We start from the raw sequence: 121,896 nt of genomic DNA on the forward strand, positions 1-121,896 counted from the left end.
TATCTGCCATCAAACAAGAGGACAGCTGCATGTAGCTATGATGATGTTTGCTAGTTCACCTTACATGCATTAATGTAATAACGTGGTTAGCCTACTCAACGTAAATTACACACGAACAACATTAAGCTACTCACGCGGAGAAGAACGGCTGCTGCTGCATCATCATCCGTCATCATTTCTGCTACACTGGCAGGGCTAGGGGCCAGGACTCTCCTCTTCGTGTTTTTGGGGGATGTTGCATAACAGGCAACCCACCCGCAGTAGATGTGCTCGGTGTGAGGTCTCGCAGCAAGCTATCAAATACGGCGCATTTCTCGGCTTTAAAAAAAACGCTATGCGTCGCTAGGTGTTTCGTCGGATTCGAGGTGTTACCTCCTTTGACAGTATCACAGTATCAGCTTAAAGCACTTGTTGCTGCTGAGTTTGCATATATTGCTGTGAAGTACAGCCAGACTTTTGACCGCTTCGCCTTGGACATTTTTAATCTGTAGCTCTGCTCTAAAAGAACGCACGTACCTGGACCCGCCTACTATCCTCGGAAACGTAAAATGATTGGCTAGAAGTTTATCACAGCTCAGGAAAAAAAAGCACCGAAATAAAGCACCGAAATGTGCGCTGCTTTTCGGTCTGGTTACTACCGTTTATGTCAGAACCGGTGCCATCATGGCACCGGACACCGGTACCCATCCCTACTCAGGAGACTATGGCATCAGAACCTTGCCTTTCAGTGACATCACCGACTGCCAGTAAAAGTGCTCCTAAGTAGTTTAAAGAAAAACACTATGGCAGACAAAGCCATAATAATTCATATAATTTAATGAGAAGTCGATATACCTACCTATAAATTTTGTTTTTTAAATTGTGCATTTATTTTTTTATATAGTGTAACTACTGGACCTTATTTCTCTTTTTAAATCTAGAGACAACCACGTTTTTGAGGTTGTATCACCTTTCTCATAGCTATTCATTTGTGTGAATAGCTATGGGTTAACTAGCTATTGGTGTTAATTTACTGATTAACTTATAAAACACATGCTCAACTTACTGAAAAAGTCCCACAGTGGCTTCCATCCTTATGTTGGTTTGTCCAGTTTACGGCAGAACACATCAAACCTGGGGCCCATGTCAGCCCTACTTGCGGCCGTATATTTAAGTGAAGAAATATAAAGCAATTTGGCACTTGAAGAGCCTTTTTTGTTAGCGGGGGATTTATTTATTTTTGAGTCCAATGTTAAAATGCGTTCTTAAAAAAGTTTAAAAAAAAAATTAATATGAAGGTCTAACCCAGGAGTCAGCAACCTTTCTGATGATAAGTGCCATCTAAAATTTCCTTAGAAGTCAACGTGCCATATGATTGCATTAGCAATAAATTTAATAACGCTCTATATCAACAGTTACACACTATATAGACCAACTTTATAGAATTATATTTGTTCGCAGATGTTGGCATAGAGCAGATCAGCTATTTTGAAACAAAAAATACACTTTTTTTTCATCAGTAACAAGAACTCCATAACAGCAAATGAACTGTACAACAGAAAAATATCTCCCAAACACTAATATCTTAAACCGAGCAACCAGCTGTGCACTTAATCTACCCCTCACTCAACTAATTAGCCTACCTTTACCAGTGTCCACGGAGGAAGACGCTTGCTCCCTGTCTTCACTCGTAGGCTCAGCAAGTTTAATCTTCTTCGGTGCACTGGTTGTGCCCGCTCCATCTTGCTGGGCCTTACGCTTCACTGCTTTGACCTGGTGTGTATCTGAGCTGGTGGAAGGAGCAGCCTGCTCAGTGACCCTCCCTCTTTTTACGGGGGTCTTCTTTTCAGGACTGGCCTTTCTTTTAGCCATCCTGCTCTTAGAGTCTATAAACAACAACAACAACAACAACACAGTAGTGAAAAAGAGTGCTCGACATCAGGACTGGAAGGATTTTGATGCCATTTTAGGAAGTATTGGTTAAATTATAATAACAAGTTTATCCTTTTGATAAAAAACAGAGCAACACGAGTCCATACTAGGTCTACTAAGACTTAGATCTTCATGACACTTGTTGATCTGTTTTTACTGCTGAGTCCAAGAATAAACTTGTCACATTATTTTACCAAAAGACAAAGTGCCCCATTAACCTTTCTTTGATTAGACGTGTTGTAATTATGCTATTTTCAGTCAAACATACCCATATGGAAAAGAAATGGTACAAATTTATAAAAGACTTGCGTAAGATGTGGCCTACTTCATGCAGTGAATCATATCAGGCTTATATGATTTACTCATGAAAGTGGCCACTTTCTCATTACTTTCATATATTGTTTTAGTAAGTATCCAAAACATACAAGTTTCACACAAGACAGATACAAACTTTATAAGATTTATATATATCTTTTCCATATGGGTAGGATTCAAATGTTTCATTTTATACACAGACTGTCAACATTTTTAGAAAAGTAGATTCTGTTATTTGAGGGATTTTACCCAGATTTGATGTATTTGTTTACTTACTTTGATCTCCTGGATCTTTCTTTTCTCCTGAATTTGTATTTTTTCTCGTTTCCTTTTTCATGTTAATTTTTGAGACCGTTTAAAAGTGAAAATGTCACCGTGATGAGGGAATACTTCTTCAAATGTGTGCGCTTGTTTTTCCTAAGCTGTTTAAGCGAGTTCCGTAAGTTAGCTTTCAAAATAAACTCAGGAGACTATGGCAACAGAACCTTGCCTTTCAGTGACATCACCGACTGCCAGTAAAAGTGTTCCTAAGTAGTTTAAAGAAAAACACTATGGCAGACAAAGCCATAATAATTCATATAATTTAATGAGAAGTCGATATACCTACCTATAAATTTTGTTTTTTAAATTGTGCATTTATTTTTTTATATAGTGTAACTACTGGACCTTATTTCTCTTTTTAAATCTAGAGACAACCACGTTTTTGAGGTTGTATCACCTTTCCCATAGCTATTCATTTGTGTGAATATCTATGGGTTAACTAGCTATTGGTGTTAATTTACTGATTAACTTATAAAACACATGCTCAACTTACTGAAAAAGTCCCACAGTGGCTTCCATCCTTATGTTGGTTTGTCCAGTTTACGGCAGAACACATCAAACCTGGGGCCCATGTCAGCCCTACTTGCGGCCGTATATTTAAGTGAAGAAATATAAAGCAATTTGGCACTTGAAGAGCCTTTTTTGTTAGCGGGGGATTTATTTATTTTTGAGTCCAATGTTAAAATGCGTTCTTAAAAAAGTTTTAAAAAAAAATTAATATGAAGGTCTAACCCAGGAGTCAGCAACCTTTCTGATGATAAGTGCCATCTAAAATTTCCTTAGAAGTCAACGTGCCATATGATTGCATTAGCAATAAATTAAATAACGCTCTATATCAGGGGTGTCAAACTCAAATACACAGTGGGCCAAAATTCAAAACTGGAACAAAGTCGCGGGCTAACAGTAATATTTATTGAAATATATTTATTGCTCCAGATATAAGAATGAATCTTTTCTTATAGACTCAAAAACGTTTTGCTGAAAAACTGAATATGGAACAAGCAAAGCCTAATACTAGACAATATATATATTAGCTGTATAATACCAGTAGGCCAGCTCTGATAGTAATTTGGTATGGCTTCGCGGGCCAAATGTAATTAGTCTGCGGGCCAAATTTGGCCCGTGGGCCAGAGTTTGACACCTATGCTCTATATCAACAGTTACACACTATATAGACCAACTTTATAGAATTATATTTGTTCGCAGATGTTGGCATAGAGCAGATCAGCTATTTTGAAACAAAAAATACACTTTTTTTTTTATCAGTAACAAGAACTCCATAACAGCAAATGAACTGTACAACAGAAAAGTATCTCCCAAACACTAATATCTTAAACCGAGCAACCAGCTGTGCACTTAATCTACCCCTCACTCAACTAATTAGCCTACCTTTACCAGTGTCCACGGAGGAAGACGCTTGCTCCCTGTCTCCATTCGTAGGCTCAGCAAGTTTAATCTTCTTCGGTGCACTGGTTGTGCCCGCTCCATCTTGCTGGGCCTTACGCTTCACTGCTTTGACCTGGTGTGTATCTGAGCTGGTGGAAGGAGCAGCCTGCTCAGTGACCCTCCCTCTTTTTACGGGGGTCTTCTTTTCAGGACTGGCCTTTCTTTTAGCCATCCTGCTCTTAGAGTCTATAAACAACAACAACAACAACAACAACAACAACAACAACACAGTAGTGAAAAAGAGTGCTCGACATCAGGACTGGAAGGATTTTGATGCCATTTTAGGAAGTATTGGTTAAATTATAATAACAAGTTTATCCTTTTGATAAAAAACAGAGCAACACGAGTCCATACTAGGTCTACTAAGACTTAGATCTTCATGACACTTGTTGATCTGTTTTTACTGCTGAGTCCAAGAATAAACTAATAATAAAGATTTGAAATAAAGATTTAAATAAAGAAATAAAGATTTCAACTAATTCTTCTTCAGTCATATGGGCATACACACTATATAGACCACCTTTATAGAATTATATTTTTTTCGCAGATGTTGGCATAGAACAGATCAGCTATTTTGAAAAAAAAAAAGACACTTTTTATTAAGAACAAGAACTCCATAACAGCAAATGAACTGTACAACAGAAAATGCAAATGCCATTTATGGTCTCCTCAAAACAATGATAAGAGACATAGGTCTCCGAGTGTCCAGCATGCAGACGGCTACCTGAGGACACTCTTCGTGTGAGAGAAAATCTGCTCACAGGGATATGTAGAGCCAAATACTGTCAATAAGGCCTCTGCAATGTTCTGAAGACAGTTAAACTTGTCAGGTAGTGATGTCCAGCAGGTGAAAATGCAAGCTCCATGAACAGGCACACCTATGGATTCCAGCTGTGTTCGTAGTTCTGCAAACTTTGACCCCCACAGAGTCAACCTTTTCAGTTCAGTCAGCTGCATTTCAATGTCATCTGTGTCCAGCCAGATTCCATACCCAAATCCACTTGCTCATTAAAGCTTTCTGGTTTGATCATAAAAGAAAACATTGGTCCATACACCTAAAAGCCCCGAAAACGCATTGTGAATTCTGCTCGAGTCTACGGATGTATCCGTGTATTTCCGCGGTGCTGATGCTGCGCTGAGCGGAGAGCTCCTGAAGCCCTTGAAGTGTCGGAATGTGGAAATTTCAACATCGCTTGAAAAAACTACCAGCTAGCAAAGTCCCTCTCACTGGTAGGCTACGTTATTTTTAGCCAACTACAAGTTGAATCTGGTACATGGGGTTGTTAGTTTAGATACCGTCATTAAGAAGCAGTACAACTAATGTGTCTACGCGAGTTAATTTGCGATGTGCTCCGCTGGCACGGCCATTAATTTTTTAATACACCTTCTCAGATTAATTCACTGGGTGTCGTGCCATCAGTTAACCCTTCGCGTGCCAGCTGCGTGGCAGGAGTGCCCAGGATTGCAAATTCCCCTCTTGTCATCTAAAACGATTGCCTATTATTGTCACAAGGGGGCGCTTTGATGCAGTCTTGCTGCGTTACGACCTTGCGTCTTGTGCGCAGGAAGCATTGGCTGTCTCTTCCTATGAGAGCTTCGCAATAATGGCGGTCAAGTGTTTTTTCAACAAAGTATGCAGTGCTGCAAACTAGATAATGAGACCAAATTGTTTTTGTTTTTTTTACATATCAATGCTAATAAGCTACTCTTTTATTAGGCCCCGAACTCTGACCACAAAGGGAATAACGTGTGTCGAGTTACTTGTGTTGGAGTTATTTGTCCCGGTGAGTCACTCGCTTTCGTTAGCTACCTGTTAAGTTTAGACAATGTATTTTTCCCGCCGATTAAGCTCAGAAACATTTGAAAAAAAATAAACAAAACACCAATACAATCGGGAACTGTGAGAATGTAGTGTGTTGTTTTACTTATCTTGTTGTTCCTTACAGTAAGTACTAGGGGTGCAACGATACACAAAATTCACGGTTCGGTTCGGTTCGATACTTTGGTGTCACGGTTCGATATTTTTTCGATACAAAAAAAATGTTCATGCCTTTTTAATTTGTCATTTATTAAAATTATAAATATATATTTTAACTCAAAAGTACAGTTTTTAAATTTAACCCTAACCCTTGTGCGCGTTTTTTATTTTGACAGCGAATGCGCACCTGCGGACCACTTATGTGCAGCCCTGGTTATTTAGCTCGTCATATTGCAGCCACAGAAATTCTTTTGTCCATGAAACCATGAAGCTGCACTTTCTTTTTGCCTTGTAGTCTGATTTGTCATAACTTCTCCGTTTTGTGGTAAGCTTTTCTTTGGCTGTCACTTCTTCACCCTGACCTGTCTTATTTGGCTCAGAAGAAATGAAATATATATCCTCCTGCTTTTACACACGCACTCACATAAGCTCAGCGATTCTCTGCGCGATCAACCTCTCACATGTTTAAGCTGCGGGAGATTTCACTTGTCATGTTTGCATAGTGAGCTAACGATTAATAAGACGATGTCAGAGGAATTGGTGCACAAATTTTCATCACTCACAGATCAGTGCTGTCGCTCTCTATACACAGTTCGCGCGATGGCAAAGTGAAAGCAAAAAAACAAGCGCAAATTCAAACGCGATTTCAATATGTCACATATTGACAGTGGCTCACCGATGCCAATGACATAATTACCCAGCTACATTTCTGAAAGAATGCAAAAGCATTGACATATATTTTTCTTCCTACAATAGCCCGACAGGCAGGGAAGAGATAGATTTTGGTAGCCCGACTGAAAAAAATCGCTAGCCCCAGGACGTCGGGCTAGCGATATTGCAAGCCCTGTATCTGATTGAGGAATCACTCATCTTTGGAAAAGAGAGTTTATTACAGAGAAATGTCTCTTTCCAAAATAAAAGCTATACTATCCGCTTCTTCCGGGCTATATTCTCAGCAGCATAAGGAGAATCATGTGCTAACAGCTGTCTAAATGACTCGGCTAAAGTTAGTAGCATGCTTGTTGTTTTTGTCTTTGCACTAGGATGATGTCGGCGTAAATGTGCAGTCATATTCGTTGTGTTCCCACTAGTGATTTCAGGTTAATCTCGTTGAAATGACCTTAACGCCACAACACGGCAAATCTCCGTTAACGAGCTACCGCCGATCGCCCCGTGCATGGGGCTAGACGGCCAACACGTTAACGAGCTAACTGCGCTAACACACTAGCTCCCACCCATGTAATTGAGCATTGCACGGCACATCCAACATACTGTTTTACTTTAGTCCATGACTCGCTTACCTTCAGGGTCATACGTCACATGAAAACCAAAATAATTCCAAACGCCAGATCTGGAGAGCTTAACTTCTGTCTTGCTAGCTTGCCCTGCGCTCTTCCTTCTGACTATGCTGTCTGTGTTGAGCGCTCAGTGGATCTGCGCTCGACAGTGCAGCCTAGGCGGAGTAGTCGAACGCAGATTCACTGAGCGCTCAACACAGACAGCATCGTCAGAAGGAAAGTTGATAAAATAAATTACAAATGTTGTATTGTTCGATACATATGCGTACCGAACCGAAAGCACTGTATCGAACGGTTCAATATCGATACGAATATCGTTGCACCCCTAGTAAGTACAATAAGTGTTTAATGTTCTAAGCTACAGATGGTACTGCCGATGCTAGGTGTGATGCTATAGCTGCTATGTGCGGTTACTCAGGACTCAGGGAGGGGCGGCCCTCTGCTGCTACCGGTTGGTGTGAGAGAAGGAAAACGGGATAAAGACATGATGTGGAAGAGAGACAGAGATTAATAACAGGTACGATTCAATGCAGAGAGGTCTATTAACTAGGGTTTTGCGATAGAAACGATATACGATAGAGATTTTGACTATACCGCTCTATCACGATAGCGAATGTTGATGATGTCATCAAGCTGCGCCTGTTTTGGTCGAAAGCATCGCAGTGGCTACAACCATTATCATCTGCAAATTATGCTCACAGTCATAGCAAAGAGATGAAGCACTTTTGAAATATGGGGAAAGCCAAAAACTGCGCTTCCTCCACTTCCGTAACATTGATACATTAATGTTGAATTCTCTCGCAGCTGCTCTATTCCCATGTTGTTGCAGTATATTAATAACTAACCTCGTATTGTGGATGAATAATCTCAGTTGTTCTCCTGACTGAAGTTTGCCCCGTGTATAGCATCCTGCTATGCGATTGCATTTGTCCCTGACCACCAGAATCCCTCACGTTAACCTTTATTAACACTTAAGTTGGCTTTATTAAACATTAGATCTCTAGCTGGGAAAACATTTTTAATTAATGATTTAATCACTGAGCACAGCCTTGATTTTATGTTTTTAACTGAAACTTGGTTGGACCAAAGTAACAGTGGAGCTGTTCTCATCGAGACGACCCCTCCTAACTACAGTTTTATCAGTGAGGTCAGGGCGAGCAGGAGAGGAGGAGGGGTTGCTGTCTTATTTAATGAATCATTTCAATGTAAGCAGCTATCTCCTGGAAGTTTTCAGTCTTTTGAATATGTGGCTTTACAGCTGAAGGCTCCATCCAAAGTTGTGTTTCTTAATGTTTACAGGCCTCCCAAATACTGCACAGACTTTTTTAATGACCTCAGTGAACTGCTGTCTGTGATCTGTGTTGATTTTGACTGTGTAATTATTGCTGGGGATTTTAACATTCATGTGGACGACCCTCAGGACAAAGGGACTAAAGACCTGAGTAACACTCTGGGCAACTTTGGGCTGACTCAGCATGTAACAGAGGCCACACATAATAGAGGACACACTCTTGACCTACTGATCTCCAAAGGCCTGAGCATTTCAAAGGTTACTGTGTCTGATGTGGGCCTGTCTGATCATTACTGTGTTTTCTTTGAAAGTAAAATCTCAGCCCACACAAATATATCAACAACAGTGATCACAAAACGGTGTATAACTGAACACAGTAGTGCAATTTTTAACCAGGTCTTCCCATTAACACCTGACCTGTCCAGAGGGTCAGTCAATGAGCTCGTCAATAGCTTCAATGCTAACATGTTAAATGTAATGGACACTATTGCTCCCATTAAGGTGAAGGTTATCTCTGGAAGGGAAAAAGTCTCCATGGAGAAACTCCACACTGGTGAAAAATGAAAAAAGAGAGTGTAGGAAAGCTGAGCGCAGATGGAGAAAAACAAACCTCCAGGTTCATTATGACATTTATAAAGAGAAACTTCACAATTATAATTTACAACTGAGGAATGCAAGGAGGTCCTACTTCTCTGACATCATCACTAAAAACAGCCATAATGCTCGGGTCTTATTTTCTACAGTTGACAGGCTAACAAACCCCCCTGTGTCAGTGGCAGCTGAACTTCATTCGACCATGGCCTGCAATGACTTTGCCAAATTCTTCACTGAAAAAATCCAAAAAATTAGACAAGCAATTGGTACATCAACAGCAGATCCAGGATATGTACTGTGTCCACCAAAAAACTGTTTAAACACCATGAAACAGTTTCAACCTATTAACAGCAAAGACCTGGAGGACATCTTAGGTCAACTGAACAACTCCTCCTGCTGTTTAGATGTCCTGCCAACAAGTTTTTTCAAAAAGGTCTCAAAGACTTTAGAGTCAGACCTGTTACAGATCGTCAACTTTTCTTTATTATCAGGTGTGTTTCCAGAATCACTAAAAACTGCTGTAATCAAACCTATACTGAAAAAGGACAATCTTGACAAGACACAAATGAACAACTACAGGCCGATCTCAAATCTCCCGTTTTTAAGTAAGATCATTGAAAAAGCAGTTTCTCAACAGCTCAGTTACTTCTTAAAACAGAATAATTGCTACGATGCCTTCCAGTCAGGTTTTAGACAGAACCACAGCACTGAAACCGCTCTGACCAAAGTGTTTAATGACATATGTCTGAATACAGACAGTGGAAAAATGTCAGTCCTAGTTTTACTGGATCTCAGTGCAGCATTTGATACAGTTGACCACAACATATTACTCAAACGACTGGAGAACTGGACAGGTCTTTCAGGAACTGTACTAAACTGGTTCAAAACATACGTAGAAAACAGGAAATACTTTGTATCAATAGGTAACTTCACATCTGAGCAGACAAGTATCACATGTGGAGTTCCCCAAGGTTCCATCTTGGGACCCCTTCTGTTTAACATCTACATGCTCCCACTGGCACAGATTATAAAGAACAACAAAATAAACTATCACAGCTATGCAGATGACACACAAATATATATCACAATGTCACCAGGAGACCGAGGCCCTGTACAGGCTCTTGGTAAATGCATTGAGGAAATCAATGACTGGTTGTGCCACAATTTTCTCCAGCTAAACAAAAACAAAACTGAGGTAATAGTCTTTGGCGCCAAAGAAAAACGATTACAGGTCACCAGAGAACTTCAATCTATACATCTAAAAACCACAAACCAGGCGAGAAATTTGGGTGTAGTGATGGATGCAGACCTAAACTTAGAAAAACACATTAAGACAATAACAAAGTCAGCTTACTATCACCTCAAGAATATATCAAGGATAAAAGATCTGATGTCTCAACAGGACCTGGAAAAACTAGTCCATGCATTCATCTTTAGTAGGCTTGATTACTGTAACAGCATCTTTACAGGTCTACCTAAAAAAAATCAGTCAGACAACTACAGCTCATTCAGAACTCTGCTGCTCGAGTCCTCACTAAGACCAAAAAAGTGGACCACATCAGTCCAGCTCTGAGGTCCTTACACTGGCTGCCTGTCCGTCAGAGGATAGACTTTAAAGTTCTGATGCTGGCCTATAAAGCTCTGAATGGTTTAGGACCAAAATACATCAATGACCTCCTGACCCAGTATGAACCATCCAGATCCCTCAGGTCATCTGGATCCGGTCTTTTATCAGTTCCCAGAGTCAGAACCAGACACGGAGAAGCTGCATTCAGCTTTTATGCTCCTTATATCTGGAACAAACTCCCAGAAAGCCTCAGATCAGCTGAAACACTCAGTTTATTTAAATCCAGGTTGAAGACTCACCTGTTCTCAGCTGCATTTGAATAAAGCACCAAATCCACACTTTAAGCTTAAATGTCAAAACTTACATTTAACTACTGATTTTATCTACTGTTCTGATTTTATCTGTTTTGATTTTATATACTGTTGTTTGTTTGTTTGTTTGTTAATTAGTTAGTTAGTTTATTTGCTTGTTTTAATCAATTTTAAATCATGCTTTTTATTTGTTCTTGTTTCTAATGTCTCTGTAAAGCACTTTGAATCACCTTGTTGTTGAATTGTGCTATACAAATAAACTTGCCTTGCCTTGCCTTTATCGAGTGGGAAAAAAAGTTGGCGTTCATCCTCCAGCTTCACTGTGCTAATGTTATGCTAACATAGCTGTGTGGCTAGGAATCGCGTAGCACAACATTATATTCCAGGTAGTCCAACTTCAGTAACCATACAAACACCACTGCTGTTTAGTTTTCTGTCTTCATTTATGTCGGAAGTGGTAGCAGAGCTGTACGTTTTAGTTAGTTTCAAAAATCTCTCAGTCAGAACATGGTATGTCATGTTTAGGTGGAAAGTAGCGAGCTTAACTTCCTGCTAACTTCTAACTCCGTTAAATTTAATAACTTCTGTTTTCATGGATGCCTGGACGTTAAACTTAATTATTACACCTGGTAAAGCAGCAACGATGATGATTTTATTAAAGATTAAAGAATTTAGACCGTTTTTAACTCTGTGTTCGTTTGACTTTGGGACCTGAAATGGACGGCATTTTGGACCCAGAGTATTCCGCGAAGCTCCTACTACGGCAGCCGTAATTCTCTGACAACCCAGCAGTGCGGCTTACCAAAGTTGTACTAAAACATTTTTTAAGATGAAGCTCCTTTGAAAGCGTTTAAAGAAGAGGCAGACTCAGATCTCTTGAACAGGAAAAATCCTCAAGAATGCATTTTTTTTTGCCTCCAACACAGCATTCATATTTAAATTATTTTAGTTTAGTTTAGTCCAATGATAATCAGATTCAGTGAGACACTCACAAGAACAGATCTCTATTTGATGCAGCTATTGTGGTTGTTTGTCGGTGCTAATTGTGTTGACAACCTTTTGGGTAAGAGCATATTCTAATCATTAAAGTAAATCCCAGAAAACAGGAGCAGATAACAACAGAGTTCTTCAACTAAATCTTGGAAACCAGGCGTTCGCAGAAAGCATTATTCAGCACCCAGTATGAGGCTCTAAAGAGCTTGTTGTGAGGAGGTAATAAGTGTTATATTCAAAAGGCACAGAGGAAATGGAAGATCTCAAGACATGAGGGACACAGCACCCTAATTACTTTCCAGCAGCCAGTTTCAGGGAAGATTGTAAGAATAAAACCTGGTACACCTGGTTTGGTACACTCTGGAGAGCACCAAAAATGTCCCTTTCTTTCTTTCTTTCTTTCTTATGTACATATCAGTACAAATAACAAGTAGCATAATTGTGAGAGACACACTTCGTTGCACCAAAAGCTCCAAAAGGAGCTGTAAAAATTAATTAACCAAATGTGCATGAAGCATTACTGTGCAGCAGTGTTGTGAGTGTGAAGAACAATGCTTTCTCATCTTGCTGTCATCATTGTTTGAAGGTTTTACAGATCAGATAAAAATCTCTCTCTCCTCCAGTTTTGATCAAGATGTCTCTGTAACCACTGGGGTTGAAATCTTATTCTGTGTTTGGACATAGAAAATATGTTAAGACTGAAGCTAGTGATTTATGTTTATAAAATTTGGTTCAGTGCATGAAGATCATTTCTATGTAATGTGTTGGCCCAGCTGTTAAATAAGCATCTGCACAGCAAATCCAGCATGTCCAAATTAACACTGTCGGATTTGATTTCAACACTATTAAAGTGTCTATATGGGTCCACACCAGAGAGTGTTAATTTAACTCTTTTTGGAGAGTTGGTACGTTAACTCTGATTTAGTGTTAAACACCAAATCTGTCTGGAGTTGATAATTTAACACTTGGTGTTAAGAGTTTATATATTAACTCTCAAAGAGTATTTTAGTTTAACTACGTAAGAGTTATCTTCTAATTCATTCTAAAAAGCGGGAATTTTACTGTTCTGAACTTCTAGAAATTTCTTTTGGAAATAAACATTTACTAAAAAGATGCAATGGTTTTTGAAAAACATTTATTCTGAACTGTGCACCACAATTTCAAAACATTTTCTGAAAGATGTAACAGTATACATGTTCTCACTTTCATTAGAATTGTGTTTATCAAAAGGTCTGACATAGGTGAGCTGGTAAATGCAAATAACAGCATTCTCATCACTTATTTCTTCAATACAATATGCATGTCCTTCATTCATCCCTTTGTGGAACTTCAACGCACTTCTGCTCTCCCCCATATTCCATCTTCACAAGCATATCCTGTGTGGAGATTGAATAAAAATTAGTTGACACTAATTAATGGCACAAATAATCCAGTAAACAATTGCAGCACAGTAAAAAAAAAAAAAAAGGAATCCTCTTTGAGCCATTACTTGTGTAAAGTATTTTCCCAAAAGACAAGGACACAGGCAACAGGTAATACTGAACTAAATGTAAAACCTCAACCTTTTTAATTTTTACCTAAACCGTGTGCACAAAACTCTGGAGGGATCTAAATGCTAACGTAGAACCCAGTCAGGACGTCAGCTACTGCTGTTTGCTCGGTTTTTTTAATGGGCGATCGTTTTCAGGCTTCAAGTAGCACCATTACACCAACATTTCACATTCTAGACATTGTTTTAGGTGTATTTGACCAAAAGTTTGACTGAAAATTCACATGCAAGCTTTTTTTCAAGGCTGTGGTATTTGCCCGCAAACAATACCTTTCAGCTAGCTAAAACAGAATATTATGCTATCACCGAGCAACATGGCTAATGCCTTTCACACAGCTTTGTCTCAACTTCAAAGAGCCACAGAAGTAAAAGCTAATAACAATTGAAACAATCTTTGAAAAAAATGACTTACCAAGCATGGCAAACAACTCAAATATGTAGAGCAAAATGTTCTGAAACGGCTTCACTTCAGCTTCGATTGGAGCCGTGCTGGGGGCGGAGTCTGTGAATTTACTCTGTTGGTGTCATAGCCCCTCTAGGAGTTCAGAGTTAAGAGGTCAAGAGTTAATGTTTCCATTTTAACACCTCCAGATTTGACAGAGAAACACTCATTTTTAACACTCGATTTTAACTACTATCATTTTACACCTCAGAGTTACATTAAAAGAATGTGACTCTGCTTAGAGTAAAATTAACTCTACTTTTGCAAGGAGACTATTAACACCAAAAAATTTAACACTTTTGAATTTGCTGTGTGGATTTGGAACAATTTTATACAAAATCCTTTATCATAATTCAATTAAAAAAATATAAACAGTGGATGTCAAGTGGTGAAAAGCTTTTACTTTTTAATAGTCATTCCAGCTCACAGCTTGACTGCATCATGTCATGCTGTAGCAGATCGATCAGAAAGCGGCTTTAGTCTCTGCTGCCCTCTAGTGCTCAGAATGGTTTCTCCAGACCGTGACTGAGAATAGTTGACAGCACTGATGGGTGAGTGCAGTATATTTTATTTCATTTTATTTTCATTGAATTCATAGTTACCATGTACAAAAGGGAACACAAATTCTTTGGTGGATGTTTGACGGGATTTGCAATCTTTGTCTTGAAAATGTACGCTGAAGCCTTTTGCCCATCCGAAGCCTTGCACTCATCAGATTTTCTAAAAGTGGGGAAAAAAACAAAACAAATGCAAGCAGCCTTATCCCAATACCTTTGCAATAGGCAAAAATGTCCTCCCTCTTGACCCAGCATGGTATCTGGATCTAGATTATGCCAAGAAACTGTGTGCCAGTTTGTCTTGTTTCAAATTCTTATTTTCTTTGGACATAACACATTCTTGTTTATCTCCACCACCTCCTTTAAACCCACTGATTTTACACAACTGAAATTTCAGATGCATGCTGTCATTGTTTGTGTAGCAGCAGTCGCAAACTTTTTCATGACTCCATATCTCTGAATGCTCTTTCTCTGCAGATCCATTTTCAAATTCCATAGTGCATTATGCTGACATTGAATTTACCATAAATATATATTCAAAAGAAACAAATGATTTGGATATGAATATTATAGATACGTTTGTTTTTTAGTTAAAAGCTAAACATATTGGTGGCAGTAATATATTCTCTGTGTTTTGATTAGATGCATATTTGTAACAACCTAATCAAAGGCTGTTGGTACTCCCACAAACACATTTTAAGACCAGAGGAGATCTTTTAGAGTTGTAGCCCCCAGGTTGTGGAATTCTTTGCCTTCATTGCATTTATTCTTTTAAACATCAGCTTAAGACTCATTTATTTAGACTGGCTTTTAACTAGATTTTTGCTGTATCTTCGATTGTGCTGTTTTGTGTATATCTGTTTTATATTATTGTGAAGCACTTTGTGGTTCTTATCCTGTGAAGAGTGTAATTACTTCACTGCAAGTATTGTAATTTACTGTGGTGTTCTGGGTAAGCAAAGCAGGCTGTGCTTGTCCTGTGAAATCGAAAAATAGATATAATTTAAAATCTACCAAAGCAAACATGATCTCTTTCTCTGTGTGCATCTCTCTCTGTTGCCTGTTTGCAACCACCCAGTAAATTAGTTCCATCTTGTGGCCACAGTTGAATATTGTCTTCAGGAGCAGGTTTCTATTGTCACTGTCTCTGGCATTGTCATTTCTTTATGGGTGTGTCTGTTTCACATTAACCAAGGCTTGAGTTGAGCAAGGTGAGGGGCCACCAGCTGATCCTGGTTATTTGCACATGCACATTTTGGATAAACATCTGGACTTCAATGGAAATTTGACAGGAAATCAGAGTGGTAGCTGAGCTGCTGCTGGCTCTGTTTTCACTGCTCTGAGATCAGTTGTCATCTGTGTGTTATTGCACACATGCACAGATATGTGTAGCATTAGCAAGTAACTGAGAATAATGTGATTTATCATCCTAAGAAAAAAGTTTTCTCTTACTAACCACCTTGGCTAACATGTGTGATGCTTTGTTTTTTGTTTTTTTGTTTATGAAAGGGTCTGATGGTTGTCTTTGGAAAAGGTGGAATTAAAAAAAAAAACCCAGGAAGGTTTCTTTTTCTTATCAACAAAGACACACAAAAAATAAGGAAAGGTTGTTTTTTATTGTTACCCAGTCTAATAATGAAAAAGTTTTTAAAATCTCATGGATTAAATGTGCAGTTTATATAGGTGGGAAGTAACGAAGAATAAATACTTAAGTACAGGAACGAAGTATAAATACTGTACCTAAGTAGAATTTTCAAATATCTGTACTTTACTTGAGTATTTATTTTTCTGACAACTTTTTACTTTTACTTCCTACAGTTTAACACAAATATCTGTATTTTCTGCTTCTTACATTTTCATTACTTTAGGTTTAGCACTATCATTAATGGCGTTTGTGCGGGTTAAAGTGTGCCGAGGCGAGTGCGGCTGTCTGTATGTTGTAGACAGCATCTAACTAGCGCTACAGAAGAGGAATGAGCAGAAAGGCAGTGATGTTTCTACACAACATAACGTTTCTATCAGCTCGAAAAATAATCAGCGAACACACAAACTGTTCCTGTGCAGTTTGTGGCAGTGTGTTGCTAGCTAAAGCTCCATGGAGGGAAAAAAGTGTGAGCTAACTTCACTCAGAGATGGAGAAAGGCGTAAGAAAAGAGGAGAGAAAAAGGAGAGGTTGGATTTAAAGGTAATGGTAGAATTGTCTTTCAGGAAGCTACTTTTTACTTTCTTAATTTGATTGATTTCAGAGACTGTACTTTCTGACGATTTCTTGAGTATTGGGTGTTTTTTAACACAACGTGCAAAATGTCTGTACTTTTGTCACCTTTGGTAGTTTATCTGCTTTCTAGGCCACCTCTACAGCATAAACTTGTAAAATAAGACATCATATTTCAGCTTCACAACCACATCTTTAGTGTGTGCATCTCTTGGTTGTATGTTCGTTTTACCGTTTATGGTTTATGGAGCAACATCCCCATCTAGTGGCTTTAATAGTGAAGTGCATGTGGTGTTTTATGGGATAGAAGGGGATTAATGAAAAAAACAAAACACACCATACAGCATAATAACAGCAGGCACAGCCAGACCAGCTTCAGGGATTTTGGCCCATGTTGACATGATAGAATAACACATTTGTTGCAGATTTGTAGGCTGCACATCTGTAATCTAAATTTCCTATTCCAGTACATCTCAAAGATGCTTTATTGGACTGATATCTGGTGACCGACAAGCCTATTTGAGTACAGACAGCTCATTTTCTTGTTTATAAACAGTTTGAGAGCTTCTGAGCTTTGTGACATGACGTGTTCCCATGTTAGATACAGCCATCAGAGGATCGGTACACTGTGTCCATGGAGGGATGGGCACAGTCAGCAACAATTCTCAGGTAGGCTGTGGAATTTAAACAGTGCTCCGGCACGGTTGCCCCTCCGTTGGTCTTCCTTGGTCTCTTGTGCGCTGAGGGTCTCTGGATGTCTGGGGCTTGGATCTCCTCCATACCTGCTTCATGCCCTGGAGGACGGGGCTGTGGCTCCCCACACCCTCTAGCAGATCATTACATGAAGGAACCTTTTAAAAACCAGCGCGTCCATGCTCACAGGTGTACACACAGGTGCTCACACACACAAACTACACCCTTTTTGGCTCCTACCTCAAAGCACACTGTGCGCTGTCCATCCAACGTGTGGCACAATAATATTCAATATTTAGTATTCACATAGATCATCGCGATGATTGCTGGTTTTTTTTGCTTTTTTTCTCTTTCTCAACAGGTGATCCAGGTGATTGATATATGTATTTTTTGTCTGTTTGTTTTGTTGGTTTTTGTTTTTTGCCCTTTATCACCGTTCCTCTTCCCCACTGTTTTTCTTTCCCACTTTCTTTCTCCCTTTTCTTTCCCCCAGTCATATCTGTCCCGTGTGTAGCAAGCGAAAATAAAATAAACAATAAAAGCAAGGATGAATCAAATTTGGGAAAGTAAATCTGTTGGGCATCTTTCTTTACTTTTAGACAATAATTCTGATGGCAAAAGAACCAAACGGAACAGGCGAAAAATAAATAAATAAAAATAAACACCAGATTCTGACCCTACCATCTGAATGTCACAGCAGAACCTCAAACTCATCAGACGAGGCAACGTTTTTCCAGCTTTTCAGAAAACTAACGTCATACCAACAGTTAAAAACCTTTGGAGCGGCCTAGTCAAAGTCCTGACCTGAAACCAATTGAGTTGCTGTGGCATGACCTTATAAAGGCAGTTCATTGCCAATGACTCATTGCCAGTTATCACAAACTCTTGATTATAGTTGTTGCTGCTAAGGGCGGCCCAACCAGTTATTAGGTTTCACACAGGCCCAAGTAGGTTTGGATTCCCCCCCCCCCCCCCCCCCATAATTATAAACACCTTCTTGTGTTATCTTTGTGTAATATTTAAATTCATTTCATCTGAAACATTTGAGTGTGACAAACATGGAAAACAATAGGAACTTAGGAAGGGTGCAATCACTTTTTCACACTACTGTGCTTTAGTGGCCTGTAAGTGTAGGTGTTTCATTGAGTTAAGACCCGGTGACATTAGTGTTTCTAGTGTTTCTTTTCCAACAGAATAAAACACTTCAGCTTTTTAAATAACCACAACACAAATCGTAGATCTTTAAGTTTTTATAAGACTTATAAAAAAGAAAAAACATAACACAATAACCAAGGCATGTCATACATTGTGTTTTTTCTTTGTTTCTCTGTAGAGTATTTACAAAACTGCCTTATGTACAGATAGCAACACCTTGTAAATGGAGAAAGCTACATAATGCCTAGCACAAACAACCAGTTAGCTCAATGATAATATATTTGTTATGTACAATGTAACTGGCAAGGCTAGAGCGAGATAAGGTCAAAGATTCTGCAAAAGGTTTAAATTACTTCAAGTATCCATTTTGAGGTTTTATGGAGGTTTTACTCTGATGGACACAGATTTCCAGCAACACTGAAAAATAAAAATCTGGTCGAGCTGCAAACTGTGTAGTGTGGCTGGGAAAGGACAGAGAAAGAGGAGGAGGAGCTCTAGCCATTGAAAAGGACAAGACAGACAATGCAACAAAAGTGGCGCCACAGAACAATCACTCCTCTGATAAATGCCCATTTTTTAAGTAACTTTTAACACAACCAAGGGAAATCTCCTCTCCACACATAAAGTGATATCCAGCTTATTGGCCTATAGCACCTTTTTTACTGCTTTGAATGAAAATGTGCAATGGGCAGAAAGACACAAAATCATAGCTAAAACATAAGAGTTGCTCAGGGCAAAATATTTATCCGTATCAGTTGACGTGAAAGACAACAGGCTTCACAACAGCTCTTTGTGATTTAACTAAACATCTTAGGTATCCAAATAGAACTTCACAACATTCACAGGCCGTTTAATTGTCGCTGCCATGAAACCCATTGTCTCCATCACAATGAAGATTCATTTCAATTAATTAAAAAAAAAACTTTATAGTAGCTTCAAGAGCATAACTCATTCATCGTCTAGTACCTCACATGGAAATTAAGGTCCAAATATTATGCGAACAGAATTGCACAGTCAGTTGTATGAAAAAAAAAAAAAACGCAGTTGTTTGAGGACAGATCTGGCTATTCTCTTCTCAGTTAGCAGAAGTTAGGTCTATTCTAATTATAAAGCCGCTATGAAGGAAAGTGTGGCCCCCGAGTGCGGGCCATTTGTCCTATTAACGTCTCCGAGTGCAGAAAACACTAATGCTACTTCACAACGTTCATATAACAACACTGTAGGGATTGGTTTCCTCCTGTGTTTACATTTCAGTTTAGTGTATCCATGTAAGAAGAAGGGAAAAAAATGTCCATGTACAACACAGCACAGGCTGTGGTCTCTCACGGCACGTCTCAAACGGCACCCGAGTCCAAGCGCACTGCTTTTTAACAAGACTTCCACTGTAACCGTCAAAACCAGGACCACCACGAATACTCGAGTGTAATTTTAAGACCTTGAAATGGAGCGGCACAAATTTTTCTTTTTGTATGGCTCAAAATGAAATGCCATCAGGTGCCAAATTAGAAGCCACGTCAAAAACAAACCGCACTGCCAGAGAGCGGTGTTAAATTTAGGACCGTCCTCTCAAAATTAGTGCATTTTGTGGGCAGCAGGTACCATTTGAGATTCTGCTCTGATCAGCTGCACCGAAATAAACATCCTACGGGCTCCCAACCCACCCAAAACCCGCCCCCTCAGCAGACAGTGAGGGGCTGGGGTTCGCTTTCACGCCGCTGATTCTTCTTCAGTAGCTGAATGCGGTTGTGGCAGTAGAACTTGATGGCTCGCCAGTCGCGGTGATTGTTGACCAGCAGGGGGCACTGCTGCAGGCAGCGCTCACAGTCAGCCTTGGCAGGAACGCGAAGCTCATTGATGTTCTGGGTCAGGTGCTCCTCGACTGCAGCGCGCTCAGCCTCTGACCAGGGACGCTTCAGGACCCCTCGCTTTCCTGCAGTGAACAAAAGAGGAACAGAGTTAGAGGTTAAATGATTTTTTAGAGCTCGTACTCTGAATCAAAGCTTATGGCTGAACTGGAGAAAATACAGAGCTGAGAGCGTTTACATTTCTGTTTTTCTGACATTTCTTTTCCATGTTAGCATAAAAACTGAGGTCCAGTCTGATAAAGATAAAGATCTGGTGATGAAACTCAGGAAGATCCACAGATTTCTGAACTATATGACTAAAAGTAAACTTAATACGACTGTAAATTTACTGCCAGTACAGTTAAATTACAATGTGCTGTAAATTAACTAAAAGAGAATAATCTCACAACTAATTTTTTGGCAAGAGACAAAATATTTCTTTATCAACTGCACACATAACAGACAACACACTGTTTAATGAGGAGTGATGCAACTGAAACACTTCATTACCACTTAAGTCAGCTCTAGAGAAGGAAGCACTTCTATCAGAAAAATAACAAACAAATCAAACTTGGAGAGAAAAAAATGACTGTGGTGACAAACTGAGAGAAACATTTTGTGCCCATCAGATTCCACAACTGCTGTTTATTGAGATCGCTCTTTATTTGGAGCTATTAACTAAGACACTACTGATTTCTATGTAAAAAATTATGTCCTGAAAAGGGACAGCTTGGTGTGTTTTTTGCATCCTTTGTGCAGCGATACCAACCATGTCCACTTGTGCTACGTGCTACCAGGCCACCTTTGACAGTCTCTGAGGTTGTTTGCAGTCAGTCCAAGTCAGACTGTGACTGTTTGCAGAAAGGTCTCCTCCTATCAGGTGACCTGTGCAAACGCCTTGTGAACAAAAATGGTTTTGGGTGTCCACCACTCTCAAGATCTGGGCAACCAATCAGTCACCACAAACTGCGATTGGTCCCAGAATGTGGAAAAAGAAAACATCAATACATTTACCAGGCAGCTGTTGATTTTCTTTTATGTATTTTTTTGTAGATGCAAGGAGGTTACATCCTATTTTTCCTCATGTAACTGATTTATTAGTTTACTCTAAATGAGGAGATAGCTTTGTCACGCTAAGTGTGTTGAGTGTTGGATGCCCTCTTGGTTATAGTATTCCCAGAGAATTTTTATTATTTTAATAAAGTAGCAATATTTGGTGTCGGTATTGTTACAATATTTGCAATACTATGCTTTATCATTCCCCAAACCCCTAAATATATCCATTACTTTCCAATAAAACTGAACTAAAGATACTTCAAATACGAAACATCTTAATTTTAAATCATGCTTTTTATTTGTTCTTGTTTCTAATGTCTCTGTAAAGCACTTTGAATCACCTTGTTGTTGAATTGTGCTATACAAATAAACTTGCCTTGCCTTAATTATTTGCACCTCCTAAACCTTCAACTTCTTGAGGCTCCTTTGGTACATCAAATGTTTGTGACTTCAACATTGAGCTTTTATTTCCTGTAACTCAACCAGTGAATATTCCCTACTGGGATAAAGATGCACCAGTTCACCTTGGGCTTCACTTTCTCTGACAAACAAAACAGCTTGAACCATTCATGTTGTGAAGTTTCTTTCCCTCCTTTTTTCTTCCTCATTTCACCTTTTCATATTCTAATAATGGTGTTATAAATGCATTCGGCTTCAATTTTCTTGTTAGGTGTGAGTGTTTTTATTTTTAAATCGTATACACACAACTATCTCATTGCATTGTGCAAATGCACATAACACTCGACACACAAATAAACCTGATTTAGGCTGACCTGTGCCTCTCCTGCGGTTTGCGGGTGGAGGGTCAAGAGGAAGCGGAGGGGGTGGCTGGTTGTTCTTGAGCTTCTTGGGTCGTCCGACCCTCCCGTTGTTCTTGCCCTTCCTGACATACAGCAGGGTGGGTGTAGGATTCAGAGCCGGAGCAGGGGCGTGCACCTCAGGCTTCTCCTTCACATTCTCCCCTTCAGATTCTCCCTCCGAGTACGAGTCTGCAGAGTTTCCTGACATGACTGAAAAGAGCAAAGAAGAGAACTTCATCAGCCTGATGTTAAAAATGTTTGTTTCCAATAAACTGCAGTCACACTCAATCATTCACAAAAAACTGAAAGAAAAGTTACAATCCAAGGACAAAACATCACTCATTCACGAGCGGTCCATCCATCTCACCATCCAGTTCCAGACAGATGTGGTTCAGGCTCATTCCTCTGAACAGTACTCCATCCCTCTCTCCACACAGCACGACCCGGCCCACTCTGCCCATCAGGCCTGGGTCCTGGCCAATACCAGCACAATTCTGCGTCACGTGGTACTCCCTCTCAAGGAAGTGTTCGAGCCTCTCCACAGCGCTGCCTCCAAGCTGTCCGGGCTCCTCTCCTTCCCCGAGAAGCAGCAGCTGAGTTAGGATCGCTACCTGTCGACGAACCCTGGTCTGGGTCAGGGCGCGGGGATTGCGGGTACCGCTGGAGCGAGCGAGGCTGCGCAGCAGATCGGTGCCACGCAGTGGCGTGGCAGGAGAGTGGTAGGGTCGAGCAAAAACGTATGGGTTTGCAGGGTCAACTCCTACATCCTGCCGTGTCTGCAGGAGAAGCTCCAGACAGGGCTCACAGTGAGGAGGTAGGATGAGGGGTTGGACACGTCCTCGTTTACCCTGGACTCCGACTCTGGGGAGGTGAGGAAGCACCATGCGCTCAAAGGGCGACAGGGAGGCCTCTAATGGGGTAAGAGCTGGAGGGGCACCAGGTGGAACAGGAACAGGGCATTGAGGAGTAACACGGGCCCGATATTCACTGATGGACAGCTTAGAGACCTCACACTCACGCCGCCGGTTATACAGGATAAGGAGCGCCAGGCTGGAGTGGCAGAGGAGGCGCCAGGCCTCGGCAGACTGCAGCTGGCGAGAGAGAGACAAGAAGGCCGAGTGCTGCAGCCGGCGGAGGTACAGCACCAGAGAGGACAACGAGGAGAGCAGGGGCAGCATGTGGTGACGCCCCGAACCACTGCAAAAAAAAAGGAGTAGGTAGGTAAAAAAAATAATAATCTATACAGCATAGTGTGGCGATACTGTATCAATACAGGAAACCAAATATTGACTTGGACTGACTGCAGTCACTCTCATAAATATTCTTGAAGGTTTGCAGGTAACTTATTTGTTCTTTAATTTATAAATGCAGAAAGGCTCCCACTATAGCATCAGCCTGAATGAGCCTTTGTCAATGAGGACTACTTGAGGGGACTCAACTCAGCTGGCTGCCATATGGTTGTACCCTGCTTATATTAATATAAAACAGGAAGGTGGCTGAGCACAAATGTAAAGTTCTAGTGAATACAAATATCTTTCTGCGTAGAGTGCAACAGACACATGATTGTTTTCTTTTATATTTATAGATTTATAGAAATCCTAGGAAAAAAATGAAGTTAATTGCTATGTTAGCTGCCGTATATGGCTGAGATCAGACTGACTCCTCTTGTGGTAACATTGTGGCAGGTTTTAGTGACAGTGTTGGTACATTTGAAAATCTCAGTTATTTTTTTTTATAAATAATGAAAGTAAATGAAAAATTTAATTAAAAACGGAGGCCGGTGTTATCAGACAACATAATTAATATTTGTTATTATCAGTGTAGTTAGGTGGCATCAGAGGCAAATAGTTTGGAGTTTGTTGTGAGTTCATCATCGCTTCATGTCAGCTTCTGAATTTTGTTTACGCAATGCGTTCAGTGTGTAACGCCCTTAACTTTTACAACTCATTCACTGACTAAGTTACCTCAGCAAGTCCTTTTCCTTATCTTCTGTCCCACTTTCATCTTCTACCTCCATCACCCCATTTTCCTCCTCCTCTTCCTCCTCTTCCTCATCCTCCTCTTCTTTTGGTGGCTGTATCTCTTTGGCCAACTTGGTGCTGAAGGACTGAGGGCACACCAGCTCTACTTCATCCTCGTCTATTGGTCTCTTCACCTCCACAACCTCCACATCCTCTTCATCTTCATCCATGCCTTCCTCCTCCTCTTCCACCTGCCTTTCTTTCTTAAGCTTCCTCATCGCTCCCTTCTTGGACTGCGTCAGAGCCACAGGAGGCGGGCTCCTCTTAAGCACTGACACCGGCACTGCATTCTGTCCTCGTGGAGGAGTCAGAACAGGAGGGGTGGAGTTTCTACTGCAGGGAGCAGGGGATTGGTTACCTGACATGAGAGTGGGCGGAGACATGGAGAGATCCTGAACGCTGCCTGGTGATAGATCTGAACCGCGGCTCTGTCCTGTAGCGTGTGACAATTTCGAGCGTTGCTGGGTGTGCGTGTGAGCTGAGGCCGGGTTCGAGTTCTGTGCCTGCAGACGGGGCATCTGCGTGTAGCGCTCGACGAGTGCGGAGCAAACATCGGGCTGATGAGCATGGTGTTTATCTAAGTGGCGGCCCAGGGAGCGGAAGTGGCGTCCACAGTACTCGCAGGTTTGGCGCATGGAGTCTATGGAAACTCCTCCTCTGGAGACATTCGCGGTGACACTGCATGTAGTGTTGGAAGCCAAAGGACCTGGAGGTTTGAACACAGGCTTGGCTGAGGACACAGAAGTGGATGAAGACGAGCAGGGTGGGGAAGACTGCGCTGAAGAATGGGATGAAGGAAACAGACGGTTGTGATGAGGACCGCTCGATGGGGAGACTTGCGGCGGCCTCCCCGGTGGGGTCCGATGGGGGGTCTTTTTCTTTGAAGGAGTGCCTCGACGTTTCTTTCGCCGGCGTATCGCACGCCCACGCGGGCTAGAGTTGTCCTCATCTCCAGCATCTGAGTCACTAGCATCAGAATGGGAGATGGGCGAGGATGACGGGGAGAGGGACCACGACGGGGTGACATATTCCTGCTGCTGTTGTTGCCGCTGCTGCTGCTGGGTGGTCAGGGAGAGTGGTTCCTCCTCCTGCACGTGAAAAACAACAACAAGTGTTAGCCTGCGTTTTTTTTAACAGTAGTAATAAAATTACCACAAAAGTTGTCCACTTTCAAATAACTGAAGTCTTCTGAAGTTCATAACCTTTGTTATTTCCTTCCTGAACCCTTTTTCTTTTCCCTTTAGACATATGTGTTGTACAGATCTGCAAAAATATTCCTAACTTTTATCCTATCCACTTTGAATAAGTGCATTATAGTCAACAGAATTTTTAATAGGCAAGACTGATAAAACCTTGAGGATCAATATGTGCAGGAAAAAAACAAAACAAAACAAAACTACAAGTTGCCAAGCTGAGATGCTTTTAGTTCATGACTGCAGCTCTTGTTTAACTGCTGTAAAACACTGAGAGCTACCAAGTCACAGCTGTTTTCCAAAGCTGTCCACTATATCACTTATTGGCAGAATTACTGTTAGAGATCATACCAATGAAACTGAAATGTCACTGCTCACATAAATATATCCCAACTAAAGGCATGTTTAACTTTTGTTAGTCTGATTAGTGAAACGCTGTCATGGCACAACAGCCTCTTTTCCACTAGTTTTACTCACTTGACTCTACTCAGTTTTTAGAGTTCCCCATTAACTGGTAGTACCTGGTACTGTTTTAGTACCTTCTCATCCGGGGTTCCAAGTGAGCTAAGTTGAGCCAAAACTGTGACGTCAGTGAATGAGTCATAAGAGTGACTTCTTTACAAAAATCAAACCTGCCATTTTTTAAATCCAGCAATGAGAGGAAGTTGTTACACACGAACTAAAACAGTGGTCCAACGTAGAGCTACAGAGGTTTAGCAGCAGGTGTACCATCAACTTGATGTCCACCACTGTTGCCTTTGCGTTGCATACAAATGACGTCACTGGACTTATTGGCCGTGTTGCTATAACAACCCCACCCACACTGAAATGTTCCTCTATTGCAATGGAAAACAACTTGGGCAGGATGCTGAACCTCAAATTGCCACTGGAGTGAGAGTATGAGATTCATAGAAAAAAGCACCTTAAGGCATAAAATAATGCTCTTTATGAATCAGTGAATGGGTAAATGTGGCTTGTAGTAAAAAATGTTTTTTATTTATCAGTTACCATACACTCCACTATGCTCTTATCTTACTTATCTTACTGTGTTTTTGCAGAAAATGCTATTATAGCAATGAAAGTAAAACATGTGAACATCAAGGAGTAATACGACATTGCCAGTTTATTAATTTATGAGATGAAAATATAAAAAATACCCATTTTGCTTTCGTTTAATACTTACAATGTATAGAGAAAACTTTATAAGCCTAATTTAACAAAAAAATTTCATTCATATTTAGAAAGTAATTTAGGGATATGTGAAAAGACAACCAAGAAATTACTCTAATGCAGGGGTGGGCAATCTCAGTCCACGAGGGCCGGTGTCCCTGCAGGTTTTAGATGTGTCCTCGAACCAACACAGCTGATTTAAATGGCTAAATTAGCTCCTCAACATGTCCTGAAGTTCTCCAGAGGCCTGGTAACGAACTAATCATGTGATTCAGGTGTGTTGACCCAAGGTGAGATCTAAAACCTGCAGGACACCGGCCCTCGTGGACTGAGATTGCCCACCCCTACTCTAATGTAATGATCCTCTGGTTTTAATGTCATTTTTAAATCTTTTGTTCCTGGCAAATCACATTTTCTCTGCCCTTTATATGGGTGTGGCTGACAGATCTAAATACTACACTACCCACAAGTCCCTGGTGCCTTTGTATGGAGGAAAAGGAGATTTTAACTTTTAACTGTTGCTAAACTGCAGAATGACATCACCTAGAATTCAACATAGAATTTAAAAGTTTATTCATGCTGACTAGTTTTGCCACAACAACTTGTTTTGTTTACTTATTGATCTAAAAGTTCAATAAGTAAACTTAAGGGATGATTTTATGAAGACAAGCTCTGGCTTTTAAGCACCTTCTAAAGCACCTTCATATTTTGTAATGCTTGAAGTTACGATTGAACAGAGATTTTCATGTTGGGATATGTGCTCAAAAAGTGTCTATTTAAAAAAATTAATGTGGCTTTTCCTTTGTAGACTTCAAAAACAGCCCCTCCTACCCAGTAACTACATGTGCTGCGCAAAGTCTACTTGTCACATCTTTAAAAATTACAACGCTGCGGGGGTTTTTGTTTTGTTTTTTACATCACTGTTTGTGCTTTTAGGAACCAAGTGGTGTTTTTCTTTTACCTTTTTGATATTGTTGGTCTCGGTGTCAGAGCTGCAGTCATGTTGCGCGGGAGAAACAGTACCACGAAAACCCTGCGGGACACAGACCACTCACATTAAAACAGCCAGCGCACATTAATGTTTGCCATCACAATCAGACTCAGAGAGCACAAGGATAGCCCTCCACAGTTGGCCCAAGGCGCAAAGGTTGATTATGACGCCAAAAGTCTCAATAACGAGCCAAGCAAAAAGAAGTTCAAATAGACTTGCATTCAAACACTGTCAGCTTCTCATAAGAAATTAAAATGGGATTATCAATCATGCTGGAATGCCGGGTACAGAGCAAATCAATTAACCAATAACAAAAGTCTAACAGAACGTGAGCCGCCTTGGCTCCACTGCAGCCACTGATGTCAATTTCTCCATTTTTGTCAATTTAATCTTCCTAAATGGATTCTGGTATCATCATCCTGTTGAATAAATTGATCTGATCTAATGAGATCCATTAAAAGAACAGATGTCATGCAATAACCATGGCGACTGTTGCTTAAGCACTATAGGTAGAAAGCGAGCTGGAGCTCAACCATCACCATGGTAACCCCATGCCTTGCTTAGCTTGTGTGTGTAACATTAATGTGTGAGCAGTGTGTGTGTGTGTGTGTGTGTGTGTGTGAAACAGGGATACGTGTTTGAAGCTGATCCAAGAATGTGAGTACATATGGTTGCCTATCTGAAGCCATCAGTGATATTCAGAGTGTGAATGGCTTTCCTTGACCTATCCTCGACCAGCGGTTGGGTTTGGATTAAAAACTGATTTTCCACCTGAGCTTAAAAGGAAGTTTCAGCCAAAGAGTGTATATAAAAGATGGCTGTGGTCTCCACAGCTGAAAAGAAAATGTGCGGTATATCTGCGTTATTTCTTATGGTCAGCAGGGGGAGTCACTTTTCCAGTTGCGAAAATAAGTCCAGTACTTCTAAGTACTTCTCATTCGATCCATAACCTCAGTAAACATTATCTTGATAAATGTGTGGTCTCGCTAGTTTCAGGTCTTATTAAGATGAACATGATGGCTCATGTTCTATATTATGGTCTATCTGACATTTGATTGACAAGACGCAGCTGCATGAGTGTGCAGTGTCCGTAGTTTCTCAGTCAGATCCACCCCTCACTCATTACGCACATAGCTGAGCTCGAGGCTTTAAAACAGTGACTATAAACCAAACAAATAGGTGATGTCACAGAGGCTCAGTCCATCCTTTACATACAGTGTGAAGCTTTTTCCTAGCAAAAAATGGGCTCTTTGGGGGTGACTACGTGTAAGAAAGAGGATTGGCCCATATATAATAAGTCTGTGTTACCTTATTTAAATGAAGTCTGCCATGCCTGACCACTAGATAAATACAAATCTATTCCATTCTTAACTAAATTACTTTTTTAATGTGGTGGTTTTCCTTTGGGGTGAGCCCAGATCTTTTTTGGGGGGGAGTTTTCTTTTATGTAGGCATAAAAACACTGTTTTGTTATAGGTTTGGCTAAGTAGATGATTGAGCTGTAAAGAGAAAGCAAACATGAGCAGCTACGTTCAATCAAAACAAAATGTCCTGTGGCTGCACTGTGCTGTGGTCTATCCTGGCTACTATTGACGAGGAGACCTTTTTAAAACTAATTTCTCCCTGAGCGACTGATAAACACTGGAAAAAAGCAGTCAATCCTTGAACCAAATTTTGGCAACAAGCGCTAACATTTCATCAGGTTTTCTGCATTGTTAGACTGTCTATAGGATCCCTAACATAAGCAAGCACTAATGTGAGGTTATGGATGAGAAAAAGTCTCGATGTAATATGTGCCATGACACTGACCAGGTTCTCGCCCCACTCGGTTAGGCTGTAGTCCACAGTGATCTCCTCGCCCTTGGTGATGTCTCGAATGGCAATAACCACCAGTCGCACCTGGTTGCCGCAGTGGACCTCTCGGATACGGCAGTTAGGGGAGGGAGGGAAAGAGCTGGCTGTCGGAGCCGGAGCGGAGGCTGTTGGAGCAGCTGGAGCTGTGGACGCAGGGGTCAGAGAGGGGGCCTGAGCTGAAGCAGCGGAGGCTGGGGCGGGGGCGGGGACAGGCGTTGGTGTTGCAGCTGAGGAAGCAGCTGGAGACAGAGCTGGTGTAGAGGATGAGCAGGAGCCGTGCTTGAGTCCGGGGGAGACCTTGTCATGAGCCTGCTCCGATGGACCACTGATGAAGGAGGTGGAGGATTGGAAGTAAAATTCACCTTTATTAAAATAATATTGTTTTTATTATTCTGTTCTGTCCTTATGCTTTTTCCTACTTTCTTAGGACTGGAAAGATGTTGTGTTTCTGCTTTTCTAGCTGTGTTTCAGAATCAGAATCAGAATACTTTATTAATCCTGAAGGAAATTAGGGTTACAGCAGGCAGCACGCTAATGGCGCATGCGCACTTACAAAGGAACCTTCTGACCAACTTTACACAAACATCACATTGGGGAGACATGTCAGAAAGGTAGGCTGGTAGGAAAAAACAACGAAAATACATAACATGAGGTAAGAGGAGGAGAAAAAAAACTCCACTCAGACTGAGCTCCTAGTGCTGAAACAAGTAGCTGCTTTACAGAAAATGAATATACAGTAATTATTATAATTCATCAGTCATTTGAGTCATGTATAAAGTTTAAAAAAAATACAAAAAACAGTAAATATGCCAGGAGTTCATCCACCCAGGGTTTACAGATGCTGCTGCTCTGATTGGTGAATTCTGAGTTGAATTAATGAAGGTTAGTCACCATTTATTTTGTCTAGAAGATGGAAAGGAAGTACTATTTAATTTACACTCACCAGGGATGAGGAGTAGGCTCTGAATTGTAGAAAGGACTGTCCAGGATGGGACGTTTATTCTCTCCTGCCTCCTTTCGTTCACCTGAGAGCACAGAAACTGTCAGTATAAAAGGATTACAAACATGTGCACAGGGAAACACATGGGCACACACACAGGGCATCACCCCATCTCCTGGAGCAGCACATACACAAGTGCACATAGCAGCACATACACAGTCAAGCACACAGACACATACACAAAACTAGGTCACATGCTCTGCACCCACACCAGTCACAAACACACACCAACAGATGCAGATACATATATCACACACAAACATGAACATGCACATGCACAGGTCATTGCTGTAAGAATAATAATACACACACACACACCTGGGCTGAACCTGTGTTCAGACACGCTCTCCTCCTCAGTGGGCGTTACAAAGACTTTCATGGGCGTCCCTTTTCTCTTCCTCCCACAGCCGCGTCTGCAGAAAACAAACAGACCCACAAAAGCACACAATTATCATTTAATCAATTGGCCTACTGGCCAAACTTCACATCAATCAGATATGATCAATAAACTGATAGCCACCTAATGAATCAATGCAGACCACATTGGAGGGCTAACTCCAATATCAGCAAACAAAAATGCACAGTAAGTAGAACATGGTTATTTAAACAGCTCTTCACCGTGTTTGACTGGAACAACAGGAAAATCTAGTAGAGTTTAGGATTTTACACGATCTGCACCGACTGACTAAGGAAGTCGCTCAGTCCAAGTCCAACAAAACTCTTGGCAAAGAGGATATAATCGTCTTTTTCTCACAATTCAGGTTCAGAAATTAAAGAGGGCTCAGGGAGCAACAAATATGTTTTAATTAAGAGGCAAATACATCCCCAGTAATTAGCAGCTAGCCATCCTTATATTATATTCATTATACTTCACTGACCTTCACAGCTTTCCAGATACTGGTTGGTATACATGTTGTGCCTGTGTGCTGTCACTAGGGGGCAGTGTCAAAAATATGTGGCTTACCCCTGTTTGTGCAGCCCTTGGAGAAGACCACAGACAGTGTGAAAGACTAATTAGTAATTAACCAATGAGCACGAAGGTTCACAGTCAGACTTGCACCTCTCTCGTCACATGCAGGTTCAAAACATTGAACTGGTGATGACGAGAACAATCAATGACATCACATCCAGCTTTCATACTTTCAATGGAGAAGACTTCAGTCACAACATACAAAGAGCTCTCTGTAGTTCAGTGAAACTTAGTGCTGAAAACAATGAAAACTGTCCACTGCGGCAAATGGATGTGTTTCTAATGCTGCTTTTTCAATCTTTGATTCTTCTGTAGTGGAAGGGGGCCACAAAGACAAAAAGTAACACGTACAAAACGTATCTCATGCAAACTGTAAATTATTAGACCCTGCATTAATCACTACGGTCTTGTTGTTGTTCTTGGCTCATTAGCACCACCTGTTGATCAGTGGATTAGTCTGATGCCAGCACTGGGATTGTCCCATCATGTGCACAGCATGCACATTACCACGCACCCAGAACTGCACCAACAGCACTTTTAGGATTCAAAAACTTTAGGGCATACTTCATATCAGAAACAGAGTGAAAAACTAACCACAAATTACAGATGTAAGCCACTTTCACACATGAACGTAGGACACTTTCTCATGTGTAACACACAACAGCAGATAGTCTTCACTGGACTGTTTCTCACTACTTGAAATAATCAATAATCAATCACTTGCCACATGCGGGAAGAAGGACATATTACTCCCATTCCACAATCCTATAATTCAAAGTGTGTGAATGGCATTAAAATAAAAAAATGGTAAATGGCCTGTATTTATATAGCGCTTTACTAGTCCCTAAGGACCCCAAAGTGCTTTACATATCCAGTCATCCACCCATTCACACACTGGTGATGGCAGCTACATTGTAGCCACAGCCACCCTGGGGCGCACTGACAGAGGCGAGGCTGCCGGACACTGGCGCCACCAGGCCCTCTGACCACCACCAGTAGGCAACAGGTGAAGTGTCTTGCCCAAGGACACAACGACCGAGACTGTCCAAGCCGGGGCTCGAACTGGCAACCTTCCGATTACAAGGCGAACTCCCAACTTTTGAGCCACGATCGCATTAGTATTATCCGAGACATTGTTCTGTGTGTTATCAGACATAACGCAGAGTCTATAGTAGAAAGCTATCGAGACTGCTGCATTCTTACATGCACCTCCATCTGGGCTGCACTGCATGTGTGAAAACATGAAAATTTACCAAATTTAAGTCACAAATTTTCACAAATGAACTTGCAACACTTTCAAATATGGTCAGGGTATTTTAACCAGCCGTCCTTTCTCACGTGCAGCAGGAAACAGACGCATTCACACTACTGATAATACGCTGTGTGGTTTTAGGTGAGGCGGCATGGAGCATGCAATAGGCAGCACACAACGCCTGCTCATTGGGGGTAAACGGCTGCAGACTGAGACAATGTTCGAATAATCCGGCTACACATAAGACTTTGTAGTAAGGAGCTACTAGGTTAAAGACCCGCCAGTGTCTGATCCCAGTGCCTCTGACATTTGCGTTCTCACATTCACCCTGTCTGATAAATCTGCGTTCAGGGCTGCATTGCATGTGTGAAAATGGCTGTAGTATGGGATGTGTGGTTTATTATTGTTTAAAGTAAAGGAAAAAATCCCACTGGTCAAAGTGATATTTAATTTGAATAAAACTTGCCATTAAATGAGAAAATACCACATTATCCTAATCAGCCCGCCACTTTCCTCCCCCAGAAAGAGATTCAGTAAATAAATAAATACAGTTTAAGTACTGTTGAGTGTCAAGGAGCCATAATAAACTAAACTGAGACAAATCAACATACAACACATAATGACTGTATCAATCATAGTAAGAGCCTGCCATCTTGTGAGTGTTTGGACTCGAGACACCCGGATCAAAACTAAAGAGAGTGCCATTACCCCCATGGAGCCTGAATGCCGCCACCTGTGAGAGCCCAGTATGGCCGTGTGAGATTTTCTTCTTCAGTGTAAATCCAACGCCAAAACAGCCAAACTCACAAGAGCCAAACTGATTCTGCCTCTGCAGAATCTGGGCTAGTTCTGTTACCACACATCTCAATATTGTTTTCCGTCAGTCTATTTTTCACTCACATGACATTGGAGGCTTTTAAAACTAGGCCATAGGAAGATCGTGCTTTGGATTTTGAAGTGTTCATTACTGTCAGTGCGTGCATGTGTGTGTGTGTGTGTGTGTGGGTCTGTGTGTGTGTGTGTTTGCATGCAGACAAGAGAGTGAAATAAAAAAAACAGAAGAGGAAGGGGAAAAGGGCTAGAAAGGAAAAAACTGAAGCAGTAGGAAACAGAGAGGGAGAAAAGTAGGAAAAGGGAGCAAATGAGAAAAATAATACAGAGACAGAACAGAGGGAGGGGAGGACAGTCACTGAGGAGATATCAACCAGACCCACTGTCTTTCTATTGATCCACTCCACTCCCATCTCATGATACTGTGTGCACATGTCTGTGTGTTTATGATAGTGTAAAACAAGACTGAGCGCCTTCATTTGCACTCACATATGTAGATTTTCTCCCCTCCTCTTGTTAAGCTTCCCTGTGCCTGTGCCTGTGCCAAACAAACACACAAACCCTGATTTGCAAATAAATCTGAAAAAGAAGAGAAACAACCCGGTAATCACCAACAAATCACAATAGAGCGTTTCAACGTGCATGAAAGCCGAAACGTCTCCTCCACAACAGTTGTGCTCTTCAACTTATCACAGAATTTAAAAAGCCACATGACCGTGCGGCCGACCAGTCGTTACAATAATAACATCCTCTGTGAAAACCAGCAACCCACACGCGCTTTGTGACAACACTCTGCTGTGTTATGTCGCACACTGACAATTAATACACTTAGCTTAATAACCAAATATTCAAAATTTGAGCCAGACAAACATGTTCTCAAAACATATTCGATCAATCGGACATAGCGTAAAAAACTAGCTAGGCTTTTCATATCATAAGAAAGAGTAAATAAATGATCTAGGTACACTGTATGAATAGCACCTGTACTCTCAGTATAACAGAGTTACAAATTTAAGACTTTTCTGTTTTTTTGTAAGCATGAGAACTCGGCCATCTGCTTTAATCTGAATACATTTTACAGGAATTGCTATGCTTGAAATCAGAGTGCGCTAGGATTGTGCAATCAATTAAACTGTTCATTCATGAAAGCAATATAAGTGAGATAAAACGACTATTGTGGCGCTTTGCCATCTTCTTTACTTGTACCAGCAAATTCATTCCTTGGCTGCAGCAGTTTAGCTCGCTTACATTATAGTTGAAATTTGAACAAATCCACTATTTATTCAAAGTCAGTGAGAACTCCTAAATAATTCCATTGATCTTAATACTGACCAAAATAATTGTGATTGTGATTAAATTAAGGAGCCACAATACATTATACTGCACTGACCTGTATTATAGTATTCATCTTACAACATCAAGCCCCTTAAGGCAACTGTTGTTGTGATTTCGCGTTAAATAAATAAAACTGAATTTAAAAAATTGCAGAACACTTGCAGGTTATGGATGTACAGAAGGGTTAATTTTTTTGTTAAAATGGGGAGTGAGTTAACACATAATAAAAAAATGAGTAGAAATCGCACTTTATGTGCCCAGCTGTGATGGCTAACTCTGCGTTCACGCTGTAGTTGACAAACAGCCAGTATTTTAAAAAAAACAAAAAACAGGTTGTGCGCTCCCAAAAAAAAAAAAACTTCAATCTGGCCTCACGTGGTGCAGTTTCAGACAGCAATTATGTGGATCGCAGGGCGCGCTGAAGCAAACAAAGTCAAAGAAGCAAATATCGTTACACCCCTGATACTTGGTAACTAAACCGGATGATTAAATAACAACGTGAGAATAACAACAGCATGATGAAGTTATAGCTTATCAGAATATGACTGCAGTCATGGGGGACTCTGCAGTGATGCCTACATACTGCCAGAAACCACTCGGGACAGACAGGTTTAGCTTCCCAACAGGTTAGCAGCTTATTTCCAGAAAACCAAAGTTTTTCTCCATTTATATTTTGCTGGATTATTTTGGGTCTTCTGAGCGTCTGCCTGTGTATTCGGTTCTGGTTCACTGAGTTTCTGGGAACTTTCTCGCCAACCAAATCTGTCTCACCTCCACTTCTTCGGCGAGTTGACCCTTCGATATCTCCCTCCATTCCTGTCTCACCCTCTCAATCGATTCTCTCATTCTTCTCTCCCTCCTTCACTCCCAACACACACACACACACACACACACACACACACCTCTCGCCAACCCACATGCATGCACAAGTACACAAACAAGTCCATACTCAAGACCCACATATGCGTGAGCACACATACAGACACAGAGCTCATAGAGTCCACATGTGCGCGGACACACACACACACACACACATACACACACTCATCCCTCCCCCTCCCTAGTCCACATGAATGCACAAACACACACACCCACACACATACGCAAACAGGCGCTCACACACACGCACTCACACACACACACCCCTCCCTCTCAGGCTTACAGGCACGCAAACACACTCACTCTCTGACACACACACACACATACACACAAAGTGCACACAAATATCCTCTCTCTCTAGCCAAGCTCACATGCACGCACACACACATACCCCTCCCCCTCTCGCCAAAGCTCACATGTGTACACACACACACACACACACACATAGAAAAGCTCAGTGAAGCACACACACACTCTCTCTCTCTCTCTCCCCAGCGCTCAGTTTCTCTCAAATAACCAAACCCACAGTCTCATGTTCCATCTCTGACACACACACACTTTTTCCCTCATTTACACACACACAAAAGCAAGCACGCACACATTCAATCTGTACATTACAGATTCTCAAACTCATGCATATCTGCTACAATTTATTTTCTCCTCCACTGTACGGCACGCATACACACATGTTCCATCAGACCCATTATTCTTTCTCAGCCACAAACAAACAAATACTACGTGTGCTGGCAGATGCAAAGACACACAACCTCTTGTCACGCAACTGTTTCTGCGCTCCACATACATTTGGATTATGCACAATCTCACACACACTCATGCACAAACTCACTCAATAAAGCCTCACATATACTCTGTCCTTCATGCAGAATATTTTCTCTCTCTCTCCAACACACACTCACACACACAGAATCCTCAATAATAAAAGAGATACAAACACACACACACACTCCTCCCCCTTCTCACATATACCATACCACCCACACAAGGCACACACACACACACACACACACACACACACACACACACACACACACACATCAACATACTTTTCCTTTGAGCATGCACGCACATACACACACTGTCCTTTCCTCTTTCATAAACAAAGTAGATGCATAAACACTCTCCTTCCCTCTGTATGACACACACAAACATACTGCCCTTGTCTAGGAGCTACACACACATACAGACACACACACAAACCTTGTGTCTGTCTCCCCCTTGACACACACCCCTCCCTTTCTTACTGACTGCAGAACAAACACACACACTCACAGACGGACGAACACACACACACGCACACACACACACACACACACACACACACACACCTCCTACCAGAACAAATACACAAACACAGAAAACGCACACACGCAGCATATGCAGCTACCAAGCCTTCTTTTTCAGTTTCCAAGACACACACATACACAGCACACACTTAAACTCACCCTCCCCTGCTGTTTCAAAAGCTTGCACGCATGCAAGTGAATGCGCACACACACACATATACACACACGCATGCACATCCTCACCCTGTCACACACCCTCCCTTCTCTTTTCCTCTCTCTCTCTCTCTCTCTCTCTCTCTCTCTCTCTCTCTCCTGCTCTCTCTCTCTTAAACACACACACACACACTCACTCACTGTGTGCTGTCTCTCTGTGTGCAACACACACCCTCCATCTTCTCTAGCTTTCTCCTCTTTGACACACACACACTCTCCCTCTCTAACCCCCATCCCACCCCCCCACCCTCTGCTCATCACCAACACACACACCTCAGTTTCTTAAAGACACACACTTTCTCTCCCTCACTACTTTCTGCACCATCTCTGACACACACCTCCCAAAAATAATGTTTACTCTTAAGACAACATGCACAATTAACACAATCCTAAACAACTAGCCAACACACACACTCTTTACCAGTCACACATGTGATTGTTATCCCTACTAAAAACACACTGAAACCCACACACTCCTTGGTTTCACATAAACACAGTCCTTCGTGCTTGCTCTCTCTCTCACACACACACTTCCCTACACTGTCTCTCTCTCTCACACACACACACACACACACACACACACACACACACACACACACACACACACACACACACAAACAAACACTCACATTCCCTCCCCCACTCTCCTAACACACACGTATGCGCAAACACACTCTCCCCTCCCCTTCTCTGTGCCTCTAACACACTTCCCCTCTATCTCTGTCTCTCTCTCTTTCACACACACACACACACAGTTACACACCAAAACACACACATACACTTTTTATATGCTCCTCTCACGTACACACTCACACACACATGTCCTTCACAGTCTCACAATCCTTTCTGTCTCTGTCCCTCTCTTGTGCCTCACCGTAGACACACCTTTCATGCCCCACTCTCTATTTACCCCCCCCCCCCCCATCACACACACACAAATTAGTTTCTATTTTTCTATTTCAGTTGCACACACACTCACAAACAACTAGACACACAAAGCACACACACACACACTCTGAAAAACACATTTAAAACACATTCTCTCTTCTTTCAAACACACCCCTGTCTTCCCAACATACACACACTTACTCATTCCCTCAACCACCAAACACACACACACACTCGTGTTCTCTTTGTCACACACTCCTTGCACACTGTGCTCCCCCTCCCACTCCTCATCTCTGTCTCACTCTCTCTCTCACACACACACACACACACACACACTGTCACGCACACACTCTCTCCCCCTCCCATCCCTCACACACACATTCCCTCCTCCTTCCTCTGCTCTAACACACACACACACACACACACACACACACACACACACACACAGAGCTGCTCCTTTCTCTCTCACGCTCTCTCCCCTCCCTATGCGTGTGTGTGTGTCTTTCTCTCACACAATCACACACACACACGAGAGCGCGCCCTACACACAGGCGCGGGCGCGCACTTACACAGAGAGATACACACAGGGCAGCTTTGACAGTACACTAATTCCAGCATTTTTATAACTTTGTGACAGTGAGCAGTGGGATTGTGGTGCTGAAAACTTTTGTTATGTACACTAACACAGAACGTACTATTAACCTCCATCTTTCCCCGCGTACCTGGAAAAGTAACAAGTGTGTGGTGCATGCGTTGTTACTGTAGCTGAAACTGTGTGTCTGTGCTAATTATTCTTCACTCTGTCACTTATCGCACACACACACACACACACACATACACACACAGCTTCTTCAGTGGGTAAATTCACTGTCAGACACAACAGTCGCACGCTCGCTCACGCACGCGCGCACACCCCTTTTTGGAGCCGCTTTGTAAGGTGGAATTAACGGTGGAAAAAACAAGGTAACAACGAAACAAACACGCGAGTTTCTCGTGTAATTTCTCTCAAGTGGACGTTCACTCACTGACAAACTCGACGAATGAACTGTAATTGTAACTTTACTTGCATCAAAACACCCTCACGCGTACATGCGCGCACACACCCACCCGACTCTAGCTGTCACGGGTAGGAAAACAGTATGTTAAAGCAGTTTCTTTTTTAAACTATTAAAAGCCTGTATTTCATAGTTAACGGGCTCTCTCACCCCCGTGGTGCTGGTGCTGGTTTCACTCCCTCTCCGTCGCTATCCAGGCTGTGCGGGTCCCGGTACTCGAAGAGTGAGCGTACAGTCTCCGCCATGTTCACGCCAGCAATCGCTGATCTTCGGCCGCCTCACCGTTCAGTCTCTCGCTCTCTTCTCCAGCCTCTCAACTGGCTCACACCAAGGTTATTCCAGACGCTCCCACAGCAACTCGGTGAAGGGGTGCGACGGATGCTAAAACACGACCTGCTGTGGTCTGTCACGGCTCCCCAGTCGGCAAACATCGCACCAAGACACGACTTCACTAAACTAGTGTTTAAATTTCCTCACAACAAGAAAATGTTAAATATCGTATCGCTCACTAAATAGGGTGATGTGGGCCACCCCTACGGGAAAATGGATGCGCCCAGCAAGCAGATGAAAAAGTAGACCGTTTCTCAGAAGCGTGATTAGCTCTTGAAACGAGAGAATTGCAAAATAAATTAAAAGAAAAATATAGTTTCATGTTATTTATTCAAACAAAAGAAAATACAACATACTTATGAGACTGTTTTACTCACTTTTACACTCCCTTTTTATCTACGGGTTTACAAAAGAAACTATACCGCAAAGTGACCAACTTCTGAATGGATTAATAATAATGCTACTACTACTATTACGAATAATAATAATAACAACAATAATAATATGACCTTTAAAATTTAAGTGGTATTTATTATATTTATAAAGAAATTATTAAATATAATTATTAGGACAATAATGCTATAATCTCAGCAGAAAAAAAGGTGATTGCTAAGAATTTATTATGATATAATCCCATCTTGTCTGCTGGGGTTTCACACACCATCATCTCTGAATCCATGCTTTGGCATTCAACTAAATTTTTAACTTGGCTTCTGTATCTGTGCATTTATTTATTTATTTATTTATTTATTTATTTATTTATTTATTTGACAAACCACCATGTATACGTCCTGTGTAAAATAATTAATAATTATATATTTAGTATATTTGGGGGAAAGTAATATAAATCTAATATATATAGATAGATGTTTGGATACTTCCTTTACTCTGATTTCTGTTGGACGACCTTCACATCATAATAAAACAATACATTGTCCACAAAGTTCATAAATAATGGAAACACAATGCTGCGAGTCAGTCATAATTAGGTAAATAATTGAAGAAGGAGTCATCCATTTTAATTTAACATGATTTCTTTCAAAATAACAACCAAATAGCATATATTTGAACGGAGTTATTACAACACTGATAATTACATGGACATTGCATAGCTATTGCAACACAGAGACACATTACTGTGTAAGACTCATAGCTTGATTAGCAGATAGCACTTTAAGTACTGCTAAAATGTGTGTTGTTATATTAACATAATCTGTATTCCACTGTAAATGAACCATCTGAAAACTAAATAAACAACATTTTTATTGGTTCTCAGTTTTCTTGAGCTTCTTTTATTAATATTTTATATTAATATTTTGGACAAATTTGATCAAAGATGCAATTTTTGTCCTGTGTGACATTCATTTAAAGTATTAGTGCTGTCTCAATAACAGATGAAGAGGCAAGATGTAGACAAAGACAGCTTTCATTTCTGTGCAAACTAAATAAAAACATAATGCAGCACATTTTAAATCACTTTAAAAAATGTCAAACCTTTACAGGATTCAAGACCTCTCCGAGGTGTGTCCTGCTTTACTCCCTATGATATCTGAGAGAATCCCTCCTTTCTCCGTGCCCAATGGTTAAACATTAACAAAAATGTATGGATGGATCCATGATGCTAGAAACTCATTTTTAAAAGTTTGAACAGTGGCATGTTGTGTTGCATCAACTCTTTTAGCAACAAATTCCAAGCGTTTGATTTATATTTATCTTAGTTGTTTAATAGCTGTGGGACTAACTTCTCTTTTCCATGTTATAACATTCCAGATGTTTTCACTGGGTGACCCATCTGGACTGCAGACCATTTTACCACACTTTTAATAGATGACAGCATATGTTGCTCAAAAAATTGTATGCACTATTTATAATTAATGGTACACCACACCCTCACTGTGTCCACTGATGCAAACTTTCATAGTCTCAGTATCAACACCTTATTTAATGTTTTTCCATTTAAAAACAGCTTTTGGTTGATTTGTTTATTATTTACATTTTACAAAATGTCTTCTTTTTTTCAGAAACAGAGCTGTAGCTATTGAAACAATTTATTAATGTGCCAAATAGTAAGTAAGTAAAATGGAAGAAAAAGGTTTTATAACATTCATACATGTTGCTCAATAAGATCAATAATATGGATTATATTATTATCTTAAGTCTTTATGAGGATCGTTGTATTCTGATGCCAGATCACCCGTTACTTCCTTTCAAGCATACATGGGGGAGGGATTGCCTGATAGATGGAAACGGCATGGTGATAGTAAACTCAGAGGTCCATTCAACTGAGCCCAATCAAACAAAATAAGTGTAAAACTATTCCTCATTATTTTTGTCTTTGTAACATACTGTGCATATGATGCTCGTTGACAACAAGGTAGCTTTTCTTTGCTTTCTTGTCGACTTTTTAAAAATTATGATTATTTGCTTGTTTTACCATTTATGAGCTTATTGTGTTGTCAGTATTTTACAGGCTAATCTCTGTGCTTCAGTGTCCCACAGCAGTCTTTACTGGTTGACCCACCCTTAATCATACAGATAATAACAAATTAAATATTAAAACCTCTGATTTCATATTATTATAGAGAATAATTCAATATTCTAGCTCATTTTAATAGTTAATTAATTGGCATTTAGACCCATGTGGTGGACCAAAGTATTAATGTGGATTATTTTTGCCTGCCATAAGCACTAGCAAAGTTCACAGGGTGAGCAGCAATCATTATTTTGGAGCTGTGAAGATATTTTCCAAAACTGCACAACGAACTGTCAGTGTGATTTGCATCAGTTGTGGGTATGCAAAAATATCAGCACATCTGGTAGATGAAATAAAAAGGGACAAAGAGAAAGCTTGTAAGTTTTAAAAAGAGTTTTGTGACCTGATTTTTGACTAATACGATGCTGTTTTTCTATTCTCAATGATTTAAAGCAATATAAATAGGTTTTTGTACAACATTTCCTAACATAGGCCTATCTCAGTCCATTGAGGTTAGCTGTTAAGCCTTTTTTAATTTATTGCTCTTCATCATATGTCTCATCAATTCAATCAAGACAGACATAAAAACACAATTTTTCCCTTCTAACTACCACAATGAGCTATCATCACCTACTGAAACCACTCACTGGGTACATGAAATGAAACGTGTGCCACCTCATGTCTTGTTCCAAGTAAATTTGTGAGCGATAACAGTTAGAGAGGAATTTGGAGAACATTTGGAGAATATTTTTCTCAGAAAATAAAGCCAAAGCAAAAGCAAATGCTTTTTGTCCTGTGATTGAAAACTCAGCATGAAAATGGAGGAGGGAACTGTGAAAAATCTGTGGGAAAACCTACCTGGCACTGCCACACCCCAGGAGGAAAAGAGGATGTGCTCAAATTATTTCACGTAAGCCATTCTTCGTATTCGCATTTGTTCATCTTCTTCCGCAGCAGATCGCAAAAAGGCATCTTGCGTGACATGACGTTACTATTAACCTTTGTTATGGACAGGTTTGTCTTTAAGCAGCTCCTGACACCTAACCTCACCTGGAGGACACAGAGCTGAGAGGCAAAGAGCTGCTTGTGATGAAGGCTTTGAACACGAAGCCGGTGTTGATTCAGTCTAACTGCTTCAATGGCAGATTAGATGGTTGTGCTTTCGCTCTGCAACTCTGAGTTTGTGTGTCTGTGTATGTGTCATCGCTCCAAACTGTGGTCCTGGGATTACATACTCTAGCAGAGACTGCCACAAAGGCTGTTTTGAGTACTTTGGCGGGTGTTTAGATTTTTGTCTGTCTGTAGACAGATTTTATTATGATTGCGTCACAGTTGTGCAAGATGCAGTCATGAGCCTTGGCAAGTGCATAACTGAGACTGACGTGTGTCTGTAAAACAAACTACAGCAATGTTTATTTATCCAAGAATTTCTATGTTAAGAAAACTGAAGATATTAAATAAACAACTCTTCAATGGGAATGTACCTTTAAAACTAGCAGCTTCTCCTACTTTGAAGTTCTCTCTGCGATATATAGCAGTAATCAATTAGCAAACCGATACAGTTTATCTCATGTGCTTGGCCATTTAATAGGTCCAATTAGACCAGAGTACTTAAACGAGATGTGATGAGTGTATGAATTCACAAATAATTATTTTTATTCTCTAATATAGAAGAAAGATCTGCATGCATCATCTGGACTCTACAATAAGGCAGGTATTTTAACCAACCTCTTCACCACCACCAACACATAATGGTCAATGTTAAAAAAGTTCAAAAGCTATGTTATTTAGCACCTATTTGAACGTTTCTCTGAGGAAATTAAATAGAACTATAAAAGGCAGCCGCAATTATGCAATAAAAATTAGAGTTCTACTACTAATTACCCACTCAGAAAACTAAAGTGAGACAAACCACTGTAAAATAACAACACCCTCAGGTTTATGGGTATCCCTTAAAGACAACAGGTCAGACTGTTTGTAATGCAACACACCCAAAAAGCCATCACTAAATTTGGGAGAGAAAACATACAACATACAAAAGAAAAGCTGGATATCTAACATATAACACAATAAATGCTGTCACAAAAACAGACTCCAGACCCACCAGATGGCATTACAGCTCTACCACAGAGATGTGCACATCATAACAAAATCGAAAAACAATATACACAGGAACAACACAACCCACTGACCTTAATCACAAACAACAGTCAAAACTATATCCAGGATAACCTCAGGATTTAAAACAATCCAGACTTCCTTAAAAATAGTTAGGATAGGTGTAGATGAAGCCTATCAGTCACCTCAGTCAGGCTGAGATCTGAATTTTGACTGCATCACTTGCCTCAATGCTTTGCTGCTATGTTTGGGATCATTGTCCTGTGTCATGATCCAGTTTGGACCAAGCTTTAGCTGTGGGACAGATGGCCTCTCATCTGACTCTAGAATGTTTTAGTATACAGAGGAATTTATGGTTGACTCAGTGACCGCAAGGTGCCTAAAACAAGCCCAAATTATCATCCTTCCACCACTTTACGGTTGATATGAGATGTATATGGTGATATGACGTTTTTAGTTTTCTCCAAACGTGGTGCTGTGCATTCTGACCAAACATCTCCACCTTGGTCTGGTCTGTCCAAAGCACATTGTTCCAGCAAGCCCAAGCTGTACTGACACAGCCTTTTTCTAATGTACTGCCATTAACTTTAACATGCTAACTATAGAATCTGAGTATACAGGGAGTGCAGAATTATTAGGCAAATGAGTATTTTGTCCACATCATCCTCTTCATGCATGTTGTCTTACTCCAAGCTGTATAGGCTCGAAAGCCTACTACCAATTAAGCATATTAGGTGATGTGCATCTCTGTAATGAGAAGGGGTGTGGTCTAATGACATCAACACCCTATATCAGGTGTGCATAATTATTAGGCAACGTCCTTTCCTTTGGCAAAATGGATCAAAAGAAGGACTTGACAGGCTCAGAAAAGTCAAAAATAGTGAGATATCTTGCAGAGGGATGCAGCAGTCTCAAAATTGCAAAGCTTCTGAAGCGTGATCATCGAACAATCAAGCGTTTCATTCAAAATAGTCAACAGGGTCGCAAGAAGCGTGTGGAAAAACCAAGGCGCAAAATAACTGCCCATGAACTGAGAAAAGTCAAGCGTGCAGCTGCCAAGATGCCACTTGCCACCAGTTTGGCCATATTTCAGAGCTGCAACATCACTGGAGTGCCCAAAAGCACAAGGTGTGCAATACTCAGAGACATGGCCAAGGTAAGAAAGGCTGAAAGACGACCACCACTGAACAAGACACACAAGCTGAAACGTCAAGACTGGGCCAAGAAATATCTCAAGACTGGTTTTTCTAAGGTTTTATGGACTGATGAAATGAGAGTGAGTCTTGATGGGCCAGATGGATGGGCCCGTGGCTGGATTGGTAAAGGGCAGAGAGCTCCAGTCCGACTCAGACGCCAGCAAGGTGGAGGTGGAGTACTGGTTTGGGCTGGTATCATCAAAGATGAGCTTGTGGGGCCTTTTTGGGTTGAGGATGGAGTCAAGCTCAACTCCCAGTCCTACTGCCAGTTTCTGGAAGACACCTTCTTCAAGCAGTGGTACAGGAAGAAGTCTGCATCCTTCAAGAAAAACATGATTTTCATGCAGGACAATGCTCCATCACACGCGTCCAAGTACTCCACAGCGTGGCTGGCAAGAAAGGGTATAAAAGAAGAAAAACTAATGACATGGCCACCTTGTTCACCTGATCTGAACCCCATTGAGAACCTGTGGTCCATCATCAAATGTGAGATTTACAAGGAGGGAAAACAGTACACCTCTCTGAACAGTGTCTGGGAGGCTGTGGTTGCTGCTGCACGCAATGTTGATGGTGAACAGATCAAAACACTGACAGAATCCATGGATGGCAGGCTTTTGAGTGTCCTTGCAAAGAAAGGTGGCTATATTGGTCGCTGATTTGTTTTTGTTTTGTTTTTGAATGTCAGAAATGTATATTTGTGAATGTGGAGATGTTATATTGGTGTCACTGGTAAAAATAAATAATTGAAATGGGTATATATTTGTTTTTTGTTAAGTTGCCTAATAATTGTGCACAGTAATAGTCACCTGCACACACAGATATCCCCCTAAAATAGCTAAAACTAAAAACAAACTAAAAACTACTTCCAAAAACATTCAGCTTTGATATTAATGAGTTTTTTGGGTTCATTGAGAACATGGTTGTTGTTCAATAATAAAATTATTCCTCAAAAATACAACTTGCCTAATAATTATGCACTCCCTGTAGAGTCTGAGAGGTTTTTTGTTTGGGTTTTTTTTGCAGTTTTTGCAGTTTCTCTGAACATTGTACACTTTGTACTTGGGGTGAATTTATTGGGATATTCGTTCCTGGGAAGACTGGCAACTGTCTTAAGTGTTTTTTCAACTTTTAGATAATCATTCCTACTGCAAAATGTTGAACTTTAAATTGTTTACAAATGGATTTATAACCCTTTGTATACTAATGGACATCAACACTTAATTCTCTATGATCATAAGATCATGCTATGCGCACATTCTTAATTCTTGTAAAAGCAGTAATCATGTACTTAGTTTTTCACGCATTTCTTCTGCATTTTGGATTTTTGTTAACATGTCATATTTATTGTTGTATTTACCTAAAAAGATCTGCTAAGGAATGTATGTCAATTTCTTTGGATACGAGAATGTGTAAAGTAAAATTTTAAGTCTTGTAATTGTCTTTTTAACTCAGCAATAGAAAAACATTGAGGAAGACTTTGTGGATGATCCTCCATTTTTGCCAAACACCAGCTTAAACATGTAAAAAGGAAGTAGATCAGACCTAGCTCTTAAATTATGTTTTCATTAAATATATGAAAATTTAATGGAATATTAATGATGCTGATTTATGCATTTGAGCCAAGTCTAGTCGGGCTTCCTGCACTGCTCACTACGGAAGTCTTTTCCCTTGTGACACACAAGACACACAGGTGAAATGTACACATCCTGGTGGGAGCAGGACACTGCAAATAACTGCTCCGTCTGTATTTAAAAGTGGCAGTATACTAAAGTAACATCGCTTTAAAATGTGGCTCTGAAACAAGGATGTTTCATATTTTGACATGTCTGCTACCAGAAATCCTCATGGTTCTTCTTGTAGTATTGTAGGTGGGAGGGATGGTGACACAAGGAGGGGAGCTGAGGAAAGGGTTCAAGCTTCTGGCTTAGTTCAACAAAAAGAGGTCAGCTAGATGTAAAGAGATAACTGCAAATCTCAGAAGCACAAATCAAGCAAATGCAGTTTTAGTGAAAAGAATAATGTGCAGATGCTTGGCAGTAAAAGTGTAAATGGGGACACTTGGAGGTAGAGACAAGCCAAATGAGAAAGCTGTATATATAAAGCTTTGTTATTTGATATTTTATTTCATATGGTTCATGAAAGCTGTAGAGTCATGCATATGTGGTGTAAACTTATATGAGTGAAAGATCCATCCATCCATCCATTCGCTTCCGCTTATCCTTTTCAGGGTCGCGGGGGGCGCTGGAGCCTATCCCAGCTGTCATAGGGCGAGAGGCGGGGTACACCCTGGACAGGTCGCCAGTCTGTCGCAGGGCCAACACACAGGGACAGACAACCATTCACACTCACATTCATTCGCACATTCACACAGATGTCTTATAATTTTAATTCAATTAAAAAAACATATTTTGCATACCTTTTAGGTGCTGTCTGGGTTTATCTTGATTTGTATCTGTTAAACTGGTGTTTGATTTAACCTCCAGGACCTCATTTAGATCAAAATACTCAATTTTGCTCTACAAGGGCCTGATTTCCACTTATGAGGACATTATGCTGCTACTGTTCTATCAAAATTTTAAATGAATATTCTCATATGTGGCTCTTATTTTTCTTAAAAACAAAAATAAGGTTAAAAAAAATCTGGTAATTCTTTGTTTTTACATTCATCCAGCCCCAATATGCCCAAATATCAAAGAGAAATTAAAAATGCATGCCGTGGAAGAGTTCGGGTCTTAGGAGGTTAAAGAAAACGTAGATCACTGAATCAACAGAGAAGCTAAAGTAAAGTGTGACAGTGAGTATGCAACACAGTATGAAAAATATGACTAAATATGGCATGACACGAATCAACTTTCTTAACAAATAAATGGACACTTGAAGAATTCATGATAGTGTTTAACAAGGTACTGGAAACATTCCTCATAGATTTTTTCGTGTGAATTGTAGCCTCAGTTTCCTGTTCTTAATTCAGTTCAATTTAGCTCCCCTTAAGGTGCTTTATATTGTAAGATAAAGGCCCTACAGTAAAACAGAAATGTTGACAAGAGTTGCACCTGGTGTGATCTTCTGCTGCTGTAGAACATCATCTTCAAAGTTTGATATGAAGTGCATTCTCTGATATTCTTCAGGATATTTTGGTTGTCATGAGAGGTTAATTGAATTACTGTTGCCATGCTATCAACTTGAAGCAGTCTGGCCATTCTCTTCTGACCACTGACAAAAAATAAATAAAAATAAAATCACCCAGAGGACTGCCACTCACTGGATATTTTCTCTTTTTCAGACCATTCTCTGTAAACCCAAGAGATGGTTGTGTGGGGAAATCCCAGGGGATCAGCAGTTTCTGAGATACTCAGACCAGCCCGTCTGGCACCACTTAAATGACCTCTCCGCCTCATTCTGATGCTCAGTCCAGCAGGTCGTCTTGACCATCTCTACATGACTAAATGCATTAAGCTGCTGCCATGTGCACACACACAAACACTTAGATTTTTGCGTTAAGGTGCAGGTGAAGAGGTGTACCTAATAAAGTGGTCAGTCATCTCTGAATCTGTTTCAGCCACATGGTCGATTGTGTAACAGGTTTTTTGTTTTTAATTTGTGAGTTTATTAAACTGATGTTACGTTACAGTGCAGCAGTTGCTACTGGAGACGGTGCGGTTATGGCCTTCTATCCATCATCATGCTAAGTAACCATGACTTACTTCAACACCTGTGAAGACAAACTGAAAGTTCCACAGTAAACTACCCCCTAACTCAGAGTGCTAAACTAGTCGTTAGCCGTATGCATGGTGATTTGCATAGTGCCTGATGAGGAAGATTGCCTGTTTTAAGCTGAGACAGTTAACAGTTCATTTCTATAAACCCCGCTGAGCTTTGGTGGTTTGTGTTAGATGGGATTTGCATTCAGCTGTTATTTTTATAATTTAATATTATATTTGCATCTAAAAGATAATCAATAGTGATTAAACTCCGTACCGACATGGGCTTTCATGCTGATGATACAAATATAATATCCTCTATGAGTGCACCTGTGCCATGGGATGCATTGTTTTTAATCACTTAATTTATCCGCTTAATAAGCCCCCTTCAATATATTACATGTGTGAACGGGAGCTTGTCTGCTTCTTTGCCTTGTTGTTGGTGTTTTGGGTCTCTTGCCAATCATAGAGCTGACTGTATGTGGTCTGCGTCGGCACTATTACTGCCATATCGCCCCTTTCTTGTGGAAAACATATCATGTTAGCCTAGCTAAATAGGAGGGGAAAAGTTAGTCCTGCATACAAATTCCCCAGTGGTCTGAGCCAAGTAGCTTAATTTTTGAATACTTAAAATGCCCGTTTGTAAGTTGTACAAGCACACTGGCAATTTATTACCCCCATGCTGTGTGAAGATCCTTGGTTGCTTGTAAAATGAAAACTCGTCTCTGCTAGAGACTGAAAACTCTGTTGTTTTGATGTCCAGTGCTTTGATTGTTTTGTTTTTGAGGTTTCATGTGACTGAAATTCAAAAGCCCACCACTTTGTTTAAGTTCAAGGTTCAAACACATTGTGGCAGGGAATAAGCAAAAATCATGCCAAAAATTCAGGCACAAAAAAAGATCAAATTAGAGTACAAACATTATCAACTCAGAACTGGGGACATAACCTCCAGTAGGAAATCACTGGGAAAAAAACAAGGAATGGCTGGATGTTTGCACTGTCTATAAACACAAAAGGAAGCTGATTCCTGTTTTATAGAGCACGATTTGGGAATATCCATGTAACTTCACTCTTAACTTGGGGTTAAAGCTAAAGGCTGTTCACTTCTTACATATGCCAAACATCACCATGGTAACTTACCCTGTAGACCTAACCTACTCTGGAGCAGATTGCTTGAGATTAGAGATCAACAGGTATGACATCACCTCCTAAACAAGCAATTTTCCAGAAAATAGCATCATCATTTCTGGAGGGCCCCTCGGATTCATTGAGCAGGCAGCAGGGGGTTCCACCTTTTTATTGTTCTATAAGCATTAATATATGATCCTAAATCCATGTTTATATCAAGTTTTCATGTAGAATAAGCCTCTTTTCTCTCACTCTGCCAAGACTGCAGCTCAGAGAACAAAACCTGACACATCTACAGCACATCTAAACATTTGACTTAATGGAATAATTCTCCTGAGCACTGATATTCTGTTAACTTGCACAGTTAGCGTTTTCAACAACTCTCTTTGTTAGCTTCAGATTTTTTGCAATTTATTAATAAAGCGGCTCTTTTGCAGTCTTACTGAGCAAAGCACTTAAAGCACTCACACATTCATATAGCACTCTTAATACTATACTACTGCACAGTGCTTTTCCTGTTACAGGCATTCATACCATTGGTTTGTTTGTTTGCAGCAGCTGTGTTGCTTTCAATCTGTATTATGTGTGTAACCTCATCATGTTTTTCTAAGAAAATGGCAGATGGATTTAAAATCAGATGTGTTGCTCCCAGTGACTGGCCACATACTGCCAAAACCACCCGTTATTGAACATGCTCGAAGCTAGGTGGATGAACCCTGGGTTGCTTTATCAAGGTCAAAACCACCTTCATGTGACCGCTTAGCCTGGTGCTAACATTAGCGAATTCAGTTGATTGAGAACATGTGAACCTGACGAGGGACAAGGAAGGAAAAGCATTAAATATGGGAAGTAAAAATGTAAGGAATGTACAGGAATTGATGATTTCAAAATGAATTTTCCCTTTGCATAGTTTATTGAAAAGCATGATTTAATCTGAAATAGTTGGTACTGTCATCAACTACAGCTGTTTAACAAGAAGCCTAATCCAAGGGTGTCAAACACAAAGCCCGTGGCCCTGAACCAGCCCATCAACCGGTCCAATCTGGCCCAGTTGATGTCTTTAGAAAATGTGAAAATTTCAAAGACTAATTTCTGATCTTTACCTCTTTTTTTCTCACTTTTACTCTCTTATTTTTCACAAAGACCTAATCCATGACCTGTCATATGACAAAGTAAGAAGGTAAGAGCAAAATCTTTTTTTATTGTTAGTATTAGTTTCCTTTTCCCCCCAATATTTAAAATAGAATTTAACTTTTTTACACAGTAAAGAACAGAGACACTGTCTGTGAATTCACAGATATTTTTTTTTTTTTGTAATTACAGGATAAAATACTTCATGTCCTTGAATAGATAAGCCCAATGAAACATGCTGCGCCGTTTCTTCGATTTACTTTCTTTACAGTGTGTGAAAATTAAGAGGTATTTTAAAATGTATGGTTTCTGGGGTCATACTGGATGTGATACAACCACCAATGCTAGGGAAGCATGTATTCCCTGGCTGGTTGGAGTGGTTGATGGAGGTGGGGGGAAATTGTTTGAAAGGTGCTGCATTAGAAACCACCTAGTGTTGGCATTGGTTGCTACCAGATTTCAACTGCCTTTTTTATGTTTGTCTGCGAGTACTAGCTAACTTTTAGCCGACTGGTAGTAAACTTTGAAATGAATGCAACGTCAATTGGAAATGGAAAGGACTATGTCCAAGTGCTGCAGCTAATGTGTTTGAAAAAGTGCAACTTTTACTTTAAAGGCAAACGGTTTCCATTCCCAGCTTGTGTCACACTTTTCACAGTTTCACTACAGCTCAGAGAGTAGCTGGTGAGGGGCTGTAGACAACACCATCACTTTCATTTAAACTGCAACATGCTGACAACCAAAGCAATCACAAGGAGCATTTTGCCAAACAGTTGGAGGACACACGTTTTTTCTAGCAACAGGTGGTTGCAAGAGGGTTGCTGACCAGTCTGCAGGCCTGCGTGACTGACTGAGGCCCAAAATGAGTTAATGTCATGTTTTTAATGGTCACATGTCTGCAAAAGCTCAGCAACTGCGCTCGCCGCCTTTATCGGCGACATGCGGTTGCATCTCTAGGGAAGTTCAGGTGTAGGGTTTCAGGAGGGTTCACAGTGTCAACATACCCACAGTGTAGATTTAACACAGAAGTAAAAATCCAGTGTTACCAGTCAGTCTACATTCCCACTCTCACCTATCCTCATGAGCTCATGGATACAAGCAACAGAAATGAGGTTCCTCCAAAGGGTGGCTGGGCTCCCACTCCACATCAAAAGGAGGCAGTTAAGGTAGTCTGAGTTTGATCAAGATATGTCATATGCACCTCCTAGTTAAGGTGTTTTCACTTGGATAAGCAGCAGAAGATGAATGGATGGATGGATGGATGGATGAGTGGACATGTCAGGAATTGGGTGTGTAGTTAAACGTCTTTTCGCAAAAAAAATAAAATGTTATTAGCCAATAGCTTTAGTTGAGATGAAATTAGGCTGTATGTGCTCCACGAGTTGGCACTGTGGGCTAATCAGCTGATAATACATGATCCCTTATCCACAATTGCCGTACAGAACCAAAGCTGACATCACAAACAAATTTAACAAATATGAGAAGTTAACACAAACAAGCCAGCTGCGCCTCTGCACCTGTTAACCTGCACGAGCACCTCCGGTGAACACTGATGAAAACATTTTTTTAAAGCAGACTTACTATAAAAGTTTGTTCTAGAAAAAATGAAAAGTGCCACTTCCCAGTATTTACAGACAGTGATGAAGATCCCGCACAGTTAGAGTATAATTCCTGAGACACACGGGAGGATTTAACAGTCATCAAGAGGCTAGAAGATGATGCAGAGCTGAGATAAGATAAGAAGAAGAAGAAGGATGTGAGAGGAAATGTATGGAGATCTGGGAGCTGCTGAATGAGTTGGGTTTAATTGTAATTCTGCTCTGTTTGCGTGTGCACACTATCATGAACACTTCATCACCCGCACCAATACCTCCAATAAGTGTGCGTGTGTTCACGTACACACAAACATGCGAGCACACACATATGTACTCACGCTGACACACACAGCTACACAATCCTTACTAAAGACAAACATTCACAACCACGTGCAAGCTGTGCACATGTACAGCAACACACAGTTATACAGCCCTTATAAACTACACACAGACACACACACACACACACACACACACACACACACACACACACACACACAGAGCTCCAATAAAGGACACACACCCTCTTCCACAGCACACACACTGCATTCATTTCCCTTTCATTCAGCACAGGCACATATTGTGCTGCTGTAACACACACACACACACACACACACACACACACACACTCACATGCAGACACACACAGACACACAAACACCATTTGCAGAGCTTGCTCCTAGCTCTCCCCGCACACACCCCTCCCCCTCCGTCTCTGTCAGACACACACACATACACATGCACACACACATCACACACAAGCATGCACACACACATCACACACAAGCATGCACACACACAATCACACAAACACACACAAGTGCACGCACATTCCCTCCTACGCAGCCGTACTCACACACACACACACACACACACACACACACACACACACACACACACACACACACACACACACACACACACACACATTCCCTCTTTCCTTTCACACAAACACACACATGTACACGTCTCCCTTATACACCCCTCCCCCATTCTTTCTGTCACACACACACACACACACACACACACACACACACACACACACACACACACACACACACACACATGCACGCACACATACATATCCACACTCACTCACTCGCTCACTCACTCACTCACTCACTCAGTCACTCACTCACTCTCTCACATAAACACACACACATTCCCTCTCTTGCTCTGCTTCTCTCACTCACACATAGCCACACACACATACACAACTGCACACACAGGCATACACACACTACTGCACACACATTCACAAGCACACACCCATACACACATTCTGTCTCTCCCCTCCCTCTCTGTCTCTCTGTCTGTCTCCCTGTCTGTGTCTCTTGCTCTCTCTCTCACACACACACACACACACACACACACACACACACACACACACACACACACACACACACTTGCTCTCTCTCTCTCTCCTGCCCTCTCCTCTTCTCTTTTTTCATCACACTGTCTCTCTCAGACACACATACACCCAAATGCACACGGATGTGCAAGTACACACAGACATGCGCACAAGTACAGACACACACACACACACACACATTTTCCTATCTCAGACTCATTCTATCTCTCCCTGTAACACACACACACTCTAACACACACTCTAACACACACAGACACGCACACACACTAACACACACACACATACTCTAACACTGGCACATACTTTCTCCCTTGCTTTCTGCACACACACACATATGCATATGCACACACGCACACGCACGCACACGCACGCACACACACACCCCTTCCACAGGCATCCTGGCTGCCACTCCTTCCCTAACAACCACACACACACAAACGAGCAGATGAACACATACACACACATGCACATATGCATAAACACATATAAACAAAAACACACCCTTTTGCTCAAACGCACGTCCTGTTTTTTCTCACAGTCAAACATCGACACACACACGCACCGAAAATCTCGCTAATAATGTTCACATTCAAAATGCAAAATAGCAGACATTTTCTTCGTTGTCTTCTTGCACACACACACACACACACACACACACACTGCTCATCACCAACATTTGTGCACCAATCTGTTGTTAAGTAGCACGAATAAAAGAAATAACTGAAATTTTAGCCAAGATCAATTTACTGCAGCCCACACACACACCCTCACAAATCCGATCAGTAACTTAAAAAAAAAATGTAGTTTTTACACCAAACTATAAACAAAATGATGCAACTGCTGTAAAGCAGTCATGGCGGCCCTAACTGGGAGCTAAACAGTACTGAGTTTGTCAAATTAGAGTTCCTGTTGTCCGACTGGTACTGTAAATTTTCATTCAAACTCCCACTGTGAGGAGGTCTGGTTTCTATTAAGCTGTTTAAAGCCCCTTTTAGACATAAAATTGTGTAAATGATGTGAGTTTACTGTAGCTCAAATTGAAATAAATGGTATGGAAAATGTATTTTATGCATCATTTCATTCTATGTAAACTCAGTGTAAAAAGAAAAAAAGACATCCATCCATCCACACTCCTGACCACCTATCCAGTTAGGGTTGTGGGAGGGCGTTGCTGGAGCCCACAGCATGTGACACCATCTTGGAAAGGCTGCCAGTCCAATACAGGGCTAACACACTGAGAAGCAACTGTTCATGCTTACGCACGACCAATTTAGAATCACTAATTAACCGAGCACTGGCAAACTCCAGATTATAGTGTTCTTACACATAATCCTGGGTTGTTATGTTTGACATACTCAGGCACAAGGCTCGGCAGAGACTTCTGGAGGCTGCTTTTGGCAAACTTGTAAGACATTGGTGCAAACCTGAAAGAGATCATGGTAACAAACCTGGTGAGGCAAACTTTGACTCATCTGTCAGATGGTTCCTCCCCTGGGATTTCACTTCGGGCTTATTGAGACTTACTGTTTAGATGATGTACAGTCAGCATCCATTTCATCAAACCCTGCTAGTACCAGGCGGGATGCCCTTTTTGCCTTCAGAACCACCCTAACTCGTCACAGTATAGATTAAACAAGATGCTGGACATTCAGAGTCCTCAGAGTTTTTGGTCCATGTTAACATGATAGCATCACACAATTTCTGCAGATTTTTCAGCTGCGTATCAATAACGAGAACCTTCTGTTCCACCAAAGCTGCTATTTGATTGAGATCTGATCTGACAGTGGGGGCCTTTTGAATACAGTGAACTCACTGTCATGTTCAGGAAACCAGTCCGAGATGATCTGAGCTTTCTGACAGGGTGTGTTATCCTGTAGAAATAGCAATGAGAAGATGAGTACACGCTGTCCATAAAAGGACAGACGTGGTCAGCAATAATAGACCACCAGCCTGGACCATTGATATTAGGCAGGATGGATGCATGCTTTCATGTTGTTGTTTACTCCAAATTCTGACCAGACCATCCAAGAGAAACTGAGAGTCAAAGAATAATCTCTATAATCTCTGATGCACTTTTGGTGCGCCTGTGTGAAGTTTCCTGTTAGTACCTGATAGAAGTGGCACCAAATTCATACTCATCTTCTTCTTCTTCCTGCTCCTTTTAGGGGTCGCCACAGCGGATCATCTGCTTCTATCTCACCATATCCCCAACATCCTCTCCCGTCACGCCAACCCTCTGCGACTCCTTGTTCACTAAATATTTTTCAAGGTCATCCTCGTTTTCTCCTACCTGGTAACTCCATCTTCAACATCCTTTGTCAATGTCCAAACATCCCTGGATTATTTCTTTAACTTATCCCTCGACCTAAACTGACCCTGCGATGTACTCACTTCTAATCCAGTCGATTCTGTTCAATCCCCAGGAAAATCTTAGCATCTGGAAATCTGGTCTTTTTTTTTTTTTTTTTTTTTTTTTTTTTTTTAAATGTTCTAAATAGTTGAAAAAGTAGGCCTGTGAATATATGCAGCACTCTAAGATAGAGCACTGGATTTTGGAATAAAAGAATCATTAATAAAAGATGAAGAAAGTATCCCTTAACTACAGCCCTCCCTATCATCCTTTAATATGTCACTTTCTGTTTACAGTGTTAAAGCAGTGTGTTCAAACTAACTTGTTTCCCAGCTGCTGTTGGCTGACCAGAAATGTAAATGTCAATAACATTAAAGAAAGTGATGAGTACGGTACATCAATTCATTTCATAGACCATCAGAGATAAAGGAAGTTGCTCATGCATTGTTTAAATGCATGCGCATTAATCCAGCTAATGAAATCCCAGGAAGTTTTTCAGTGTGAAAAAACGTTTCATCACTCATCCAGGTGACTTCTTCCAACCACATAAACAGTACAGCTGCATTAATGATTAAAAGCTGTCCCACTACATGACACATACACAGACTCTCATGACCACTGATCAGCGTCCATGTGAACCCTTCACAAAGCGTCGGGGAATGGCTCCCTGCAGGATGGTTTTATAGAAACGGCCTCCTTGACTCCCCACTCAAACAGCGGTGCTTGTTTTGACCATTATGCAACTGAACAGAGTCAACTTTCTGGAATTAATCATACATTCTTTATTACTACAATCTTTACAGCATGCACTATAGCTACAGTGTGTTTGCTGTGTATGAAGCCGTGATGGTAACCCGATCCTCCCTTTGTGTTTTAACCCATTTGTCTGTAGCTCAGTTGGTCTCCCCCAGAGGTTAAAAAAAAAAGAAGAAAGACAGCGCCTTGTGGTGTGACAAACTGTATTTGTAAAGATCAAACACTGATAAAAGTGTAAAACCGAAAATCAGTCAATCTTAAGAATACACAAAAACAAAATAATTGGTGTGCAAGGAATGTAACCACGGTGCTTTCCATGAAAATGTTAGCAAAGGAAAGACTAAATGTAGTGGTACGTCAGTCCATATCAGACAGATTATTAGGAACGGCACAGACAGAATAAAAGTTTTAAATATGAAGCCATTGAATCTTGAAGTCAGTGTAATACTTTCTAAAATGTGCTGCCTAAACTGACTATTTCCCTTTCAGATATCAAGGCACAGGGCACACAGTCATTGCCACCAACCTTAACTAGAGCCTTCTTTCACTGTGAAAAGCCAGCAGTCAGCTTTTGCAATTACTCAGTTTCTTATACTGGATTATAAAGAATTATTCGCAAGGACTGCGTTATTTAAACTGGACTCTAACTTTTAAATTACATCCCGTTCTTTAGTTTTTGGCCAAATTTGATATACCTCTTCTAACCTCTAATAGCTCTTGGTCTACTTCAAACCAAACCTCTAAAATTTAAAGAACTGAGAACGGAAGACAAGAGAATAAATGAAAAGAAAAGTCAGCCTTGTGAGCTCCAGCAGCAGTAATGACAGAGTAATGAGCAAGAGGAAACATAAACTACATCTCCAACCCATACAGTGTACACAGCAGCCATATTTCATTAACAGTGAATCACATAAAAACACTGCTGAAACTCCAAAGCAGATAATCAGAATGATTTTGTGCTGTGTGGTGTGCGGGTAACAGATGAAGCCAATAGGTTGAGTAAGTCTCATTTTCTCAGGGCCAACATTTCATCTCCGAAATTAATCAGATTTCAAATGACCAAATGCATTTAGGTCTCCTTCCGGTGCAAAAATGTAGTTGGAAAAAAAGCCCGTGAACAGTCGAGGTGCCCCGAACATCACATGGTCTTGTTTACTCCCAGTGCACCTGCCGTCAGTTAACCAGCCCACAGATGCTAAACACAGCAAGCACAGAGCCAAGCGAAGAAAACCTTTATAAAAAGTTGAAATATAAATGGTGCCCTTGTCGTTAGAATAAAAAGAGTGCTTTTGTAAAATACCTGCTAAAACTCTTCCATCAGCCTTTCTGTCTAATTTATCCTCCACATCATTATGGATAAGTGCCTATCTAGGCAAGACTTCCCTATAAAGGATCCCATTTACTTTATCTTCTCTGTTTCTTACCCCGAGCCTTCATACATCTTTAAAGACAATCTGAGTCTTCGGCTAATTTAATTAGCAGCCTCATCCAGGTTAGGCAGACAGGTAAGGTAGGATTTGGGCATCGCTTCTGACTCTGATACTATCTGATACGTGATCAATTTAACCAGTTACTGTGTATGTGACTGCAGACGCAGTCATAAAGAGCCATGTGCCTGTTGTAAAGTACAACTGATGCATGTAGATCATGTAAAACAGCTACTTTTGCATTAAAACAAATAAAAGTTGCACCTCAAATGATCTGTATTAAGGTTTTAAGGCCTTGTTTCTTTTTATAGCACGAGTTTGCAAACTTTTGGCTTTTAGGAGTATAGAACATTTATGCTATACTCCTGCTTTAGAGCCCGAGTCATTGATGAGGTTAGACTGATTTATTTCATTGCTAATAAAGTGCTAAAAAAAAACCCCACAAACGTAATATTAAATTAAGATACTTAACATCAGAGGAAATTAAGAAAGAAAAGGAGGACTCCAAGCAGTTGCACTATGTAAACACTAGAGGGTGCTGCTAACATATTTTTTCTTTCATGCACTCAACATCTCCAAGAAATGATCTGCATGTTATGATAGCCCCAGTGTTTACAGCTAATATAAATTAAATGTGCCCATTGCTGATCACATGTTTCGTGTGCTGCAGGGCATCCAAAGGAAATCGTTTCAGTTGTATCAAAGGAGACATGTAAGCCTAAACTAAGAAAGAAAGAAAGAAAGAAAGAAAGAATAGAGATGTGCTACACTCTGCCATAAATGTCACAGCATTGTGTTTTCCTCTCTCTCATTCATATACATATATGAATGAACAGTAACCCAGTTTTCTCATCTCCCTGTCAGTAGTAATCGGTCTCTTGCAGCTGGCTGTTTCTATTTCTGTTCCCCGTCTTTTACTTTGTTCCTGACGTTGACTGGACCCCTTGCTCTGCAACTACCTTCTCAATACCTTCACCAATCTCCGCCATTTATCTCCCTAATCTTTTTCCTTCCTCATCGACCCTTCCCACATCTCCATCTCATCTCCGAGTGCTTCTCCTGTTCCTGGCCCGCGTGGTCCTTGCTCCTTCCTTGACGATGACCGAGGGCAGTTCTTTCAAGGTGTTGGCAGCCGTCTTGCTCCAGTAGTTGACCTCTTTGTAGACCCGGTACACCCAAAGCTTCAGGTCAAGCAGACCGGTTGGGACATTTACCTGCCAATGACAAGAGGAGACAACCGTAAACCATGCTTTAGTTTCAGTCCAACACTTTCACCTTTACCACCTCAGGACCTACCTCCAAGCCCTCCACACTAGGAGTCAGGGAAGTCGTGCCTTCAGCAGCTTTGAGGAGTTCTCCAGTGCTAAGTATGAGCAGCGGCAACCTTTCTTTCACCAGCTTCCTCTTGTTCTCATACTTGCCCTTCTTCCCACCACCCAGCTCCTCCTCCTCTTTGGCAACAGCTTTCTCTAGCAACTTTTGGCATTGTAGCAACGCCGAGTGGATGCGCCAGAGTTTGTCTCTGGTATCCAGCTGGGAAGAAGGAGGAGGGACAGACACCAGACGACGGTCAGTCACATCCTCGGTGAAGTTCTCCTTCTTTCTCTTGGGGAAGAAAAAGAGAAACGCAAGACAAACGTGTCAGACTTTGTAACAAAAGTGAGGGTTTTTTTGAAAGAATATCAATCAGAGAGAGAGAGATAGAAATAGAAGAAGGGGAAACTGGAAAGTAGTATAAGTGGAGGTCTGTTTTCAGCAAGTCATTACATTACTTTCAACTGCAATTTGGCCTTTACAGAGGACCACTGACAATGAGGCAACAGGGACTTCCTCCTAATGCAAAAGGAATTTGCTTGGGATCATTTACTAAAGGCTGTCACATTATAGTGGAATTTTCACTTAGTAAGTCTTTACTGGAACTGGACTAAGTAAACAAGTAAAAGGTTCAAATAACAGACGCACCATAGAAGCAATGGCAAGGTCTTGAATAATCAGGCCCCATATTATCTCACTGACATGGTATCACCCCATTAAAGCACTTCACTCTCAGACTGCAGGCTTCTTTGTGGTTCCTGTTACTTTTCTTCATTCATAATTCTATTGACTTTGACAACATCTCCGACACCACTGGTTGATATGCGGCCCCGAACCATAACAGAGCCTCTACCATGATTTGCAGATGGCTGTAGACACTTGGCCATCTGTAAAACACACAAATGGCCGAGTTGTGCCCCTTTCCCCAATTACCTTTAATACAATACTGACAGTTTTACCAAAAATTTCAAATTCAGATTCATCACTTCATGAGACCTGTTGTCACTAATTTTAAGTCAAGCTCTTGCATAATTTTCCATTGAGAACATTTCAGAGGAGGCTTTGACAAATGGCACGTGGATCAGCTGAAGAGCTAGGTGCATCTCTCAGGTCCTGCGCCAGGTCTTTGCTGAGCTGTTTTGTATTTCATAAGGACATGACTTTCAGTTACTGTTCATCTACTGTAGACAGTCTTTTAGGCCTGATACCTCTTCTTTTCTCCCCCACTTGTCCAGTCAAATTGTGAGGATACACTGCACGCTGTGCAAAGATGTACCGAGTGTTCAGCCAATAGCTCTTTGGGAATCACCTTTTGTGACAGGCTAGTAGTAACAAAATGCCTAGACATGCAATGCAAGTTATCTGCTTAAGACTGCCTTTAAAATAAAAAAAAATAAAAAAATTACAAGAAGGTTTGGCTCCTTGAAAAGAAAATTGGAAAAATCTTTCTGCCATTCTGCTGAGGCATTAATGTGTAACCCTGCAAGTCAGAACTAGCCTGACACAGCGGCCTGAATGTGGCCTGTGTGCTTCGAAAGTCAGCAAAGGAAATTTATATTTACTCCTGGCGTGAGTCAGGCAGTTATGGATACACCAAGAATTGTTTTCAAAGCCAGAAACAGTGCACTTATGGAGTATTAGGAGTTCTGATAAGCTCTGGAAATGGCTTAAGTGGTTTTCAAGAGGAAATTGATGTTGCAAACCTGGGTTTTCCCACCCAGTATGCAAAAGAGTGGGGCAGCGTGCCTGGAGACAATAACACGATAAAAAATAATCTTCAATAGTGTGCATTTGATTCACTGACACTTGCGTGCCAAAGATTTGGAAGAAGATCTGTTTCAGTGTCAGTGCTTTCCAGGTGTGGTATAAAACAAAAATGCAGATGAATATACACAAATTTCTGTGTGACAAGCTAAGACAAGTCCAACTCGTACATAACATGTTCACTGGAAGGTAACCTGCAAACCGTGAGGGGGGGGGGGAAAGGAGAAAAGGGGGTAAATTTGGATATTGGTGATAAAGGGAGTCACATGGATGGAAGTGAAGCAGTGTGCCCGGCCACTCCCTTGCTCCTAGCAAGGCCACATGAAAGGAAGGATGGATAAGGCAAACTGGCAGGAAACCAAGAAGTTGTAATAAACAGTCGCTCTCACACCTTTTGGCAAAGTGAGGCAAGCTGGTGGAAAAGAGATGAAGGCTTTGTGCCCAAGCATTGATGACTGTGTGCCAAAAACACCCACCTATGTCATTCCAAACACTTCACCCCCTCTCTGCTCTGCATTCCTACCCCCTGCTGTCCTAGACATAATTTCCTTCTATTTCAAACACAAACACACACACACACACACACACACACACACACACACACACACACACACACACACACACACACACTCTCTCTCTCTCTCTCTCCCTTCTTATCTTGCACTTGCACACATCCCTTTCGTCATCCTTTTGTACTCTCTCTTACATACATACATACATACATACACACACTTTGACAGTGTAGCTCCTTGGAAACACACACACACACACACACACAGAATATCTATTAATTTTCCTTTTAACCTTGGCCCATTTCTCTCTGTCACGCACACACTCTTCCTCAGACTTTCTCTCTCTCGCTCACTCTAAAAGCAAACTGTGACCTGCTGGCAGGCTGCAGCCAGTGTGTGTGTGTGTGTGTGTGTGGGGGGGGATAAGTTCTTATACTCACAAAGAGTTCCAGTAAGGTGGAGCACTCATAGTGCAGCAGATCGGCTAGAGCAGCGGCCCTTGCCGGCGCGGTTCTGCTCCCATTCGAGCCGTTTATGCCTCTGGTCGACCTCCCTGCCATTGAACCTCAACTTGAAGACGCGCTCACTTGTGGTAGCAGCAGAGCAGACCAGCCCCTAATATACTCCCGGTTACGCCTGCTTCATCCCGATATCATCGGATTCCCGGCTCATTTCAGCCTGCCCATCAGCTCCCACTCAGCGCTGCGTTAATTAGAGCCACAGAGTCAGTCTTGTCTGAGGTTTCCGTAAAACCACTTCGGTTTGTCCGACCTCCTCTGCTTACAGTTCGGTACTTGTATTACAGAGTTTAAGGCCAAATCTCCGCCCTTTCCCCGGGGAACTTGATGCCTGACTGGAGGAATTTAACTGGACAAGCGGGGGCGGAGGAGAGGAGTGAGGAGGAGCTCATCAACTTATTCATGAGCAGCTTATCCGATTTACTGGTAGTGACCGAGCCGAGATAGTCTAAATTTAAGTAGTGTGTGTGTGTGTGTTCCCCAATGATAACAAATAAGAGACCAAAAAAAAAAAAAAAAATCAACAGCTGAAACTAGAAGTTGCCATCATCGCTATGGAGACTGACCTCCTAACCACAGCGCTCGAGGACAGGAGCTCACTCCAAATTAGGCCACTTCCGGCTCGTCACATCATCAGGTGGAACTTTAATGATGTAATCACTTGTGTCTAACAGGAGGATTACCTAATTACGCAAGAAATATAGCGTCGTCTTTGTTAGCGCAGTCATAGAAAGCAAATCATATTTTTAAAGGAAAAACAAATCAGAGAAAATATTTTTTCCACAACCTAAATATTAAATTCTAAGAGCAAAAATAAGTGGAATAGTTTTCAGGAGAACTTCCACAGAAAGGGCAGGTCACAGCTAAAGATTTAAATGTGATCTGCCCTGGGATCTAACTTTCTATATAGAATGGACACTTTATCAGGTATGCCTTACTAATGCCGGATTGACACCGAAAATCATACCACGTTAAAAGTTTAAATCACCTTTTTCCCCCTCCATTCTAATGCTCTTCAGCAGGTTTTCTTGACCGTGCTAAAATGCCTAAATGGACTGGGTTGCTACCTTGTGATTGGCTGATTAGATAGTGGTGTTGAAACCTAGTTAAACAAGTGTACCTAACAAAGTGTGCATAGGCCTAACATTGACATTTTCTCAAACTGGTGCCTTGTTTTGCGAGGAATGTAACTACAGTTATTATTCTCCACAAGAAAATGAAATGAAAATGGACAGTCAAGTGGATTTTTAACTACTAAAAAGAAAATGATAACCAAATTATTTATACAGCACATTTAATGCAAGTAGTCAACAATGAACACTGAATGATAAACAATAAAAAGCGTATATACACTTTAAAAACGGAACTAAGAGAGAATTACAAAATAAGATAACCACTCTAACGTGATTAAAAAAAGGATACATTTTAGAATGATTTTAGGTGATTTGTGACAGTGCAAGGGAAGGTTTACAAGATGGTAGTGATACTTGCTATGACGTATGATTTCGAGACGGAGGCACTGACAAAAAGACAGGAGGCAGAGGTGAAGAGAGACAGCAGTTAGAAGATAAAGTTATAGAGCAAAGTCTGAAGTGGTTTGGACATGTGCAGAGGAGGGATAGTACATTGGACAAATGGTGCTGAAGATGGACCTAGCAGGCAAAGGAAAAGAAGATAATCCACAAAGGGCTGGTGTAATAGAGGAGCATGCCAGAAACAGAGTGACATGAAAGCAGATGATCCGCTGTGACGACCCCCAAAGAGAGCAGCTGGAAAAAGAAAAAGAAGCAGCTTATCTGTGTTGGTCAACTGTCATTTGTGGGTTAGTGGCGTCACAGTTGCAGTACCACTCCTGTCCTGCAGGTGGCAGTGCAGTCTAAACGGGAACGCTGAGCGACGGCTAATGACAGCAGCTAACCTTACAGCAATTTCCCTTGTTTTGTTTATTAAAGAAGGAAAATGGACAACTCTCTTGCCTCTTATATTCACAGGTACACCGTTATCGCTTTTTAATCGGGAGGCAGAGCTCTAGCTCCGGTTACAGGTATGAACTCTCTGGTTGGATACGGAGTGTCCTCCGACTCCGACAGCGATGGCGCTGCAGAGGATGTAAACAGTGGCAAAGCTGGGTGAGTAAAAATAAAAATGTATCGCAAACACCACTCGGCTAGCCTGGAATAATAATAACTTCTCTTCGTTCTGTTATTGTGTCGTTTTGAAGCTGTGGGAAAACTTGTGAAGAGGAAGCGCCTTTTAAAAAGACCCGCAACTTTTTGCTGGAGTCTGGTTCCGCTTCCAGTGAATCGGAGGCAGAGGACGAGGATCCAGAGCCCTCACCACCACCTACGTCGGCAGCCCGCCCTTCCAAACTGCCTACTCCTTCACTGGACTCCATCACCTCTAAAAAACTGCCCTCTCCAGCGCTAAATGCGTCATCTGACAGCAGCGTGTTTGCCAACCCATTTAAGGCTCAAGCAGACCAGAAGCTCAGCGCCCTGCAGAAGCACGTCCCCCTCACCATGCAGGCCAAACCCTCCCAGATAGGAGGTAAAAGGATATGCATGTCCTACAGGAAAGATGGAAGGTGCAGGTTTGGGATCAAATGTAAATTTGCTCATGACAGTGACCTCCAGAAGCCAGTCATCTCCACTGACTGTCATCCACCTGAGAGTGAAGAGACACCAGAAACTGGAGGCGGTTCATCTGGCGGAAGGTCCCAGAGGGAAACAAAGGAGGAAGAGCCAGAAGGGCAGCATGTGAAGAAGAAGAGGGTCGGACTGAGTGACAGCTTGATTCCTCCTAAAAGAGCTATGAAGCAATATACGATGCAAAGGAACAGAGAGCGAGCCAATATGTCCTGACTCACTTCTAGTTACATTACGTCTTCCAGACACTTTGATTCAATACTACTTATATCCCACATACAGAGTAGGAGCCTGCCTAATAAAATTTAAACACTCTGATGCAAAGAGTTGGGGTTTGAACCACCAACCACACTGCTAATGGCTCTAACAACTGGACTGCTGCTCCTGTTGAAAAGAGGAAACTGGAGGGCTTTCAGAGCACATTCAATAAAAAACACTTTGGATAAATGTTAAGATGTTTATTTACAACTTTTAAGTGGACTGTTTGCTCTAACACAAATCTAATGTGAGAGATCAGAGAGATGCCGCTGACACATAAAGTTTCTACATAGCTTTGCTTATCAAATTACATTAAACAAATCTTATTGACAAATCAGTGCTTGCTGTTATTTGATAGGCTTACATTTGAGTCGCAGTGTTCAAGGGTACATTTCAGCTCCTAAAAGTCTTGTAGAGTTAAACTATAGGGGTTATCATTTCCTTCAAAGCTGCACTAATGTCATTAAAAAAAGAGACAAAATCTGGAATATGCACAATCTGTAAATTTTGGTGTCTTTTCCAAGTTTTGAAATGTCTTTTTTTGTAGATTTAGCTGATTTCTAACCTTGTTAAATAAAAAGTGTCACAGGAAAGCTGGACAATAAATGAGTGTTTCCCCACACACACACACACAACACACACACACACACAACACACACACACACACACACACACACACAGACACTGAGGGAGTTTATAACTTTCTCATGTGTTTCATGATATAAATTAAACCGATTTATTCCAGTAGGAACTTTGATGCTGCACATTACACATTAGATGTGCTGTATATTACTAAGAGGTATGCTATGTTATTGCATAATAGCAACAGCTGTGCAACAAGACCTCATCAATATATACACACACACACACACACACACACACACACACTCATAAGTGGCTAGTTACAGGACTGTTAGGTACAAAGGCAACAACATACACATACAAACGCATATCTTTCCCTGATACGAAGTCTAAAAATCTACCAAATGTGACGATGAGTGAGCATTACATAATATACCAGTGAGCCTACATTTACCTCAAACGTGGTGAAACAGTATGTCAGGTCACTGGTAACATAAACTGCCTCTAGATTACGTTCTGTTGGCATCCTTTTTGTTTTACATGAGGGTCTGCTGCATGTGTCTCCCAGTGCCATCAGCTAGGACCTCCCCCTGCCCGGCCTGCTCCCAGATTACACCATCCTCCCCCACCACTTCTGTCTGCTGAAGAGAGGTGGCTGAGGGAGAGGAGGAAGAGAGCACTGGATTGTCCAACATAAAGCTGTCCCCGCTGGTGGAGACGGGAACCTGGCTCTGGGTTTGCGAAGTGGACATTAGAGGAGGGCTCGGGGATGCTGTCTGCAGAGGTTGGAGCTGCTGAGAGGCTGCTAGAATGGGGATCTGCTGGATGTGGGTCTGGGACTGGCTGACAGGCTGGAAGGTCATCTGCAGGATTTGTGTCTGGCCCTGGCTCTGCTGCTGGGAAGTGTATGACTGAAGAGGCTGGAGCTGCGGTTGATGCTGGGTCACCACTGAGTTGGAATGGAGGGTCAGCTGTTGGATTTGGGGCTGCTGGGGCTGCTGGGCAGTCTGCACAAACTGGACGGGCATCTGAAGCTGGAGCTGGGTCTGCTGCTGGTTCTCGGCCGGTGATGGGGGGTCGATAGGGGACAGAGCAATTGTCACAGGCACCTGCATGGTGTGGAGGCTCTGATCTTGTCCCAGCAAAACCACCTGGTGACTCACCTGCTGGGTCACATGACCCATCTGGGAGACCTGAGGTACATGCTGCCCATCCTGGCCCAGCTGGTCCACCTGGCCATCTTGCCCAACTTGGTTCGCATCCAAGCCAGTGACCTCTGCTTGCGCAGGATTTCCCGGGAGCTCCAAGAGAGAAGCAGGGGTTGTGATGAGAGCGCCGGCATTTGCTGCCAGCGCCTCAGCAATTAGCACCTCCGGGTGGCTCTTGGCCTTGTGTGCCACCACGCAGTCCTTCTTCTCAAACTTCTTTCCACAAATAGAGCAGGAGAACTGATAGGTAGCATCAGCATCGTGCTTCTTCATGTGCCAGTTGAGAGATGCCTTCTGGCGACAAGTGAAGCCACAGATCTCACACCTATTCACACCAGGAAGCAAGAAATTTAATGAACCACTGAGCTGAAAATAAACTGAGAAAACAAAACGTGTGAACAGAGAAGTACTGACTGTAGGGGCTTTTCTCCAGTGTGTATCATGCGGTGCACGGCCAGATTGTGGGAACTCTTGAAGGCGCGAGCACAAAACTCACAGATGTAGTCCCTCTGGTCTAGTTCCCAAAAAAAGACTCAATTACAGATGGATTATCCATGTAATTTCATTGATTAGAACTAAAAATAAGCACAGAAACTAATGCATTGTTTTATACCATCATGAGCAGACGTTTACATGCACTCATCATGGACATGAATATTCTGGTAATTTGAGCTTTTTAATGATTTTTCCTTGAACTGTTCTTTTTCCAGGGTGGAATGATTGTACAGCACACATCTTTAATTACTTTAAAAAAACAAGACTTGGGTGCACAAGTTTGAATTTATTTTGGATTTTCTCAAATTCACACAGGGTCAAATATATACATACACCCTGACTAACATTTTGTTAAATGTCCCTTAACAAGTTAAACACATTTGGTAGCCACCAACAAGCCTAATAGCTGGTTATTTGATATATTTCTTAGAAGAATTAGCAGAGGTCATTTAAATAGCTGGTTTCCTGGTACAGACCCAGTTTAGTCCACAAATATTTGGGTTAAAGTTGGGGCTTAGAGAAGACCATTCCAGAAGCTTAATGTTAGCCTGCTTTATCGATCCCAAAACCAGTTTTGATGTGGGTTTCACATCATTGTCCTGTTGGAACACCCAACTGTGTCCAAGTTTCATCTGTTTAGCTGATGACTTAAAGTGGAAGAATGTGGCAGTAGTCCTCCTTCATTATTACATCCACTTTGTGCAACGTACCAGTACCACTGACAGCAAAACAGCCACAGAGCATGCTGCTACCACCACCATGCTTGACAGTTGGTACAGTATTCTCAGGTTTCAAAGCCTCAACTTCACTCCTCCAAATGTCTAACTATAAAACATTTCTCCTGAAGCCATTTGGCTTGCCCATGTAGGCAGCTGCAAATTTCAGCCACATTTCAAGGTGTCAAATTTGGAGCAGGGGCTGCTTCTTTTCTTGGTCAGCGGCACCCTCTTGCCAGCATAAAAAGTATATCTGTTGTACTCAATTAGAATAACCAATGAAACGTTAATAGGCCTTGGACTTGTCAAGTTGAAATACACTGTAGAACCTTCAGCAACACTTATTAAAAGATTTGAGTGTTGTGATGGCATCAGCCACACAGGGGTAAATTAGTCCATTTTTCACTCGATTAGTTTTCTTTGCAGTTTTCTTCATTAATATAATTCATTAATCATTTGGTTAAACCTAACACTGGTATTATGAGGCGCGCACATAGTAACATTGTGTGGTTTTTCTAAAATGTTTTGTTATATTAATTATGTTTCTCTTTCTTTGAGTTACCTGGGTTTGGGCGGTGGCTGTTTCCTGTCTGGGCAAAAGGCGTGGCTGAGGACTCTGGGGACAAAATGCCTGCTCAGCAGGACCAACCATGGGCTTACCAGGAGCAGGGGTGTTTTAGGTTTAGTTAGGTTATTCTGTGCTTAGTTAATATTAGTGTGTGTTTTTGTTCCCCCCCCCTATTGTGTTCAAATGGTTTGGCCAAATCATTATAAAAGCTACCCTCATGTGTCTTTGTAATTAGGTCAGTTTGTGAGTCAAGTTGTGTCTCACTTTGTTTTGTTTAAGTTTCTGGAAATTACTTTTTGTAGAGTTATATTTAGTTGACCTGTTTTATGGGCCTGCTAAGTATGGTTTTGAATTTTGTTAATTTTGGACTTTTTGAGGGTTAAAATAAAGAAAACCCTTTTTGAAGATTTTTTTTGCCTGTGTCCTCTTTGCTTTGGCTGCTTGGTCCCTCACAGTGTATGCTTATATTTGAGCCTGTTTTTTAACCTGTGTGGATCAAAGAAAATCCAAAATAAAGTCAAACTTTCGCAGTCAGTTTTTGTTTTTTTAAAGTCATTAAAGTTGTATGCTGTACAATCACTCCACCCTGGAAAAAAATAGAAAAAAGTTCAAAGAAATCATCAAAAGCCCAAAATTATAATGACACCCGTGCCCATGATAAGTGGATGTAAACCTCTGAAAACAAATGTACATGCGTACCTGTGTGGTGCTTTGCATGACGCAGCAGCTGCTTCTGTAGGCGGAAAAGCCTCCCACAAGAAGGATGAGGACAAACATACTTCTTCTTGAGTAAGTGCTGGTACTTTATATGGTGCTGGAGTTTAAAGCAAAGAACAGATTAGTTACTGCTGCTTTGTGTTTGTGTGTGTGTGTGTGTGTGTGTGCGGCAAACCTGTAAGTAGCGAGGATGAGCCAGCACTGTCCCACATCCTTCCATTTCGCAGCGCACATACTGAACTGGGGGCTTCTTCCTGTGTGAGCGAAGCCAGTTACTATCTTATACTTAACCATCTATGTCTATACAAAGTTCATGACTGATTTCAGATAACGAAGCACCAACACAGACATCAACTTCACCTTCTCTTTGGCAGCCGTGGGGTTTTGTCGTCTTTTTTCCGCCGACCTCTCCTAACACAGCCAAGACAAAAAAATGTAAAAAATGACATAATTGTGTATACCGGGAAATCAAAGCCATGCTCTGCTATATGTGAACACAAAGCCATTGTGAAGTCAGGTACGTTTAAATAAGCACATGTTAAATTTAGAAGGAGGAGCAGCTGGTTAGTATTTTAAAACAGGCAGACTGAATGACTCCGTGTCTTATTGATGACATTTCCAATCACATATGTTTTCGTTCTATATTGAGTACACAATGCAGCTGCACTTACAAAGCATGTATTGTTTGCTGATGCAGTATGCATACAAATGGACCACACTACTTGAAAATCACTGCACTTTGTATTTTGACCCTTGTCATCACTCAGGCTGTAGTGCAACAAAGCAAACAAAAAAACAAAGTCTGAAATTTTTAAATGGTTGCATCAGTACTGAAAGCATTTGACTATGCTTTCTTGTGCACTGCGCCAAGCACTGTGGGTCAAAAGGGCTTGAGAAGCATGTTTACCCTTCTTTCAGAATGTAAACAGATGCTCTCCCTGTGTGCTAAGTCATTACTTTTTGCCTACTCTCTGCCATAGTTTGTTTTGATCCTGTCTCTCTATACTCCCCCTCCTCAGTAGCAGCAGATGGCTGCCTCTGCCTGAGCCTGGTTCTGCTGGAAGTTTCCTTCTGTTAAAAGGGAGTTTTTTCTTCCCAGTGTTGCCAAGTGCTTGCTCATAGGAATTTGCCTGATCTGATTGTTGGGGGTTTCTCTCCAATATTGTCACTGGTATTGTTGGCATACCATATTTCTACACTATGTACCTAATCCTTTTTCTGGGATACTAAATGCTGCAGCTTGCCTTAGTCCAGACCTTTGAATCCATCCACTTGAATGAGTTTACAGATTCATCTAGCATCAGATCAATGAACACTGCAGGAGGACTTAAAAAAAAAATAAAAAAATAGCGACTACTGCTAATGTCAAGCGGTGCTCCATGATGGCGATATTCTATGAGGCGAGCGCTCCTTTGTTTTTTGCACCCAAAATCCAAAACTCCTCCAATGACAAACAGATGAGCATGTCTGGCAAAACCAGTATGTTGCCATGGCTACACATTAGCATTAACTTAAAACAGTGTTGGGTTTAATTGGATAAATTGGACTTCAGTGATTGGTTAACAAAAGCTGATTAGGAATGGAGGATGTGTAGATGCGTTTGCAGTTCTGTCTGGTTTCAGCTCATGGCACTCACAGTCTGGTACTGCACTTACTTCCTGGGTCCATCCGGATCTTCCACTACTTCCTCTTCAAGCTTTACTTCCTCCTGCATGCTCTCTACATTGTCTGAACCTTCCACTTTTATCTCAGCAACCTCCTTCTCTTTCTTCAGTGGTTTCTCCTTTTCTTTCTTCTCCTTGGGTCTAGGAGGAACTCTGCGCTTTGGTTTAGGAGCATCCCTAAAAAATAAAACAGGAGAAAAAATTCCAATCAAAAAACAGTAATTACATATGAACAACCCAATCCCTCTCATACAAAACCACAAACCTTTCAACCTTCGGGTCGTAGCTTTGATCATTTAAGTCGTCTCTAAAGGGAACATCTTCCTCGCTGCTAAGGACCTCTTCTTCTTCTACACTGCTGAAAGCGAAACAATAAATTGCAAACTGTTTTTTTTTTTCCAAAAACGTTCTGCACTGGGTCAAATGATGCATTTGACATAAGCGCACCTCTGACTCTGTGGCTGGTAGTTGAGATTGTCTGGGTCATCCTGAAAAGAAGGATCTTCATCATCCAAGCCTGGTTCAGCAGCGCCGGTGTTTTCCTCCTCTTTCTTTTCACTGTAATTAAAAACACAGACCAAACTCTCCTTAGTTACACATTTGACTCTTTTTTTTTTATATACATTTTAAACTGAGGGAACAAACCCAGAGTCAAGCTGAGTAAATACGGCGTGTCAGGCTGATTTCTTCTGTTGCTGCTTTTATACTTAGCCTCAGACTGCGAATGTACCAGTAGCAAAACAACATAATCATTAGAAAAACATATTTTCCTACATAAAGAACCTGAGATCATGTGCACAACGAGATACGAGCAATAAATGTGACTTTTTAAAAACTCAGATACAAACGCTATTCTACACAGTAATTCATGACCCATGGAAAGCTAATTCGCCCTTTCAACCTGTTCTCTGTGGAAGTCCCTTTCTGATGACTTGCACACCTGCACTGAGAGCTGGACCCATTCAACCTCAGTTTAATTCTGGAGGAAGAGGACAAAGTAACAGGGAGCAAGATGTGGTGTGGTCACAGTTTGGCTTCTTTATTCTCTCTCTGACAGGACAAGGAGTTACAGTGCAACTATAATTTGACAATATGACCCCAGGTGGTCACTTCAAAGTGCACAGCCTCCCAAATGTTCAAAGGTTGCCCCTTCACTGCAGGCTCTTCCTCTGAAGACTGTCATTTGGTTTGGAGCCAGACACTCCGCTTTTATCATTAGTGATTTTCCTTGATATGAAAGACAGTTCAGCTTGTCACTGAATTTCACAGTTTACTCTCTGCTCAAGTTTTAAGCCCACAATTAAGTGGCCAGAACAGGACTTCCAGGGAGCAAGAAGGCAGTATTAGGAGGAAGTGGCCAAAATTAAGCCATTAAAGCCTGCAAGAATCACATCGTGGGTCACCAAAAGTATACTTACATTTCATACTTGTCTTTATCATCTACAGCTCCTTCCACAGCTGCATGACAGAGAGAGACACCAAAAGCGCTTTCAGCCACTAGCAACGTCATACAAACAACATTTATAAAACAGTAATTTAACTGCAAAAAATAAAAAAATAAAAAAATTGCATTCTAGATCAATTATTTGGAAGCATTATAATGAGCCAGAAACGACAGAATCCAGATGTTTCCACCCACAAGGAATCAATAACCAGAGATACATGTTCCCAGATGTTTTTGCAAGTTCTATACAAAACAAACAGCGATTGCCCAGATGTTTTTGGTTCTTGTGTGTCTGCATGATTTGGTCTCCGAGTTAAAAAGGCCCCCACGCTAAAGCAGAGCAGCTCACTGTCAACAGGTTGCTCACCAGCTGGATTCTCCATTCCAGGTTCAGTCTTACACATGGGCTTGGCAGAGCTGTGGACAGCCCTGCCAGATGGGGTCTTGGCATGAGTCTGGGCTGAGGGGCGTCTGGAGGGAAGGGCTGGAGTGAGAGAGAGCAGTAGCATGCAGTGAGAGTGTAGAAAAGTGTCATAAAGTGTGACACGGGCCTGACATTAGTGAACACATCAGCGCTATCTGAATCAAAGACATAACTACAGGTAAATAGCATGTGCTTATACTTAAATGTAAAGTGAACAAGGAGGATATAAAGCGGCTTTTATGCAGTTGATTACCTTGGGCATCTGTGGCAGGTTTCTTGGCGTCCTCTTGTCTGCAGAAAGAAGGAAAAACATTGACTTGACGCATTTTCCTGCACAGCACCACAACATCAACATGTTTAACAAGATAATGCATTTCTGTGTTGTAGCACTTTGTAGAATATAGCCCCCTTTAAAATCAGGTAAGTTTTACTCCACCCTTCCCATACAGACAGCAGAAAGGGGACGAGCCACGATGAAGGCGTGCTTTTGACAGGAACCGACTTCACCGACACAATGTGCAAGTAAGGCGGGCTCCTTATAATCAAATGTGGTGGCCAAGTTGAAATAGGGATACTCGTTAAAGAAACAAACAAAGAAAAAACAAAAACGTACTCTGTGCCTTGAAGGCTGTATCCCTCAGCCGAACCTGCAGTATCTGAATTTTTCTTCCGCCTGGAGTTGGAAACTTTCCTCCGCTTGGTCGCACCGGCGTCCGAGCTAGGTTCGTCCTCGTCGTCGTCGCTGCTTTTGGTGTCTTTCAGCCAGGCTGGTACTGCCCTCGTTGACCTATCTCTTAAAACCCGTCCCGAAGTCTGCGGGCTCGACGTACCGCCGTTAACGTCCGCTACAGAAGCGGTGACGCCAGACCTAGGGCGGCCCGCTCCCCGGTCCCTCAGCGCCCTCCGTGGCGTACCAGCTGTACTGGTGCCCGGGGTCTCTTCTGCGGCCTTGTCCTCCGTCGGATCTTCACCTTTATTTACATTCCCGGTTCGGTCACCGGCTGGTTCCATCACCGTGAGGACACTTAGGACCACCTCAGATTCCACTTAAAGTCAGGCAGGTTTACTTGCAAACTGAGGAAAAACGGACCACATCTGCTTTAAAGCCGTTTTGATTGCAGGCGGCCTTTATCCAACAGTAGTGCATTTTCAGTTGGTTTCGTCGCAAATTAAATACATATATATATTGATTAGAAACTACAAAGTTTTCTTAATTATCTATTCAGCAATAAACCAATATAATTTTAAAGAAGCAGACACTATTTTCTTCTTCTTAAAGCTATAGTAAACCTACTTATTCGCCCGGGCCTTGAGCACAACCATTTTGTGCGCTTTGTTGCGTCTCCTTTAAGCCAAATATAAACCGAGGCTACGTTCAAGAGCGGCAGCGCTTTTCAGCAGCTGCCACAACCATCTGGATGGGCCTAACCGCCCGTTACAGATCAACTGAGCGTAACTGCTGTGTTTACAAATCTGCGAAAGCAGCCGCAGCAGCCGCGCGACAGCAGCGTGAGGACGTAGGCTGCCACTGCATCCTGGGAACTGTAGTAAAAAGAAAATAAACGCAGTTTGGATGCTATTTAAGTGTGCTCCTTTTTTTTTTTTGACGCGATTTTTATCGGTTTTGGCTTAAATATTGACATAAGTATAAGACATAATTAATTTGAAACGACACATACTATAAAATCAATAGAAAATTGGCATAATATTTATTCCCGTCCTTCCACCTAAAATGACAATACAATTTGAAATAGGCCTAGCCTGGGGTATTTTGTGTAACATTCTCAATTAAGTAATAAATTGCCTGTTTGAGCTAAATTATTACAATTTATTTATATTTGTGTATAATGTTTCTTTGTTTTCTTCATTGCTAATGTCCACAATAATCTGCGTTAATAATAACTAAAGCTAACATGGCTGCCACTGAAAACCTGCACTGACTGGTCTGAACAGAAAAGGATGGAGAGCAGTTACCACCAGATGGCAACATCATAACACACAAGCTTGACTTTCTTTTGCCTTTATCTACAACGATAAAGCAGGTGACGCTGTCATGTGCTTGCTAAAGTGGTGTGCTGGAGATATTATTATTGGGAAATAATAAGTCACTTAAACTTTTATTGATACACTAGCCTTGAATGCAAGCTACAGCGTGGGGCTGGAGCTGGTGGGAAAACTGTATTTCTTTTCAGTACCAAATCAATAATTTGGTACACTAAAAGTGTCATTATTTATTAAACTGGTGCAGGAAGCTGCTACTGCATGTATTATTAATGCCAGTGTAAAGTCATGATAAAGACTGCAAAGGTTTGTAAATGGCAGTCATAGTAATTAAAATAAGATTGTCTTAAATTTAGGTAATGTAACTTTAGACAAACTATAAAACATAGCATATTACACTGCGAGTGAACAGTGCACCCTTAGCGCTTACAGAGAAATTAAAAGGATAAGTAGCAGCCAAGTGCTACTAATCAAATTCACTGTACTGACTGATCATCAGCAAGTGTGAGCACCATCATTAAAGCAGAGGTTTTGGCAGTTTGCTGGTCTGGAGCATTAAGGTGTGTGTCATCATAATGCCACAACCCTCACAAGAGTTAAGTGCCTCGGTTAGCATGTTAAATGTTAAAGTTCATGATGTTACAATTACAAAAAGACTAAACAAGTAGCCCTTTTTTTAAGTGCCGCCAGAAGAAAGCCTCTTCACTCTAAAAAGTACATGGCAGCAAAGCTTATGTTTGCAAAGTTGCATCTGAACAAACATCTAATACCAGCTGTCAAGCACGGCGGTGGAGGGGTGATGATTTGGGTTTCTTACAGCCACAGGACCTGGGACCTGCACTCCGAAGTGACATGAAGAGTGTGGTGCTGGCAGCAAAGCAGCTAATTTTACAAAGAAATTACACTATTGAAAAATATAAAGAGGTTAAACATAATACAGACAGCAATGAATACAGCAGTGTGTGAGCAAACACTGCAGCATGATGTAGTTTTAAAAATGTGCTCCTTAAGTGATTTGGTCATTAAGAGTGTTAATAAAGTTCAGCCTTTATGAAGTCTGGAATTAAAGCTGGTGAAAAGTTAACATACATTAATATCACAACTGATTGACAACAATCAAGTATTTTATTGAGTTAATGTTTAAAATACAGTTAAATTTTGTATTCTTTCAGCTGCAGCCTCAGGCGTTTTTAAGAGTGGGAATAAATATAAAATTATAATTCAATCAAAGTTTGATACAGTGCAAGTTTGATACATGCAAGTTTGATACAGTGTTAGCAAGTACAACTAGGCATCCGGCTTAAGGATCATATATTAATGCTTCCAGAACAATAAAACTGTTGTAAAACTGTTTGCAGCCTAAAGAAAAAAAGAATAAAGTTGTGTCTAAGAATCTCCATATTATATGTTGTTTATGTGTAAATTGTTTATTTGAGTTGTGCAGATCTCTGTGGTAGAGCTGTAATACCATCTGGTGGGTCTGGAGCCTGTTTTTGTGACAGCTTACGTTTTAGAAGTCAAACTTCCTTTTTAGGATGTAAAAGTGTTTCCTCTCCAAGACTCAGTGATAGATATATATAGTTTTCTGTTTTGTTAATTTAGTGGTAGAGCATTAAAAAGCTCTTACTTTTATCACATCTTTAAAATGGCCTCTAATTGTGGTTAGTTAATAAATGATTCAAGTTAATATCCTTGGAGTAAAATAAATACAAAATAGTGCAACTTCAACTTGTTGGGCATTGATCGTTATGGTGTTGATGTAATGGTGTTGAAGACGTTAGTCAAAAGTGAAAATGATCCAAATTAGGGCTGCCACGATTAGTCGACTAGTCACGATTACGTCGACTATCAAAATCGTCGACGACTGATTTAATAGTCGACGGCTCGTTTGAAGCTTAGATCACAAAAGACGCAGGAATAAGTAGTAGAATTTAAGATTGTAATAACGGACTGAAACAGAAGATGGCAGCACTGCATGTACAAGAATGCCAGCTGCCGTTAAACCCCAAAGAAGAAGTAGCTCTGTCCAGTGTTGCCAACTTAGCGTCTTTGTAACTCTCAACAAGCAGCGGGTGCTGTAACGCAGTCAGTTCTTCTTTTACTCTTTTACTCTTATGCTGTTTTGTGGATCACAAGGTTTAAAACTACTTATAAACACACACACACAAAGTAACTCCACCAGAGTGCCTATTTCGGGTCACTTTTGCCGGTCCAAGCCCGGGTAAAGGAGCAGGGTTGGAATTGTGACATTAAAAAAAACAATAATTGCTAAAAGAAATTTATTTTGTAGTTCTAAATAAACTCTAAATGCATTTAGGACGTTTTTTACTCACTTTATGTCTCTTCCATGATGTTATTTCTCTCTCCAACAACATAGGTTACAATTACATTAGCATGACCAATTATGCTAATTGGTGATGACGTCATTTAGCGACTTCTAGCGACTTTTAGGACAACCAATAGCAATTTTCCTTACTGAGGAGTTGGCAACACTGGCTCTGTCCCAGAATTCATAGCGCAGCCCAGCTCAGTTTCCAACAATGGCGGCAGCTGGTTAGTTTTAATATTACTCTTATTATTCTTTCTGGGTCATAAAACAAACGTTTAACATATTTTCAGGCGAGAATGTAGCTGTGTAAACCTCAAATATTTGCTCAGTTTATCAAGACACCACATATTTTCAAAAGCGCTCCGACGTTTTCGGAGACATCTGTTACCCACCAGCTCGATAACTAGCCGGGGGCAAGGCTCACTAGAGCCGTGAGAACACCGGACTCCCGGCAAATCGTTTTCAAACCCACCACCGTCTTTCGCTACTCAGGTTAAACATATATAAGTCACTTAGATAACTTAAAAATGTTAATGTTTGGCTTTTTTTTAGTATTTTATTTGTTCCTGAGTAAATCGGTTTGGCTGAGATTAAAGTTATAGTTTTTACACAGCTGAATAAACATCAAGCAGACAACTGATTATCAGAAGTGTGAGATGCTCGAGAATATACTCCGGTGTCCTGTTATATTTTAGATAGCAAGGAGTTTATTAAACTTCACCAAAACAATCTGCAAATTTCATTAAAATTTAATAAACTAGCATCTTGTCCTTATTTTTAGTTAGCACATACCTTAAACACTTAAAGCTTAAACACTAATGATAGTTATATAAGAGCAGATGCAGGCTGGTGCAATAAGCTGTACTTTTACGTCCAAATGGATGCACGATCTGATAATCGGTGACTAGTCGACTATCAAAATAATCGTTTGTGGCAGCCCTAATCCAAATACAACTGAAACGCTGCAGTGGGACCTTAAGAGAGCTGTGAATGTGAATGCCCTCAAACCTCAGTGAACTGAAGCAACACTTGTCATGCAAATCAGTTCAGTTTTGTTTATACAGCGCCAAATCTAAACAGCAGGTGCTTCAAGGCGCTTTATAATGTAAGGTAAAGATCCTACAATAATAGAGATAAAACTCAAATATAATCAAATAACCCCCTTTAAGCAATCACTAGGAGACTGTGGGAGGGAAAAACTCCCCTTTAACAGGAAGAAACCTCCAGCAGAACCAGGCTCAGGGAGGTGCAGCCATCTGCTGCGCCCGGTTGGGGGAAGACGGGGCAGAAAACACACTCCTTTAACTTATTGCTGCTAAACGTGGTTCTGAATTGCTCAGGATTTTCTACGAGTCTGTTGTGGCCAGTGCGATCCTCTATGCTGTTGCATGCTGGGGGAGCAGGCTGAGGGTAGCAGATGCCAACAGACTCGATAAACTGATTTGTAAGGCCAGTAATGTTGTGGGGATGGAACTGGACTCCCTCAAGGTGGTGTCGGACAGGCGGATGTTGTCCAAGATAAAGACAATGTTGGATAACACCTCCCACCCACTCCATGACATGCTGGTCAGTCACAGGAGCACGTTCAGTGAAAGACAGAGTACCGAAAAGCACCACTGAACGACACAGGAAATCATTCCTGCCTGTGGCCATCTCCCTGTACAACTCATCCACTTAACACACTGTTTACTGCAACAGCTACACCCTTTTTGCACATGTTCTTTTTCAGCTATTTATTAATAAGTGACTTTTATGTATATATATATATGCCTGTATCAATAAAGTATTCTGATTCTGAATCATGGGGTCTACTTCTGCTTCTGCATTTTAGCTCAGTTTGTTGTCAAATAAACAATGACACACTGTAATATGTCAAGTGCTGTTTGTATTTACTTAATTTTAAGATCTGATGAAAAAAATCTGACAAAGGCTTCATTCACTGTTTTTACTGTGTCTCCATGATCTGCCTGACATTAAGCATTTCTTCACTCTGCTTTTTCTTGGTTACTTTAACAGATATGAGCTAAAATAAACCCTCTTTAGCAGTGTTAAATAAATGTGTAAATCCTCTCCAGTGAGAAGTTGTGCTTGTGTGCGTAACAGCAGCTGGTGAGAGTTCACAGGCCATGTTCATGTGTCCAGAGCGTGATCTTGCTTGAAATGGATTCACTGCTGGCGTTGCTGCCGTCCGACACAGGCCCGATACTCAGGCGTTTTTACGCTTTATTCAATTTTAGTAGTTAAACATGTGACCATTTGGCTGAAATCTGAGCCTGCTGAAAAAAAACTTACCTTTTCCTGAGCATACTGTACCACACCACGTGATCTAAATCCTCCTGCTGGGGTACAGCGTGTTTCTAGATTAAAGTTGAGGTGCCACAGAGGAGTTTATGAAACACTGTGCTCCTCCTGTGACATTGCTTAATAATAGTTGATGTATGAGGTCAGACATGGGTTTCCATTCACAGAAGTCGGCGCTGAAGTCCCCTTTTCAGCACTTGCAACCTTTGCCAACTTTAATCCAAGGCTAATGTTTAACAAAGAAAACCAAGTAGACAAAACGATGGACGGCAAGAGTGCATCCTTTCAAAAATGCTTTATTTATCTACTATATCACTATAAATATACCAATGCTGAACAAGGAAACGGGGCCTTCTGATAGAAAAGAGTCTGCATAGGTCTACAAAGGGCACATGTTGGCAATAAAGGCACACACTACGAAGAGTTAAAGATGCTAAACCCGAACATCTAAGTTAAACCAGGCACGCGCAGCTCCATACTGACACAGGAAGATCGTCCTGCTGCCGCTGCTGCATTGTGGGTGAAATGCAGGTGATGGAAAGTAAAGCAGGTGCTGTGAGTGGAAGGGAGAATGCCGTTTTCTGTTGTTAAAACCACGTGAAATTTTGGTGAAGGTTAAATCATTGCCCCATCCACCCATCATTAGATCTTTTAATTATTTAGCCAAAAAAAGTTGCAACACATTGAGCCGGAGGCGCCAATGGGTCGTAACGCCTCGGCGGGCCAGGTTTAACCTTTGATATCGATAACGGGGAGAACTTGGCGTTCCCACTCTAAACACCGCGTCCAGTTCCAAATAACAAACACAACGTTACACCTAACAAAAGCACAATAACCTCCAATGTTTAACAAACTATTGGACACTTTGGGGGAAAAAAAGAATCTACTTTTGTTAGTCTGACTTTTATACCTAAACAAGGTGTAAATAAAGAAAACAAATAGGTTTTACAATATATTATGCCTTTTCTTCTCACTTCATAAACAACACACGTAATGCATATATTAAATATATCCCGACTTATTGTCATCGTACAAGATCATAATAAGAGCCGTTAACAGCAGTTTGTTTTCTACATTAAATCCAGTTTCAAAGGAGAGAGAGAAGCAGTAAAATGCAGAATACAGAGTGAGATTACACAACTATGGACTAGTTAAGCAGTCTTTTCACTCACACTCTTGGGCCTAAACTTAAAAGCCAGGGAGCCCTCATATTAGCAAATAAAATACCATCGAATGCGGTGAAGGAGAATAATAATAATACAAAAGAAAAAAAGAGCTGGTTTACAAATAAAAGGACACTCAAATGTTTGGCATTTTTCATAAAGGATGGCTCTTGTGGAGTGTGACTTCATGATCAGCAGCTGTTTGAATTCGAGTGTTACAATACTTGCATATTCCAGTGGGATGTATTGCTCCCAGTTATTCCCAGTCCACAAGTACACTTGTGTAGATGCACTGCAGAGTTTTCAAAGCGCCCGCTGAGCATTGAGGAGCTGCAGGCTTTATATGAGAAGAAGCACAAACTTTGCTCCAGTTCACACGTTTGATATCTCTTCATCTGAAAGTGGCAACTTCTCGCCTTTTATAAATACATTTACGTGCACCTCGGAAGAGGATGGAGGCAACCTTGGCACATCTGGCTACAAAAGCTGAAACCTCAATACAGTAATACCACAAATCTGCATCATGGGATATACAAATTCTTCTTTGTGCCAAAACACGCGGGCTTGGTTTTCTTACAAAAAGGCACAGTGAAAAGCAGGCAGTTGCATAAACAGCGTGTAGGTGTAAGGCACTGTAGTCAGGAGTCTTTCTAAAGTCCTCAGACTGAAGTGGATGTTAAGGTTTTTGGTCAGCACTGGCAAAAAGTACGAGCTGTTCAAGTGATAGAGTGCTCCAGTCCAGATAGAAAAATGTCTCTCATTTCTGTCCGTAGTTGTTCACAATTAAAAACATCAGAAAAAAACATACATAACTGAGTAAGAACAAAAAACAGCTAACATCTATTCAGTCTTAATCCCCTATTACCGCCGTTTCTTTAAATGTGGAACATTTTCCATGTCAGCTGAACATCATTCAAAAAGCTTTCCAGTTTTCTTTCTTAATTATTTGTTCCCAACAGGAATCTGTCAAAATAACAAATATTTAGCAGGCAACATTTCTTCAAAGAAAACCAACAAATGTGTTTCAATGTATCAAAGAGGAGACAGAGAAACAACCTTGCAAAGCAAAAAAAAGAGCAAAAATGAGCTAATTATAGGTAAATAAATGCAACCTAGAAAACCTAGAACCTTCATGTAAAACAACCAAAAACACAATAAAAACTACAATAACCAAAAAGTACCAAACAGGCGTGTTCAAAGCATTCAACCAGCATGGACGGACAGCATCACCTACAGCATGTAAAATTGGCTAAAATACTATATAATGATGGGGGGAAAAAAAGGCATTAGTATATCTGAAGACAGCAGTCTTCAGCGGTATTTATCAGTAGTTCCTGTTGTAGTTTTTCTTCCTTACGATTAACTCGTCTCTCTTTTTTATTGTTACTCTGAAAATAGTTTCAAATCTAGAACAAATACCACGGCAACATGGAAAGAGAGAGCGACAAAGAATAGACACCTTAAATATATATCTTCTCTTCATAAATACTTGAACGTACCTTCGGTGTTCCCGTGGTGGGATTCGGAGAGAAACAAAAAAGGCAGAGGGGTGTTATTGGGAGTTGTCGTTTGTTACATTTGTTACATTATTCAGTAGAAAACAGTGATGCTGCCTAATTAGAAACACTATGTTCACCTTGGGTTGAGGACATACCGAGGCCGATAGGAGGCGTCAGGCTGTTTGTCACTGTGTGTGCTTTTAATATTTGCTACAAATTCCTTTCGAGCTCAAGTTTGAGATGTTTCTACGTGATGGGACAGACAATGCTGAGATGTAGTTCAGTCACAGGCAGGATCTGAGCCTCTTAATCAGTATGTCTGGTAGACATCATGGATGGGCAGCTGGAAGGCTGTGGCGGGGAAGGCCTGGGGCACCGCGTAGCCGGCGTAACCTCCGTATGCTGCAGCCGCCACGGCTGCGTTTTTCTGCAGAGCTGCCAGAGCTGCTGTGTTGGCAGTGTAGTTTGTGATGGGGACATACCCAGGTCCATACAGACCACCAGCTGCTGGGATGCGCTGTACGTTGTGGGCCATGGCATAGACTGGAGTGATTGGACGGCCCTGCGTAGGGAAAGAAAGTGAATTAGAAAAAGGAGATTTTTAAAGCGTGCCCACAATGCCTGTATTTAATTTACATAAGAAGGGTGGCCATAGCTTCCTTTTACATAGAATTTAAGCCAGTGTGAGTTAAACCTGAATTCCTTCTATTGACCAGAAGGGGGAAGCAACTCTGCACAAAGAAATGCAAAAGTTTATGGAAACATGACCCCAATACTCACTTGATCCATGACCTCAGTAAACACTTTGCTGATAGGTTTATGGTCTTAATGACTACTTTCAAGTCTTACTGAATGCAGCATGATGTTTATTTTGTTAAGTATGGTCCCCATTAGAGCCGTAAAGAATAATAAAGCACAGTTTTGTTTTGTTTTTTTTTGGGGGGGGGGCTTATGTAGCAATGGGGCAGGCTGCTACAGAATGAGTGCGGACCATCTCTTTCTCAGTCAGACCAGCCCATCCCTAATCACAACTGGTTTCAAAACAGCCAGATAGAGCCGTAAAAATCTCAAGTCACGGCTTCACAGTCGCTAAGTTAATCTTTTCTTTAAGGTCTGAATCACACATGGGCTAAGTATGGGCCCTGGGCTTCAACCTGGGCCCCAGCGTCCTTAAAGGGAAACTAAAGACTCCCCAGCCTCCTGTCAATAAATGAAATAAAAGCATTGCTATTGGTGCTTAACGTGAATGATTATAATAAGTCTCTACTGCACCTTCCCTCTACAGCTCCACAGGATAATAGCTCACACATCTGGATGCCCAGTGAAAGATCTCCAGTTCGATTCCAGGGAGAGACATAAATCCTTTTGGGGTTGCAATAGAGGGCATCCGTTATAACAATCTGTCTAACACAGTGTGTTTTGGCAGGTGAGGGAACCTTGAGACGTGGTTATAGAGGTGCAGCGTGGGGAAAAGAACTCCTTAAGAAATAATCCACATAATAACTTGCTTTGCAAGGCTGCGATCAGCTGACCTGTGCTGCTACTCTATTGTTCACTGCTCTTTGTGGATTTGGCCAGCCAAATTCAGCAAGATATAATGAGATGTTTCATGAGCTGTATGGTTCATTTTCAAACCCCCAGACACCATAAAATGAGTAAAAAGAGAGTGAATCTAGTCAGCATCATCACGTTAAGTATCAGTTAATGTGTGATGTAACTTAACGTCACAAAACTGCAAACTCACCAGTTTAGCCTGAACTAACGTCTACCAACCAGCTCAGTAGACCTAAAGTATTTTCATGCAAAGTTTGAATAAGGGAATTTGTATATTTCAAGTATGAGTTCAGATCATGCATCGATCTCAAAAATGATTGAAAAACTTTGGAAAATAATCTCTCATCGTCTTTCTTACATCTTTCTCCGTTTCCCAGTCCTGCACATTAACGTTTGCTTCTCTTCCTCTCTCTCTCTTAGCTCACACACACATTTAGGAACAAACTGTGCAGAAACAGCTGTTCTGTTCTGAGATATTTGTCAAGCTGCTTGAAAAGTTGACCATGAAGTTACCCTCCTATTTAAAAAAACATCACTCAGTTTATGCTTGCGCTTCTTTTGTAGTGGTATGCAGGTGCTGAATTACAGCCACTGCAACTTTACATGGTAAATGGCCTGTATTTGTATAGCACTTTACTAGTCCCTAAGGACCCCAAAGCGCTTTACACATCCAGTCATCCACCCATTCACACACTGGTGATGGCAAGCTACATTGTAGCCACAGCCAGCCGGGGCTCGAACCGGCAACCTTCCGATTACAAGGCGACCTCTCAACTCTTGAGCCACGATCGCCCCTGCCATCTGCACCATGAACGCATCACAGGGATGAGAAGAAAAAAAAGGATATGATGAGGGTGTAAGTGGGCTGTTGGATGTCATAGCTTTCTTATTACTGAGAAAGTATATCCGTAGTGTTACCAGGAGCAACGGCAGCCACACAAATCTAAAAAATTGAATTAATATAACCGTAATATGCACTGACCTGCCAATCCCACTAAATTGCTCATTATCTGAATGTCATTCCGACTCCCTTTGACCCCGTGAATAATACCCACCTGGAAGGGTGGAGGGGTAGAGACCGCAGGTAGGACGGTGGCAGCAGCAGCAGCAGTAGCAGCAGCAGCAGCAGCGGGGGAGTGTTCGGGGTGCTGCATGGCCAGAGGGTTGATAAGATGCTCCACTGTGTGCACCTTCCCCTCCTCCATCAGCTTGGCTGCAGGAGTGGCGCTGAACACTGGGTACTGCCCACCCAGAGTCTGTAATGCCACTGCACATAGAGAGACACACAAATGAGAGCTTGGATAACAGACTGGAGACAACAGAGCATCATCCAAATATTAACACTACTCAGGAAATAACAGATAAGCGCACACATGCATCCAATCATTTATAGAGATAAAACACTACAGAGGCGAAGAGAGAACAGCACAAACAGGGTGAAGGGTTCAATTTCAGCAAGAAGTGGAAATAAATAAGTTACACAAATTGGCGTTGTGGTGTGATTCAGCTTATGATGGTGCTCAGCTGGGGATTAACCCTAGCACTTCAACACACACACACACACAGAGCAAACACAACATCAGTCATTGTTTCAGATCCACAAAAGTCTTTTCAATCCTGTGATTCCACACAGACCGGCACCGACACTGAGCTGCAGATTGAGGTCAAATCCTTAAACAAGGAAACATCAGTAACGTCGACTCTACTGAACGGATCTCTGATCACCAAACACACGACACTGACACACACATGCAGTAAATGGTTAGTAAGGTTTAATCAATATGTTGATAAAACAATTAGGCTTAGTAGCTTTAGTCGAAGAATTTGAAGGCTGAAGAATAATTCCAGTGTTTTAAATTTTCCATATCAACATCTTTAAAAAAAAAAAATCACTTCAGTTTCTATCTTTCATTCTTGAAAAAAGAAACGTACAGGATTTAGATGATCCACCAACATTAAAATAAACTCAGTTTCATTCCCCCCTGCCTGCTTTCAGGAAATAAGGCAGAATGAAAGAAATTGAATTTTTCCACCAGGAAAATGATCCTTTGAAAACAAGACACTTACAACGTTTCTCTCTTAGCTGGGAGAGCAGTTGCTGTAGATGTAGATGTGCTACAACTCTTCATAACACTGGAATCATCCTTCAAGTGATCAGAATAGAGTGGACACAACAGTCTTTAGTTTGTGCTTTTACATTTGCATTTCAGCTCCGATTATGGCTTAAACTGTCATAACGCTCACAAAGCTACAGATAAGACTCAGTGTGACTAGAGAAAAAGCTACCTTCGTTATGTTCGAGCACTTATTAAAATAGAAAGACAAAAAAAGATCATCCATCTGTCAAGTCAAAGTTGGAGACGACTGCATATAAACTGCCTCGAAAAAACTACAACCGTATAAAAAGCTATGTATGATATGGCTGCTGACTAAACCTCTGCACTCCAGAGATTTGGTAACACTTTATTATTCTTATTGATGATTATTATAAAGAAGTGTAGCTATGGTTAATTGATTTTTAGTTAGCTAATAGTTACTGCTAAAGAAATACATAGCAATGTTAAACAGTGGTTCTACAGTGTAGGGTTTATATTTTGACCTAACAAGTGACTGATCCCTGCTTCGATTCTGGGATGTGATGCAAATCTCTAGAATTGCATCAAGACGGGCATCTGGCTTAAAAATGTACAGAATCTAAACCTGGGGAGCTACCCGCTGTGGTGACACCCTACCAAAAAGAAAGCACCCAAAAGCAGGATTGACAGGTTTACAATAACCCTGCAGATAATGTTCACAGATTATGGATAGGTAGGTATTTTTACTGTATATAGTACCATTTGTACATAACACAAAATACTCTTTTTGTAGGGATTTATTAATTCTGCTTTTTTAGTACTTTTGAGTTTTTGTTTACTTTCTAATATTTCTCCACTTCACGTTTTCTTTTTCACTCTTGTGCTGCTGTAACAAGTGAATTTCCCCAGTGTGTGTTTAATAAAGTCGATCTCTATCTGAAGGAGGGGCGGTGGCGTAATTCACGAGCTCGTGAAATCTTGTCCGGTTTCTCTCACTGCCTAGTTTGTCTTTAATTTGTAGTTTTTTAAATTGTTTCTATTATAAAAACTGCATAAATTGTAATTTTAGGCCTATTAATATTTTGGAAACATTAATGCTTCTTATTTTATTGCTTGTTAGCAGGGGGTTGCATGTTTTCTCATGTTTCTCATGTTCATGGAGACACACCATTGGTGTGAACCATTTCTCGTAAATATCAGCTTAAATGGGCTCCAACTGTCAGCATAAAGTGTTACCTGAAGAAGCTCGTAACGGTGTTTTAAAATCACCCTGTGGTGTGTCTGAAACAACCCTTACAGTCATGGCTTTTGTGTTTTAGGTTTCAGTTCACCGCTCATTTAAACAAGCACTGATCAGCACAGTTTGAACCTGAATAACCAGAAAGACAAATTTCTGTTGTGTAAGGAAAAGGAAAGAATGAGGAATGAAGTATAGCCGTTACCTTCTGGTCATGTTGGAAAGGACTGACTACAATGTTGTTATTCTTTACTGTAAATGAAAGAAAGGCCGTCCTTTTGCGCATGACCGTCCAGAAATGACTAGAAAGCTGATTCACAAAAAATGCTCCTCAAATCACACAGGAGAAAAAACTGCGGGCTGGAAGATTTAGTAAAAGCCTTTTTGAGATGGGCAAGAATAGGTCGGGGTTTGTCTATCTCACTGACTTGTGCCATGTTTGATGCCAACTGGGTTGACGGAAGCAGCGAGCTCCAGACTGGGCATCAGCTCATAGGACTTTTCAGGCTGCTTGGTCTTGCCCTCGTGGTAGCGGCTGTAGATGCCACGACCGGCAGAGTAACCTCCGAGGTACGACCCCCGTGGCCCAGGGGTACGATTACCTGCAGTAGCACGACCACGACCTCTCACAGTACCTGCTTAAAATACAATTAAGGGGATATGATGACAGGGGTTGTGGTTTAGGGCAGCAGGGGCAATTTTGGCAAGATGAGTTTTGAAAGTTTCTCAAGACATCAGAACTTGCACACGACTAATTTAACTCATATTTTAGCTAATATTCTGCACATAGAGAAATATTGCTACTGAATTTTTGCTCCGACTTGGAGGTGTTTGGGTTTAGTGTGGCCTCTGTCTCTTATATTAGGTCTATTATGTAACTCCATAATGTTGTCGACTTGTATTCCAAGAGTTTTGCCACTTGGTGGTGAGCTCTCTAATAACCCAGCATGAAATGGGAGGTGACAGCACAGCAGGAAAAAGATGGTGTTAGAAAATGTATAGTTTGTCACATGGCAAGAAGGCTCATTGTTCATCAGAGTAACAAGTAGGAATAAGGATGTGAGAGATTACCATTGTTCTGTATCATTGGGGATCCTTTGGAGAGAAAACCAAAACACAATGATTGCTCAAAGTTAGATTTTCCTGTTATCACCCAAGACCATATTTAAAATCAATCATTAAAGGTGATGGGATTAGCATTCATTGATCCATCAGCTGGTTTTGTATTTCCCTTTTACAACACCAGTTCCAAAAGAAAGTTGGGACGCTGTGTGAAATGTAAATTAAAACAGAAGGCAAAGATATGCAAATCTCACAAACACATGTTTTATTCAAAGCTTAGAACAAAGAAAATGTACGAAAACTTCAAACTAAGGAAATGTATTTAAAGAAAGAATCTGATCACGTTGAATTTAATGGCAGCATCGCTTCTCAAAAAGTTGTGACAGGCCCATGTTCACCACTGTAGTATCCATTACGCTCTGAACAACACTCCGTAAACTTCTGGGAACTGAAAAAGACCTGAGAATTTCGATTCCCCTAACCACAGAACAGTTTTCTGTTCTGTCTCAATCCATTTTTAAATGAGTCTTAATCCAACAACAATTCACATAAGGCTTTAACCTGAATTTGTAGATGGTGCATTGAACTGTGTTCACAGACTGTGATTTCTGGAAGTCTTCCTGAGCACATGCAGTGATTTCCATGACAGAATAACGCCTGTAGCGCCGCCGGAGGGCCCAAAGATCACGCCTTCATTCAAAATGAGCTAATTTTTGTCTTTAAAGAAAAAGGTCTTAGTTAAACATTTGATATGCTTCTTCCGATGTCTTCCATTGTGACTAAAATATGGGTTTGTCAGATTTGTAAATCATTGCGTTCTTTTTTTTTATTCACATTTTACACAGTGTCCCAACTTGTTTGGAATTGTGGTTGTAACATAAAAGTGATTTTAAGCCACAAACCCTCATCAAGTTAAAGATTTCTTTAAAATTTCTCATCAAATGAATCTTTAAATGATCATATTGTCCTTTTGAACGTCTGAAAATTTCTTACAGTAAATACTGTTTTCATATCACGAGATCCTAAAATGTTTTGGAGCTTTGGCTCCAACCAAGAGGGTTTTTCATGAAACACTGAATTTTGCAACAGATTATTACTGATTGAAAAAAAAATCATTCTAACCTTTGACGAAGTACTCTCTGTTGGGTCCAATGAGGGTGTTGTAAGGATAACCATAGTATGCCAATGTGTAGGGATCACACTGATAAACGTAGTTCTGCTGAGTAGCCTCTGAAGTGGCAGGAGCTCCCCCCTTTGAAGCCTTCTGGCGTGAGTACTGCTCTTTATCGACAGGTTTGGCGAGTGTCACCTCGATGCAGGACCCTTCTACCTCTGTGCCATTGAGGTTGTCCATAGCCAACACAGCATCATCCCGGGAGGTAAAGTGGACAAAGGCGTAGTCACGGATTTTCTTTACACGCTCTACACATCCAGGGTTAAACTGGCTGAAAATCTAAAGACAAAGGATGGGAGAAATTAAAATCGTGTCAGAAATGTTTTGCATGCTCGAACCCAAATAGCCAGTCGGTCCTCACCTGTCTGATCGTCTCTTCGCTGGTTTCCATCATTAGATTCCTGACATACAAGATCTTCACTGTTTCCATCACGTCTTCGTCTACATCAATCTCTGGCTCTGCCCAGTCCACTGCAATCTGGTGGCCCCACAGCTGAATGCGTCCAGGCATCAGCTTCCTACGAGCCATGGCTGCTGCACGATGTGACTCATACTCTACGAAGGCAAAGCCACGGTTCTTCATCTTGTCTGCAGCGCTGGCATAAACTATCACATCTAATACGCCTTCTGTCACCTTGGACACCTCTTCCAGGATCTCCTCACGTTTCTTGGTCTTGGGAATGCCACCAATGAAAAGACGGCAGTTGTCCACTGAGGAGCAGACACCCAGCAGCCGCCCAGGCCGCACTTCATAGTTATTCAGCTCCCGCACGGCTCTCTTGGCCTCGTGTTTCTCTGTGTACATTACAAAAGCGTACCCTCGATTTTTCCCATCAAAGTCCATCATCAGGCGCATCTCATAGATGCGTCCTACGGACTCAAACACTGGGACCAACTCATCTTCATAAACATCCCGCGGAATCTTTCCGACAAAGATCTCACAGCCTCGAGGAGGAGATGCACCATTCCAACCGGGAGGGGGACCGTACTTTCGCTGACCATTTTCCTGGACCATACTGTAGCCAGTACGCTCCATCAGGGCCACCAGTGAGGCCTCATTAGGTGCACCAGCAACACCCTCAGGGATGTTGAGCTGTCCATGGTGAGAGTGATGGGCACCAGAGGATTTGGAGGGGGCAACGTTGTTACTCATGGTCGAAGAAGAAGCAGGATCTTCAGCTGTCATTCTGACAAAACCATCCAATCAGATCAGGGCCTGAAGGAGGATAAGAGAGAGATCTGTCAAATTATACTGAATTAAATGGCTGCTGTAAAGACAGAGAAAAAAAATACAGCGGGAAGAAAATAGGCTGATGATCAGAAGACATCATTTAAACAACAGTGACTGATTGCTGACTTTGAGCACAATTTGCATGCATGCAAGATTACCTGACTAAAACAAACCAGCACACATTACGAGGCCTGAACACCACAGTGGAAATACAGCATCCATAAATCCTCAGGGCGCCTTCCCCTATCAGTGGTTTTACAACCTTGTTTTGTTGAGTAACTCAGATCGCTTGCTGACCTCTGACCCCTATCAGACAGATTGAAGGGCTGTAAACCCTGAAACCTCCAGCTCAAGGTTCACCAAGTATGACTAGGTCACATGCTCAGTGCATGTGTGTTTGTGGTGCGCTTGTGTGTAAAAAGTCAGCGAGGACTTAAGCTATATAAGGAATTTTGTGTAACATAAACCCTGTTATGTGACAAAAGGCTGCACACATTCATCTTTGCTACACACAAGCCTCCTGTGTGCACGCTCACCACGTGGCGGTGTTGGATTTTCCATCTCCTTATCAATATGAATGCCATACAGAGTGTGGGTGCAGCTATTAGTGTGTGCACATGTGTGTTTCAGTGTGTCCTCATTAAGTAGTGCAGCCCTAAAAAAGGAACAGAGAACAATCAGAAATCGGCTTCCCGAACATAAACCTCTTACTCTGTTATTTTCCAACACAGCCGGCATTCAGAATGGAAAAATCCACAGGTTTTTAAATCCCCCAAATCATGCTGCATAAAATAGTAAGCAACCAATCAGAACAGACTATAACACTAATTTGATGTGACTCGGTATCATGTAAAAACATATAGGCCAAAAAAACAAATACTCGCTACTTAGGCTTTGCTTGGGTTTCTTTGTGCAGCACAAGATTGCCTGGACTAGGATGGAGATAGGTGAGGCAGTCAACAAAGGCAAAACACTAAAAAGCCAAGCAACCATGGTAACCTGCACACTGATCTGACCTGACCCAACATCCCACTCTCCTACAAACAAACCTGTTCACATGTCACTTTGTCCAAGGCTGAATGAGGGGCTTAGAATGACTAGTTCAAACATGGATGATAGTACAAAAAAGGAAGGAAGCTTTAAATGTCTTTTTTAAACAAAGCACAAACTCCCAAACGGTTAGGAAAAGGAAAAGGAAATCACCAAGTGTGGGGAAAAAAAAAAATTTCCTCCTTTATCTTTTGCCAGTAGTTCACCACTGGTTGCTGAATCCCAACGAAGGTCAAGATGACATTCATTTATATCTGCTTTTCCAAAATAGTTTTCCAAGAATGGGTCATGGACCTGTTCTTGGGTAAAACTAAGGACAATGTGTGTATTCTAGCTCAGGAAGCAAAACCTTTGAGCATTTAACTGGCCTGCCTATCAGCACACGGGTCTTACTAAGAAATCATGCTGAAGCCTTCCGGGTTGTATCCACAGGTTCAAATTTTTCTGCGGTGCGTGGATTGTCTGAGGTTAATGTTAGAATTCGTATGTCGTGCAAATTCAATGGAAGGTTTCTAGGAGCTGTTGTTGTTGGGAGGTGCTTTTTAAACTAGGCTGCCAAACAGACACTGTCACCTTCAAACTAACTCATACTTGGAAGTATGTCTCTGCTTCCAGTTTGAGACACACTTTTTCAAGTTTTCCTACCACTCAGCTAGCAGCTCTTTGGGGTTGGGGTCCTCTATGCAAAAACTACAAGTAGCTGCAATCTGCTAAAGACCAAAGCAATCACAACTAGGTTTTTTGGTGCAGCACCATGTTTTTGACCAGTATGACTTACTGACAGCTAACAGCCACTCACCGTGTGGGGAATACACATTTTTCCAAGTTTGACCAAGTTGTAACACATCAAATGTGGCGAACAACTGTCCAGCAATGTATGTGTGACCTCAGTAAGACCCCTCTATAGGCTAATGTTAGTCTATAGAAGACAACTTTTTTGTTTAAATATATTTTTTCCTGTGAAGATCAACAGGAAAGCAGAGGGAAAAAGGGCCACGGGTCAGACCCGAACTCCAGCCAGCCGCTTTCAGTATTGTGGCATATGGTTGCCTGCTCATCCAACTGAGCTAAACTGGCACCCGTATCAAAGGCAACCCTAACCCTTCACCTTAAGAAATAAAATCTTCTGCCAGTTGTAGACAAATTATTTTTTTAAGAAAAAAGGGGGATATAAAAATTAATCAGAAAGATGCCTTGTGGGTACATTACACCTGTGTTAATGTACGAAAAATAAAAGTGTCCTAAAATAGTTGCACATATCAGTACATATTTTATGAGGTGGTGAAAACTTGTGATAGTGTATTTTATATGCTTGGACACACTAACCACTACCTTACAGCTTCCTTTGCATGTAGTCTTGTGTTTTTAATCAGTGCAAAGTAATTATAAGGAGACGACAGACGTAAAATCACCCTCGGTAAATATGATTATTGATGGAATGTTCCTTTATGACAAAAAACCCCTAAATGTCTTACATGGTTTGTTGCACTTTATCAGTATTTTTTGTCACTTCACGTCCCTTTTTAGGGCTGCCACTGAAAACATTTATGAAAGTAGTTTGTTTTGGCATGCAAACAAACTATGCAGCGTATTCGTCATCTCTGCAGCTCATGACATTTTAATCTCTTCTATTTTTTTGCTTCAGTGTGGTTTTCTTTGTCTGCCCTCCCTCTGTTCCTTCTACCGTGTGAAGTGCTAACATGACTCGACCTCATATCAGCCTTATCTTACCAGGCTGATGACAAAAGGAGGACAATATTCACACTGGGAGTTCTGCTGGATGATAAAATGAAGCTTTGTAACACAGTGAGCTTGACACTTTGTGCACTGAAGCAGTTAGTATTAAAAAAACAACAAATTTAAATCATTCTTCCTGCTTTTCACCACTTCCTAGACATTCCTAACTTCCTCAGTGCTGACCGTGTCAGGAGTGAAGTGAAACTCTGTTGTAAAAATATGAGAATAATTTGCGTGAATTTGAGATCCTTTGTGTAGCACATGTACAACACAGCGTATTAAATGACAAAAAGCAGCTTGGGGAACATCTTCAGCATTCAATCCTGCATGTGTATAAGTGACAGAGAAAGGCAGAGTGGGGAGGAGGAGGAAACCTGAGGCTGAAACAGGTAGATAATTAACCAAGGTGAACACAAATCACAGCCTTTATTCACAGAGAGCATAAAGATTTACAGATGGTGTCTCATCCAGTAAAGACAAGGAGTTTGAAAAGTTATGACCACTTAGGTGTGGCTCACGTCTTCAGATTTGAGCCTCTTTGTTGGGGCATAACAGGAACAGCTAGTTACTTCGTTAAAAATAATCTACCTTGACATTAAGAGCTCAGAGTTCGCCTGGTCAAAGGTTACGAACTCAGAGCGGCGCAAGATAGAACGACTGGCAAGCGAACAAGCGAAGGAAGTTCAAGAGCGGGAATTTGTTTAGTTAACAGAGCCGAGCTATTCCCGTGAGATTGCTTGCTACGTTACGTTTATGATTGATAGAAGCACCTGATTCTCTGCATATTAACAGCGTGTTACTGGGGACTGAGTTGTTTTATGAGCGGACAGAGAGGCTTTTACAGAGTTCTTCAGGTCGTCATAAACACAGATTGACTTGCAAAATCCATCTTTTTTCTCAAAAGAGCAAGTGAGCATATAACATTATGAATCTGTAGTCAGCTATGAAAAGGAAGGATATTGTATTATTTATGACTTTAGGATTTCTCTTATCAGAGGAATATGCATGTACAGAGGTCTGTACAGCGAGCCAGAGCACTGATGAAATAGGCCTAAGAAGGCTGCCATCTTTAGCCACACACTCATGTAGACACGTGGAGGAAATTGATTCACAGTCCCCCCAGCAGCCCCCTAACAACAGCGTCGCAAGGCAGCAGAACAGGATCGTGGAAGCACCAACGTTTAAATAAGCCTGAGTCCTGCTGCTTTATACATGCAACACAAACACCAGCCAGATAACAACAGATGTGGTCTGTTAAGGTAAGTTTGAGGTAAGTCCTAAATAACTCAAATACTATTTAAACCATCCTTCAAAGACAGGTCCGTAGAGATAACTGCAACAACAATAATCAACGCATAGTCTCAAGTCACAAAAAGTTGTCATTCAAGGACAGCGAGCGCCTATCCAATCAAAGGGAGCTAGAGATACGGGGAAGTGAGAGTAAAACAGAGTAGAAATCTTGAGAAAGATCGTAGCAGAGGGATGGTGGTGGAAAAGAGAAGAGGAAGTAGAAGCAGAGAGTGGTCAGAGAGGAGGATATCTACCCCTGTTGCTTCACAGCGCTCCGCTGCTTGGCCGCCTGCTCTGGGAGTGTTAGTCCACCTCCATGAGAGACAGGTACAGCAGGGCACTGAGCACAGAGTCCAGCCTCCTCTACACTAAGACACACACACACACACACACTGACCCAAAGCTGCAAGCATGAGAGCTGATGAGGGTGGAGCTAAAACAGGTACTTGAGTTTGTGTGTATCTGTGTGTACATGTGGATGAATCTCATCTTTACTTTTACTGTTATTTCATACACACACAAGCACGTTAACAAAATTTACTCATACATAGAGCAGTATTTATATTTCACACACATATACTGACACTGTGGAAAATATAATTGATGCTGTAATCTCCTTTTCAGACTTTCCATGTACAAATGACATGATTGAACCAGTAATTTTAATTTATCTGCTTACTTAAAGACAAATAAACTGTCAGTGTTCACCAGCCAAGAGAAGCATGCCACTAAGTGACATTACAACCAAGGCCTCGGTCACCCAGACCTAGAGACCTGTTTGCAACCACCTGGCAACCATTGGTCACTAGGGAAAAATATATTGCTAAACCGGTTGGCAAGTGGTTGCTGCCAATCGTCAGGTGAAAGTGGTCACAAAGAGGTGCACAGTCCTGCTCCAAAGCCTCTTTGTGATTGCTCTGGTTACTAGCAGATGGCATGAAAAATGCCAACTTCTCTGCAAACAGTCGCTGACTGTGGCAAAACTGAAAGGTGCTGATGGTTTCACTACCACTCACTGAGTACTTGGCTGGTGTTTACTTGGAAGGCGCCGGCTTGTTTGAAAAATCTGCTAGTGATCACCAAAGCAATCACAAGGAGCTTTTAGGTGGAGCTCCCTCTGCACGATCAAGCTTTCCAGCATCCATTCACCCAGCTGTCCGGGAATATGCAACCCATTTTCTAGCACTTCCTTTAGTGAAAGATAGTGGTTTAGTTCAACAGAAAGAAAAACATTCTTACATATATCCAAGCAGACCTAACAGAGTACTTCTGCACTACTTTTACCTTTATAGTACTTTTACTGCATTTAGGAATACAGCTATATGTTTTCACTGATCCAACGCAGCTGTAGAAAAAAAAACACAAGTCAACAAGTCTTTGTTCCCTGACAAGTGAAAGCAGGTAATGCAGAGAGGAGTATGATGGGAAATTGAGTTTTAATGGGTTTTGAGGGTTTTCTGCTTAGATTTGCAGAAAAGGGAAAAATGTTCAGGAAACGTTCAAACTGGGGTTTGAATACTTCCTCATGTTTGTGCTGCAGTGAAGGGACATCTGAAAATTCTGACTGGAAGCTACCGCTGGAGTGATTTCTGTCATATCAGCACAAAACTGTGACTGTATACAAGTGTGTGCGTGTGCATTCAGGCATTCACGTGTGTTTTTTTTGTACATAACAACGGTGAACGTGTTCCTAGCACAGCTTAACCTAAGCAAACAGCACACACCTACCTGGGCAGTCAAAAGAGCAGATCAAGATATGAGAGAGAGGACGGAGAAAAAAAGTCACACGCTTTCAGATTTTGTTCAAAACAAAGAAAAAAAACGTTCCCTGTGTCTTCTGAAAGGAGCGAGAAAAGAGAGTGTTTGGGGAGACATGAGAGTTACAGTCTGGTGAAAAGCACACTAAGTTTTAGTTGCTAGTGAAACCGACCTCACTCTTTAACGACTGAGTAAACAGGCAAGAAGACAGGGTGTGAAGTATAAAGGCCAAAGAATAATGGACGGACAAAGACTAAAGATTAAATGATAGTGAGATACAAACGGGCTTTTCTGTCTATGAATTTACTTTACAATCACATCAGAAAGAGCTCGCTCAGTACAAATGACACCAAAACAGTGTCTGTAAAGATACCCAGGTCAAAGTATGAATGTAAAGGTGTGTGTGTACATAAAGAAAAGAAGAAGTAGAAGGTGCGGGGGGCTGAGTGTAAAGTAAAACCGGGGTTTCTTCTAAGCCGAGGGGGGTCGGTCTAAATTAAATCATTAACTGTGACTCATTAGTGGGAGCCAATCAGAGCTCAGGCACGCCTCAGAGATTTCAGGTGTTCTGGTGACTGCACAGTTAATCGTTTAGGAGGTCAAGTCAACAGTTTATCGTTTAACTCCACGGGAAGAACTGAGAGACGGCCGAAAAACGCTGACTGTCTCCTCAATGATTGGACACGCTCACTAAATCATTATTCAGGCACCGTTCACACCACGCAGTCATTCGTGTGAGACGACATGTTTTGGAGCGCAGAAAACAATGATTTACAAAGAATTATGAAATAAATCTGCGATCCTGCATATTTTATGATAGTCAACGATTCCCGCGAAAAGCCAAATGACAGAATCATCCATCACATTTGTTTAGCTGCAGCTGATTTGGGAAAACAAATCTTTTGAAATTTGGATATTGCGACTTTGACTAAGAGAAAATTAAGTGAAAATAAATTCTTATGAGCGAAGAACGATCATTGCTGGACTTTCATGTTCATCTGCTGAGAGGACGTATGATCAGTTAAATACATGCATTCACTGATTGGTTTTTGATGTCAGACTAAACTGCTTTTTAAACGTAACACTGCATGGCTGAAACTGACGTTGTGTTTAAGTAAAGCAATTACTTAGAACTAAATCAATCACAGTAATCAGTGGAGAGAAAGAACTAATAGAGCTGTCTTAGACTTTGTAGGATATTTATGATAAGCTGGCTCCCTATTAAGGCCAGGATTAAAAGACACACACACACACAGGAATCTGTTACATAGGCAAAACAATGAATAAGCTGAAATAAAAATCAGCCATAAAACAGTCCTGGTAATCAGTATCTCAGCTAGAAAGGCTGACTGATTATTACATGCGCCGTCTATATAAGTAAATGAGTAGCGTGTCACAAGACCAGAGGTCCCGCTGTTCATTTCTGCGGAGTGATACGACCTGTAGGAGTGCACCACACTGTTTTCTTCCAGGAAAACAGTGTGGCCTGTCAGCCACAGAAACTGCTGTAGAAATACATTAAAAAAAAACGTTTCCTGGTGTGATTTTCATCACGTCAAACTGCTTCCAAGTTTCAGGTGGCTCTCACAACTCAACTCTCTCACAGATTTCAGCACACATATTGTTTTTAACTTTGACAAGGCCGAGCGGGATGGTGTCTTTTGATTAGAATGGCACCAAATACAAAGGAGGCATCGTGGTGTCTCTGGCCGCTGTACGGTGCATTATCTGAGCCACAGCACAGCACAGGGAAACAATCAACTTGACAAAAGAGAAGTGAGCACTGCGGCTGACCTCTTAAGACACATGATGTTCTCATGTTGACGCAGCTCAGCTGTCAACATGCTGACGCCAACAGGACGACAGAGAAACGAAGAAAAAAAAAAAAAACAGTCGTGAGGCTGAGACAAAGAAATCTGCATTATCTTAAAATGTTTATATTACATTAGCTAAACTCCTGAGAGGCTTTGCTTCTGTCCCTGCGTCCACTCCCTTATGCCTCCTTCTCCTCCTTCTCTGCACTTTTCCTTCCTCCCATCCATGTACCTGTCACCCTCATTCCTCTGGTTCACCCAAGCTCAAAGACGAGCAGCAGGGAGGGGGAGGAAGGAATGAAAGAGAGGAGGCAAGGAGATGCAGGAAAAAGGGGAAGATTAGAAGAAAAGGGAAGAGAGTCTGAGTGGGGATCTGAGGAGGAATAGACCAGATGGAGAAGAGCGAGGGAGGTTAACGAAAAAAGAGGGGGGGGGGGGCGCGAATGTGCAGGCCTCCCTCAGTGCTAGAAAGCCCTTCAAAGTGAAACTGGCCTGAAGAATTTCAGGTCAGACGGAGTGCGTAAGTGACCACCTCCAGCTCGGAGTAACTCCACTACAGAGGAAAGATTCCAGCTCATTTACTCCGAGAGCCCCCCTCCACCTCCAGGACCTTCACATTTGTCTCAAATGTCACTCAAAACAGCACGATTTGCGTCCAGCATGAGAATCTAACCCAACATAACAAAGATCCTCAAAGAAAAGCTAAGTCTTGTTATAAAGTATCACAATATACAGATCCTTCATACAGCAACAAAGTCATTACTAATCAGAAGAGCTGCTTTAGCACTCGCAGAAAGGAGCTTTGCCTCTTCAGACAAACACATTCCTCCGGCTAATCAGCTAGCCCGCTCAAGGCCATAGCAGACATTGTTTCAAGCAATTACTACTGATGCTGGCGGTGTCACACTCGTGACACGGGCTCCTTCAGAGTGTGTGTGAGTGTGTGTTTGAGGTTTAGCACAGGTATTTGGTCATGCTTGACACCGAGCAACATGACTTTATTTTGGGATTTTGTTTTTTTTCCCCAGTGTTTTTCCCATTCACACATACTTCACACACTTAAAAATGAGCTAATCTTCACGTACTCTTGGGCCTACCCAAACTCACCGAGAGAGTCAATTCTCCCACAACAGCACGCTTACAGAAGACGGAAACAACAGCGATGTCATTACAAACAGCTGTTTTTTTAGCTTTTCCATCACAAAGTGAACCCATTCATCAACCAAACTTCTGTTATTGTCATTTCTGGTAGTACTTTTAGCACAGAGTATACCCTCAGTGAATGAATGAAGCAGCATGTCTCTCTCTTATGCACACACACACACAAAGCAAACACCTCACCTCACTGGGGTAAAAGTCCACGCATTATATGATGAAGAACCCGGAAGTCTATGGGTAATAATACCAGCTTCTCTGTGTAGCCACTGAAGCATTTTTATCCCCCACCCTGAACACACACACACACACACACACAGTGGTGTGCCATGCCACTCCACTGGTTCCACTGGTTCCACTGTAGGGATACCTTGATCTCCATTCCAACCTCTGATTGGAATAAAGACAGCAAAGGCACTTAAACCAATCAGTTTGACTGTGATAAAGTGGTGAAACAGGCCCCTCTGGTAAAATGATCAAGCAAAACTTGACGGATTTCTATTTAAATCGAAACGCAAACAGCTGTCTAACCAGAAACGTCTCCATCAGAAGCTGTCCTGTTAGGAACGTCTTTGAGGCAAAGGCTTCTAGAAATTATTGAGGTCGTCTTTCATGAAGATACCCGTCTGTAACGAGCATGCTTTAAGGAGACTCAAGCAAATTAGATTTTTAAAACAGACAGAAACAACCTTGGGGGTCAGTTTTAAGATGTTACCTGTTTTCCAGACTCAGATGTTGTCGATCAGGCCGAGGAGATGCAGTCTGTGTTGACGGGGTATCTTTTCACACCTATCTAAAACTCTCTCCCTGCGTCCATTCACACTCCTTTGGTGTTGACAGGCTGCAGGAGTTTAGCCAGTCTCCTTGAGTGCCTGAGTCTGTGTGTTTGAGTGCCGAGGTAGGCAAAGGTGGTTTAGTGTTTACTCATTCTCAATGGCCAGAGGAGAGAGGTGGGGCCACTTAGGGCAGGTAACCCCCTCCCTCACCCACCTTTTCTCCCTCCTTCAATCTCTCGCTCTCTCTCTTGCTAAGCAGATAAGGAGTCAGAGGAAAGGGAATGCAAGGGATGAAAGGGCAAAGGGTGTGACTGACATCAGAGAAAAGTCATGAGCTTGCGTGGGATTCAGAACAATACACTCCTGATTACATTAAATGAATAAAACCAAAAAAACCTGACGTGGAGTAGAATGATGATCGAGGAAGTAATTACTGGAATTTGCAGGAAAATTTTCCAAATGCCAGCCTTTTTGTCTAAGAGGACAACAAACTTTCACAGTCCCAAAACAAAGCAATCAGCGAATGTTTATTCTACCTACAGACCTTTGTGAAACAGATAAACACACTCTAGCACTCACACAATAAAAGCTCTTCTTTCTTCTTGTTAGGCAACAAAAAACCAACAAAAGATCTCGCTGATCACATCAGCTCGTTCCAAAACCACAGATAGAAAATAAATATGTGAAATATATCAAAATCAGATGATGTTTAAACACCAGTTTTTAATAAATGTAACAGACTGGCAGAGCTAGAAACAACTAAAAAGTGAGGGAACGCCTCTCATTAAAAATAAAAACGTGAGGCTAGAGGCCTTTCTGTGGCTTTGTGAGCTAAATTTCTTTCACACGCTAACATATACTTTAGTGATTGACAGGTTTATTTTATTTTTAATTATCATTGCTAATTAAATGTTTACATTAAATGTAAATGTAATTAAATATCTCAACAAGCTAACTTTCAAGTTAAGCCAAGTTAAGCTATCAGAAGTTAAGCTAAATCATTTAAGCTAAGCTCAGCATGTTAGCTTGGACAAACAAGCTAACTTTGTTTATTTTAATCAGTCCTCACTATTGGGAGCAGTTAGCAGCAGTCACGGAGCTTCAGTCCAGTCTAGGGTTGCCAACTCCCTGAAAAATAAATAAGGGACACCTCGTGGCCAGGGCCGGGCGACCCAGTTGTCTTCACCCTTCCCAGTGTGGTGAATTTTCTAGCTCTTTTTTTGTGTGTGAAATTATTTTTTTAACCATTTGACTTGAAGTTGATTTAAGTAGATGTGTATTCTTTGTGATATAAACACATGTGAAACAAATGATCATTTAGCCATTTATTTTTAGCTCAAAATGACAACATTAACACATAAAACAGGTCTCCTTCTTAAACAGAAGCCTGTCATGCTTAACTTTTGAGAATATAAGTAAATCTTTCTTTAAAAGCACTCTGTCCTGCTTAACTTAAAATAATAGAAAACAATAGAAAGAAAAATATTCTTGTAACAGTGCACATTTAGTGCATTTAGTACAATTGGCTTCAGTTGAGGTATTATTTCAGCTTTTCTAATGCTAATCAGCTGCTCCTGTTTGTAAACCCGCTTGTTCCTATGATTACGCATCTTAACTCATCATCATTATTCATCTATGTATTACTTTTATGTATTAGTCATCTATTTGTTGTAATCATCTATCCTTGCAGTTGTTTATTACACAAAATAAATTATATTATCACACTTCTGGCCACATAGCGCTGATATTCACTGCACATGCCCATATTAACTTTTTCCAGCCAGGTGTTTTCCTTTTCCCATTCTTCCCTTTCTCTGAGGGGAACAAACATTGCTGCTCTAACGCTGGGCTCACACTGTGCGGTTTTAGGCCCATTTTGAGCCGATTTTTGAGTGATCGGACCGATTTTGGCCTTCATCGTGCGTCGTGTAGTATACGTGGGGTAACGAGAAGTGATTAACACCTCACGACCAGCTCCCGATCATCAATCGCTCGTGAGGGTGTCACCACAGCCGCTCACACTGCTCACGTGCAAACACGTAAACGTCGGTGAAAAAGACGGCGCAGCACGGCTGTGCAGCGTGTGATCTGGACACAAGCGATGGAGGCACAACTTGTAGAACTTTGGAAAGCTCATCCGAGCCTTTTCGATGTGGCATCACAAAATTATCACGACCACAACAACCGTGAAAATAGTTGGATTTACTCTGCTGCTCAATCACAGCTGCCTGATGAGTGTTTTTCATTAGCAATTTAGCAAAGTTGATGGTGGTGGTGTGTCTGTGTGATTGTAAGACGGAGAGAGAGAGAGCGCGACAGATTTTCTGTTATAACCTTCATTTTATGGAGGCACAGTGTGAGCACTCAGGTCGCATCAGAGCATCGGGCGGTATAGTGTGAGACCCTGCATCGTGACCTACCAACTTCTAACCCCTGCGAGTCAATCGTGCAGTTTGAGCAGGAGCTGAATAACGTGACTGAAAAAATCGCACAGTGTTTGCCCAGCTTTAGGTGTACTGTCGTCCGAGACTTGCACCGCCGTGTCGGCGTTTGTTCCCCTGTTGGCCATGCTTCTTGTTGTGGTCATCTGTTGTCTTCCGGTATTTTCTCCGTAAGCGACCTTTCCTCGACCAATGAGATGAGCGGTAATCTGAATTGTCATACTCGAATTGTCATAAGTGTGCTGTCAGCTCATTGGTCACAAAGCAGGAGAGGGGCTGGGAATTATGTTTTCAAACAAAGCGTTAATTCCATAAACATTTATAGACTACTTTTGATTCTCACTGTATTACGGGACAAAGTGCGTCCCTTATTAGCTCAATACGGGACGTGTACTTTTGTTTCTAAATACGGGACGATTCCGTATTTTAAGGGACGGTTGGCAACCCTAGTCCAGTCTCAAGGCGGTTTGTGGAAAATTCACCAAAAAATGTTTTTTGTGTGTGTGTTTTTGCGCCGGTAAAAACAAGTTTGCCATATTTTTCACCAGCTAGTAGAGCTATGTTTGTAATTTGTTGGACAAAGATACAGTTTCTGTGCACCTGACAGCTACTTCAGTCAATCAAGCTGTGAGTGGCATGCAGACCTTTAGCTAAGGGGTTTAACAGTGTTCCCTTTTTCTATATCTTCAGGCGTATTTCAGTCAAAGGTCTGTACAGATTATTAACCTAGTGCGGTACTGTAAATCAGAAGAGATTACTTTAGGCTGGAGGCATTTTCAGTTGTATTGAAAGACACAAACCCTTTGTCAAAGTGATATATCCTTGATTTATAGCTCAGGTTCAATCAAGTCAGTATTACAAAAAGTCTGTTAGATATTTCTGGTTTTGCCACAGTGTGTGCACAATGACATTTTTCTGGCCACTCCCAGCGAGTATCATGATTAAGTTTCACCTGACTCTTTTGTTCATGTTGAATTAAATATGAACTGAAAGTCACTTTGGTGGTAACATATTAAAGACAAAGTAAATGGAAATCAAAGCAAAGCAGTCACATTCCAGTCATATTTACCAAAAACACGAGGAAGGTGACAGAGAATAAGAACTGACAATTTACATAACTACATAACACGTAAAGAGAACAGTGCCCTATAATCTTATCAGATGGGATACAGTTACTACAGGGGGAGGTTTGTGCATGTGTGTGTGTGTGTTAGTGCCATTGTACAAGTGACACATTAACCAGTGGCTCTGTTAATGAAGGACAGGCAATCACTGGTTCTTTTGGCAGTACACACTCTCATTATATGCAGATACCCAGTTCAAAGTTTAAAATGGAGAAATCTATTCTCTCTCCAGTGGGGTGTAAAAGGGTTGCTGTGATGGCTATACAGAGTCATAAATTTATTTTAAAGTAGGAGAGCGCGTGACTCAAACACCAAGATGACTTTATGGCTCACGCACTGCCTCTCAAACTTTAAGTAAGCATCTCTAAGGTGCCTTCCTGATCTCACATCAACGATTCATGACCCAGGCGATATTTATACTATGATAATATTATCTCTAATAACTCAAATACACAAATAATCTTTTAAAAATTTAAATAAGAACAAAACATAAGTAGGTTTAGAGATCATTAATTAAGGTTGTATATTTTTTTCAACTATCTCTACAAGAGGAGCTATAGTTAATAGATATATGAATTTGAAAAATCATGGCCGGCACCAATTGTCCCTAAGTAAGAATCACTTCCTCCAAAAGCTAAAGTGGGAAGCTACTACGGTTTAAACCAACAGCAAGAACAGGGTCTCTCAAATAAAAGTGCAAAACAGCGTGAATGAAATGCAATACAAGCAAAGAGTCACAGCCGAATGAAGAGGAGACACAAACAGAGAGAAAGAGATATGGGACCGGCCCTGCAGGTCTGACATGAACCATTGGAAGCAGTACACAAACGACTTTTCCAACGGACAGTGTGATGTTCAAGTCTGTAGAAAAGCCAGATGTCTTGTTTCTAAATCAAAGTGAGAGCAGCAGATACCAAAAATTCAACACCCCAAAAGACCAACATCAGCTGATATCACTGAGCTGGAAGTTTACTGTGTAAATGTGGTTACACACAGAAAACAAGAATTTAAACAGTTTTATTGGCAGTTTTATTTTAATGTACATCTGACTTTTCTCAGCTCAAGGTTAACCGGTCTGTGCGTTCTGTAACGTTTTTTTCAAATAAAGTCAGTGTTAATTGAGCATGACGTTCGTTCAGGCAGGACAATGCCAGCCCTCATGAGCTGATGGCTCAGGTGATACCTGTGCAAACATCCAAACTGAAAATCTCATACAGTCAGTGCACATATACACACCACTTTGCAACCCTGACTGAATCTGACTGAATCAGTGCTATATCCATTATCATTGACACCTGCGCTGCTCTTTCTGCTTCTGTCCGCACCTCCAGCTTTCAATAACTTGCACATGAAACTAAGTCATACCACCAGATATTTAAATGTTAAGGTTTAGATACTGGCATTGACTTCAGACCAGTGCAAACACTCCAGATGCTCAAACATATGCTGATATGATACAGCCTGTGCACATTTCCATTTGCCTTTGCTAACCTTTAAGAACAATTATTCCGTTTAATGAATCGATCATAAAAACTTCTGCAAAATCATTTAAAAGTATCTGCTGCATTCAATTTGAGAAGTATGATCAGCGCTGCATTTTAGAGCGTTTGAAATTCACGTATAAAGTCAAACATCATCAGCGGGTTTGCAACGAGATCTCGTTGGGGTGGCGTTTAGGTTTTGTGTTGAATGTAAACTTCAGTGTCTTTACTACAGTTAATGCATAAACATTACAGAAATGCCCTGACATGTGTCTCAGCACCGCAAGGTGTCCGTTTCTCATGAAAAGATTTCCACCAGGCAGCAGATCACCCCACTGTCAGAGGCAGCAACTCAACCCGCTTTAAAAATAAAAAAATAAAAATAAAGACAGACTCTGGGGTTTCAGTGTGATGTTATCCATGTTTATCTGTCAGCATGTACCAGTCAGCTCTGACCTAATAACTGTAAAATATAAAATGTTTAGTAGTAGTAAAAAGTACCAGTAAAACTATCCAGTATTGCTTCACATACAGTAGATAAGATCTACTAAAAATCTAAAACCAAAACAGAAACAAAAATATACACAAAAATGCAAAAAACAAAAACAGCATCTCCAGTCCTCCTTCTCCTTTATCACATACAGTTTTGCAACATGCTCTATTTTAGGGTCAGTATCACACCATTAAGTATTTTGTATTACTAAGTATTTTGTCACCCATGCCTTTTGTAGGACACAAGTGTCCTTGTGAAATGTAGCGAATCATAACTGGATGGGAACGGTTTCACTTCAGCATTCTCGTCATCATCACCCCAACAGAGGGAGCAAACAGCACAGGGTGTCAAACACTTGCATATATGTGATTGCACAAAGCTTGTAGCGTGCACGGAGAGAGAAAGATTAAACCTGTCCAGCATAAAGAGGGGGGAAAAATGCTGTTCAGCTTAAAAATGCTCAGATAATAAGACTGCACTGAAGCCAAACAGGAAAAGTCTGGTTCTACTCAGTCTAACACTTCCTCATTCAAAGGGTCACCTCGCATCCTGTAACTGCTGTCAGCCAATCTGCATGTCCCACTTATCGTGAACAAAAATGACTCAGCACAAAAAGAAAGCCTTTTTGGCCTCCTACCGCACAACCGCGCGCTCACAGGACGTTAAAGTCCTGATCTTTTTTTTTTCTTCCATTGTGATGAAAGAAGTTTTCCCTTTTGCCTAGAATTTGTCAGCTGACACGTTGGTCATGTGGCTTATCGCTAACCAGTGAAAGAGCAGCAGCAGTGTGTGTGTGTTTGTGTGCTTAGCTGCTACAATCACTGCCAAGGTCAAGGAGACCATGAAAGAAGGATAAAGAACTATGAGTAAAAGACCTGAAGGAGCTCAAAAACATGCGGACACCACAGAAATAAAGAAATAGTCATCCTTATGACTGTTAACCGCACTGTAGCCACCTATTATCTGGCCAACAACCAGCAACCGCTGTAACGTCAATGTGGATGAGTGTCCTCCACCAACACGAGAAACAAAACTAACAATCATGTGACGGAGCATGAGCAGCAAGGGCGTGAAATAAGAGACAGACCAGAGGAGATGGGCCAGTTGTACAGGATTAAAGCTGCGCTTGTTAAATCACCACTTCAGCTAAAATTCACGCAGTATTGTGCAAAAGTTTTAAGCCACCCCTCATTTCCTTACATTTTGCCTCTAAGGAGCCAGACTTTCTTGGAACATTTCAAAGCAGTCTTGAGCAAGGCCTTAAGATCTTTCAGTGATTTTCTTTGGACATTGGCTCCTTTTCCCACTAATTTCCAGTCCTGTCCCTGTCCCCAGTACCTGACCATCTTCAGAGGAATGTTTTTTCTGTTTGTTGAGCCACTCAGCCCTGACACATTACTCATTCATAAATAAATAAGGCACCTGACTCAAGGGATGAACCAGTGTTGCGTCTACAGACTACTTAGCTTTACCAGCATTGGTACAAAACCACATCATTTGTTCCCATTTCTTTTGTTGAATCTATGAACTATGCCACATATATCACAGCCTGACAGACACAAAATCGTATATTTGCACTACCAAGATGATTCTCAAAGCTGTTAGCTGGAAACTTGGCATATCTCAGCATGCTGCAGAGCATGTCCTTAAAAATTTGAGGAAACAAAGACAAAGGGAAGACGAAAGAAGAAGTGGCAGGCCTAAAAGCTATCCACAACAGATGAACAGTATCTAAAAGTCATGTCCTTATGAAGAAGGAAAAAAAATCCAATCCTGACAAAGGACCCGAGTGATGTGTCTGGCCCTACACATCTACTGTGCGGGATCATCCAGACAGCAAGAACAAAGAGAGCTTTGAATGTCCTTCAAGAAGCCTGGAGAACTGCTCCTAAAGAAATGACAAGAAAGCTTCCCTAAGAGATTTCAGTCTGTGTTGTAGACTGAAGAAGAATTGTCATTCTGAATGTCTTCTTACCCATTTTGTAGTGTAAAGAAATGAGAGGAGGCTCAAGACTTTTAAATTAAACCACAATAAAGGACACACAGCACTTACTGCAAATAATTCTAACTGATAAAAGAAATCTTGCGAAACTAGATGCACTTTCCTAAAAAGAAAAAAAGAAAAAGAAGTCCAGTAAGGACAACCGGCCAGTGTTTGTGAAGGACACTGAGCGCACAGACATTCAATGTCAAGGATGTCAGCAAACCTTTTATTCTGGAACCGTTTTCCAAACGTGACGCAGCGTTTTTAATGGCTGCTCAAACAGCAGTTCAGCGTCAAAATGTTTGCCCTGGTAATCGTCAGCAGTCACCAGTTAACTTTGTGAATATTTGCATTAACAGGGCAGCAATTTTGATATGTTCACTGTAGTACAAACGCGTGGTTAACAGTCAGAGCCTCTGATTGGTTGTCTTATCATATACCAGCAGTAGTAAGCATCACATGTCTTTATGAATGGAGCATCACCTATAATCAGTCCACTTCCATAAATATACTGTATGTCATGCTTTAGCATACAAGTAATGCATCTTTTGTCTTTTGGCATCATCCCTTACTTCCTGGAAAGACTGAACAATCTCTAGCTAGCACACCTAAAGAAATGAAAACACACACACTCGGTAAAGTGAGAAGGGAAGGTAGGCAGATAAGAACAGAATGAACAGAATGAAAAGCGGATGGAATTCATCGCTGTTCTCGACAGCTAACGCACAATAGCTGTTCTGCTAAACAGTGTCATGCACACCGCCCCGAAACAGAGGCTTAATGACGTGAAAAATACAAAGACATCACCCTGAGAAACTAAAGCAGTGTGAATTCCACCTGTTCACCTGCTCCCGTACTGAAACCCCTAATACAACAAAGGGGAGGGAAGAAGGGGGGGTGTGGGAACATAAGAGAGAGGGAAGATCAGAGAGAGAAAGAGCCCGACTGTCTGCATATAAAGAGTGTGTGTGTGTGTGTGTGTGTGTGTGTGTGTGTGTGTGTGTGTGTGTGTGTGTGTGTGTGAGAGTGCTTCAGTGTGGATACTTTGTCAGTTTTGTGCATCAGTTCAGATTCAACCTACGGAACATTCCATTCTGGCACAGTGTGAGTCTGCGTGTGCACATGTTTGTGGTCGTGGTTTAGATTTGAAGAATACCGGAAAGTAGTGGTTAAATTATCTGTTCTTAACATATATGTAAATGACTTTACTGTCCTCTTAAGTGATGGAAATTCAGCCCTGTGTGTCTGCGTTTGGCCTTATCAGGAGATCCAGTGCAGAGCCGTGTGTAGCTTCTTTCCCTGCAACAGACTCACTTACACACAAAACACACCCCTCAACAACATCCACATTTACTCGCCCTCCCTGCCAGTATCAAACCACCCTCTGCACACACACACACCTTGCCTCTTGGCCTGCTGTCCAGACAACTAACCCATTGTGTGTAGCAACAGGTATGCAGAGAAGAGTCTGTTTGAGTACATGCAACAAGAAACTTGGTGTGTGTGTGTCTGTGAACAAGCTAAAAGGATACCTTGGCATTTTTTCCCCAAGTCTGTTTCATAATGATTCCAACATGAGCTTATGCACTTTACTTTTGTTTTGTAATCTCTGCAGCTCCTCTACGAAAGCACCTGAAGTTTAACTGTCTGTTAGGACAAACGTAGGGTTTGTCCTACGTCCCTTACATTAGAAACCGGTTATGCCACTGCTAATATGGACAAATACAGAAGACAAAGCATCATACATACGTTTGTGAACCTGTCTTATAACATTTCTCCGACCTCACTCGTTTAACCCGAAAGGGCGCAAGAGGAGGATTTAGGAAACAAGCAGTGAAATGAAGCACGATAACAGCATTAGTGTACGAGCAGGTTTGGGGGACAGAAGAGGGAAGGGAGGGAGGCGAGCAGGATAGGAGGAGAGGATGGAGGGTTCAGCGGTGTCACCGCACTGGGGGGGTGGAGGGGTTACTCGTGGGTCAAAGGTTGAACAGCACAAAGGCAGAGGGAGAGAGGGGAAAGGGGGGAAGAGGAGTGTTGATCCAGCCTTCGCAGTGAGTGGAAGTCACCTGTTTACACACTCGACAGTTCCGCCACGCTCACAGAAGGAAGGCAGTTGCACAATATCACATCTCAAAGGCACAGTCTAATTACAAAGAGGGGAAAAAAGACTTTTTCACATTTAAATGTTGTGAAATCAGTCTACACAGACAGATAATCCGAGTTTTGAAATAACTGTCTCCTTATCGTGGTTGACAGCGTTCATGTGGTCAAAGAATGAAATATAAATGATCCCTTTGAACACTAATCTTCAGTGCTGTTCAGTGGAAGCACTACATATTATTAACTATATCTAGGAGGTGAACACAAGAGTACACAGTGTAAGAAGCTAAGTGGTGGTGGCTGGGGTAGATAGTGGAATTAAGAGTTTGGACAGTCTGACACTACGATTTATATTTGAAGTCCTACTTGCATGTTGATTTAGGCAAAAAAAAAGTATGGTTAATTAAAGTGGCAATAAAATCAATGCAGATATCTTTCAATTATAAAAAGTGTACCAATGCTTTAGTTGAGTTGAGAGTAAATAAACTGTCAGCAACCAGTGAACAGGTGACCTATCTAACTGTATTTTGGAGAAAGAATTTTTTTAATTTAATGAAGACACAACTTGCATATTCTGCTACGTATCTACAGAGCAGATTTAACACATATGTATAATCCTGCTACTAGACTTCAGAGGTTTCAACTCCTGATAATGTGGTTTTTTCACACACAGCACAGCATTTTCCTCAAAATCTACTTCCGCAAACAGGATTAGTCCGTTAACTGTTCTGGACAGACATGTTGGTGCTGAATTTCTTAAGTAAAATAATCACCACAAACTGGTTGTTTGTGCTGTCTTTGCAGCACAGCAGGTTTCACCAGTACAAAACCACTCAGAAATAACTGAATGCGGAATCATTACATGGTAATAGTTCTCCAAGCTTTCATAAATATGTTTCAAGGAAATGATTTTATCCTCAAAAGTTCCTGCTTGAGAACATTTCAGATCTACAAAAGGGTTTGATTCACAGCTGAACATTTCTGATTGGTTTAGTAATTGAGGGATAACTTTTGTAGTAGCACAACAAGAGCTGCTCGCTTTTACCAAAAGAGAGACAATCTAGAGAATTTGTCGATCCTTTAGTTATTGATAAACAAGGCTGGAAAGAGCATGTTCATCATGATAAATGTCAGAGGACACCTTGCAGAGTAGGTAGTTTAGCAGCGACTTGCTTTGTTGCTTGTAAAGTTGGCTGGCAGACTTTGCGTTATATCTGTCCATGCAGAATACATTTTTTTAGCTTTCTCTGGGTACTTAGCAAAAAAGAGCACACACAGAAGGCTTATTTTTGCATCTCGCACCACTCTTTCAAGAAACAGTTGCCTTTGAGCTGACTGAACTGTGGTGATGATCTCTGCCTGGAGGTCAGAGAGCCATCAGAGGAAAGAAGGTAAAAGAAGAAGAGTGAGAACAATACAGAGACCTGGGGTTTTCTTGACCTGGTCATGGGCGTAGCCATCCTTGGATAAAGCTAAAGTTACAGGAAGTGCTTGGATGAAATATCCGATTTACATAATGGTTCATCTTTCACAGCAAAAATTCACTTTAAATCACCCAGTGATTATCTGTGAAGTTTCAGTTGTACAAACAGACCCTTTGACCATAGCATTTCACTCAATGCGTAATCTATAACTGAAGAGTACATTTGTCGGCTTATCCACGTTTGTAACATCTGAACAGTTTGTTAAGCAACTGGACATCTGCTGACGTTACTTTTTATCCTGGCTGTGCGAAAACAGCCGTCATGTTACCGAAGATAAAATATAGATAAACAACAACGTGTCTGTGTCGTGTTTGTTGTCTGACAGTATGGTGATGTCCTAATCTCTGGATAAGGACAATCTCTGCGAGGTCCTGTGCTTGTGATGTTACTAAGTGCAACCCTGGTTTTCATCCAAGTGTAACTTTAAAGTGTGAAGGAGGTGTCTATCCAATCAGAATCCAGGATGGCTGGATTATAGATTTTGCTCCTGATTACAGCTAGCACCCATCGTCCTCTCAGTACAGATGCCGTTAGTTATGAAAATAATGTCCTGAGCTCTCGAGCATCACTGCCCAGGGTTGTAACGCTTTAGTGACTGTTGTCACTGTCTCATTATGGCTATGGCTAACGCCACACTGGTAAGAGCTGGTGTGGTTATCTACAAAGTTCACTTGTGGGTCATATAGTTTCTCTACTCCTTCCACTGCATAAATACAGAGTTGGTGAACCTGACAGTTAAGCTCAGTGTCTCTGTGCAGCTTTTGCTGTGTTTTGAAGGTGATCGTCTGTGGTCATGAAGCTATTTAATGCTTCAGTTTTGAAGCTAGCGGTCCTACGTTTCAGTGCCGACTTGAGTCGGGGGTTCCAGATTGAGTGAGTGAGGGGTTACTTTGATGCCCCCTAAGAGCCACATGAATGCTTGACTCATAGGTGTTACTTTCTCCAGTCGTCTCAATCAAAATATTCGACGGCCTTAGCTAAAAGCTCAAACACTTCAAAACAGTAACTCTAAAGTCCTTTCTGGTAAAAATGAGACTACTTTAGCATTACTAAGGATCTGTGCATGACACGCTACAGTTCTCTCAGATTAAGAGGCAGGAACTAAACAGCTGTTATCACTGTTTTAGCTTGGACGGGAGGCTGAAGGGTTTAACCCCTCATATCCCTTATTTGGAGGGATGAGCACAGATGAATGTGTTGTGCATCTCAGACTGAGAAGAGCCTGTAGCAGAACATTTTGCAGATAATAAATGGCTCATAGCAGAGAGATGGCAAGTCAGAGTTGTTACCACTCTCCCTCAGTGGAGGATGAGGGGCTGATGTCATTGCTGCAGACAGAATTGGTCGGGAACTGTTCTCATCTTCTGAGGGGGGGAGCGGGTTTAAACCTTTTGCTAAGGAAAGAGTAACAGGAGCAACAATAGCTGAAGGAGTTTGATGGGAGAAAACAGAACTAATGACACTCCATAGGGCTTTTCCAATATCCTACGTACACTTAACTGAAACAGAGCCGTAAGAAGAGTGCGCTGTGGAGGACACCTCTGCCCAGAGGTTAAAAAAAATAAAAGTTAAGAGCAGAAGAGGGAGGACAATAAGGGAGCTGGGGTTTTCTTGACCTGGTCAGAGGTTTAGTCCCAGTGATATCAAATCACAGCTACGGTTACAGGAAGTGATTAGAGGAGGGATCCAACCATTTACCTGGGTCGTGTTTCAAAGTAGTTTTTTTTTTTAAATCAGCTAATTAGTTCAAGATTGATCTTCAGACTACATTTATGAGATTCAATGCTTTATGGAAAAATACACGCTCACTCTTACACCCTACAGCCAATTCAGAATCGGTGATTAACCCAACAGGCATGTGTTTGAACTGTGGGAGGAAGCCATGCAGGTGCAAGGTGCAGGGAGAACATGCAGACTCCACACAGAAAGACTCCCGGTGGATTCAAATCCAGGATTTTATTATATAATATTATATAATAATAATTATATTTCATTAAATCTCAACAAGCCGTTTGCTAAAGCAGGGATGTTAAAGTCATTTTACATAAAGGGCCACATAAAGTTTAAGTGGGCCAAACGAGTGAAGCTCTCTCTTTCTGTCAGTGTAAAGAAGTTTAACATTAAATCCCTCAGATAAGAAAAAGTTTCAAGTTGCAGTTTCAACAGCTCATCTCACTTTTTCTACACAATAAAGAAATGTGCCTGTAGTAAATCAAAGACATCTGTCAGCCTGATTCATTCAGCTTAAATTGTAAAAACCAGAAAAAGATCTGGTAGCTCATCGCCCAGACCATCCTGTAATTATGAAACAGGACGTTTATTTTAATTCACAAAAAATCTTTCTTTTTCTTTCATGTTTCTTACTGTGGAATCATTGCAAAACAACACAAAACAGGAATTTCTATTGTAGAAAATGAAAACAGAAACTATCTTTTACATAATTACTTGGGTGTAGTGTGAATGGCCACGGGGGAGGGCTTTTTTTGGTAGCAAATACTGTAAAACTTGTGAAAATACAGATGCAAGCCCATGATTTAAGTCCTCCTTCACATTTTTCCAAAACCATCAGTGGGCCAGATTGGAGTCCTCGCCAGGCCGATTCTGGCCCTCGGGCTTTATATTTCACATCGCTGCTCTAAAGTGAAACAAACCCTAACCAAAGCGCTTGAGGCGTGTATTATAAAACTAATTCTTTCAACAAATGTTTTTTTCAATGGTTTTTAAAAACACCATCACTTTTGTTCTGTTTGATAGACTTTCAGAAAATCTGATTTCATGAATTGAGGAACTGGCCCTTTAAAACTCCTGATGACTACTGTTCCTCCAAATTTATTTGTCATCCTCTCTGACAATCTTCTAACATTTCTTTTCCGCCACGTTTCTCATTCTCAACCCTTATTTTCCATCTTTGTTACAAGAGGAAGAGACAAGCACATTATAAATCATATGTTCCTCTCCCTTTTTTTCCACCTGTACTTGTTACCCTATTTTTTTAAGCTCGGTTCAACTTCCCTTCAGCTCACTGCTGTTCGGTGTTTGGCCCGATCAGAGGGGAGCTGAAGAGGGAGGTGGGGGGTTGATAAAGGGGAAGAATGTGGCCATTGTGCTTTCCCGGTATGTGTGTATTTGCGACAAACAGAAAGAAAGAAAGGGAGAGAGAGGAGAGCAAGGCTGATCAGATCTTGTTACAGGTGTTTCATAAACAACACAATAGCACTAACAGGTTTCCTTCTGCCTCTCCGCTGCACTCGTTACTCTGCAGCTCTAGATCTCTGCCTATGTGCTGGTGGATTAGGCTTACGGTTTTGTCGCGTACACACCACACTGAATCTGTGCTTCCCCATCATGAGCATAAGATGATCATGTGACAGACATGTGACATGATCATGGTGCACGCTTGTGTCTGTGTGAGTGTGCAGTTTATGCTGTTTCTCTTCCTTATGCTTGAGGTTTGCTGAATAATAAAGTCCAATCGGTTTCTTGCTTTAAAAAAACTGATATGTTAATTAAATAAAAGATCTCTTCCTGTTGCCTTCTGGTTTAAGAAATCTGTCTTTTCTTCCTGAAACTAGACAGGGCCAAAACACAGCAAAAATAAATTCAAACTAGGACAAACATCGAGATATAAATGTATGTCTTAGATGACGTCTGCTTCTGTGCTTTCCACTTGTGGAATGTGATACAGCGAGTTGAGAGATAAGCGCCACTCGGAAAAATGGTTCACCTATTGAACTTGGTTACACAATCAGTAACGAAGCCACAGCTACTGTCCGAGACGGCGACACAGACAAACGCAAAGCCCCGATTGAATAACCCCTTCCATATGCTAACCATTCAACTGGTTTCTATTTTTGGCTTCGGTTTTTACATCAGAATGTCTAAAGAAGCCACGTGTCACCACTTCATCAGGTCTGACCAGCACTTCAACACACACACACACCTTTGAAACACCTTACAGGTCCAGGTATTTACAGTATTCACACGGAAGCTGGCCATCTGTACACAAACATTTCGTCTTGTTTCCATCACTTCAGAAGGCAGCAAACTGACTTATGCTTATTTCCTGAAGACATACCCTCATGCTAACCTTAAACTGGCTCTAACCTGAACCCAAACCTGAACTGAGGTCACTGAAGTTAACTGAAACTAAGCTAAAGAGTAAACTAGTGAGAAAAAGAACAATTCAATTAACTGAGATAAAATAAACTTCTGACAAATAAAACAAACGTACATGGTAGTTGTCTTTAGTTTTTGTCAGTTTGGTCAAATTTGCTCAGATAGTAAACGCGAGGTCTGTGCAAATGTTTACCGAGACTGGATGTCTACAAGGCTGTGAGTGACAGTGGTGTGTTTGTATTGTAGAAGCTAATCTGATCTAATCCCTGACAACGACCTCCAATATTATAGAGAAAAATAATACTGAAAAAAGCAAAAACCAGACGCTCTCATTGGATCTCAGAGAGTGAGCAGAGTCTAGCCTGGTTAGTACTTTGGCTGTAAGCTTCGTGTGGGACTATGGTGCAGTGGTTAGCACTGTTCCAGGTTTGAACCCCAGCTTATCTACCCCACATGGACGTGAAGTAGATGTAGACAAGTGTAGACAAGTAGATAAGTGTATAGAATAAAGTACAGTATGGATGTATGGTTAAAATGTGACTTCTAGTCTAAAAGCACTTTAATAATCTAACTTAAAATTTTCCACCCCAAAAAAATGATGAAGGAATAACTTGGTCAACCGGCCCCATACTGCATGCCAAACTGGTTACCAGGAAACAGAAACTAAAGTTAACTTCAATGCAAGTACAACTTAAATTACTGTAAACTGGCATATGACTTACTGTCATTTTTACACTCTGATTTCCTTTCAACTGACATTTAAAAGTCACACATAGTATATTATTGTACTTTGAATGCTTGCTTGAATGAGCTTTAGCATAAATAAGATTTGAGGCATCACTTACTGCATTTCCTTATGTGGAGAAACACGTGAATATTTCCAGAAACTACAGCTGGACAAATGACAGCTTGGCAAATTTGAGCGGATACCCTCTGTGTCAGTGAGACAGTTGTTCTTGAAAAGATCAGCTGGATGTAAACTGTCACACACACACAAAAACACACAGACACACGGGTACACACACGCACACACTACTCTGCTTTCATATGCACACATATATACTCGAGCAGCTAAGTCTCGTTTGCACAACAACAGGACACCCAAGGCTAACTGGCGCCCTGCTCGACCAGTTTCTGAAACCCACACACACACACAGAAGATGACAAGACAAGAACACATAGAACACACACACACACACACACACACACACACAAATAAACATTCAGTACTCGCTCCGTAACCTTGCAGTGAAGGTTACAGCAGTCAGTTGGGTCAATGTGAACACTGGACCAGCTGAAGAAATGTCCTTCCAGATTACCCACTGTGTGAGTGTGTGTGCATGTGTGTGTCTGTGTGTGAGTGTGTGCTGTTAAACCTCCAGGTGAGAAAACACACCATTGCTCTCAGCTACATTTACAACATAACTGTTCAGACTGAAATGAGAGAGAATTTCTGAAAAAGAAAAAAAAGAAAAAAAAAAGGGGGGGGGGGTGCACACACGATGAGTTCCCAGCCAACCTGTAGGATGATGGGACGTGTAGTCACGGCGTCGGCGTCAAAAGGCAACGATCCGGCTTGTCACTTTCTCATCTTCCCCTCCTGCCTTCTATCTTCCTTTGTACAGACAGTCAAGTTCTCTCCGGCTCCGTGTTCGCTGTCAGGGCACTTCCTGTCTTCAATGACAAGTCCCCCAAAGCACAATGAGAAGAGATCTCAGACACTTCTGTCAAACACACTGCACACACACACACTGCACACACACACACACACACACACACACAGAGGAGAGGACGACTCAAAGTTTCTCTTCTCCTTTTGGTGTTTTTTTGGATTCTGACTCAGATCCTCTCTGTTTGTCCTCTCCTCTGCTCCAGTCACGACAGCGCTCGTAGACGTAACAGCGGGAGACGGGAGAAGGAGGCCGGTGCACAAGGTCTCGAAGTGGAGGAGAGAACAGGAGGTGACAGAGTTGAAGGAAAGCATTAGAGAGAGAGAGGGAGGGAAAGAGGGAGGGAGCGAGGGAGGCCACTGGTAATTAGTGAGTCTGTACCTGACTCTCACTGACATAAGCCCCACATTCCTCAGAAGCGAGAAGGGGGGAGAGATGAGGAGGGAGAGAGGAAAAGGGGAAAAAGTTTGGAACACACACTAATCATCCCAGGACACACATCAGAGAGGACCCTCTTCATCCCAACATACACACAACCACACACACACACACACACACACACAAATCTGTCTTCCTTACAGCACAGCATAACTGTCACGGCGCTCAAGTCAAGCCTGCATGATGTTCAGCGAAGGTGCTGCCGCTCCTGAAGCTTCGCCGTCTGTCACCTAAACGCTCCACACACCTGCTTTTAGTCCCCTTTCTTTCTTCTACCTCTCTCTCAGCTCGTCTTTCCCTTTCTGTTTCTCTCTTTCGCTATGTGTATGGTGTACACACTGCCAGCTCCTAAAACTCACCAAACCAGAATCTGACTGCCTATACCCCCAGCACACCTCCTCCCTGCCTCCTCCTTCCTATCATTCCGGATAGGAAACGCTATCCTCCTGTGGCCCTGTCCAATCCAAGTGTGTGTGTGTGTGTGTGTGTTTGAGTGAGTTAGTGCGATCAGCCAGACCTGAGAGAGGAGATTCAGCAGCAATCCTCTAAAGGAGTTTCCTGCACACCTACCACATGATCGCTCTCATCCACCGCTTGCTTATTAGTGATGATCACACACGCTCATTCACAAATACACACATACACCCCTGAGGTCACGATGACATGCTGTCTTTACACTGTAGTGTTCACCTCTCTGACGTGCGTGCTGCAGATCCCTCTGTAATGACACCTTTGTGTAATAACAACCCACTCGGGCACTCTCTCAGGTTTCTTGTGTTTGAATTGTCAGCATGAGCGTGACAAAAAGCATGACTGACAGCTGAAAGGGAAATCCAAACCTTTAAATGTCCAATATAAACAGTTTCTCACTTCTGTTAAGGAGGGTTATGCCGTAAAGCTGAACAGAAAGTAAAAACTGTTTTTTCTTTCTACTCCTTCACACAGTCCTTCCTCGTCTCATGCACTTTATCCTCTTTTCTGATCTTTTCAGAAAATGTCATACTTGTTTGATCATGTTATTGAGGTTCAGCAACCCTCAGTCACAGTATTCACTTCTCATTCAAGACTGCGTAAAGTGTATTCCTGTATCTCTGTGTGTGTGTGTGCGCGTGTGTGTGTTGGTTACCCTACCTGAATTCCTTGGAGAGTTTGGCGTAGGCGGGACCAAGCGCTTCCTTCTTCCTGATCTCAGGTACGTGGCGAGCGCGACGTCTTTGTGACAGCCAGTTGTCATGGAGACAAGGAGAGAGCGCTGTGCTGAACAGGAGTGTCCGCGGTCAGCCAACCAGCAGACTGAGAACAGAAGAGAGAAGTGAGGACGCTGGATTTCTGTTTAGTGTAACAACACACACACACAGAAACACACACACACAAACAGTAGGGAACTTGCGAGCATGTGTGTGTGTGTGTGAGTGTGTATAGGAAACTGAGATTGAGTCAGATGTGCTCACACAGAGAAATAACGTTTCAACACAGCGGCTGAACTCTAGCAGGGAGGCGGCCGGGCCGTTGATTAAGTTGCTCAATACTTTTTGACTTTAATGCTTACTTAACAGATTTCACACAATCCTTAAAAAAACTGCAAATACAAAAGCATATACACGGCAATAAGTCAGGCTTCTGTAACTGCAGCAGGCTGTGCAGTTCACCCCAAGTAATCTAAATACATCACGATACAGGTTTCACGGCTGATTGTTTCCTACTCTACTAACATAAGAGGAAGCGGTGAAGAAGCACAGATTAAACAAGTTTTAGCCACCATTGCCCGATTCTAGAGTAAAAGTAGATAAAACCCACCTACACCCTGGAACAGGGTTGCACCAGCCAAGCGTAAGCCTAGTCTTAACTACACCCAGTCCCAGTGATTCACATTAATTGCTGGGGTGGATTTTTAATGATTTTCTGGTGTCTCACTAACTTACAATTTTGGCTTTTGCAAGCAAATAAAATGGAATAAAAGAAGAGGTGATTTCACCACTTCAACACTGGAAAAGCAAAATTACTAAAGCTGTGCAAGAACGCACAGGTGCAGAGTCTAGTTTGGTAAGAAGAAGAAACAACTCGGAAATCTGTTCAGAAAACAGTGGAAGGAAAAAGTGGAAAGATGTTCAGCTGCCGTGTTGAGGTCCAGTCGCAGCTCTTCAGTAGCTCTTTCCTTAGAGAATCGAAACAGCTCCCCAGTGCTGTATCTGTCCATCCCTCACAGCTCTCTACTCTCTAAAAGTCTTATTGTGGAGTCGGTGTCATAAAAAAGCTGATATTTTAACTTCACGTGTGCTCCTCTGCAGGTTCACGATTCACACCACGCCCAGAAGAACGCATAATCCTATATTGCACAACAGGCAAAACTCTTATGTCAGACTTAAGATGCTAAGATAAAACTGATTACGCTTAAGACCTGTTGTAAGCTCTGCTGTTACGACCAGCCCGCTGTGCCTGAAGTTTGGTGGTTTAAAAAAAGTAAAATAAATGGACAGACGCAAGTTCATCGTAATGCTTTGTGGAAAAGGTACCCACACACGAGCGCACATTTTGTATATTCTTTGCATCTTTCTGCCTTTGGTCCGGTCCTTATTTATTCTCAGTCAGAATGTGATCAGGTGACTGACTCTGCCATTTTAGGATCTTTCACCTATTTATTCTTTAAAGCTTTAGTAATGTGCTGGGCGTCTGCCAGTAGAGAATCAATCGAACAATCAATGCCAGAGTACCTGTTCGACTGGTGACCTGCTTGTGTTTTTTCTCTGCATATTTGGATAAAGGCTGATCTTTGTTTCGTCGTTCCACAGACATTTGCCCCACATCTTTACCCGTTTCTTGTTTTGCAAATTCCAACCTGCCTAATAACCTGCTTATAGGGCTTACCTGGGGTTTGTGTCTCGTGATGAATCATCTGACCTTTCTTGCCTACGTACCAGGAAGCATTCTTGACTTATTTTGCTGTCTCAATATATTTAGAGGGTTTTTTTTCCCACCATCACGTAAAATTATTTTTCCAGTCATCCACACTGACTGGAGTTCCTCAGGCTTTAATATAATATGACTTTGATAAAGCTTAGAATTTAAGGTAGCATCTGTAATTTCACATGCGAAGACCAAAAAAGCCCAAATATTTATGGTCTGTGTCGTATAAGGCATGCATATCCGGGGAGTGGGGTGGGGGGGGGAATTTCCATAATTTTATTATCCAGCAAATCGCTTTTACTCGTTTCCTAAATAAACCTGTGTTTTTTCCAACCACAACCATTTTCTTTACAGGGTGAACATCCGCCTGCACAGACTTGCTTTAGTTAAGTGTTACGTCACAGTGAGTGGAAGATCATAGCTGCTTTTGAGTACCATTATTGATGTGTGTTGATACAGGACAGGCTTTTGAAAGTTATAAATCCCCACTGACAATATAATGACACGAGATGAACGAGTTTATGGTTTAAAGACCATCAGCTTTTGAAAGACCAGACTTTATGAGGTGGATAAAGTTTCACCGGCATGGTCTGTGCACGTGAGGTGAAAATTAAAACATTAAAATATATTTGTTGCATGTAGTTTGTTCTGTAAAAATCAGTCTGGTATGTAGGACTACAATAATTATTCATTTCAGATAAATATGTAAAATGTGTTTTGTTTATGGCTTGTGCACACTCTGTCAGTCAATTTT

At 41.4% G+C, this 121,896-nt stretch overlaps 6 protein-coding genes across 20 annotated transcripts in view; 1 reads left to right on the plus strand and 5 right to left on the minus strand.

The window, feature by feature from the left end:
• LOC146572613 (serine/threonine-protein kinase pim-2-like) overlaps positions 1–8,229 on the minus strand; it is a 13,077-nt gene extending 4,848 nt beyond the window's left edge. The window contains exons 1-3 of one of the 2 annotated variants that reach the window (XM_085276846.1): positions 8,115–8,229; positions 3,937–4,179; positions 1,623–1,865 (exon numbers count right to left, since the gene is read on the minus strand). In XM_085276846.1, the coding sequence (XP_085132972.1) occupies positions 1,623–1,865; positions 3,937–4,165 (472 nt within the window). In that variant the 5' untranslated portion in view covers positions 4,166–4,179; positions 8,115–8,229. Of the gene's footprint in view, positions 1–1,622; positions 1,866–2,502; positions 2,659–3,936; positions 4,180–8,114 lie in introns of those variants that run through there. The other variant, XM_085276847.1, reaches the window with a different exon arrangement.
• Positions 8,230–18,716: 10,487 nt separating this feature from the next.
• LOC146572614 (uncharacterized) lies at positions 18,717–39,596 on the minus strand. 2 transcript variants are annotated; one of them, XM_085276850.1, is made up of 10 exons: positions 39,443–39,596; positions 34,108–34,197; positions 30,884–30,978; positions 30,509–30,590; positions 29,521–29,890; positions 27,682–27,753; positions 24,301–25,445; positions 22,704–23,533; positions 22,310–22,546; positions 18,717–20,566 (listed from the first exon to the last, which is right to left on the minus strand). In XM_085276850.1, the coding sequence occupies exons 1-10, from the start codon at positions 39,535–39,537 to the stop codon at positions 20,313–20,315; spliced, it is 3,270 nt and encodes a 1,089-aa protein (XP_085132976.1). In that variant the 5' UTR covers positions 39,538–39,596; the 3' UTR covers positions 18,717–20,312. The 2 variants fall into 2 exon arrangements, with proteins under 2 accessions (XP_085132976.1, XP_085132975.1); XM_085276849.1 differs by lacking the exon at positions 34,108–34,197.
• Positions 39,597–57,444: 17,848 nt separating this feature from the next.
• cntf (ciliary neurotrophic factor) lies at positions 57,445–63,557 on the minus strand. The gene is made up of 3 exons (XM_085276856.1): positions 62,900–63,557; positions 60,166–60,474; positions 57,445–60,083 (listed from the first exon to the last, which is right to left on the minus strand). The coding sequence occupies exons 1-3, from the start codon at positions 63,017–63,019 to the stop codon at positions 59,910–59,912; spliced, it is 603 nt and encodes a 200-aa protein (XP_085132982.1). The 5' UTR covers positions 63,020–63,557; the 3' UTR covers positions 57,445–59,909.
• A 1,273-nt stretch (positions 63,558–64,830) lies between these two features.
• On the plus strand, positions 64,831–66,486 carry LOC146572616 (uncharacterized). The gene is made up of 2 exons (XM_085276855.1): positions 64,831–65,106; positions 65,199–66,486. Exons 1-2 carry the CDS (start codon positions 65,024–65,026, stop codon positions 65,836–65,838), a joined length of 723 nt encoding a protein of 240 aa, XP_085132981.1. The 5' UTR covers positions 64,831–65,023; the 3' UTR covers positions 65,839–66,486.
• On the minus strand, positions 66,066–75,142 carry zfp91 (ZFP91 zinc finger protein, atypical E3 ubiquitin ligase). 3 transcript variants are annotated; one of them, XM_085276853.1, is made up of 13 exons: positions 74,993–75,142; positions 74,312–74,772; positions 73,952–73,989; positions 73,642–73,758; positions 73,249–73,288; positions 72,278–72,388; positions 72,096–72,188; positions 71,822–72,007; positions 70,527–70,577; positions 70,342–70,420; positions 70,149–70,263; positions 68,085–68,184; positions 66,066–67,995 (listed from the first exon to the last, which is right to left on the minus strand). In XM_085276853.1, the coding sequence occupies exons 2-13, from the start codon at positions 74,707–74,709 to the stop codon at positions 66,999–67,001; spliced, it is 2,325 nt and encodes a 774-aa protein (XP_085132979.1). In that variant the 5' UTR covers positions 74,710–74,772; positions 74,993–75,142; the 3' UTR covers positions 66,066–66,998. The 3 variants fall into 3 exon arrangements, with proteins under 3 accessions (XP_085132979.1, XP_085132980.1, XP_085132978.1); XM_085276854.1 differs by having other exon boundaries at positions 72,096–72,185; positions 74,312–75,129; XM_085276852.1 differs by having other exon boundaries at positions 74,312–75,129.
• Positions 75,143–80,609: 5,467 nt separating this feature from the next.
• rbm47 (RNA binding motif protein 47) lies at positions 80,610–119,897 on the minus strand. 11 transcript variants are annotated; one of them, XM_085276864.1, is made up of 8 exons: positions 119,370–119,896; positions 117,650–117,804; positions 90,455–91,309; positions 90,042–90,372; positions 88,929–88,952; positions 88,286–88,492; positions 85,601–85,812; positions 80,610–83,553 (listed from the first exon to the last, which is right to left on the minus strand). In XM_085276864.1, the coding sequence occupies exons 3-8, from the start codon at positions 91,277–91,279 to the stop codon at positions 83,302–83,304; spliced, it is 1,851 nt and encodes a 616-aa protein (XP_085132990.1). In that variant the 5' UTR covers positions 91,280–91,309; positions 117,650–117,804; positions 119,370–119,896; the 3' UTR covers positions 80,610–83,301. The 11 variants fall into 11 exon arrangements, with proteins under 11 accessions (XP_085132990.1, XP_085132983.1, XP_085132985.1 ...); XM_085276857.1 differs by having other exon boundaries at positions 88,286–88,495; positions 119,370–119,895; XM_085276859.1 differs by lacking the exon at positions 119,370–119,896 and adding an exon at positions 118,380–118,582 and having other exon boundaries at positions 88,286–88,495; positions 117,650–117,800.
• Positions 119,898–121,896: the final 1,999 nt, after the last annotated feature.

This window comes from Mchenga conophoros, linkage group LG6 (assembly GCF_057382185.1).
Source record: "Mchenga conophoros isolate Kocher_MC1m ecotype Shallow Benthic linkage group LG6, M_conophoros_male_GT1.1, whole genome shotgun sequence".
In the NCBI taxonomy this organism is placed as follows: domain Eukaryota; kingdom Metazoa; phylum Chordata; class Actinopteri; order Cichliformes; family Cichlidae; genus Mchenga; species Mchenga conophoros.

What these genes read in the sequence shown, in the direction of transcription:
- LOC146572614 (XM_085276850.1), bottom strand. Translation starts at nt 39,537, where the DNA reads ATGGCGGAGACTGTACGCTCACTCTTCGAGTACCGGGACCCGCACAGC. An exon ending in AGGGGAGAAAATCTACATAT is followed by an intron (nt 30,979 to 34,107) that starts GTGAGTGCAAAT and finishes TGTTTTCTGCAG; the next exon opens with ACGCGGCTGTGGGAGGAAGA. An exon ending in CATCTGTCTGGAACTGGATG is followed by an intron (nt 22,547 to 22,703) that starts GTGAGATGGATG and finishes TGCTCTTTTCAG; the next exon opens with TCATGTCAGGAAACTCTGCA.
- cntf (XM_085276856.1), bottom strand. Translation starts at nt 63,019, where the DNA reads ATGGCAGGGAGGTCGACCAGAGGCATAAACGGCTCGAATGGGAGCAGA. An exon ending in CCACCTTACTGGAACTCTTT is followed by an intron (nt 60,475 to 62,899) that starts GTGAGTATAAGA and finishes TTCTTCCCCAAG; the next exon opens with AGAAAGAAGGAGAACTTCAC. An exon ending in CTAGTGTGGAGGGCTTGGAG is followed by an intron (nt 60,084 to 60,165) that starts GTAGGTCCTGAG and finishes TGTCATTGGCAG; the next exon opens with GTAAATGTCCCAACCGGTCT.
- LOC146572616 (XM_085276855.1), top strand. Translation starts at nt 65,024, where the DNA reads ATGAACTCTCTGGTTGGATACGGAGTGTCCTCCGACTCCGACAGCGAT. An exon ending in GTAAACAGTGGCAAAGCTGG is followed by an intron (nt 65,107 to 65,198) that starts GTGAGTAAAAAT and finishes GTCGTTTTGAAG; the next exon opens with CTGTGGGAAAACTTGTGAAG.
- zfp91 (XM_085276853.1), bottom strand. Translation starts at nt 74,709, where the DNA reads ATGGAACCAGCCGGTGACCGAACCGGGAATGTAAATAAAGGTGAAGAT. An exon ending in TGGAATGGAGAATCCAGCTG is followed by an intron (nt 73,289 to 73,641) that starts GTGAGCAACCTG and finishes TCTGTCATGCAG; the next exon opens with CTGTGGAAGGAGCTGTAGAT. An exon ending in GATCCGGATGGACCCAGGAA is followed by an intron (nt 70,578 to 71,821) that starts GTAAGTGCAGTA and finishes TGGCTGTGTTAG; the next exon opens with GAGAGGTCGGCGGAAAAAAG.
- rbm47 (XM_085276857.1), bottom strand. Translation starts at nt 91,279, where the DNA reads ATGACAGCTGAAGATCCTGCTTCTTCTTCGACCATGAGTAACAACGTT. An exon ending in CAGAGAGTACTTCGTCAAAG is followed by an intron (nt 88,953 to 90,041) that starts GTTAGAATGATT and finishes TTCTCTCCAAAG; the next exon opens with GATCCCCAATGATACAGAAC. An exon ending in TGGCATCAAACATGGCACAA is followed by an intron (nt 85,813 to 88,285) that starts GTCAGTGAGATA and finishes CTCTATGTGCAG; the next exon opens with TGGCATTACAGACTCTGGGT.